Source organism: Dryobates pubescens, chromosome 27 (assembly GCF_014839835.1).
Source record: "Dryobates pubescens isolate bDryPub1 chromosome 27, bDryPub1.pri, whole genome shotgun sequence".
Classification (NCBI taxonomy): domain Eukaryota; kingdom Metazoa; phylum Chordata; class Aves; order Piciformes; family Picidae; genus Dryobates; species Dryobates pubescens.
In genome coordinates this window covers 2,098,369-2,242,547 of record NC_071638.1, presented here as the reverse complement: position 1 = coordinate 2,242,547, position 144,179 = coordinate 2,098,369, and the positions used below count along the sequence as shown (strand labels likewise).

Sequence of the window (144,179 nt, the reverse complement as noted above, 5' to 3'; positions counted from 1 at the left end):
ACAGAAAAATCCTTTCCCAGAAAGCCACAAAACCCAGGAGCAGTTCTAGTTGCCCCAGGCCTGTTTGTGGATCTCCCTTTCCAGCAGCCAGTTCTCAGTCATGCACTAAGCATAATGCTGGGGCAGAAAGGATTGAACAGCCATTTTATCCAGTAAATCACCAAGGGAGCTCAGGGAGCAAGAAATGTTTGGCCAGCTGTGAGTATGGCCAGGATGATGATGATACCCTAAACAATAATCATAAGGCACTGGAACCACGGTGTTCTGTCTCATGCTGAAAACAGCAGCTCTATCATTTTCCAGCCTTTCCACATTTTCTCAGCAGCTTGGTGTTCTCCAAAGGTCTTTTATTCCAGTGCCGACTCGGCTTTACCCAGCTTCAGTTGGAAGGCCTAACGGCAGCTCAGCCATGGCCTGGGAGAAGTGCCAGCTCTTCTTAGCATGCCTGACAAGGCAAGAGAAACACCAAGAGAAACACATGTTCTTGTACAGCTCCCGGAAGGAAGAACTCATCAGCAAAGACTAATCATAAATCACAAAAACAGAGCTGCCAAAGACCTCAGGGTGTCATTTAGTTTATCGCTTTGCCTAAAGAAGACTCAACTAGATCTACCTCATTCAAAACAAACAGCAGTACAGCCTGTTAGAATACACTTCCAGTGATGGTTTCAAGGGAATAGCCTGCCTCCCCACATTATGGAAGCTTTCTTTGGACTCTCTAACCACTGCAGATACAGATTGAAACCCAATGTGGTGAACTGAGCACCAACAAACTGCTGCCTCTTTCAGCATTTTCCTTAAAATACTCTTTCTACAATGGCTGACAAATGTCCATGCAGGTCAGTGAGAGGAAATGGCAGGTTTAGTGTGAACTAACTCTCACATTTTAGAATGATCAAAATTAGGGGGTTTAACAGAATTTGGAAAGGCTGTTGAAAACTCTTTCAGAGCCTAGAGATTCTGAAGCTCCAACCTTTCCCACCCTCTTCTCTTCATTAGGAGCCTAAGTGCTCTGTTTCAATGACATAGAGGAACTTCCCATGGGAAAGTAACCAGCCTTTGCTGCAGTAAGGGAATGTAAAGGCATTTTCCTGCCTATTTAGGTAAGATGCCACCACCCTTTTAACACTCAATAAGTAAGAAAGCTTCCACAAAGCGTAAAGCTGAAAAAAATGGAATCAAAGTCGATCCATGGTGTGATATTAATTAAATGTACCAGTTACCTGCTGCTTCTTGGAAAAGGGCTGCTGCTGTACTGAAATGTGCCTCGAGGCAAGATCTGTTCGCTGGTGAGGTGTGGTTGCTGTGTAAGTGAGTTGTTGCGTAAAGTGTGAGATGCTGCCTAACAGAGCAGGGTCTGCTTTCTTGCAACGACTTTTCAGCACACTTTCTCTGAGCAACACTGTAGATGATGTGGTTCAGCTCATCATTATTCACTAATGATCATAGTATCAGTCGGGGTTGGAAGGGACCACAAGGATCATCTAGTTCCAACCCCCTGCCATGGGCAGGGACACCCCACACTAGATCAGGCTGGCCAGAGCCTCATCCAGCCTGGGCTTAAACACCTCCAGGGACAGCACCCCAACCACCTCCCTGGACAACCCATTCCAGGGCTTCACCACTCTCATGGGGAAGAACTTCCTCCTCACCTCCAGCCTGAATCTCCCCACCTCCAGCTTCATTCCATTTCCCCTAGTCCTATCACTCCCTGAGATCCTGAGCAGTCCCTCCCCAGCCTTCTTGTAGGCCCCCTTCAGATACTGGAAGGCCACAATGAGGTCACCTCGGAGCCTTCTCTTCTCCAGACTGAACAGCCCCAACTCCTTCAGTCTGTCCTCACAGGAGAGGTGTTCCAGTCCTCTGCTCATCCTCCTGGCCCTTCTCTGGACACCTTCCAGCACCTCCAGATCCCTCTTGTAATAGGAGCTCCAGAGCTGGATGATGACATAATGATGACAAAGAGAACAAAAGTTTTCTTAACAATGAGCTAAGCATGTTCTAATTTAAATGTAGTTATATAGAATCTGTGCTGCCAGCAACAATCTAAGATGATGATGATGATGATGATGATGATGATTATTGTTGTTGTTGTTGTTGTTGTTATGTGGAGTTCTTGGATTCAGAATCCAAAGACCATTACCTTACCAAACTGTTTGCTTGTCATTGAAAATGAACGATAAAGAAACTTAAAGGTAAAAATTCAGCTACATCTCCTTTCCTCCATTTTTTTCCTCATGATGTTCCCTTATCTTTCATTTTCTCAGAGATATTTGGATCACTTTTGAGCACATAAATATTTTTAAAGGAAAGCACACCCATTTCATTTGCATGACAGCAGAGAAATAGCTGTCGTCTTCACATGTTTCCATGTAATTTCTCTAGGGTTTTTTTTTCCCCTCCCTTTGTGTCTTTCTTCTTGGAAAATTTATTGCAAATCAATACTCAAAATCTCCAAAGGAACATAGCATTCTGAAGAGGGGGAAAAAAATAAATAGAATTTATTATGATAAATGTCCTCTAAAGAGACTTCTTTTTATGAGAATATAAACACAGAACCTTTCATCAGCATTTTGAAACTCGGAACCTCCTATGCCTCCTAGCCTGTCATTATTTATAAAAACAATGAAGCCTTACTTATGTCATGGCTACACACTCCTGTTTTCATTTGCTGGAGGTACAAGCAGTGCTTAAACTCTGGGGTCTTTGGGGAAAAAAAGTGCTGTTTTGTTCGGTTCAGTGCCTACCACAGCCTGACCTGGATCTGTGGCTTGCACTCAAAGACAACATACACATAGCAAATGACAATGAGAAAGCTACTCAGTTCACTTGAGACTGAAGACTCCCACTCTATTCTGCACCAGCATCTGAGCAGTTACCATCATGCTCATGGAGACAGAGGTGATCTTGGCCTAGAAGCTTAACTCATGGCAAATGATGAAATAACAATCCTTCTTTCCAGGAAGGACTGTCTTGTAGAAAGGCTTCACAGAGGATCTTAAAAGGGTTGATTAAGTTTCTGATCTTTTCTACAGAATCCTTGCAAAACTTGAGAAAAGTCACAGTATCACAGCATCACCAAGGTTGGAAGAGACCTCAAGGATCATTGAGTCCAACCTGTCACCACAGACCTCACGACTAGACCATGGCACCAAGTGCCACATCCAATCCCCTCTTGAACACCTCCAGGGACGGTGACTCCACCACCTCCCTGGGCAGCACATTCCAATGATGAATGACTCGCTCAGTGAAGAACTTTCTCCTCACTTCAAGCCTAAACTTTCCCTGGCACAGCTTGAGACTGTGTCCTCTTGTTCTGGTGCTGGTTGCCTGGGAGAAGAGACCAACCCCTTCCTGGCTACAACCACCTTTCAGGCAGTTGTAGAGGGCAATGAGGTCACCTCTGAGCCTCCTCTTCTCCAGGCTAAACAATCCCAGCTCCCTCAGCCTCTCCTCACAGGACTGTGCTCAAGGCCTCTCCCCAGCCTTGTTGCCCTTCTCTGGACACCTTCAAGTCTCTCAATGTCCTTCCTAAAGTGAGGGGACCAGAATTGGACACAGGACTCAAGGTGTGGCCTAACCAATGCAGAGTCCAGGGCCACAATGACTTCCCTGCTCCTGCTGGCCACACTATTCCTAATGCAGGCCAGGAGGCCATTGGCCTTCTTGGCCACCTGGGCACACTGCTGGCTCATGTTTAGGCAGCTGCCAATCAGCACCCCCAGGTCCCTCTCTGTTTGGCAGCTCTCAGCCACTCTGACCCCAGCCTGTAGCTCTGCATGGGGTTGCTGTGGCCAAAGTGCAGCACCTGTCACTTGGACTTGTTGAATGCCATCCTGTTGGACTCTGCCCATCTGTCCAGCCTGTCCAGGTCCCTCTGCAGAGCCCTTCCACCCTCTAACTGACCAACATCTGCTTCCAGCTTGGTGTCATCTGCAAATTTGCTGATGACTGTCTCAATCCCCTCATCCAGACCATCAGTGAAGATATTGAAGAGGATGGGGCCCAACACTAATCATTCACTTTGTTTTTGTCTCAACACTAAGCTCCAAAGAAACAGATCACAGAATCACAGAATGTCAGGGGCTGAAAGGGACCTCAAGAGATCAGCCAGTCCAATCCCCCTGCCAGAGCAGGATCACTTACACCAGGTCACACAGGAACTCATCCAGGCGGGTCTTGAATATCTCCAGAGAGGGAGACTTCACAACCCCCCTGGGCACCTTGTTCCAGTGTTCTGTCACCCTCATAGTGAAATAATTTTTCTCATGTTTCCATGGAACTTCTTATGCCTCAGCTACCACCCATTGCCCTTGTCCTGTCATTAGGCATCATTGTGCAGAGCCTGGCTCCATCCTCTTGGCACTCACCCTTTACACATTTATAAACTTTAATGAGGTCACGCCTTAGTGTTCTCTTCTCCAAGCTAAAGAGCCCCAGCTCCCTTAGTCTCTCCTCATAAGGAAGATGTTCCACTCCCTTAATCATTTTCATGGCTCTGCACTGGACTCTCTCAAGCAGTTCCCTGTCCTTCTTGAACTGAAGGGCCCAGAACTGGACATAATATTCAAGATGCAGCCTCACCAGGGCAGAGCAGAGAGGGAGAAGAATCTCTCTTGACCTACTGACCACATCCCTTCTAGTAAACCCCAGGATCCCATTGGCCTTCTTGGCCACAAGAGCACATTGCTGGCTCGTGGTCGACCTTCCATACATGAGGACCCCCAGGTCCTTTTGCCTTTTACTTCTCTCCAGATTTTGGTGCTTTCTTCCTTGTGACAGTTTAGGCTGTGCCTTTAAGTTAGGAGCTACAGCTGGTGTAAAAAGGAAAACAAAAGAGTGATAATTCTAAACGCATTTCATTGGTAGATGAGTGGGATGTAGTTTTACACTCTTACATTCTGCTCTCACTCACTCCACCTCTTTCTGCTGGAATGCATGCATGCTACCCTTGGACAGAGACTACTTACCAGCAAACTTGAGATAAGCAACACTAACTTCTTAACACTTTGAGCTAGCTGAAATTTCCCCTAACATTTCTCCTTTTCTCTTTTCTTCTAATTAACAGAGGAAAATGGGATGGGCCAGGCTGGGGGGAAGCAAGGTGGAATCCTCCTCCCAAGGAGGATTTCTGTGTTACTTCCTTTTTGTAAATTCTTGTACAATATTGTAACTGCTGTATATTTTGTATATATCCCTTGCATTCCATTATTGCTTGTAAAATACAGCTGCGTTTGCTTCTCTGACTGAGCTCCGCCGAGTGTTTGTGCATGTCAGTGGGTTAAACCATCACACTGCAACATTCCTGTACTCTGATTTTTTAAGCTCTTGCATTATGAGTGATTCTAAATAGAATAAATAGAATAAACCAGGTTGGAAGAGACCTTCAAGATCATCGCGTCCAACCCATCAACCAATCCAACACCACCTAAACAACTAACCCATGGTGGCACCAAGCACCCCATCAAGTCTCCTCCTGAACACCTCCAATGATGGTGACTCCATCACCTCCCCAGGCAGCCCATTCCAATGGGCAATCACTCTCTCTGTATAGAACTTTTTCCTAACATCCAACCTGAACATCCCCTGGCACAGCCTGAGACTGTGTCCTCTTGTTCTGGTACTGGCTGCCTGGGAGAAGAGACCAACATCCGCCTGTCTACAACCTCCCTTCAGGTAGTTGTCGAGAGTAATAAGGTCACCCCTGAGTCTCAAGCATTCAACCCGACAATGGGGAGATTATCCTTGTCTGCCCAGAGTCCAGACCGACAGGAGTCTGATATCACTGTACTGCAGTAGAAGTAATGGAAACATTAGCTGTCGTTCAACAATCAGTTACATAATTTGATGTTCGATACACACTCAGTGCCTTACAAACAGATGAAAGTGAGGCACATTTCTAAGCACATAAAGATCTTAGCAAACCATGACATCCAGCTTATCAATTTCCCTAATGGTTTATTTACCAAAAAATGCATTTGTTCAACAGTCACAATTCTTCACTGACTTGGCTGGTAGCTTAAAAATGGGGAAAATACTGAAAATATAACCATGCTGCAATTCACTGTTTTCAAACAAGACTTTCCAATCCTCGCCTTCACAATCGTTGTAAAGTTGTCAATATTTATTTTTAGGGGGGAAAACAAAAAAAAAAAAAAAAGGATTCAAGAATGAAAGATAACACTTTGGTTCTGGTCAGCCAAAATAGTCAGTAATTCCAAATTATTTCTTCTATAATATGTGTTGCTAAAAAAAACACAACCCAACTCATCCAATTTAGCCCAGTAAAAATGTAAGGCAGCAGACACTCAGATGGTCTGGCTTGAAACAGGCAATTAGCAGAGAAGCTGGCATATGTTGTTGGTTGGACTGGTTAGCTGGCTGGATGTTCTTGGGTATTTTTATAAGCCAAACTATTCAGAAACTTCCTCTACAAATTTCCAGAGCTTCATTGCCATGAACAGAAGAGCAAATGTCAAGATCAGAGTCAACGTTCTCAAATAAACAGCAGAACGTATAAGAAGCTGTGCTATTGTTCATGTTTACAATTCAGTGGGGGGGGGGGTAAAACTTCTTTTTTTAATATCAAGGATAAATTGGCTTCTTGTTTAATATCATGTCATGTTCCTTACAAAAGACAATGTGGTCATAAATGTGAGACTGGGGGGGTTTCTCCTATGCTTGCATTATTTAGTATTTCTCTTTCTGAGTCACTAATCATGTTCAACTGTGCCCAGCACATGAAGTCATACTGACATTCAATCAGAATTGAAAGGCTTCACTTTGATCAAGCCATTCCTTCTGTTTCCAAACATGGCCCTCTACATTTTAATGGGCTCACACTGATCATCAGGGCAGAAGACAATGCTAGCCAGTGGAAACAACAGAAATGTTAAGCAGGAGGAGACAGCATGGCCAGAGAGATGGTTCTTTTTGGTGTCTAGTTTCCTAGGCAAGGACAAATATTCTGTTGGCTGTGTCTGAGTGTCCTCTTCTATGCTCTGACAATAATACACCAAAGATACTCTCTCAGCATAAATCACCCAGTTTCTGCCAGAGGCTGAGGTACTGCACACATATATCTTATATAAATGAAATCATGTTATTATAATCATATTATTTTGTCTCTGTAAGTGAAAGGAAAGTTCAGTTCATTCAGACTGAAGCAGAGTGGCTGGAGAGCAGTCAGGCTGAGAGGGACCTGGGGGTGCTGGTTGACGGTAGACTGAACATGAGCCTGCAGTGTGCCCAGGCAGCTAAGAGGGCCAATGGCATCCTGGTCTGCATCAGGAACAGTGTGGCCAGCAGGAGCAGGGAGGTCATTCTGCCCCTGTACACTGCACTGGTTAGGCTGCACCTCGAGTACTGTGTCCAGTTCTGGGCCCCTCAGTTTAGGAAGGAGGTTGACTTGCTGGAGAGAGTCCAGAGAAGGGCAACAAAGTTGGTGAGGGGTTTGGAACATAAGCCCTACGAGGAGAGGCTGAGAGAGCTGGAGTTGCTTAGCCTGGAGAAGAGGAGACTCAGGGGTGACCTTATTACTCTCTACAACTACCTGAAGGGAGGTTGTAGACAGACGGATGTTGGTCTCTTCTCCCAGGCGGCCAGTACCAGAACAAGAGGACACAGTCTCAGGCTGCGCCAGGGGAGGTTCAGGCTAGATGTTAGGAAGAAGTTCTATACAGAAAGAGTGATTGCCCATTGGAATGGGCTGCCCGGGGAGGTGGTGGAGTCACCATCACTGGAGGTTTTCAGGAGAAGACTTGATGGGGTGCTTGGTGCCGTGGGTTAGTTGTTTGGGTGGTGTTGGATTGGTTGATGGGTTGGACGTGATGATCTTGAAGGTCTCTTCCAACCTGGTTTATTCTATGTATTCTATGTATCACCAACCTAGTTTAATTTCTTTCTTCTCTCTAATCAGTGTTACATGGAAGAATGAAAATGGAAAGTTGTTTTAAACACTGCATGTTCACCTTCCAGTCTCAACAAAACCCGTATCTCTCTCTTTTCTCTTTGATGACTTCCACTGAGGTTTATGTTTGCCTACCAATGCACAGAGCATTTGTTTTTTCATACTGCAGTAAGCTGACATTTTGGCAAAATATTTCTTTTCTTATGAAGGAAGGAATTGGACACCTTAGCAGGCTTTTGTCATAGAGAGTTCAGATGAGCTACAAACCCAAATTTATCATAAATAATATGTACATTCTTCACAGGAAGAAAGCCCAATAACAGCCATGGCTTTTTCTTGAATTCACATCTCAGTTTTTATTGTGATGCCAGTTTAAGCTGCTGCAAGAATAAAAAGAATGAGATCAGTCTTGCCTGCAGATGAAGTACATGGTGCAAGTTCCTCCTAAAAATAAACCACCAGACTCACTGAACTATGAACGCGACTGACAGAAGTAATGGTTTTGTAGAGCCTGTGGGTCTCCCCGCTGATTCTACATTAGTAATTGTATCTTGCCAAACTCAAATATTATTTCAATTGGTGCTGCTCTGAAACAGCTTTACATGTACAGCTACTATTTAAAAAGAAAGATAATTAACCTTAAAAATGCATTTTGTGATACATGATACACACTTTCTTCTGTCTGGTGCTGTGGAAATATGGCCAAGAGACATAAGGACATCATTTAGGGGAGACAGAGGGAGGGGAAATCCCTTTAATTTGTAGCTCTACTTTTGTGCATTGCCATAAATAATTTCAAGTATCATTTAACATAACTTATCATTTAGTTTTCTGCCGGTTTATACAGTGCTATGATGCTAATTAACATATAGGGCAGCCTATTGTGGCATGTACAATGTTGTACACTTTGAAAGCCAGTACATGTGAGCTGAGCCGCCAGCAGCATGAGTATTGCCTGTAGAACAAAAGCCTGGTGCTCATGCTTCCTGTAGCCAGCATGCAATAGCTGGGAATGAATGGAAACTCCTTTTCCATCACACAAATTATCCGTGCAAAGCTTTGATGACCTCATATTTTTGAATACAATAGAATAGAATAGAATAGAATAGACCAGTCCGGGTTAGAAGACACCTTTGAGATCATTGTGTCCAACCCACCATCCAACACCACCTAATTAACTAAACCATGGCACCAGGCACCCCATCCAGTATCTTCCTAAATGCCTCCAGTGACAGCAATTCCACCACCTCCCCAGGCAGCCCATTCCAACGGCAAATCACTCTCTCTATGAAGAATTTCTTCCTAACATCCAGCCAAAACCTCCCCTGCGTCAGCTTGAGACTGTGTCCTCTTGTTCTGGTGCTGGTTGCCTGGGAGAAGAGACCAACCCCCACCTGGCTACAACCTCCCTTCAGGTAGTTGTAGACAGCAATAAGGTCACCCCTGAGCCTCGTCTTCTCCAGGCTAAGCAACCCCAGCTCCCTCAGTCTCTCCTCACAGGGCTGTGCTCAGGACCTCTCCCCAGCTTTGTTGCCCTTCTCTGGACACCTTCCAGCAAGTCAACCTCCTTCCTAAACTGAGGGGCCCAGAACTGGACACAGGACTCAAGGTGTGGCCTAACCAGTGCAGTGTACAGGGGCACAATGACTTCCCTGCTCCTGCTGGCCACACTGTTCCTGATAGAGGCCAGGATGCCATTGGCCTTCTTGGCCACCTGGGCACACTGCTGGCTCATGTTCAGCTTACTATCATCCGGTACCCCCAGGTCCCTCTCTGCCTGGCTGCTCTCCAGCCACTCTGGCCCCAGCCTGTAGCACTGCATGGGGTTGTCGTGGCCAATGTGCAGAACGCAGCACTTAGATGTGTTCAATCTCATGCCCTTGGACTCTGCCCATCTGCCCAGCCTGTCAAGGTCACTCTGGAGGCCAGAGTTTCTGAAAATCAGACTCTTCAAGCACTATTATTCTGCACCTATTAAAACCAATATTCTCATGGATTTCAGTGGAAGGAGCGCAGTCCTTTGGATTTGAAAGTCCTTTCTCAAAGCACTGGCTGAGAACACTTGATCTGTGTTGTGCTTTATCACTTAGACACATAGATCTAGACATTAAAGCAAACAGACAAATCTGGATTCTTGATTACTTCCCTCTGAGATTATTTGTTTACAGTTCATCAATCATGAAGTATCTAAAGATTAGATAGTGTTGGGTGAGAGGTTGGACTTGATGATCTCGAAGGTCTTTTCCAACCTGGTCTATTCTATTCTATTCTATTCTATTCTATTCTATTCTATTCTATTCTATTCTATTCTATTCTATTCTATTCTATTCTATTCTAAACTGACCAAAAAATCAAGGGTAGGACTTCTTTGTCAAAGGAGCGAAGGGAAAATTTAGAGATGGAGAGAAACCAAGGAGCCTTCTTCTAAGCTTATTTATGTTGGTATAAGTCATGAATAACTTTGCTGAAAGCAGAGAGCTAAACTGGTAGCAAAGGTGAAGGAGGGTCCTAGAGCAGAGAAAGCTAGCTAACTAGGTGGGGATCTTTGCACTCCCTCACTTTAATGGTACTCTTCTATATGAAATTGTCTGTGGCAACGCCAGCGACGAGCAGTGTGAGCCTAGTGCAGGCCTAGAGCCTGACATGGTGCTAGGCCATGCTCTGCATAAGTGCAGAGCCAGCTAGTGGTGTACCAAACAGTGCTGTCTTGCAGCACTGTAACTAAAACAAGGCACTGGTAGCTATAAACACAGCAAGTTATCTTGGGACAACAGGACATGCACCTGCATCAACAAACCTCGCCTGTCTTCAGTAGTTGGACCAATAATCTATAACAGTGTGATGTGTGGTCACTCATAGGGAACCAATGAGTCCATGCCGAAGAGGCACTCTGAGTTTATATAAGTTGTAACAATTCCCTTGCTACGCACTTCTGCCTGTCCTATCTCTTCTCCTTCCATGCTTTACTTTGCTGTGCTATACTCACACCACAGGCCTGCACCATAGGCCTGCAATACTGGAACAATAAAGGATCAATACCCGATCATATTGGTCAGCCGTATTGATTCCAATAATCTCCGCTGCCGAAAATTGTCCTGTGACTTACATGGCTTCAAATGTTGTTCACTGCCTGGCCCTGTCACAGGCAATGCCACCAAGACAGTGAGAAAGGTTCTAAGTTTATGCCAGCTTTATGCATTTACAAGTGACTTTCGTGGAAGATTAACCAGACCCTATGGGCAGACTCAAATCAATAGCCTATTGTTGTATTACCTTAACACCTATTTCTGCTGTGGAAGTCTAGTAAGTATATACAGGCTTCCAAAAGAATCAATATCTACTGGACAGCAAATATAAGTTGCTTTGAAATGCTGGTCATAAAGCTGAACATGTTTGGTCTTATTTCTGTAACTTAGGGACCAAGAGACCTTATGACCAAGAGCCCTTTTTTCCTTTGTGCACCTGCTCAGCCTCACAGGCCTTTGTTCCTTTTCAGAAAAGGTTAACAATGTCCATACTGATGGATCATCAAGTCCAACCTATCACCCTACACCTCATGACTTACAAACCATGGCTTCAAGGGCCATGCCCAATCCCCTATCGAACAACTCCAGGCACAGTGACTCAACCACCTCCCTGGGAAGCACATTCCAGTGGCCAATAACTCTTTCTGTGAAGAATTTCTCCTCAAGTCTAAACTTCCCCTGGTGCAGTTTTAGATTGTGTCCTCTTGTTCTGGTGCTGCTTGCCTGGGAGAAGAGACCAACCCCCTCCTGGCTACAACCTCCCTTCAGGTAGTTGTAAAGAGCTGCATGTTAGAGAGATTGGGGTTGAGCACATAACATACTGGAGAAAATAAGCAGTCAGGGACTTGGGTGTCACCATCATGGTGTTTGTAGAAATGTGTTGACATGCTCTGTGTCTTTTCATTCAGACAGTCTTCTTCCTTTTGAGGCATAATGGGCCACAGCAAGCAAGCTCATTTTGAGTTAGATATGCTGGGAAAGGGGGAAGCAGTTGAAAAAAAATAGGAGAGGATGCAATTTCACTATTTCTTAAATCAGTATCACCATTCGGATTGCATGGCTGTCAGACAAGGTGGTACTAGGTGTCTAGTCAAGGGGAAGTTTCTCTGCACACTGAAGTTCTCACACAATACTCAGATGTTTCATTCACAAACTGTGATTGAACAGTTTTCTGAGAAAGCACATTAACTGTAGTGCTCCTCCCTTCTTTCTCACTTTCACACAGAGCTAAGTAAAAGCTGCCTGCTAGAAGACAGAATAAACCCTTAATAGCAACTGGAAACATTAGGAAGATAGAGATGCATATATACACAAAATCCAGGGGAAGTGACTATCTTTAACAAATATTTCCCAGAATATTTGCAATTCCAATGTTACATTGTTATGTATTCAAATGTGTGAGTGTTAGAGAGAGACCTCACATGAAAATGACTGGAAAGTAACAATTTTTATTGCAAGACATGTTCAAGGTAATCAAAGAGCATACACAATGAAAAGCAAATGAGGTTTCTGAAACTCTTCCTGCTTTTAGGGACTCTCATGTGGCCTCTGCCACACAAGTAAGCAAACCTGTTTGTTTTATAAATAGTAGGACAAATCCTTACATCCTCCCCATTGCCCTCATGCCCCCCTAACGCAATAGGTGATGATAAGTTGATCTAGCAGCTGCTTTAGCAGCCTAACTGCAAGGAGTTGTGATCTCTCTTCAGCTGCATCCAGTGTAGAGGGCAAACTAGAGGAAGGTGGAGGGCTGGTCATAGACAGAACATATTTTTCTGGTTTGAGCTGGGCAAGGGGCAAAATCAGGTGCAGCCAGCTGCATGTGAAAGAGCATCATGTCTGGGCTGCTCTTGAAATGTCAGGGGGAAGTTGAAGTATGGTGAGGGGCAATAAAGTCCACCTGGCATGTTAAAACATGATTCTTTTCCTTTACAAAACATAAGACGCTCTCACATTTCAACTGTAATGCCCAATTACATGTGAAATATGTTAGAAATAGCGCCAGAAAGCAGGACTTTATACCTCAGTAGTGATATAGATGCAAATTGATCACCCTAGACAGAGTGCCTGGGAGCCACTTTAATGGCTAGCATTTCTCACTGTTCTCCAGCATGTCTGTTTTCTAACTATTTTTGACTTCGTAACATCAAGGAAGTTGGTGGTGACTCATGCAATCTGAGCTCTGCCCCCTCCTGCCTCTCCTATCATTTCCCTGGGTGATCCTGAACAAGTTACTTCATTAATTTTAATTGGATGCTGTCATGAGAAAAGGCTTGTAGGGCTGGGCTGCAAGCCTGTAGTCATTCGATCCTCGTTCAGTTAAGTTCCTATTAATTCTAGAGGGAATGTCCTCTGCGTCAGGACTGCAACACCGACCATAATTGCATGTGCTCAAGGGGCTGCAACACTTGGGTAGAACTTCTGGTCACATGAAAGCTGATCAGAATCTGCTATTAGTACCTACCTTATGGGGAGCAGCTGAGGGAACTGGGCTTGTTTAGGCTGGAGAAGTCGAGGCTGAGGGGAGGCCTTCTTGCCCTCTACAGCTGCCTGAAGCGAGGTTGCAGCAAAGTGTGAGTTGGTCTCCCTTCCCTAGTAACAAACAATGGAACAAGAGGAAATGTCCTCTGGTTGCACCAGGGGGTGTTCAGATTGCATATTAGAAGAAATTCCTTGACTGAAAGGGTTCTTAAACACTGGCATAGGCTCCCCAGGGAGGTGGTTGAATCCCCATCCCTGGAGGTGTGCAAAGACACAGATAGGTGGTGCTGAGGGACATGGTCTTCAGCAGAGGAGACCAGAGACAATTTAAATGAATCTTAAGAATATTCCTCACAAATGGAATATAGAAATACTAGATTAGAATATGAGTGTGCCTGATTTACATAGCTTTGTAGAGCAAATATTGCTATTATAATTAAAGCAGTGACAGCTACTGATTAAACAGTATTCTTTTAAATGCAGGAGTACTATAAAAATATGTGAAGAGTCAGGAGAAAAATTGGAGCTGTGTAAAATAAAGACAAAAATTAAAACTATTATGTTCTACCTGGATTCACTGCAGTTTCTCTCACATTCGTGTCTGGTCTTTAGGAGCCTGGGCCAAGCTCTTGCCCTTGCAGCTTGGGTGCAGGTGATGTATTTGTGAATGCTTACCTTCAGAATACTGATAAATAGCTCTGAAAATATTTGTGACTTCTTTTATTTACTGATTTGCACATTCTTCTTTGAAAGTGCTTTTGCCCCAAAAAAGTGTCCAGAATCCCAGTGGGTGTTGGCTGCCTTGAAAGGGCTTTCATATGACAGTCAACACAACAATACTCAGAATCTCTGATATGTAAATGCCACCATGAGTAAGAGGCAACCACAGTTACTGTCACCATGGTTGGCATTAAAGATCTGCAGCCCTCTAATTCTGCACAAACTTTACAGAGGAGCCCTGAGATCCTTATAATGAAGTAGATTCCATTTCCTCCCCTGCAGTTCCATGTGTGCTCCATGTTGAACTGCTTCTCCTCTTCCTTCTGTGATTCTCTATCTCATCTTTTTTTTTTTTTCTGCAACCTCTTCTTACTTGCTTCTCTTCTGACACTCTGAAGCACCATGTCTTTCCAGCCTCTGTTCTCCACTTGCCCCCAAACCTGGCACTTCTCCCTCTGAGCCTCTTCCCTACTACATAATGCCCCGATGTCCATATTGCTCTCCCTGTTTATGCCCAGTGAATAACTCAGCACAATGAACATGGTTCAATGAGTTAGGCAGCCTCAATGCTGACTGATATGCTGCCTGGCAGAATATAGTTAATACTGTGACAAGGAAAAAGAAGCATTTTAATCAAGACCAACTCTCCCCCCCAAAAAAGCAGCATGCAGAACAGTCTTCTATTTTTATGGAAGTTATGAAAACACAAGCTTAATATTATGACAAGCAGGACTAGGGAAGTGATTGTCACACTGTGCTCAGCACTGTTGAGACCACACTTGGAATACTGGTTTCAGTTTTGGGCCTTTCACTACAAGAAAAACACTGAGGTGCTAGAGTAGGTCCAGGGAAGGGCAACGAAGGGTCTGGAGAACAGGTCTTATGAGGAGTGGCTGAGGGAACCAAGCTTGTTTAGTGTGGAGAAAAGGAGGCTGAGGGGAGACCTTTTCATTCTCTACAGCTACTGTAAAGGAGGTTGTAGTGTGGGGGGTGTCAGTCTCTTGTCCCTAGTAAGGAGTGATAGGACAAGAGGAAAAGTCCTCAGGTTGCACCAGGGGAGGTTTAGATTGCATATTAGAAGACACTTCTTGACTGAAAGGGTTCTTAAACACAGGAATAGGCTCCCCAGGGAGGTGGTTGAATCTCCATCCTTGGAGGAGTTTTTGAAAGACACAGAGACGTGGTGTTGAGCAACATGGTTTAGCATCACTGGTAGGGTTGGCTCGCGGTTGGACTCGAAGATCTTAAAGGTCTCTTACAATAAGAACAATCCTGTGATTCTGTGAGCAAATGGCTGGTAATTGCTACTTGCAGGCAGTGATATTGTCTAATAAAAAAAATTGTCAGAAGTCACAGCACACCATAGCTGTGCAGCCATCAATTAGTGAAACTGCAACATCTCATTATGATTGTGGTGAACAGAAAAGGACCTTTGTTTTAGAAATCTCACTTACAACCCCTTCCTCTAGGAAGACCCACAGAGGATTTTTTATCCAGCTCAGACAGAATTGGACCAGTTTCAACCAATGCTTCCAGAAAGAGCAGGAATTTCTAATGTAGTGCAGCCACCCCTGCTTACTTTCTCCCTCAGTTTGCCTATCAGCCTATTAGTCAAAATGTTGTCTTTTACGTTCTGTAAGTGAGATGTGATGTGTTAATGCATGTATGCCGCTCCAAAAAAACATGTGATTTTTTTCCCCTCAATTAAGCAGTGGCTCCGGAATGCATGGTTAAAGGACTGAAACACAAAGCCACCTATTTCTGCTTCTTTCCCTGACAAAAAACCTGGCTGGTATAAATAAGCAAGAAGGGAAGAAGCAGCATGAAGCAAGCAAATTTGTATTGAAGTTGCACTTCAAAGTGAAGATAAAATTTTGTAATACATCTGTGACCCAGATCCTCAAGGATATGTAGCTGTTTGATGCTTAAATAATTTCAAGGATAGGGGCACAGATTATTTGAAGGACACCTAAATATCTGTCCTCCAAACTGCCTGTGGTTGGTGTGTGTCCATTTTTGCAAAGGTTTGAAAAGGAAAAAATACCAAAGAACATGGCAGAGAAATGACAACACAGTGTGAGCTCATCAGCATTTCTAGGAAAGGCTTGGACCCTGCTGAAAGCAGGGATGCACTTTGGTACACTGCTCTTACACATATCTCTCTGAATGGTTACAGTAGATTAATCAAAGGAAGGAGGATCCTGCAGTAGTGAGGGAGGTGCATGCCATCACAGGGAAGGTGACCAGCCCAATTTCCACTTCAGGCAGAAGAAGAATTTTACAGTAGTTAAAAATTTCCTTTTCCAGCCCATCAGTGAGACATTGCATTGGTTTTAGCTGGCTAGCCCCACTAAAAGGGGTAGGGGATGGGGGAGGGCAGACTACTCCCCCTGCAGTGGCACAGTGAAAGCCAGGAGGGCAGACTATTGTTATTCAACACCATACTGATGTCATGATGCTCACAGCAAAAGGAAAGGGCTGGCTGGGGCCAAAAGGGGGTTATGGAATTTAGAGTGTATTCTAATGTTTGTAAAGTTTCCTGTTCCAGGTTTTTGTGGCTTTTTTCCTACTTCCAGGCAGGAGTGCTTTCGGCTTTATGGCCTTGGTTCACAGGTGTGTACAGTTTGCACTTTTTCTGCTACTCTTCTGCTACACAAACCACTATTTTCCTTTTGTGTTATCTTGCTATCTGGTATCCCTGCAGTAAATCTTCCCTATCTCAACTCCACCTCTCAGGTTCTTTTCCTCCTTGCCCACAGGACAAATATCCTAAAGAGGAGAATGGAATACTCTCTGGATGAAATCACTTATTAGCACACATGGGATTTTGGCTATGAGCCATGCCCATTAACCCTGAAGGCACACTTACCCTATGCAAATCCTAGCCCATGGATGGCAACCTAAAACCTGTGTGCCTGGAATACTGTGCAAGAGGAATCTATTTACATGATGGTTTTATAGGTTAATTTCTCTGTGTGTCTCTCTGAATGGGCAGAGTCCATGGAGATTGAATATAAAGGAAAACAAAAGCAATTCTGCAAAGTATTGTGGTGGTTTGAGCCTTAACTGGGACTTAAGAGCTCAGATGGGGGCAAGGCTGAGAATCCCTCCCCTGCTCCCCCCTCCTCATTCCCAGTAGAGAGGAAAAGAAAGGGAAGGAGCAAATCCACCAAGAAATAATTCGGAGTCGGCTTGGAAGTAGAGAGGTAAAGAATTTCTCTTTAAACTATATATATGTGTGTGTGTGTGTGTAACAATAACAGGTAGGGTTCACAAGGATAAGGAACAAGGATGGATGGGGAAAAAATATGAAATACAAAACCAGTCCTTTGCAGAGAATAGAATAGAATAGAATAGAATAAACCAGGTTGGAAGAGACCTTCGAGATCATCATGTCCAACCTATCATCCAACACTACCCAATCAACTAAACCATACAACCAAGCATCCTGTCAAGCCTCGCCCTGAACACCCCCAGCGACGGCGACCCCACCACCTCCTCAGGCAGCCCATTCCAGTGTGCAATCACTCTCTCTGTGTAAAACTTCCTCCTAACCTCCAGCCTAAACCTCCCCTGACGCAGCGGTGTGGAAGTAGCAGGGAGGACCACGTGGTGGAGAAGCAGCAAGGCAGCAGCAGCTCTCTTTCGTCCCCACAAGGCAGAAGGAAGAGAGCAACGGCTGCAGTGTCCTCCTTTTTATACCCTTGCTGGACAGGAAGGGGGATTGGAACAGACTAAGTCAGTTTCCCAAGGGGAAAACACCCTCCAGGGAGGGCAAAAACTCTCATAAGCCCTTCCCCTGCTTCCAGGATGGGCGTAACCCATCAGAAGTATCTAGGTTCATCTTATATTAAACTCTTTCACACAGCTTTTGCAGTTCATTACCGTACAGTAGAAAAATCCCTTAGCTGGCATGGCATATTTTGAACTGTATATTTTTCATTTAAATACTTTCCCTTCTTATTCCCCGTTTTTTGTGTGTGTGTGTTTTTTAATTCTGCGACTACTAACTCCAAGAACTATTTCCAGTGAAGTGCTAACACATAAACAATGTAAATCTCTATTACAGGACAAAGAGTAGGGAGATCCAACAGCCTGGCCTCTTCTGCTCAGCCTCTTCTGTTTTGACAATTTCAATGTTTTAGATTCTCTTTGTAATAAAAAGGATTAATAGGATGTGCCTACAAAGAGATTACGTGAATGAATTGCACAGGAGATTAGGGGAATATCTCATTTTGGGCACCCATCAAAATAAAACCTTTTCTGACTCAAAGAAAAGAAACAAGCAAACAAACAACCGACAAAAACCCCCCAAACACAGCAGCTTTCCTTTTCTCCTTCATTGGACCAGATCATTGAATGTCCTAGAGTTGTAACACAACTGAAAGAGACCCAAAGCTAACCTACATTCCCAACAAAACTCTAAACAGTCTGCCCTGCAAAGGTCACTTACACCAGCTAAGAAATATGAACATGGCTCAGTCCCATTTGTCTTGTGCATACCACTCTCCAAAATCCACAAAGTGAGCACGGAGGGAGGCAGTTAGCTCTTGAAGAACCCCTGCTGGTTTAGAGCAAGCAAAATACAACAATACAAATTCCATCTCATCTGGAGAACCTTAAAATACCTTACAAACAATATGTTCCACAGCACATTTGGGAAATCAGACAGTTTTGTGTTTATGATATGGACAGCTAAATTAAGAAGTGTTCCACTTGTCAATGGTAAGCAGAGAATCAAAGGCCTGGAAGAAACCCCCCTGATTCCCAAGAATCTTCTGCTGCAACTGCAAGAAAATCCAGCCTATTTGCTATCCTTCCAGCTTTGGTTTAGCACTTCCCAGCAAACTATAGTTATCACACATCTCTGTAGCTCTTTCCATGTCAAGGACCCTTTAAAAATTCCTGAAAGATACAATTCTGCAATAGCAGTCCTTAAGTGTAGCTGTATTTGGAATGAAATGTAGCCACTCTTCAATAATCTGGCTCTGTGTAATAATCTTTGACAGAAAGTGAACACTGACAAAATAGGCCTTGTGGAAAATAAATGAGCTGATACACACTGTACAATAATTTAAACCATAAATTGTGGAGGATATAAAACTTCTCCCTTTTCTCTTCACAATTCCAATCTGGTTTGCATAACTTTACTTCCATTGCAATTGTTCTTCCATCACTTTTTTTCTCCTACTAAGGATTCCACATCCAAGTCCAAATACTCCATCTAGCTGCATCTTTTTCTTTTCTTGGTAACTGGAGGGCTTGGCTGGACACTGTGCTCACACAGACCTACTTGGGTTTTGTCAAGCCTAATCTTCTTTCTTTCCACTTCCTCTTTCCTCCCTCCATCATTACAAAGTTATCCAGTCCCATCCAGCTCTGACTCTTTCAGAACTGATCACTTCTCTGCTGTGCTCAGAATGATTCAAAAGGGTGTGCAGTCTTTGAAAAAATGGCACCCTTACAGTAAACCAATAAAGATATCTGTGCTTCCAATGACAGACAGGGATGCTCCTCCAGCTCTCCAACCTCTGCTTTAAAAGTCCATTGTAACACAATCTAAAAGCACAGATCCATTAACCTTTTGGGAATGACAGAACTTGTACATTTTCTCCTAGGCCATCAGTAGGAAGTGAAAGAGCAAAAAAGTATCCAAAAGATAGAAGAAAGAGGTTAGGGATGGCTTCACTTAACTATTGAAGGATAATCCACCCATCGTGTAACATTTCTGTGACAGGTGTTAATGGACTTAAAATGTCAGGTGTTGTCTACACAAAGTAGTAACCAATGCTTTTTATTTGCTTACACAAAAATAGTTACCCTCCTGTCTTTCCCTTCTAACAGCAGCTGGCTGGGGTGCCTCTGAGTGGGAGAGAGGTGGTGCAGTCTGACTTGCTTAGCAACCAAATGGAGGAGAGAGCATCCTGAATTCATGGTAGGCTGCTCTGTGGGAGGAGGAGTGAATGTCCTTCCTTCCTTGATAACAGGATTGATACCAACCCCACACATTTGTGTGTGTTCTGAGGTGGATTTATTGGTACAAGCTCTCACCACGAGCTAACACGGCACTGTGCATTGTTGTGAGCCACTGTTTCCCTAGATGTGAACTTGAAAGGGTGCATTTGGTGTACTAGTACCTCTGTGTACACAAATCACTCAGATGTCCTTGTGCTACTGGAATTAACTATTGAGTTACCTTTATTATTTTCTTTTTAGAAACCCCATCTAATAAAAACAATATCAAAATGTCTATGCTGTAGCTAGTCCTTTCCAAAGTCATGGCCCCAGCAATGTTTGCATGAGTATATGCCAGCGTTCTTTGTTGTCATCCACTTTTTAAGTGCCAGCTTCTTCCTGCCAATGAAATACAGATATAGATAAATACAGATATAAATGCAGCCTGGACAGCTAAAGCCTGTCCCTGACTCATTTCCTTGACATCCAGTTCTGAAAACCATCTTTGGCAATCTTTCAGGACCATGTGGTAGCCAGGGTCATGTCCAAACCACCTGAGTTTGGATGTCTCTGTTTGCAGTCAGCACTTTGATTGCTAATTCGTTACAGATGTCAACACTTCTCATCTGGAAGGATCTAATACCTTGGGTGTTCCTTGCTAGCATGCAAAGCCCTCACAAAAAATCCATGCAAGTTTCTCCTAGATAGTATTTAAAGATGAGTTATAAAGCATGACTGAAACAATACTTGAAAACACTCTCTTTTCCAAATACTGTGTGGAAACAGTGTGCATTTCATATCATAATAGTCCAATGAAAACAATTTAAAGTTCCAGGAAAGGTGAATTAGCCATTTAAAAAATGAACCTTATAGTGCCCTGTGCTGTACTTGTGTGCTCATAACGCACTATGAAGCCTTCCTGACGTGACCTAGGGCACCAGCTATGCGTATGTTAACGGTTACAGTGAGAGCGAAAGCGCGTGGAATTCCAAGGACGGAACAATGCAGCCTTGTTGGCTTTGGCAGAGCACAAGCTTTAGTGAGGAAAACCTGAGAAAATTGGGGTCAGGCCTGCAAAGGCCTACACATATGATTATCTTTATGTGTAACTCATGCGTGCAGATTGTTCCAGCATCTGGCCTCTGACACGACTGCTTCAGCACAGGGTTCTGAACTGCAAAGCCTAGAGAGTGGTTTTGTCCTTCCTGAAGCCAGTGGGACTTTCAGCACAAAGCAGGTTAGTGATGTGAGACAGAAGAGCTGGCCCACACCTGGCTAAAACAACAAACCATTGTTACAGTCAGGCCTGACTGCAGTCTGACTGCAAAGAAGTAAAATAAATTACTATGGGATGCAAAAGATAAATAATGATAAGGTCTATATAATTCATTGGCTTGCTAATGGGAAAATAGAGCAGAGGCATAAGCAGTTCTCTCTCTCTTTTCTTCTTCTGTCGCTTCCGCTTGCAACTTTTCTCTCTCTCTCCTGTAGCCTTGCCAGGGGTATCTCTGTTTTGACTACTGTGTGAGGCAATGGGGAGGAGGGATGGAGTGGGAGACAAGATGAACAAGTCCCCTGGATCCATCCAGGGGGATCTGAGGAGTTCCTGTGTTGTTTATAAATTGCAAATCTCTCTCTATATATAATTGTACATACATTGTATATTTTGTACATACTCACTGCATTTCATATTTCTAGATTGCAGTTTGCTTGTAAATACAGCTTCATTTGCTGCCATCCCAAACTGAGCCAAGTCTGGCAATTTTATTTTGGGGGTAATTTTCTCCAAATTAGTAGGGAGGTAGTTTCAACCCACCACTGTTTAAACATTAAACAGTGATTTCCTCCACTTCAGAGAGAAAAGATAATTGTTGAATAGTGGCTCTGCATTATTTTTCATTAGTATATAATTTACTGTGGTATCATCCCGAGGCCAAAAGGAGGTTCCCATTTGAGGCTTCTTCATACCACAATTACACAAGCTTGTGGGTAAGAACTAAGGGGCACACAAACAGTTGTGTGTGTCTACTGCAGACCACAATACAGGAATAGGATGTCAGTGACAGATTCTATAGACAGCTGGAAGTAGCCTCAAGATCACATGCCCTAGTGCTTGTGGGTGGCTTCAATCATCCTGATATTTGTTGGAAAGGCCACACAGCAAGGCACACATGAAGGTTCTTGCAGTGTACTGATGATAACTTCCCAATGCAGGTAGTGGAAGAGCCAACAAGAAGAGATGTGCTGCTGGAGCTTGTATTAACAAACAGAGAAGTTTGGGTCAGGGACATGAAGGTTGTGGGCAGCCTTGGTGGCAGTGATCACATTGTGGTAGAGTTCAGTATCATACAAGTATCAACACCTTAATCAGAGCAATGAACAGGGTGTACCCTTAGCAAGTTTGCTGACAATATGAAACTGGGAGGAGTGGCTGATATTCCAGAAGATTGTGCTGCCATTCATCAGATGGGAGAGTTGAGCAAAGGGGAACTTAACGAAGTTCAACAAGGATAACTGTAGAGTCCTGCATCTGGGGAGGAATAACACCATGGACCAGTATTGACTGGGAGCTGACCTGCTGGAAAGCATCTCCATAGAGAAGGTCCTTGGAGTCCTGGTGGCTAGTAAGTTATTCATTGGAGAGTAAGTTGGACAGTAAAGTACCCTTGTGAACAAAAAGGCCAATGGTATCCTGGGGTGCAGTAAGACTGTGACCAGCAGGTTGACTGATGTTCTCCACTTGCCCCAATACCCCTACTACTCTGCCCTAGTGAAACCACATATGAGTATTGTGCCCAGTTCAGGACTCCCCAGTTCAAGAAGGACAGTAGAACACTAAAGAGAGTCCAATGGAGGGCTACAAGGATGATTAAGGGACTGGAACATCTCTCATATCAGGAAAGGCTGAGAGACCTCAGTCTGTTTAGTCTGGAGAAGAGAAGGCTGAGAAGGGGCCAGTCTCTTTTCAGTGGTGCCCTCTGATAGGACAAGGGGCAATGGACGCTAAGTGGCACACAGGATGTTCCATGTGGAAAAATATCTTTACTGTGAGGGTGATGGAGCCCCAGAGCAAGCTGCCCAGAGAGGTTTTCAAGTCTCCTTCTCTAGAGACTTTCAAAACCTGACTGGATATGTCCCTGTGTGGCCTGCCCTAGGTGGGCTTTGGCAGGTGGGTTGGACTTGATGATCTCCAGAGGTCCCTTCCAAGCCCTAACATTCTATGATTCTGTGATCACAGCTTGGATTCTAACCATCTTGTGTATTTTCATACAGAGCTTTAAATTTGAAACCTTGAAGTAGTATAGGCTTAATCAGGAACACTGCCATACTCAGCAAACCTGGTCCTAATACCACTTCCAGCATTGGTTTAGACAAGAGTGATAGAGGAATCACTTGCTTGTCCTCTGTTCAGTGTCACTCTCCATACCAAAATATGTAATTGAGGTTTACACAGTGATAGAAACACACGAGTTTAAACAGCTTTGGTATACATGATACAGGAGTGCTGGAGCAGGAAGACTTGTAGCTATTAAAAAAGAATGGGAAACATCTACCTAAAAGACAAGATTGGTTTTATTTGATGTTTACTGCAAAAGAGCCATGCAACACCCAGTGGATTATTCTGAGGCTGTTTAGACACAAGTGTTTGGTTGCTGCACCTGCCATCAGCATGGAATGCAGAATCAATGATTGGGATTTCATTTTCATTTCTTGTCCTAATTTGCACTTTCTATTACTATTTGTTGTGTTTCACGCCTGTGGGTTTGAGATCTGACCAAAACCCAGTTGAAAGCTCAAACCACTGGAAGTCCAGCATTTCTTTCTCTCCCCCCAAAACAGTCAAACACCTTCCCTACTGCTCTTTCCCCTCACATATATAGCCTCTTGAAAATATCTGCTCCTCAGGAAGTAAGCATGAGTAATACAGAATTCTATCTTACTTAAAACTTACTTAAGAGACTTATCTTACTTGAGACTCTATCCATAGCTTTTTCTGTGGTCACTTAAGACAACGAAATGGATGTCCCTGCCCATGGCAGGGGGATTGGAACTAGATGATCCTTGTGGTCTCTTCCAACCCTGACTGATACTATGATACTACTATGATGAGGGTTCAGCATGTCACTCCAACAGATAGAGATTCCCAGAAAGAAAAGAGTGGCTGACGCTTGAGTACTTCGCAAAAGCATCTTCTGAATCTTTGTGCCCACGTGGGAAGAGCTTCCTTGGTACCATCTGCTTAAAAAGGAAAAATAGGGGATAGAACAGCTTATTGTTCTTTCAGGGTTTAGTGAAATAGAGGAGCAATCCGCAGTACTACAGAACTGGTGGCCCACCATTCCTATGCTCTGTAATTACTTTCTGAAAAACTAACAGCAGCCCACCTAGTCATAAGTTTTATTTGGTGCCTGTAACAGAATTAGTCCCAATGGGACAGTCTAGCCTAGTTTTACACAGCTGTGTAATGAGACATCCTACTATTAGAAACTGGCACAAGCTGACAGGGGACCTTCATTTCTGTTAGAAATTGTTCAGCTCCACAGTTTTTAAACAACTGACTGAATTTGCTGTTGTGAAGAATGTCATATTTTTGCCTGGTCAGAGAAGTAGACCCGAAATAACTCTTCCCATGTGCAACACCTGAGCGGGAAACACGCTTCACCGGCTCAAATATTCCAAAACATAGTTTCACACAAGACTATGAATTAAAACACATCAGGGAGAGAGATTAGGTTTAAGAAATGATGCTTTACTTCCTCCGGATAGTAATTACGGGGAAGCAGTTTAGAACATCCCGATTATGTTATCAAGCAGCCTAATTTAAACACAGCTCCATCCCCAAACAGTAAATAATGTACATGTGGTAAGCATGAGTCATCACTCTTGCAACACTGTTTGTGGAGCTCCCTGCTTTGCATGATTTACGCATTAAATGAAAATGGAAAGTAGTTTTTATAGTAATTTGAATTCATATGAGAGAGATCCTTTACAGACATTGGTTTAGAGCGGTCTCCTCTGAGGTGATGACTACCTGTTGGGCTACGGAGATGAGGCACAAAAGCAGGGAAGGACAGATGAGAAAGCTTTAGCCAGTTTTAGAAAACTGAGTCTGTAAATCAGTGTACATCTTCCTCTCTCAGAGATGTTCCAGTCTTTGTCTTAGAGGGGCAGGTTCTGCTGTTGCAGCAGCAAGGGCAGTGTACTGGCTGTGCAAATCTGCTTCACCCCTCCCTGAAGAGCCGTAAGGACTCATGTTGCCCTGCTAGCGCATGTGTGTGTGCACAGCAGTGTGACTGGAGTCACATTAAAAAAACTAATAATAATAAAGGGCTTTGAGTGCTGTAAGCCATGCTCCTAGTCCAGTGCCTAAACTCCTGCTAAATGGACAGACTCCATTTAGCCTTGGCTATTTTAATTCATAGTGAAACGCAGGACTCCAATCTCTCATGCTGTTACTAAGCAGAGGCTGGGGCTTGCCAGCAGCACTACCAAGCTGGTGATTGCGTCACGCTGCTCCTAGGAGATGCTGTGCCAATGCCTTCATACACCCTCATAGCACGCTCCCATTGTGGTGTGCTCCAGGGCCCATGGCTGCTTGCTGGCACCCGTACAGGCACAGGCAGTCAGCTTTCACTACAGCTGCCGTGGCCTTGCTCCGGCTGCCCAGGTTCAAAGGACAAGAGCTGCTATCTCCGACAACTGACGACTCCCATATTTTATTTATTGCTCTCTTTAAATCTCATTGTCCAACGGAATCTGAAGCAGACAGGCAAAACAGCTGAGGGTCTGCGTTCCCCCTGTAACCCCGGGTGGGCAAGCCACAACAGAAGCCTTGGGAGAACGTGGTGCCCGGGTTTGATCCCTCTGATTAGTTCCTCGGAGAGGATTGCTACTTAGCGGGCTGCTGAATGCTCCCAGAATAATTTAAAACCACCGAATCAGTATTTATTAATGTAATGCTCTTAAAATTGAAAGTACACTTAATCCCCGCTGCCCTCTGAACGGGGAGAGGGGGCACGGGAAGGAACGTGACAGTGGAGCGTGGGGCAGCCTCGGGTCGCTGTCCGCCGGGTGCCGGCGGTGAGGAGCCAACGCTTCGCTGCTGCCCGCCCAGGGTGGGAAGAGCTCGGCGCGGGGAAAGCCGCCGCACTCCTCGCCTCCTGCCCCTCCTGAGAGGGGCCGAGCCGCCCGCTCGCTAGGGACAAAGACCAACTTCACTGAGGGACCCGCCCCGCGGGCACTGGAGAGCGGCGCCGCGCTCCGGCCGCACCTCACCTGCTCATCTCTCCAGCTCCCTCCGTGTGCCTCTCTTCCCACTCAGCGCACTCCCGCCCGCAGCAGGGCGGGGGGCGGCGAGCCGCAGAGGCGGCCTGGCTCTCCGGCGGGGCGCCTGGTGCCGGCAGCCAGAGCGGCGCGGTTCTCCTCAGTGAGCCCCGCAGGAGGAAGAGGAAGCTATGGGACGCACCCGTTAGGTTTTACCTCCGCCAGTGATGCCTCTACCCCCTACCCCCGGAGGACGCCGACGGGCTTTCCTGAGGAGAGCGGCCACCTCCTGGCAGCGCTGCCCTTCTCCACCCGTGGCAGGGCTCCGTGCAGCGATATCCCGAGACGAGTGGAGCAGCCCGCTCCGTGCCCCGCGGTAGGAAAGGACCGCCGGGTGGCACCGGGGAAGTTTGCATGCGGGACAGCTGAGCTGGAGTGGGGAGAGGCAGCGCGGCCGCGCCTTGCGCTTCAGCTGTTGTCGATGAGAGACGCGTAGGAGTAGGAAGGCACCTGGAAAGCCGGTCCCAGGTGGAGGGAGAGCAGCTGGTTGGAGCGGGGGCGGGAGGAAGAAAGGAAAAGGTGGAGAAGCAGGTGGGGATTAGAGGGGATGGGAGAGCTGTAGAGTAGGGAAGTGCAGGTGGCAGCTCTTTCTGAGCACCAGGGCCTTCTTTCCCGGTTTGGGGAGTGAAGCACCTTGCTTTGTTGCTGGAGGTCGGTGGTGCCGCCTTTGCTGTCGCCCCTCTGCTACTGCTCCCGACCCCGGGTCGTCGGTGAGTTTTCACTCTGGGACTTCGCCGTACAACTGTTAGGAAAAGTGGCTGTTGTGCCCCGAAAGCGACTGAGCGCAAGGTGAGGGGTTCATTCGTATGGAGGTTTGGGAGAGCGGGGTGTCGCGGATCGTGAGTTGGCTCCTGGGCGCTACCTAAGAGATCTGCGGGAACCGCTCCCCGGCGCAGCGGCCGGGATTGGAGAAGCGGAGCTGGCCCGGCCCGTGTTGGGCTGGACGGCCACCGCTGCCTTTCCCCGGCGCAGCAAGCCGGCAGCTCGCGTTTGGGAAACTTTGTGTGCCTCCCAGTGTGGAAGGACGCTAAGGCGGTAGGTAAACAGCGCTACTGAGGGACCTGGTGGAGATGACTGTCGTGTTTGTTTGCCCATTATTGAGGCTGCTGGCAGTGGGTTGATTATGTGTATTTCGGGTTTGAATCAATATTTATTTGCAGGACTCAGGTATTAATCACTCCTGTCTTGAAAAGCTCATTAGTGGTGACTTGTTTCCATGACAACAGGACCCCTCTGAGTCTTCGGGGTTATCTGTTAGTCCGATTTCCTTTTTTTGTTGTTTGTTTGTTTGTTTTCATGAAGAGTATTCGTACTAGAATCATGTTTTATCACTGAGGAGAAAAAACCAAGCAAATAAAACCTGTGCAATCATGTTGCCGGCATTCAGTCTTCTAGTGCTCAGTTACTTCTTCAGCCTTAATTAATGGTATCTGGATAGGGTTAAGCAAGTGTGTGAGCTATGTTGCAATTTCTTAGTACTTGTTTTACTGCCTTATGTCTTTTAGCTACAAAGCTGAGCCTAAGATGCGTTTTGTCTTGTCGCTTGTTCGAAGTACTCTTTATATCTGTTAGTACTGAAAAGTGTGATGTGATCTTTGTGTATCATTTAGTAGTGCATACCTCTTTGAGAGTCGTGGTATTGCAGTCTCTGTGGTTGTGCTGCTACAGCAGAGCTGGTTTTCAGTAGTGTAACTTTGTCACCTTCTTGTGGTGTGACCTTGATGGGTCTCTTGTATCCCACCCTATCTCAACAGAAGAAAATGTTGCCCACTTGTACCTGTGAGGTGCTCTGAGCTAATGAAACAAAATACTTCTAAAATGGAGTACTTTTAAAACTGTACTTATTCTTCACTGTTATGAGAAGTAAACATACCTTATACATCTCTTTCCCTTAATGATGCAAGTGAAAATCTTCCTTGTTAACTCTATTTAACTTAGCACAGTCATGTTAGCTCTTAAAATGTTGTGTACTGCTGTCACCCATCTGAAATCAGTCATCCTAATCCCATTTATGCTAGCTGCTAGTCACTCCTTTTCTGGGTTAACTTCATCAGAGTCAGGTAAAAAGGAGAATTTTTAGCATTCTTAATTTTTTTCTTTTCTCCTATGCCAAAGAGCGTCCATTCAGCGAGGAGACACAGTGAGCAGGCAGGCACTTTAACCTTACTTGTAGGTCGGGTTAAACCCCCTGAAACTATTCTACCAATTTTCATTGTTTGGCAAGAAATGTAGTGTGCAATGTTCTGTTGAGAAGCATGGGGAGTGCGTAAGGGGTGTTTCAGGAGATACAGTTCTACACCAAAACACCGCTGAGCGCCGTTCAGTTGAGACTGCTTTAGATGACAGGAGTAGCAAGTTACAGCAGTGGGAAAACTTCATAAGAAGTGTGTGTTTTATTTCTTTCTTGAAATGATTCTTTTTCATAAATAAACTGCTATAAAATAACTTTGTCTTTTATACTGCTAGGAAGAGTCTATCCCCAGGCCATCTCAGTTCAGCGAAGTGCTAAACCATGCCTCATTCCCAATGCATTAGTGGTTTCTAGTATCAGTAGGCAAATCGCTCTTCAAGCTTTTACTTAAATGCTCTAAAGAATCAAGGCTTTGTGACCTTGACTTTCATATTCTTTTTTTCTTACGGCTTAGTAGCAAGTCATCCATCTACAATGTTCCTAGGGAATTGAGAACCTTCTGGCCATTACCAGTGAAGTAATTTTATGACAGTCCCATGAAGAGAAAGAAAGAAAAAAATGATACCTTAGTCAGCATCTTCTCTCCTTTGTATGTCATTGACTTGAATTTCTGTACTGAACTATTACATTTTAACTACCTGGTACTTCACAGTCACTACAGGTAAAGTGATGTAGTTTTTGTGCTGTGCTTTATGCCTTCTGCAAAGCTCAGTCTTTTTTTTACTGGTGCTATGAAGAACAACAGGTTATTCCCATTCAGGTCTCAGACACTGGCTGTCATGAGAGGAAGGGGGCAAAAAAATCATCATTTTATTTTGAAGCCTGATAACAAGGCAGCAAGAAAAAGAATCCCTAAGTAGCCTGTACGACTTTCATGGTTATTTTTCAGAACACTAGTCACTTAAGATTGTAAGAAGACACCTAAATATATGAGCTGTTAGAGAAAGTGTTCTGTTTCAGGGAGTGGAAAAAAGTACCTGAACCTGAAAGCTCAGTCTAATAGGTATGGATGATATTGGTTTATATTGTTATTTACTCACCATTACACCCAAGTAACATGGGTATAAATGTACACTGGATTTCCTAAACAAAAATACTTCTGACTGTGCTGCTCTTGTGCAATATGTAGCCTGACTAAGCTGCATATTGATGAAACTTTGCTGATGTGGAAATAATATTGTCTGTTTCTCAAGTGTTGGAAGTCCCTCAACTGGTTTGTCAGATAAGATACTGGACCAGTATTTAGTGGAGCTGGTGAAACTCCTTTCTTTCTCAATGATCTACTCTGGACAGGTCGCCTTGCTATTTCTATTTCCTCTTTTCCCTAGCAATCTTCCCCCTGTTTGTCATTCAGGCTTGCTTATTTGGTGTGTAGAATCTTCAGTGTAGAGCCTTGTAAAGTGCATATATTGTGTCTGGAGCAGCAAAATGTTATTGCCCTACAATAACAAGAAAAGATAGCAAACAGTTTTTTCCTGTGTTGGTCACCATGGTCTTTGCATGGTCACTAGTTACTGCCTGAGAGGCAGTAAGATGCAATGGAGCAATTACTTCTAGTTACAGTTCCTTAAAATTTGTTTTGCTAAACATATTTGAAGAAAACAGCTTTCAGAGAAGAAGTTCACAGATCTATCCTCCAGGGACTAGAGCCTAAATAATGGCTCATTCCTGGAGACGTATGTTGGCTGTCAGGTTGAAAGTACTCATTTTCTGGAGGTAAAAATAAGGCAGTCATGAATTTAAGAGATGCATATTGGTGGCAAGGGGCTTGTAGAGGGCAGGAACCAGCACTGCAGAGCCAAAAATGGAATCTTGATTTTAATTACTTTTGTTTCTTTTCCTTTGCCATTTCTCTTCTAAGGAGTGAGAATGGCAGCTGAGCCTCCAAGTACGTTGTTTGAGCTTATAAAGCACAGTTTCATTTGACAGGAGTGAGTAATGATGTTAGTAAGATATGAGAGCTGTTTCTATATTATTCCAGTTGGGAGCTTAAATATATTCTTCATAAACTATTGTAAAATATTTATACTTCAAAATATGATGTGCTTGGTTTAGCTATGGGTTGGGTTTGTTTGCTTGGTCTTGCTTTTCAGAATCACTATGCTAATCAATACTGGTGCTTTCAGATCGAAGCAGGGTTATTTTCTATGGAAGGTTTACAGATGAAACCCCAATTTTCAAAGCCTTCACTTTTCTGTTGTAATGGTAGATTTACTTCCATCTTTCATGAGAACTCACCTGAAAAAAAATCAAGAAAAGAGAGATATTTTTGTCTGCCTGTGGAAAGTAAAGTAATACTCTTTGGGTTTGGTCATTTTAGTCTTTAAAGGTGAAAAGTAGAGAAGCTCCTTTCTGATCCTTCATGTACTGGCTAAATGAACTAAATATACAGTGGCTTCAAAATTGCTTAGGATTTTAAGGCCCACATTCAAAATAACCCAAAGAAATCTGATTTATTGTTGTTGTGGTGGTGTGTGTTTAAAATTTATTTAGGAGGCAGCCATCTTCCAGGTCTCTAAAATGCCTATTGCTGCATGGCTAAAAGTTCACATACACAGACTCTAGGTACTCTGGAAGTTTTGGACCTGGTTGTGTTTTCTTACTTCCAAAAGAGAATAAAAGGACATCTGCTCAAATTGCTTCCACATTCAAGCTAACTTTCAAATCTTTTTATTGTGCAAACTAATAACAGAGTTCAGTAGTTGTAGAGCTCGGCTAATGATCAATTTGTACATCACTGCAGCATAGACTACAGGAAGTCTGAATAGCCAAGTGAGTCTTACTTCTCACAGAGTCCCACTGAACGTGGTGTGGTGTCCTGCATGAGGGAATAGAGTATGTGGAAGTTTTTATAAGGATTTAAAAGTTTGGGAAGAAATATGGCACTCTGAAGTCAGGCATTACCAAAGAGTTAGCCAGGTACTGATGAATTGGGTTGTAATAGTTAGTGGTGTTAGTAGTCACCAGAAGTCCAGTAAGAGCAGAAACAAAATCTCAGAGTAGATCAAACTCAAGAGCGAGCAGACTGCTTTACTGCTTCAGAAACATGGAACAAAAGGATTAGTTACAAAGGCCAGAAAAACAAAGACAGAGCTGTTTGTTGGCCTCTATAGATCCTGCACATTAACTCTGCCTAAGCCTTTGCCTGGGTTGTAAAGAGTTCATCCACCGGTGCTGGGAAACATCAGTGGTGTAATTCTGATTCCAAGAACCTGACTGGTGTTTAGAGATAGAGGCAGGCAGCATGTGGCAAATGGTTTATCTGCCGTCATGGAGCTTTGCTCTGGTACCTGGTTAATATCCAGTAGACTTCAGAAGCCTCTACTCTTGGGAGACTCCTTGAAAAACTAATAACAGCATAGTGCAGCCTTTAGAACAGTTCAGATTGAAAGCACTGTAGGACAAATTGTGGGTGGGTTTGTTGGTTGTTTTGCTTTTCTTTCTGGTAACTGGAAGAATACAGGCCAATTCATCTGCTAGCGGCTTGTCGGACAAGAGGGTAGGTTTGTGCTTTGATGCCCCAGATGCCCACAGTGTGGCTCACCAAAACATACAGAAGGAGCAGCTCACCCCCAAAAAACTGGTGCAGATCAGGAAAAATACATAGCGTGTTCCCCACTTACACCTCCATGCCTCCTGTCACTGTATGATGACACTGAGTTCAGGTGGCATCTCAGCTCTTCAGTGCTGTTCCTGAACTGCCCAGTTTGGTGGCATCTGCAGGCTTACTGAGGTGCACTCAATCTCCTCATCCTGATTGCTGGTGAATGTATTAAAGAGAATTTGTGGTCTTCTCTGAAGATATGGCAGGCAGAAACCTCACAAATGGATTTGCAGGAGCCCCAGCAGCAGCCTGTATGCTTCTCCTTTTGGGTCTCGATTTGCAGGCTAACCTTTTCATGCTAGTGAAGTTTAGCAGGCCCATCCAATTTTGTCACTCTATGCCAGGATGTCTGATCTTGCAGACAGGGAGTCTGTTCTTGCTCTATTTGGAGTCAAGGGCAGAATTCTCACTGATTTCCATAGGAACAAGATGTGTTCCTAAACATACTTCAGCAGCTAGAAAGAAACTTCCTAATAAAGAACCAGACTGTAGCATTACACAAAACATCAGGCATTGTTCTAGGCTTCAAAGCTCTACACAGTGACATGCTCACAGACCCAAGGCTGAAAACAACAATCTTAGGGCATTCCTGGCAGGATTGTGGAGGGCTACCAGTTCTGATTCTGCCCTGAGAAACAACTGAGGCTTGATCACGTTACCAATAAAATCCCATTTATTCTAATGGACACTATTCAGGTCCCTTAGATTCTCTCAGGAATGGAATTCTAGAAGCAGTGATGTATGGCCTAATGGCTGTTAGAGAAAGGATTTAATATGCCAAGCAGAGAAGGCAGTGGCATTTCAGTTTACCTGAAGAAGTAAAAGACACTTTCCCATAGTTATATGAAAACTGTTGGAAATGACCAAGGAAGTCTTTGGACTATGATTCTGATACACTGAGTTGTTTTAGTCAAACCAGATCCTAACTACAATTATTTTTTTTCCTTCCTTTGGTTGTTTCTTCTCCCCATCCTCACCCCTCATCTTATTCTTACTGGCATTCTCGGTTCCACTTAGAGGAACCTTTGCAGTTACAGGTTTTTTTTCTGTAAGAGCAGATGAAATGAGGTATCCCTTGCCTGTTGGAGCTGGGGGGGTTCCAAAATGTAACTCATGGATATCTGCAGTTCTTGGCTTGCTTTCCAAAAGCCATGTATTCCGTTATTTTTGCCACCAGAAAGCCACTGTTCTGTCCTCATTTGTCCAGGAGCGCAGCAGTGGTGGTAAGGCGGTCGCTTGAGCTGCATAGATGGTGCTTTGCTGTTCGTGTTGCAGTCCCAAACATGAGCTTTCCAGGGCTGTTGTTTCACACAGTTGTCAGTTTGTGGTGGTTGCAATACCAGTTTCTCTGATTACTAGGTGAAGCGTGGTTGTCTTCCGTCTCAAGTGCCGGGTTCTGCACACTGGCTGCAACAACCCCATGCAGTGCCACAGGCTGGGGTCAGAGTGGCTGGAGAGCAGCCAGGCAGAGAGGGACCTGGGGGTGCTGGTTGATGGTAGGCTGAACATGAGCCTGCAGTGTGCCCAGACAGCCAGGAGCCAATGGCATCCTGGCCTGCATCAGGAACAGTGTGGCCAGCAGGAGCAGGGAGGTCATTCTGCCCCTGTACACTGCACTGGTTAGGCCACACCTTGAGTCCTGTGTCCAGTTCTGGACCCTTCAGTTTAGAATAGAATAGAATAGAATAAACCAGGTTGGAAGAGACCTTCAAGATCACCGCGTCCAACCCATCAACCAATCCAACACCACCCAAACAACTAACCCACGGCACCAAGCACCCCATCAAGTCTCCTCCTGAAAACCTCCAGTGATGGCAACTCCACCACCTCCCCAGGCAGCCCATTCCAATGGGTAATCACTCTTTCTGTATAGAACTTTTTCCTGACATCTAGCCTGAACCTCCCCTGGCTCAGCCTGAGACTGTGTCCTCTTGTTCTGGTACTGGCTGCCTGGGAGAAGAGACCAACATCTGTCTGTCTACAACCTCCCTTCAGGTAGGAAGGAGTTTGACTTGATGGAGCAAGTCCAGAGAAGGGCAACAAAGTTGCTGAGGGGTTTGGAACACAAGGCCCTATGAGGAGAGACTGAGGGAGCTGGGGTTGCTTAGCCTGGAGAAGAGGAGACTCAGGGGTGACCTTATTGCTCTCTACAACTACCTGAAGGGAGGTTTTAGCCAGGTGGGGATTGGTCTCTTCTCCCAGGCAACCAGCACCAGAACAAGAGGACACAGTCTCAGGCTGTGCCAGGGGAGGTTTAGGCTGGAGGTTAGGAGGAAGTTCTACACAGAGAGAGTGATTGCCCATTGGAGTGGGCTGCCCGGGGAGGTGGTGGAGGTGTTCAGGAGGAGACTTGATGGGGTGCTTGGTGCCATGGGTTAGTTGTTTAGGTGGTGTTGGATTGGTTGATGGGTTGGACACGATGATCTTGAAGGTCTCTTCCAACCTGGTCTATTCTATTCTATTCTCAAAGTGGTTTGTTTTTGTGGTGAACACTTCGGCTCTTTTCCCCTGTAGTATCCTCAGAGCATCAGCATTTGTTAAATTCTTACTCGCCTCCTCCCCTGCCCAACAATTTTTACACTTGTTAACAACAACAACAAAAAGCAGCCAAGCAAAGTTTTCCCATTATGTTGCTTCCCAGGTAATTAATATTTTAACATTCAAAACCACAGACAAAATTCTGCAGAGGGTAAACTTTTCCGAGGAATTTGTGTCTGCATCAAACACTCAATCACTAAGAAATTCCCAAGCTGGTTGAGGCACTCAGACTACTACCCACTGCTGGTGAAGAAGCTGTAATACATAGCCCAAAGGCGACTAAAAGAGACTTTGGGGCCCTAGGATGGTTAATGAGGTAATCTGGGGCACAGGTTCATTTCCACCCTCCTTCTAGTGATGGGCAGAGACACTGGAAGGAACAGACAAATCAACTCCATTAATACATGGCTCTGTGGCTGGGGTGTGGTGGGTTGAAATTATGTCCAGAATAAAATTGCCAGACCAGCTCAGATGAAAGCAAATGAAGCTATATTTACAAGCAACACTACAATCTAGAACTATGGAATGCAATGAATATGTACAAAATATACAATAGTTACATGTATTTACAATCTATAAACAACACAAGGGCTCCCCTGGACAAAACCAGGGGGCTACCAACAGCTTCCAGCTCTTGACTCCCTTCCTGCCCCCCCTACAAGGGAAAAGAGAGAGAGGAGCAGGAGTAGATTGTTAATGCTTAGCCACAACAAGAACACAGCCCAGGTCAGCAGCAGCCAAGCAAAGGCACCAGCCAGTATCTGCTAGAGTGAAGAAGCTGAAAGAGAGTTAGTTTACACAACCAATGCTGTCAGTTACCAGAGCACTGGGATTATTTAGACCTTATCATTCGTCTCCCTTTTACATCCAATGGTAATTTATTTGCATTCCACCACTTTTCTGCTCAATCTGTGGAAGATTTCCTAGGCATCAGCCTAAAACTGCCACATGGGGTCAATATCAGAGTTTTGAGTTCTTTCACAGTGGCTTAGCCTACCTGGCAGCTTGCAGGCTGGCACCAGATGGGAGCAACCTTTTGCAAAGGAAAAGGAGGGTCTTTGCCCAGGAACTAGCAGGACTCATTGATAAGGCTTTAAACTAGATGTGAAGGGGGAGGGGGAAGCAATAAGTCTTGCCTATGATAACAAGAGGATTTACTCACTGGAGGCTCTACTGAGGCAGTAGAAGCCAGCAAGGAAACTCATGAAACACCTCAAGGGAATGAAGGGGATCTCCTTTAATTGTGATGCAGCCAACAGCCCAGCTGAAGTGCCTCCAGGTGAACACACACAGCATGGGCAACAAACAGGAGGCAGAAGCTAATGTGTAGCTAGAAAACTGTGACCTGATAGCCATTACTAAGACTTGGTGGGATGAATCCTATGACTGAAGCGTGGCTATTGATGGCCCTTCTGAACAGCCTGCAGCCAGGTGAGGAAGGAAGGGCAGAGGCATTGCCTTTCATGTCAGGAAATGGATAGAATGTGAAGAGCTGTCTCTGAAGAACTGCCATGAGCAGATGAAAGGTTATGGACAAGATTGAGAGACAAAGGCAACAAAAGGAACCTTGTGGTTGCCATCTACTGCAGGCCACCTGATCAAGGGAAGCCCACTGATGAAGTCTTCCTACTTCAGCAAGATAAGACTTCATGCTTGCAGGCTCTCATCCTCCTGGGGGGACCCAACATTTGCTGGAAAAATAGCACAGCAAGGTGCAGGCAATCAAGGAGACCCTGGAATGCATGGATGATAGTTTCTTGAGCCAGGTAATAGACAGCCCTACCCAAGGGAATGCAATACTGGACCTGGTGGTCACAAATGCAAGTGAAGAACTCATCAGTGATGTCAAGATTAGGGGCAGCCTGGGCTGCAGTGATCATGCACAGGTGGAGTTTGCAGTCCTAAGGGATATGGGACAGGCAAAGAGTATAGTCAGGACTCTAAATTTTAGGAAGGCAAACTTCCAGCTCCTTAGGGAGTTAGCCAGTAGGACCCCAGGGGAAAGGATGCTCAGGGACAGGGGAGCAGAGCTGGCAGATACTGACATTATCCTTAGAGTCCAAGATTTCTCAGTCCCCAGCTGTATGAAATCAGGCAGGCAAGGTGAGAGACTGGTGTGACTGAATAACCTGCTGGTGAAAATCAAGAGGAAGAGGGAACTGCACAGACAGTGGAAGCAGGGACAGGTAACCTGAGAGGAATGTAGGAACAGCACCCAGTTGTGTAGGAATGAGGGCAGGAAGGCCAAGTCATGGCTGGAGCTGAACCTCGCAAGGGGTGCAAAGAATAACAAGGAGGACTTCTACAGGTACATTAACCAGAAAAGAAAAGTTAGTGCACATGCTCTGCTGAGTGGGAATGGAGAGCTAGTGTCAGCAGATGAGGGGTAGGCTGATATACTCAGTAACATTTTTGCCTCAGTCTTCACTGTCAAACTTACTCCATCCCCCTTCCAAGTTGATGGACCACTGAGTGCAGACCCACAGAGTAGATCAAGGGAAGATCAAGTTTAGGACCACCTGATGAACCTGAACATACATAAATCTATGAGAGCTAATGAGATGCATCCCAGAGCTCTGAAGGAATTGGCTGATAAGCTGCAAAGCCACTCTCCATGATCTGTGAGAAGTCCTGGCAGTCAGCTGAAGTCCCTGGGGGCTGCAAGAAGGGAAACACTGCACCCATTTTAAAAAAGAGGACTGGAAATTACCAACCTGTCAGCCCCACCTTGTGCCTGGGAAGATGATAGAACACATCCTCCTAGAAGCTGTACTAAAGCACACAGAGAACAGGGAGATGATTCAAGATAGCCAGCATGGCTTCACAAAGAGCAGGTCCTGCCTGACCGACCTTTCTGTGGCTTTCTCTGATGGTGTAACTACATCAGTGGACAAGGGAAGACCAACACATGTTATCCCTCTGGACTTCTGTAAAGCCTTTGCCACAGTCACAGTATCACCAAGGTTGGAAGAGACCTCGAGGATCATCGAGTCCAACCTGTCTCCACAGATCTCACGACTAGACCATGGCACCAAGTGCCACATCTAATCCCCTCTTGAACACCTCCAGGGACGGTGACTCCACCACCTCCCTGGGCAGCACATTCCAATGACGAACGACTCGCTTGGTGAAGAACTTTCTCCTCACCTCAAGTCTAAACCTCCCCTGGCACAGCTTGAGACTGTGTCCCCTTGTTCTGATGCTGGTTGCCTGGGAGAAGAGACCAACCCCTTCCTGGCTACAACCACCTTTCAGGTAGTTGTAGAGGGCAATGAGGTCTCCCCTGAGCCTCCTCTTCTCCAGGCTAAACAATCCCAGCTCCCTCAGCCTCTCCTCACAGGGCTGTGCTCAAGGCCTCTCCCCAGCCTTGTTGCCCTTCTCTGGACACCTTCAAGTGTCTCGATGTCCTTCTTAAACTGAGGGCCCCAGAACTGGACACAGGATTCAAGGTGTGGCCTAACCAATGCAAAATTACTTCCCTGCTCTTGCTGGCCACACTATTCCTAATGCAGCCCAGGATGCCATTGGCCCTCTTGGCCACCTGGGCACACTGCTGGCTCATGTTTAGGCGGCTGTCAATCAGCACCCCCAGGTCCTTCTCTGTTTGGCAGCTCTCAGCCACTCTGACCCCAGCCTGTAGCTCTGCATGGGGTTGCTGTGGCCAAAGTGCAGCACCTGGCACTTGGACTTGTTGAATGCCATCCTGTTGGACTCTGCCCATCTGTCCAGTCGGTCGAGGTCCCTCTGCAGAGCCTTTCTACCCTCTAACTGACCAACATCTGCTCCTAACTTGGTGTCATCTGCAAACTTGCTGATGACTGACTCAGCCCCCTCATCCAGATCATCAATGAAGATGTTAAAGAGGATGGGGCCCAGTACTGATCCCTGGGGGACACCACTGGTGCCTGGCTGCCAGCTGGATGTGGCACCATTCACCACCACTCTCTGGGCTCAGCCTCCAGCCAGTTCCTAACCCAGCTGAGAGTGCTGCTGTCCAAGCCACGAGCTGACAGCGTAGATGGCTGACGGTCCCCCACAACATCCTTCTCTCTAAACTGAAGAGATACAGATTTGATGGGTGCATTGTTCAGTAGATAAGGAATTGGTTGGATGATCACATACAAAGGGTAGTGATTAATGGCTTGATGGAGCCGGGTCACAAGTGGTGTCTCTCAGGGGTCTGTACTGGGACCAGTGCTGTTCAATATCTTTGTCAATGATACAGGCATCAAGATTGAGTGTAGCCTCAGCAGGTTTGCTGATGGGACCAAACTGAGTGGTGTGGCTGACAAGACTGAAGGACACAATGCCATGCAGAGTGACCTGAACAGGCTAGAGATGTGGGCTGAGGAGAGGTTCACTAAGGCAAAGTGCAAGGTCCTGCACCTAGGTTGATGTAATCCTTGGTAGCAATACAAGATGATTTGAGTGAGACAGCGTGGCTTCACCAAGGGCAGGTCCTGCCTGACCAAACTGGTGGCCTTCTGTGATGGAGTGACTACATCAGTGGACAAGGGTAGAACAATGGATGTCATCTCTCAGGAGTTCTGTAAAGGCTTTGACTGCCGAAGGTAGAGAGTTAGGGATTGTTGGGTGGATTGTTTGGTGGTTAAGGAACTGGTTGGCAGATCACAGTCAGAGGGTTATGGTCAACAGCTCATTGTCCATACAAAGATCAGTGACAAGTGGTGTTCTTTAGGGGCCCAACCAGGGATCAGTGCTGTTTAGCATCTTCATCAATGGCATAGACAATGGGATCAAATGCACCCTCAGCAGGTTTGCAGATGGCACCAAGCTGAGTAGTGCAGCTGACATGACAGGGATGGGGTGCCATCCAGAGGGACCTGGACAAGCTGGAGAAGTGAGCCTATATGAACCTCATGAGGTTCAATAAGATCCTGCACCTGTGATGGGGCAATCCTAGATATTGCTAACAGGCTGGGGGTGATTGAATTGAGAGCAGCTCTGTGGAAAAGGACTTGGGGGTACTGGTGGATGAGAAGCTGGGCATGAGCCAGCAATGTGCACTCACGGCCCTGGAAGGCAAATGATGTCCTGGTCTGCATCAAAAGAATGTGACCAGCAGGTCAAGGTCATCCTGCTGCTGCTGTGAGACCTCACCTGGAGTACTGTGTCCAGTTGTTGAGTCCTCAGCACCAGAAGAACATGAGCATGTCAGAGTGGGTCCAGAAAAGGGTCATAAAAATAATCAAAGGGCTGGTGCACCTCTCCTACAGAGCTGGAGTTTTGCAGCCTGGAGAAGAGAAGGCTCTGGGGAGGCCTTACTGCAACCTTTCAGTACTTAAAGGAGTACAAGGAAAATGGGACAGTCTCTCCAACAGGCCCTGTTGTGACAGGACAAGAGGTGATGGTTTTAAACCAGAAGAGGGGAGATTTAGACTAGATATAGGAAGAAGTTTTGTACAGCCAGGGTGATGAAACACTGGCCCAAGAGAGGGGGTAGATGCTCCACTCCTGGAAAGTTTACCAGGTCAGGTTGGACAGGGCTCTGGGCAACCTAATCTAGTTAAAGATGCCTGTGCTTACTGCAGAAATATGGGACTAGATGACCTTTAAAGGTCCCTTCCAGACAAACTGTTCCAGGATTCTAAGTCAGTGGGTGACTCCTTTCAGTACCAAAAGCGCTTTTGTGAGGCAAATTCAATATAATCCCGTTTGCTATCTTGTTTTTATTGTGCTGCCTCCTAAGAGTCACTTACTGTGATCCTGTTGTAGAGCACTGTGACATGGCAGCATTTGCTTGAAGAAGGTATTGCTGAATTTCCCTTTTCAGAAATGGTATTGGCAGGGGTTTAGAAATCTGAACTCTAGCCAGAAAATAAACCCTCACTGATGCCAACTATGCAAGGAGATGCTATACACACGAGGTGCAGACTGTTAATTATTGCTTTGTTTTGCAGTCTGTCTTGTCTGTGTTTGGTCAAATCTGTGAATTGGTATGTGAAATGACTCAGTAGCTGTATAACAGGCTGCAGAGAGAGGACTCTAGTGCAGGGCCATTAGCTAGCACAAGGGTTACTACAACATGCCCTGTCCTTTAGAACCTGCAAGGACCAATGGCAGATGGAAAGTGTCTCTTGCTAACTTGTCCTTTGTGACAGCTGCCAAGCTGCTCCATTGCTAGAGGAGCAGCAGGGTGTGCAAATCAATATGTGGTCAGCATCTTTACTGCAAAGGTCAAATTCGGTCACTTTTACCTTCTTCCCATTTCTGTTGCCTTCTTTTTCACCCATGGTGAGCTTCACTGTTGATCCCTTGACCTAGTGTCAAGGTGCTCCCTTGACACTCTTAGAGGTTTTACATAAGAAATATAATTTTAAAGTAAACCCAAGGTTTAGATAAGAAACCAGCTCACATCATACATTGCTTATGGAAATTGCTTTTTAGGAGCTTCACATGTAAAAGTATATAAGGTGAAAGGTGTGGTTAGGCCACACCTTGAGTCCTGTGTCCAGTTCTGGGCCCCTCAGTTTAGGAAGGACATTGAGACACTTGAAAGTGTCCAGAGAAGGGCAACAAGGCTGGGGAGAGGCCTTGAGCACAGCCCTGTGAGGAGAGGCTGAGGGAGCTGGGATTGTTTAGCCTGGAGAAGAGGAGGCTCAGGGGAGACCTTATTGCCCTCTACAACTACCTGAAGGGAGGTTGTAGCCAGGAGGGAGTTGGTCTCTTCTCCCAGGCAACCAGCACCAGAACAAGAGGCCACAGTCTCAAGCTGCACCAGGGGAAGTTTAGACTGGAGGTGAGGAGAAAGTTCTTTGCAGAAAGAGTTGTTAGCCATTGGAATGTGCTGCCTAGGGAGGTGGTGGGGTCCCCATCCCTGGAGGTGTTCAAGAGAGGATTGGATGTGGCACTGGGTGCCATGGTTTAGTTAGTCATGAGGTGCTGGGTGACAGGTTGGACTTGATGACCTCTGAGGTCTTTTCCAACCTGACTGATTCTATGAAAAGCCCATCTTGCAACATGCAAACAGCTCACCTCTATTTTAGAGTAAAAGAGAACAGCTGAAACTGTATTGAACAGGGTTCCATTTATTTTTTGGTTGTTTTTTTTTTTAATATGAAATAAGTTTTTGATACCTGTATCCTACTTTTATAAATCCTTGGGCAAATTCCTATTTATTTGAATGTGCTTGAGGGAAAGCTATTGTCAAAGTAAACCCTTGCAGAGTCTGCTCTGCAGGAATCAGGATGCAGTCCTGGCCAGTAATCAAACTATAACAATGTGAAATTTATGAGGATGGGAATTGTCTATAATAACACTTCTTTTGCCTTTCTAGTCTTTATCATTAGCTTCCCACACTTCTGGGTCATTCTCAGCAGAGAGCTATTCAGTCCATTAATTGTCTTTGATAGACAGCCTTTATATTCTTTCTCACAGTGAGGTGTTTGTAGCAGGGAATGTTCAATTCATCATTAGTCCTTGAGGCCCTAAACCCAAGTCTAAAGCTTGTTTTTGTTTTATTTTTTCTAAAAGAGAGATTACTCTGTGTCCATGTGCCCTCACACAGGCATGCATGCAGAGCTCATTAAATAAATCTGTGTTACCTGTCCTTGTTCTGTTGTTCCCTGATCTCTCGGTGATAATATGAGGCGTGCAACAAGATCAATGCCTAGGGCAAATTTTGGTCCAGAGTGTGTAAGGCTAATAACTATTTTCCAACTCCATCAAGCTTCTCCTTAAATATTCTGAGTTTGGAGTGCAGTGGAAGATTTGCAGTATCACAGTATAACTAAGGTTGGAAGAGCCCCCAAGGATCATCAAGTCCAACCAGTCTCGACAGACCTCACGACTAGACCATGGCACCAAGTGCCACGTCCAATCCTCTCTTGAACACCTCCAGGGACGGTGACTCCACCAAAAAAATGCCATTGGCCCTCCTGGCTGAAGACACTGCTGCCTGCGCACTGCAGGCGTGAACCCACAACTCTGAGATTAAGGGTCTCATGCTCTATCTACTGAGCTGACTGTGCTCAAGGCTCAGTAGTGTGACCATGAGTCCAAATGAGAACAAGTAAGAACAAAATTCATTACATTACCTATTGAGCATAAGTAGCATTGTTCTAAACTTGCTGCAGTGGTGGAAATGAAATATGGAATAAACATGGTCACAAGGCTTCAGTTTTAAACATTTAGGAGATTAATTTCCACTTTTATTCTTGTCTTACATATGCAATTTAATCCTATAGTCATAATGGTTATTATGGTCCGATCTTAAAACATCAAGCAAGAGACTGAACATGACAGGCATGCTGTTCAGAAGTACCTCCTCTGTCTCACAGTATGCCCTGGTCAAGGCTCTTGGTACTGGGTGCGCTTTGAAGAATGATAAGAGAGGAGCAGAATCTGTTTGCCTTACTGTCTGCTTTGATGATTGCTTTTCCTAAAGCTGGCATTGTTTTTGCAGCCTCGTGCACAGTAGTTCTATCACGACAACTGAAAGCCCTGTGTGAAATGAATGCCACTGAAACTGTAGCACTGGCACTCATCGTGATCAAAGCTGAGGTTTCTCTCCCTTTAATTGCTTGCTTATTTTTTGATAATTCACTGCTGTTGTTGCTTTTCCCTTTCTGTCAGCTTTGTCAGTCATGCATCCTTCCTTAGATGTGATGAGGAATGGAACTCTGTTGTTTAATTTAGTTGATAAAGCCAGGACTGACTCTTCTGTGGTGTACCAGTAACATGGGCAGCCCCTGTACTCTGCATTGGTTAGGCTGCACCTTGAGTACTGTGTCCAGTTCTGGGCCCCTCAGTTTAAGAAGGACATTGAGACACTTGAAGGTGTCCAGAGAAGGGCAACAAGGCTGGGGAGAGGCCTTGAGCACAGCCCTGTGAGGAGAGGCTGAGGGAGCTGGGGTTGTTTAGCCTGGAGAAGAGGAGGCTCAGGGAGCACCTCATTGCCCTCTACAACTACCTGAAAGGTGGTTGTAGCCAGGAAGGGGTTGGTCTCTTCTCCCAGGCAACCAGCACCAGAACAAGGGGACACAGTCTCAAGCTGTGCCAGGGGAGGTTTAGACTCAAAGTGAGGAGAAAGTTCTTCACAGAGTCATTCGCCATTGGAATATGCTGCCCAGGGAGGTGGTGGAGTCACCATCCCTGGAGGTGTTCAAGAGGGGATTGGATGTGGCACTTGGTGCCATGGTCTAGTCATGAGGTCTGTGGAGACAGGTTGGACTTGATGATCTTTGAGGTCTCTTCCAACCTTAGTGATACTGTGATACTGTAATGGAGCTTGGGTGTCCAGCAGCTGCCAAAAAACACACCAAATTTGCCAGGCTTTTATCCAACCTGGTCTAGTCTATTCTATTCTAATACTTGCTACACTTTCTTCCTCTTTGTGTCTTGCATGAGACATAGCACTAGGTGCAGTAGCAGAGGTTTTGTTTCACGAAATACTGGGCAGATCCAGGAAAATCCTTCTGTTTCATAAGCCTAAGCCCTGTTTCCCTTGGTTTTTTTCTGTTCTTCCTTTCTGCCTGGTATGAAGTAAATGTTCTGGTATTTTAATTGCCAGCATCAAGCCCAAACAGATGTTTGTTCCATTTCAACATGAATGTGTTTTCTAATCTTTATTTTTTTTCCAGTTCAGCTGCCATAACAACAAAAACCATCAGGCAGTTATGGAGGCTTACTGAAAAACTTGCATCTGGCACCGAGTGGCCCCTCAAAACAGCATGGGCTTTCCTAGGAATTTGGGCTGCTGAGCACATGATGCTTCCAGTTGGTTTCCAGAGTTGTCATCATTGCAAGTCCCCTTTCCTGGAAGAGAAGTCCTGTCTTGTTGTGTGAGAGCATTTTCCTTCATTGAAAAGCCAGATGTCCACAGAGTTTGGAGACTTTAAGAAACTGCTAAAAGAACTCCAAAGCTTTTTTATTTTCCCATTCCTTTTTTTTTTTTTAAAGGTAGCAAATCACCTGTTTTGGTTTTTTTTTCTTGAAAACCAAGCTAAGATGTGGTCCTCAAGGGACTTGGTATCTTCAAGTCTTAAGCCTGTTCTGGCTATTCTATTAATCATAGAATCACAAACATATTTAATCTAATTTCAGAAAGCACTGTGAATATGAAATATGACAGTATTTTTTCGTGGATCCCTGTTGGGTCATATGTTGGAGTTACCTCACATGCTGTGTCTGTATGGATGCTGAATGCAGTTCATCAGTCAGTATGATGGTTTTGTTGGGTAGGGGAAAGGATGAATTTCACCTTAATTAAATTGCCTTGCTACTAATAGTAGCAAAGCAGATCCAATGAAGCAAGCCATGTGTTATATGGCCTGCTACTGCTAACAAATGTCATGATAGAAGAAACCCAAATGTAATTATAGAACAAATAGCCTATTTTGAAGCACTGAGTGATGATGGATGCAACTAAAATTCATCAGGATTGTGTACTCTCTGTCCTTCCTTTCCCTGTGAAAGGGATCCAGACTTTCCAGAAGGTGCCCCTGTAGTCAGCACTGGTTAGGCCACACCTTGAGTACTGTGTCCAGTTCTGGGCCTCTCAGTTTAAGAAGGACATTGAGACACTTGAACGTGTCCAGAGAAGGGCAACAGGGCTGGGGAGAGGCCTTGAGCACAGCCCTGTGAGGAGAGGCTGAGGGAGCTGGGGCTGTTTAGCCTGGAGAAGAGGAGGCTCAGGGGTGACCTCACTGCTGTCTACAACTACCTGAAGGGAGGTTGTAGCCAGGAGGGGGTTGGCCTCTTCTCCCAGGCAAGCAGCACCAGAACAAGAGGACATAGTCTCAGGCTGTGCCAGGGGAGGTTTAGGCTTGAGGTGAGGAGAAAGTTCTTTACAGAAAGAGTTGTTGGCCATGGGAATGTGCTGCCCAGGGAGGTGGTGGCATCACCGTCCCTGGAGGTGTTCAAGAGGGGATTGGATGTGGCACTTGGTGCCATGGCCTAGTCATGAGATCTGAGGTGGCAGGTTGGACTTGATGATCTTTGAGGTCTCTTCCAACCTTGGTGATGCTGTGATACTGTGACTAAGCAGAAATGTCAATGATTTGACATAGATAAACAAGCAAGCACTTAACCAATACTGAATCTGACTCTGTTGCAAGAGTGAAGAAACTCTGAAAATGTTATTACACCAGTATTTAGCATCACATCTGCCACATTAGATGGCTGAAATAATGTCTGAAGAACATATTTAAGACAAAAGTAGTAAAGTACAACTTAAAAATGAAACAAAACCAATGCCTTCTGCAGGGTCTGTTCCAGTGGTGTACTCTCTGGTTTTTGGCAAAGGCAGAGGTCACCAGGACACCAGCACTTTACCATTTTTCACTATATAAAGCACAATAAAATGTAAAGAACAAGCAAACCCCTCAAAACACAGGTGATCAGCAGGACACAAGTAAGGCATAAATATTAAATTCCTACCCAAACCCCTCTTTCCTGTCTCAGGACAGCAAAGCTGCTTTCCTTGACACAGCTTAAGGGCTGCCTGAGTTCTATATAGGCCAAAAACTATTCAGTGTGCAGGCTGACCACTTAAAAAGAGTCTGGTGGAGCTTTGGCCTGCTCCAAGACCATTGTAGGGTGCAGAGCAATTTTAAGTTGATTATCTAGACAATAGTTGTCTGTAGACAGTAATAATTGCATCAGTACAGTGGCTTTGTCCTTTAATAGGACATCTTTCACAGAATCACCAAGGTTGGAGGAGTCCTAAAAGATCAGGTCCAACCTGTCACCACAGACGTCATGACTAGACCATGGCACCAAGTGCCACATCCAATCCCCTCTTGAACACCTCCAGGGATGGGGACTCCACCACCTCCCTGGGCAGCACATTCCAATGATGAACGACTCGCTCGGTGAAGAACTTTCTCCTCACTTCCAGCCTAAACTTCCTCTGGTGCAGCTTGAGACTGTGTTCTCTTGTTCTGGTGCTGGTTGCCTGGGAGAAGAGACCAACCCCCTCCTTGCTACAACCACCCTTCAGGTAGCTGTAGACAGCAATAAGGTCTCCCCTGAGCCCCCTCTTCTCCAGGCTAAACAACCCCAGCTCCCTCAGCCTCTCCCCAGCCTCATTGCCCTTCTCTGGACACGTTCAAGCGTCTCAATGTGCGTCTGAGGGGCCCAGAACGGGACACTTTCAAGAGTAAAAGTTTGTTTGAAGAACTCTCTTGTGTGTTTTGACTCCATTATATTCTCTGGGCTTAAGGAATCCAAAGCTGGGTCAGCTCTGCAGTGAGGCACAGGGAATGGTAAATTAGGAGTATCAGGGGATGAAGTTTTTATTGCTGTAGTCGAATGTTAGAACTTGAAGCTGTGGTGGTTTGTATTTGCCCAGAAGCAGACTTTCAGATAGCCTGGAGAATGACATCTAAGATCAAGAAGTTTCAGAAAGCTGTGATCTTTGTGTCCATCAAAAGGTAATTGGAAGTCTGTACTTGTTTTTTGTGTAGGCATTCTGCAGAAATGGGGGTCAGACCCAAGGGCTTTGGCGTGGCTCTTTTGGAATGGGCAGCGACGGAGAAAACAGATAGAAGAGTGGATGTTTAGGGTCAGGTTAAGCATCAGTCTGCTGTGTCCCAGATGCTAGCTGGACTAGGTATCCTGTCATGTAAGTACGTTTCCTCAGACATACCATCTCAGCTTCTGGCCACCTGCATCACAGGTACTTTCTCCATCAGAGGCCATAGTTTTGTGTTTAATAGCTGTTGGTGGATGCTTTCATCCATATAATGTGTTTAATTGTTTTTAAAATATAACTAAGCTAAGTAAAAAACAAACACACACAAACAAAAAACCCCAACGTTTTTTCCCCTCCACATCCAACTGCATGCTGTGTGGAGAAAAACACCTTGTTTGTTTGTTTTGGGACTGCTGTCTGATAACTCTTTGTTGTATTATGAGAGGTGATGCTTGATTGCTGCCTATTCAGTTTTAGCAGTGCCACTTACAGATTTTTATTGACTTTGCTGAGATTCCTTCCTAGCTGAATCTTTCTAGTCTGTTTAAATGATTGCATGTAGAAAAGAATTCTTTATTTCCTACTATTCTCATTCCCTCCTGCTCCCTTTCCAGCTCTAGAGATGTAGTAGACCATGAACTAGTACTGTGCTATAATGATCTTCTTTCAAAGTAACCTGAATTTCTCATGCTTACTCAGACTGCTTTGAAAATGGGGTATATGTCCACAAGAATGGGCTTCTTGTGCAAGGCAGTCTCAAGCTGTGTCTGACCACTGATTACAAAATAAGAAGAACAATCTTTAAGGCAGTCAGATCTTCCCCTATAAATCGTTTTACCTGATGTCTTCAGCATCACCGGGTGTTTGAGGTTTTTTTTCCTCTCCCTGTGGCTTTATTTTGATGAAGGTACAGGTAAACACGGTGTCTTTGGGAAAGGAAATTGCAGTTACCAGTGTTGCAAAATAATGTGTTTCATTGTGCAGTCATGGGGAGTAATTCAGTAATTAAGGGGACTGCTATCTAGCTAGTCTTCACATGAGTTTATCTGATGGAGACACAAAAATCATTGAACATCAATAGCAGTTCAGATGAGATACTGAAGAAAGTGGAGGGGATTTTTGCAGCAGCCCTTTTTGTTTTTTTGTGGCATCTTTGTGGTCACCTGAGCATCTTGAGATGTCCCTATTTCCAATTGCAGTATTAATGGTAGTGTTATTTTTATAGGATTTGCCTTCTTGCTTAGATTTACTTCGTAAATCCTAGTTCTTTCCAGAGCTGTTTGGGCCCTCTAGTCATGGTCTTTTGCTGTTTGGTTTAGATTAAGTCATCAACTTTGTCAACATTAAAATTGTACACAATCAAAATACCTATGATTTTCCTTTAATTACCTTATTTGCTGGGAAAATAATCTACATAATACATAATTCTACATAATACATAATTCCTTTAACAAGTACCATAAAGGAATTCTGGCTTTCTAACAGCTTTAGACGTAACACTGGGCATCCTAAGCTATATGACATATTTGTATTCATTTGTCCCTCCAGATTTGATCATAGACTAGCTTTGCTTGGAAAAGACCTTTAAGATCATTCAGTCCAGCCATTAACTTTGCCTTTGCCAAGTGTGGTTATTGTTTTTTCACTGCTAATGTGTAAGTTCTACCTTCTTTTATATTGCAGGTGCATTCTGTCTTTGCTTTAAGTGTTATTCTCACCAGCATATGGCAAAAGACTCATTGTGTAATCTGTGTTTTAAGGTACAGACTGCAGAGTGCTTGAAGCTTTTGAGCTCTTTTCTCTCCATTCCTGTGTCACATTAACATTGTCCTTGAACCCTTCATTAGCAGTTTTATACACACAGGAATGGTGTGTCTAGTGAGAAACATGGTTAAACTCAAGGGTGAGTAATCCCTTCTCCACCATTTAGCTCTGTGATGTACTTTTCTCAGTTCATTTACTTAAACATTTTATTCTGTGTTCCCTCACTGTGAAAGTCAAGTGCTGTTGAACCTTAATTTAAGTTCTTTCCATAAGTGTTGTTTTTTAAAGTTTTGATACCATAATTTGGTTAACCGGCAACTTTTGTATGCTGTATTCAAACGAAACAGCCCATTTGATTTCAGGCTGATAGTCTTGCTTATCTTCTTCTAAGACCTTGTACCTCTTAAAAAAGCCTTCTCTTAAACAGAATGCTTTTCAACTAATTATGTTATTGACATGGTTCTCATGTGTGTTATGCAAGCTTTGGTTCTTTACACTCTGACATAACTGACATAATTCCTTTGTAGTCACTGCATCTGTTCTTCACATGCCAAGAAGTTCTCTTGGCTATCAGATCCCTGTAGGCCCATGGGCAACATTCTGCATCAGATTTTATTTGGTTGTGTGACCGTTTGAGGCTGTGCCTTTAAGCAGCAGACAGTACTGGGACACTGGCTAAATGTTTTCGGTACTAGAACAAAAACATTCTGATATTCTAAACGAATTTCATTGGTGGATGGACAAATGCAACTTTAAATTGTAGGGCAGTTGGAATTTTTTCTGAGTGTGGTTTGGGAGTTTGGGTTTCAGCCTGTTCTCCCTGCCTGCTTCTCCGTGAACTAGCTGGAGCTGGCCTTGAGATAAGCAAAAACTAATCCTGCATGGGCTTTTGAAGCTTACTAACAACTCTTTTCCTTAATAGCTTACCTTTCTTTCTCTCTAACCCCTTTTTGGGAAAAAAGGGAGGTTGGGGGGGGAGAGAGGGGGTTACAGGGAGGGAATCCCTCCCCGGGGAGGGATTTTTGTTGTGTTATTTCTCTTTGCTGTATATTTCTGTGTATATATTGTAAATACCTGTATATATTGTGTTATATATAACCTGCTTTCCATATATGCTTGTAAATATAGTCTGCTTTCTCCGACTGAGTTAGCTGTGGTTTCTCACTCTGTGGGGGAGAGAGAGCTAGGCCCTCTCTCAACCTACCACAGGTTGTAAGAGTTTGGGTTCTCTGCAGTTTGTGTGGTGGTTGTCCTCTTTTTGTATACTTGGATTTGCTGCACGTGACACATTCTCATTTCCTTAAGAAATTTCAAGTCTCATCTTCCAGTGGTCTTTCTCTGCTGATGCTGTGTGCTGCAGCTACAGTCTGCTCTCTCGTCGGTGCAGTATTACTCGTTTCTCTTTAAGGATGTTCCGTAGCTGACCCTCTCAGTTGGATTTGACTGCAAGACGATCAACTGTTGTCAGAAACAAGGTTTCTTAAAACTATCTTGCACTTAGCAGATGCTTACTGCTAATAGATAGGATGTGGTTCATTCAACTGGGTGTATTCATGCACAATGGATTTCTCTCCACCTGCATCAATCAGTAGAGTCAATAGCACATTCCTTATCTTCATCATGGAGATGTTCATCTTGATTTGCATGCAGAAAGTGCTTTGTTCTCCACTGAACTGAGTACAGATACACATCTATATGCTGCAGAAAGATAGATGTCAGGAATGTCTAAATATCTGCTTAGGAACCCTTGACTTACCCCTCTTGCCCCTAGAAGCATTGAGTAGACAAAAGATTTCTTGTCCCAGTGCAATTTTGTTGTATTTTGGTTGGGTTTTCTTCCTGGAATACCATTCTGTGCTTCGTTTTAGAAGAATGGGGCACAGCAGTCTTTTCTGCAAGAGCTGGGCCCTTTGCAAGGTTGTCTCTAGAGAAGCAAGGGCAGTCATCACAGATGGTCAGCCCATCATCATGGGTCAGTAGGCAATCTCTAGATAATGTAAGCTTGCCCAGACGACTTGTTCCAAACATCCTTGTCATCTTAATAAATATTCAGTCCGTCCTTTTGATGAAGCTGATCTCAGTCAAGCAAAGCAAACTGAGACAACAAAGGTCCAGTGCACAGCAAAAAATCAAGACTTTTGCATTCACTACTGCCTGGCAATAGCAAAGCTGACATTTCAAATAAGGCCCTTCACAGGTATGTGCAACATTGTTTACCTAGTTAATCTAGTAAGTAAATTAATGTTTTGTTTATTGATCTTAAGTGTGTTAGATTCGGTAGCTTGTTCTCATGGTTGTTAACATTTAAACCCTTGGGAGATTGGGAAGAAGGGATTTTGTGCTGATGACAATCACAAAGTTTCCTCCTGCATGGCACCAGTTAAGTAGACAGCAGCAGAGCCATTTGGATCCAAGATACTGGGTAACAAAACTGACTGCTTTCAAGTGCTGAAGGAATTGTTCTTTTCAGGTAGCTTGTAAAGTAACGTAAAACATTGCTTAGTGATGGAGTTTTACATGATAATTACTGTGGAAATTAAAAAGTACTACTCTGCCTGTTGTTGTCACTTCAGTCCTTCGTTAGCTGCATTGATTCTTAAAGGCCTTGGAGCAGGCATCAACTTTTCCTTCTGCCTAACTGGTTTTGCTTTCGAGTATATTTAGAGCGGGAAACTCTTTTAAGCATTTCAGTCTTCAAAAATACCTCGCCCATACCTGGTGCTCCAGTAATCAGTGTTTTTACTAAGGACAATTTCCTACACATTTGAAGGAAATGTGCTGTTATCACACTAAGATCGATACTTGTTCAGTTGGCCTCTAGCCTGTGTTTATACCAAACTCGCTTCATACGTGCAGCATCCTCTTAATTTCTGTGCCTTGTTGCTAAGAAGCTTTCTTATTCTTTTGCACATCTTCTCTTCTTTTTTTTGTTAGTATCCTATCTCATGTTAGTTTCTTGCTTCTTTTTATGTAGTGCACTAGGTTTCAATATAGTTAATGTCATGTATCATATCTCATATCTGTATCATATATGATATATAATAATATATATCAAACCTTTCATACTAGTTTATCATACTATATATATATAGAATCTACCATATTATATATTCTCTACATCATTGTGTCGGTAGCATGCACATCACATTGTACATATCATATAATTGTATATCATATCACATCGTTTTCAATCATTTTAGCACCAAGAACTCAAGACAAATGTTAAAGCAGGAGAGCCTGAAATGCCATTCTCATTGCATTGCAAAATACATGTAACAGTGAACTTCTAGAGGCAAATTTTCTGTAATTTAATTTAAACCAGGACTGTTTCAAAATCTTTGGCATCTGGCTTTTTTTCCCCTCCCACGTTTTGCTTAAGTGAAGTGTTCTGACTTACTCCAATATAGAATCCTTCATGGTGACCAAAAGGACTAGGGTAGCGATGACTGCAAAATCCAAAGGATGAAAGTCAAGCTGCTACACACAGATGGAGGGTGGTTTTGTTCAGGCAGTATGAATATACTTGTCACATTATAAATTGTATTTAAAACAAGCTTTAGTCTGGCTTTTAGTTATAATGATGGGTGACAGAAATAAGTGTGGGGGTTTTTGTTTTGTTGTTGTTGCTGGTTTTTTTGCTGTTGGTTTTGTTTGTGGGTTTTTTAGCTTGTTTTTGGTGTTTGGGTTCCCCCCCCCCCCCCTTAAGATACCACAAATCTTTCCAGAATGTTTTTCATTTTTCAAATTGAAATAGGAAGTAAGGTGGATAAAAGAGTAGCAGGCTTAATTAGGTGCCACGTTGTGGTGTTGACAAGTTGATAGAACCATTATAGTGAGAATGCTTTTGCTTTAGTGCCCGTTATGTAACTGCTTGTAATAAAAAGCAAATTACTTTTAGACTTCTCACGTTGTGTTCTCTCTCTTAAATACACAAACATTCACACACATTTCCCCTTGTCTGCCTCTGCTCAGGCTTTGCCAGAAACTTCTTTGCATGCTGGAAGACCTGTCTTTGTAATCAGATGTGCCGTAGGAGGCCACAATGTTCAAGGATTCTGTGTTTTCTTGTACTGTGCCTGTCCCTGCTGCCCCCTATCCTGGCTTTCTGTCATTTCCTTGGAAATACTGCTTTCCTGCTGGCTAGTAGTTTGTTAATCTAGTTGAGAAAAGATAGATAATCAGGGTGTCCTTCCCTTACTAGAAGACTAAAGTGGAAGTTTTCAGTGGTGTTGCAAGTGGTACTGATGTCTGCTCTATGTGAGTAGTTCCAGAGTCATGCTGATACACTTGAATGCCAGGAAGGCTGAGCTCAGTTGACTTCTTTGACTCCTCTACCTATAAGACAAATAGAACCTAAATCCTTGGCTCAGGTTAACTGACAGCACTTTCAAGCCCAGATTTGCTTTGAAACCTTATATATGTACTTCTATGGAAGATCTGCCTTTTTATGCTTTCAGAAACCATTTTGATTGCTCATTTCCCACAGAAAATTTGGAAATGCCTGTAGGTAGCAGTGCAGAGTGATATCCCCACAGGTCTCTGCCGAAGTGCTTCTATTTATATGTCTTGTACTGCGAGCATTTAGCAGTCGGCTCCTCAGTTCGGATGGGTATGGATTGCTATCACACATGTGACTGCTTTGGCTTTCCTCATTGCTTGTTGGGTTGTAAACATTAATTGTCATCTTTGTCTTCATTTCTAGCCAGTATTCCTTTCTGCTTGCTTTAACAATCGCCTCTGGATTTTGTTAGGGTTTGCTTTAGCTACTTGAAGAGCTCCCATGTTCTGCTAGATACACAAATAAGCCTACTCATTCATATGCATCAGCAGCTCTTTAGATGTGTGCTTTTTGCCACCCTTGCCTTTTAATTATCCAATGATTGTGCCCTGTAAGGGAGCAAGTGGTGATGTTTAAGATCTGGTTGCTACCTCTTGACATCTCTGAAGATAGTCCCCTCTTCAGATGAACTGTGGTCTCATCTCTGATCGTATTTTGCAGTAGTCTTCATTTGAGGAGCCCCTTTTGTGACACTGGAAAGCAGTTACAGTGCAGATGCCTAGCCTGATTATGAACCTTTCTTTGAAGGATTAAGTGGAACTTAAAGCCCACAGTGCTTCAGTTTCAAGCTGCAAGTCTGATTAACTGAGAAGAGTGTGTGATTTTACTTAAACTCTTTCATAATCAGTGCTGCACTTCCAGGTGAGTTTCCTTCTCAGAATGAGAGGTTTTGTAAGTTACCATGGCCTTCCCTGTTCCTGTGAGTTACTTTGAGAAAGATGAATTGCGTGACTTGCTTTGGAAATCCATCTCTAGAATCGCCTGCAGAAGCTTCTGTGCATATAGCCTATGAGTAGGATGAAATTTCAGTTTTACCTTGTCTGTTTATGCTTTCAGTATACAACTGAGGTGAAAGCAGTAGTGGGGAGATTAAAAAAAGAAAAAGACTCAAAAGCATCCTGCAGGAGTGAATGGCTCTTGGATGGAAGTACAGTGGGATAAGACCATGACCTGACTGACATGGTATTCACAGCTTGCATTGGACTGGAAGGGACCCTCAAAGGTTATCTTATCCACACCCCCTGCAGTGAGTAGGGACTTCTCCAGCTCGATCAGGCTGTCCTGGGCCACATGGTGTCTGGTCTTGAATCTGTCTAGGGAAGGGGCCTGAACTGCATCCCTGGGCAACATGTTCCAATGTGTAGCAGTTTGGGCTGGGTGCCCTGTGCTATGGGGGGTGCTTCCTGTGTCCAGAAGTCCAGCCTAGTGGGTGGACACAGGAAACTAGGTATTTCATGCCACAATTCTCTGCGCAGCTATAAGATCCAGCACAGGGGCTGGCACTTCCTCTTTCTTCCCTCTCTGCCATCCGCTAACTTGGGGGAGATGTCTCCCAGCCTGGGCCTGGCTAGGCCCAAGGCCAGGGGGATGGGCAGTCTCAGATCTGGCCAGCTGAGACTAGCCTAGCAGTGGAGTCGGGACGGGGGGTGGGGAAGAACCTGGGGGTCTTGGGTGTACCCTCAGGTGGGGATGGGATGTTTCTGGGTGTGCTTTGGGATCTCCTCTTCTCCAGGCTAAACAACCCCAGCTCCCTCAGCCTCTCCTCACAGGGCTGTGCTCAAGGCCTCTCCCCAGCCTTGTTGCCCTTCTCTGGACACCTTCAAGTGTCTCGATGCCCTTCCTAAACTAAGGGGCCTAGAACTGGACACAGGACTCAAGGTGTGGCCTAACCAATGCAGAGTCCAGGGGCAAAATGACTTCCCTGCTCCTGCTGGCCACACTATTCCTAATGCAGGCCAGGATGCCATTGGCCTTCTTGGCCACCTGGGCACACTGCTGGCTCATGTTTAGGCGGGTGTCAATCAGCACCCCCAGGTCCCTCTCTGTTTGGCAGCTCTCCAGCCAATCTGACCCCAGCCTGTAGCTCTGCATGGGGTTGTTGTGGCCAAAGTGCAGCACCTGGCACTTGGACTTGTTGAATGCCATCCTGTTTGACTCTGCCCATCTGTCCAGTTGGTCGAGGTCCACTGATGTAGTCACACCATGATGGAAAGCCACTCAGTTGGTCAGGCAGGACTTGCCCTTGAGGAAGCTATGATGTCTGTGTTGAATCGGCTCTCTGACTGGGGTAGTATTTTTAATTGATAGGGTTTCTTATCTGCTGTGATGTACCTTTCCAGAGAAAACTCAGTTTTTAATGTAAGTATACATCAGTGTAATCTAAAACATTTAGAAACCATTTCCTTATTTCTTAAAATTAATTTTCATTTCATTTTCTAAGTGCATCTTTGAAGCAAGCATTATGATCCAAGCCTTATTACATGATAATTTCAGCTTCCTAATCAAGGACTCTGAGTTTCTCCCTTACTTCTCACATGACAAATGATTTGCTCCAAAGAGAATACTGAAAAGATTGAAAATGTCATTGGAAGGTGGGATGCAAAAGGACATAAAAAATTACAAGTGATAGAGCAAAGGAAGATTGGCCCTTCTTTAATGCAAGAGAATGGTAAACTGTTCTAGTAAAGCTTACTATTTATTTATAACTAATTAAGAGAAGTCATCGAGCCAAAAGATAGCCATGCTGCTAAGGACTCCTGAGGAGAGCATACCCTTATTTCATTGTTGCTATAAATCTATAAGAATAGAATAGAATTAACCAGGCTGGAAAAGACCTTTGAGATCATCAAGCCCAACTTATCATCCAACACCATCTAATCAACTAAAACTTGGCACCAAGTGCCTCATCCAGTCTCTTCTTAAACACCTCCAGTGATGGTGACTCCACCACCTCCCTGGGCAGCACATTCCAATGGCCAATCTCTCTTTCTGGGAAAAACTTCTTCCTAACATCCAGCCTAAACCTCCCCTGGTGCAGCTTGAGACTGTGTCCCCTTGTTCTGGTGCTGGATGCCTGGGAGAAGAGACCAACCCCCACCTGGCTACCACCTCCCTTCAGGTAGTTGGAGAGAGCAGTAAGGTCTCCCTTGAGCCTCCTCTTCTCCAGGCTAAGCAACCCCAGCTCCCTCAGCCTCTCCTCACAGGGCTTGTGCTCCAAACCCCTCACCAACTTTGTTGCCCTTCTCTGGACACCTTCCAGCAAGTCAACCTCCTTCCTAAACTGAGGGCCCCAGAACTGGACACAGGACTCGAGGTGTGGCCTAACCAGTGCTGAGTACAGGGGCAGAATGACCTCCCTGCTCCTGCTGGCCACACTGTTCCTGATCCAGGCGAGGATGCCATTGGCCTTCTTGGCCACTTCACTTATGATAATCACATAAGAAGCTTTCAGGATTAAATTTTTTATTCTTCAAAATAATGTAAGCCTGTAATGAAAAGGATATAAAAACTTTACCTCTAAGGCAAACTCATGTCTGCTTTCAAATGTCTAGCAGTCTGGTCTGCAGAGGGAAAACTCCATTTGATCTATGACTGATATTGACAGCCACAGAAATTGTAGAAACCTCACTGTAGCCTCTTCTAACCTACTCAGATGCCTCTAAAATCTACTGTTAAGAATCAAAACTAACATTTTGTATTCTGATATTGAATCTCTTGACATTGACCTCAGTGTAATGAAGGTGGCATTAGAATTGGATTTCGGAGTTGGTGGCCATATGGAAAAATGAAAGCACATTGTATGAGGAATGAAATGTCATTAAATAAGGTTAAGGAGAAATGTTTTTTGCCTTCTCAAGGAAGAAGAAACCTCACAACTGTTAAATCAACCCAAGATGTTTCATTTGACCCAGGACACTGTATGTTTCTCTTGCTCTAAAAAATAGATAGAAATGAAACTCTCTTCAGGGTGTTTCTAGAAAAAAAGAATCCTTTTTTTCCCCTGTTATTCTCAAATGTCTGCAACATTTGAGAATGTCATGTTTCATGTCTAGAATATGAAACATTTCATGTCTAGAATATGAAACATTTCATATCTAGAATATGAAACATTTCTTGTTTTAAAAACTAGTCATTTTTTAGATGACCTCATAAATTGTTATTGTTATAAAACAAGATGCCTGCAATATAATCAAAATGTTCTATTTTGTTTTGTACAATCAACAAGGAAGCTGGCTCTTGGCTTTTTTCTTCAGATGAAGAACTTCTTTGTGGCACTGAGTAGAATAGAATAAACCAGGTTGGAAAAGACCTCTGAGATCGAGTCCAACCTATCACCCAACACCATCTAATCAACTAAACCATGGCACCAAGTGCCCCATCCAGTCTCTTCCTAAACACCTCCAGTGATGGTGACCCCACCACCTCTCTGGGCAGCACATTCCAAAGGCAAAACACTCTTTCTATGAAGAACTTCTTCCTAACTTGTATAAAGTCTCTTCAGTTAAGCTACATGTGAAAGAAGTATAGACAACTGACTTAAAAGAACAGAGCTAACTTAATTGTGTAGGATATAGCCATCTGATGTTGCTATCACCATGGCCAGTAAGTAGCAAACTAGGATGATTAAGGTAAAGCTGTATCAGTTGTAGGAAGGTGCAATACTACCTGGAAGGGGAAAAAAATCCAACAAACCAAATAAAAACCCAAAGCATGTTGCAGTGATTAGTCTAACATTTTACTTCTGCTATGTTTACATGTCATGAATATGCATTTTAAGATGAGGCAGCAAGGTTACCAGTGTCTCAGTGCAAAGAAGAGGCAAAATTAAACTTCAGGATTCATGCCCACTGAATAAGGTTTTATTCTGGTTTTTGAAAACTCTGTAAACTGTAGTTGTGTGAAGTGGGGGTAAATTTGATGAGAGAGAAATCACCTTGTGTCCTAGCCAAGCCCTTAGAAATAAGGGGGGCTAGGGGGAGCTGGATTTATTTCTTAATAGGGGTGCCGATTAGGATGGGTTGCTTTAGAGCCAACACAAGACACAGTCAGGGGCCAGTTTTGCTGCAGGTTCATCTGCCTTCAAAGGGGAGCAGTCTGTGCGCTAATAACACAACTGTTTCCCATCATTATAGGTCCAACCCCAGATGCAGGAGCAGCCCTGTTTGCTGTAGTTCTGGTTGCATTGCAGCAGTCAGATGCACAAATAACGTGGTTTATTGACACTTGCAAGATATATACAGATGCTTCACGATTGCTGGAGATAGGAACTGAGGAGATCTCTAACTGCCTCCTCCTGGAACAGAGGGAAACTATGCTGCTCCCTGGCTCCATCTGCTAGCTCTGCAGGCCAGCTGTCCGGAAGACATTCTGTCCTGCTAGTAAAAATTGAGGCAAAGAGAGTGTTAAGTACCTCTGCCTTTTCCTCATCTTTTGTTACAACATTCCCCTCTGTGTCCACCAAGGAGTGGAGGTTGTCCTTGCCCTCCTCTTGCTATTAATATATTCATAGAAGGATTTTTTTGATGTCCTTCACAGCAGAGGCCAGTCTAAGCTCCAAATGTGCTTTTGCCTCCCTAATTTTCTTCCTACAAGTCCTATCAACATCCTTAAACATTCTGTGGGCTGCCTCCCCTTTCTTCCAAAGATGGTACACCCTCTTTTTTCTCCTTAGTTCTATTAGAAGTTCATTGCCCATCCAGGCTGGCCGTCTGCCCCCAGGCTCATCTTCCGGCACATTGGCACAGCCTGTGCCTGTGCCTTCAACAGTTCTTCCTTGAAGCAGGTCCAGCTCTCCTGGACCCTTTGTTTTTAAGGGCTGTTTCCCAAAGAACCTTCTAATTTAGTTCCTTGAGTAACCTGAAGTCTGCCCTCTGGAAGTCCAGAGTGGAGGTCTTCTTGCTGCCCCTCTTAGCTTGGCTGAGTATTGAAAATTCAATTCTCTTGTGGTCGCTGGCCCCTGAACAGCCTCCGACCACCATATCACAGTATCACAGTATAACCAAGGTTGGAAGAGACCCCAAGGATCATCAAGTCCAACCTGTCCCAACAGACCTCACAACTAGACCATGGCACCAAGTGCCATGTCCAATCTCCCCTTGAACACCTCCAGGGACGGTGACTCCACCACCTCCCTGAGCAGCACATTCCAATGACGAACGACTCGCTCAGTGAAGAACTTTCTCCTCACCTTGAGTCTAAACCTCCCCTGGCACAGCTTGAGACTGTGTCCCCTTGTTCTGGTGCTGGTTGCCTGGGAGAAGAGGCCAACCCCTTCCTGTCTACAACCACCCTTCAGGTAGTTGTAGAGGGCAATGAGGTCTCCCCTGATCCTTCTCTTCTCCAGGCTAAACAACCCCAGCTCCCTCAGCCTCTCCTCACAGGGCTGTGCTCAAGGCCTCTCCCCAGCCTTGTTGCCCTTCTCTGGACATGTTCAAGTGTCTCGATGTCCTTCTTAAACTGAGGGGCCCAGAACTGGACACAGTACTCAAGGTGTGACCTAGCCAATGCAGAGTCCAGGGGCACAATGACCTCCCTGCTCCTGCTGGCCACACTATTCCTAATGCAGGCCAGGAGGCCATTGGCCCTCTTGGCCACCTGGGCACACTGCTGGCTCATGTTTAGGCGGCTGTCAATCATCACCCCCAGGTCCCTCTCTGTTTGGCAGCTCTCCAGCCACTCTGACCCCAGCCTGTAGCTCTGCATGGGGTTGCCGTGGCCAAAGTGCAGCCCCTGGCACTTGGATTTGTTGAATGCCATCCTGTTGGACTCTGCCCATCTGTCCAGTCGGTCAAGGTCCCTCTGCAGAGCCTTTCTACCCTCTAACTGACTAACATCCGTTCCCAACTTGGTGTCATCTGCAAACTTGCTGATGACTGACTCAACCCCCTCATCCATATCATCAATGAAGATGTTAAAGAGGATGGGGCCACCAGCCCTTTCCTGTTGGTGAAGAGGAGGTCAAGCAGAGCCTTACCCCGGTAGGCTCACGCAGCACCTGGGATAAGAAGCTGTCCTCCATGCACTCTAAGAACTTCCTAGACTGCCTCCTCTCTGCTGTGTTGAGATCCCAGCAGATGTCAGGCAGGTTGAAGTCATCCATGAGAACAAGGTCAGATGATCTTGAGACAGCCTGAAGCTGCCTATAGAATGCTTCATCAACATCTTCTTCCTGTCTGGGTGGTCTATAACAGACTCCAACCAGGATGTCTGCCCTGCTGGTCTTCCCTCTAATTCTCACCCACAAGCACTCAACCTGATGGTCCCTGATCTCCAGCTCAATAGCATCTAGTGCCTCCCTGATGTACAGGGCCACCCCTCCACCCCTTCTTCCTTGCCTGTCTCTCCTGAAGAGCCTGTAGCCATCAATTGCTGCGCTCCAGTCATGTGAGTCGTCCCACCACGTCTCTGTGATGGCAACTACATCATAACTTTCCTGCTGCAGCAAGGCTTCCAGCTCCTCTTGTTTGTTATCCAAGCTTCGTGCATTAGTGTACATGCACTTCAGCCAGGCTGCCGGTTTCACCCCTGGCTCTAGCTTATCACCCCCAGACTCCTGCCTGGGGGGACTGGTTTCAGCCCCTTCCCCCTTTGAATCTAGTTTAAAGCCCTATTAATGAGCCCTGCCAATTCCCTTCCTAGAATCTTTTTCCCTTTGGGGGATAGGCCATTCTCATATACTGTGGCCTTTCAAAGAGAACATCCTTTCTAGGTAGATGAGAATTTGACAAAGCCCTAGGGAGGCACAGGCAGGTTTTGTCTTCTCTGCCCTCCTTAGGAGGGATATTAAAACATAAGGATTCAGGGGCCAAGGGGGTTGAGCAAGATAAGGGTTAGCTTTTGAGAGAGAAAATAGGACAATGAGGAGAATACAGACAAGTAGGTGACTTTTGCTCAAATACCACAAACCAAAGTATTATGTTTAATAGTGTAAAAGACAATTGATTACTAAGGAAGCTGAGGAATGGACTGCCAACTTTGATTTTTGGCTTAAAATGGTTCATACATCAATGAACTTACAGGTAAGAGGGAGTTAAAGGAGGACTTTAGAGGCAGCTGGAAAGCAGATAAAATTCAAGAACAAGAAGGGCTTTTCAGAAATCATCTGGTCTTTTTTATTCCTACCATTTTGGCTGGAGGGACCAAATCATTTAGCAGCTGGAAGAGTTAGAAGATGGGAAAGAACAGAATAAGGTTACACAGGAAGGGAGAAATCACTTCTGCATCTGTGTCCTATTTCCTTCCTTGAAAGACCCTATTTTCCATTATACTGTCATTCAGTTTCTATCTCATCATCTCTTTGCCTCTTAAGGTATTAGCCATCTTTCCCACAGAGGTTGCCAGAGATGTCTGTGTGAGTTTTCGTTCCAGGTAAAATATGGAAGGCAGATTTGAATCCTTTTTTTTCCCTATATCAGACCTCCTTATTTGGTTGAAGGCTGGAATCAAGAGTTGGAGCCTGGAGTTGAAGTGGGTAAATCCTGCATATATAAAAGCCCCTCTGTCTTTTGTAGACTCCATTAGCTTCAGTTCAGCTACATTAGAGTTCTAGAGATTTCATAATTTGACGTATTTGGGATGTAATTGATGTCCCCAGACAGAACTGATTGCCTGGGGTATATGACTTCATCCATACTGATAAATATAGATTACATAGCAGCAAAGGCCTTATGCTTAGTGGAAAGAAAATCACTGCAGAATGAGCATCTGTGATGGCTTCCAAAAGGATTATACTTTGAATAGACAAGAGGGTCAAAGCCTGTGATACTGTAGATGTGATGCTTGGGAACAGACTTTGAAAATCCTTTAGGATGCTGTGATTAAAATAATGCTCTGCTTGTAAGATCTGCAGGCATATTGTTCCTTTCCCCTCCCTGCCTTAGATGCTCTAGCACCAGCTTTTCTTTACCTTGGTCATGTTTTACGACTGGGTATTATGATAAGTTTTCTGTGTTCCCCACTCAAGCAAAATAGCAAAACCTCTCTGGATAATGAAGTTGTCACTTAACAAATGTAACTTACAAAATTACCCCAAAGACTGGGTCGTTGGGACTGAGCTGTGAGAAACTGATCCCTGTGCCAGGAAGTCTCTACATAGACTTTGATGTGGTGTTGTTGCTGAGGAAATGCAGTTATTTAGCCAGAATTTCTAGAAACAAAGCATTTCATTTTAAAAATATTATTGTGGTTCAAAACTGCATTCTTTCTTTGCTGCTGTAACGTGGCCAAGCTGTGTCCTGTTTCTCACTCTCTCTCTCAATGGGGAGGTTAAGATAGCTAAGCTTGTGTTCTGCAAGGGTGGTTGAAAATGATATTGCTATCCTCGTATCACTTCATCACAATCCCTCAATGAATTGAGGCGTGTATTTAATTATACACACCTTAAATAATTCTCTTTCAAGTCCTTTGAGTCAGAGACTTTGTAGCAGTACCTTAAAGATACAATGGCTGGCATCTCATTCCCAGCAGAAATTCGTAAGTTCAACTTATGTGTAAGTTCAACTTCTAAGTTAAACACATCCAAGTGCCAGGTTCCACACATTGGCCACAGCAGCCCCATGCAGGGCTACAGGCTGGTGTCACAGTGGCTGGAGAGTGGCCAAGCAAAAGGGGACCTGGGGGTACTGGTCGATGGTAGGCTGAACATGAGCCTGCAGTGTGCCCAGGCGGCCAAGAGGGCCAATGGCATCCTGGCCTGCATCAGGAACAGTGTGGCCAGCAGGAGCAGGGAGGTCATTCTGCCCCTGTACACTGCACTGGTTAGGCCACACCTTGAGTCCTGTGTCCAGTTCTGGGCCCCTCAGTTTAGGAAGGAGGTTGACTTGCTGGAATGAGTCCAGAGAAGGGCAACAAAGTTGGTGAGGGGTTTGGAGCACAGCCCTATGAGGAGAGGCTGAGGGAGCTGGGGTTGCTTAGCCTGGAGAAGAGGAGACTCAGGGGTGACCTTATTGCTGTCTACAACTACCTGAAGGGAGGTTTTATCCAGGTGGGGATTGGTCTCTTCTCCCAGGCGGCCAGTGCCAGAACAAGAGGACACAGTCCCAGGCTGCGCCAGGGGAGGTTTAGGCTGGAGGTTAGGAAGAAGTTCTATACAGAGAGTGATTGCCCATTGGAATGGGATGCCCAGGGAGGTGGTGGGGTCGCCATCATTGGAGGTGTTCAGGAGGAGACTTGATAGGGTGCTTGGTGCCATGGGTTAGTTGATTAGGTGGTGTTGGATGATAGGTTGGACTGGATCTTGAAGGTCTCTTCCAACCTGGTTTATTCTATTCTATTCTGGCTGACACTTTCCAGCATTGCTAGCACAGGGTGAATTGCTGATGCTTATGATGATCAGAGTTCAACATTGACATTCACTATATGAAGTCCAGCAGAATTGCCTGGCTCTGCTCACTCTTGTCTGTAAACTTCACAAAAATAACTTCAACGTAAAGCCAGATTATATTCTTACAAGCAATGGGTCTGCTGGGTTCTTGCTTGGTTGGTTTTGGGGGGGAAGGAGGTGGGGTGGGTGTTTTGGGGTTTTGATTGGTTTGACTTGGTTTATCAATTGGATGAGGGGCTTGGGGGTTTGGTTTTGTTTTGGGGTTTTTGTTGGTTGATTGGGTTTGTTGGTTTGGTTTTGTTTCCCAACCTTCAGTTTTCACAGGAGCATGGCAGTGTTTGCTGTTCAAGGCATTAGACCTAGAAATGGGATATACCGTTCTCAAATCATAGAATCATTTTGACCATAGAATCATTATTTTGAATCATAGAATCATTGTGATCATTTTGAGTCCTTTAAGATCATCCAGCCCAACTTTACCCTGTCTGTTGTTAAATCATTTGCCACCACACCTCTGCATCTTATAAATGCCTCAGAGAGAGGAATTTGGCTGCCTTTGAGGGAGCCTGTTCCAGTGTTTGAGAACCCTTTCAGTCAAGAAGCTTCTAACAGCCAACCTAAACATCCCTTGGTACATCTTGGGCGGAGTTGGATTGGTTGATGGGTTGGACGCGATGATCTTGAAGGTCTCTTCCAACCTGGTTTATTCTATGTATTCTATGTATTCTATCTTGACACCTTTTCTTCTCCTCCTATCACTTGTTACTACAGAGAGGAGACCAACTTCCACCTTGTTCCAAGCTCCTTTCAGGTAGTTGCAGAGACCCAGAAGGTCTCTCTTCAGCCTCCTCTGGACAGAACAATCCCAGTTTCCTCAGCCCCTCTTGAGCAGACCTGTTCTCCAGACCTTTTGCCACTTTCCTTGCCCTTCTCTGGACCCACTGCAGCACCTCAATGCCTGTCTTGTAGTGAGGGCCCAAAACTGAACGCAATACTCAAGATGTGGCCTCACCAATTCTGAGTACTGGGGGACAATCACTTTCCTGGTCCTGCTGGCCACACTGATACAGGCCAGGATGCTGTTGGCTGCCTTGGCCACCTGAGCACACTGTTGGCTCAAGTTCAGCTAGCTGTTGATCAGCAACCCCCAGGTCTTTCTCTGCTCAGTATCTTTCCAGCCACACTGCCTGAGCGTTGCATGGGGTTGCTGTAACCCAAGTGCAGGACTTGGCCTTGATGAATCTCATACATTTGGCCTTAGCCCATCAATCCAGCCTGTCCAGGTCCCTCTGCAGAGCCTTCCTACCCTTCAAGCAGATCAACACTTCCTCCCAACTTAGTGTGATCTGCAAATCTGATGTATTCTTCCTTTGTGACTGTTACTGCTCTGTGCATCAGCCTCCTTTCTTTAAAATAGAAATAGTACCACCTCTCCACTTGTCTTTTTTCATTTGTTTAGACTTGAAAGTATCTGGATGAATAAATGGACTGCCTGACTGCAGTATTATCTGCTCTGTTCCCTATATGGTGAATGCTGTACTTTCTGCCTTACATATGAACTATTTGGACTTTGCACATTCTGTTGATGATGTTCTATATACTGGTCTGCAAGGTCAATAGGACATGAATTATGTCACTGTCATCACAGAATGGCTTGTGTTGTAAGGGATCTTAAGGAATATCTAGTTCCAACCCCCCTGCCATGGGTAGGGACACCTCCCACTAGACCAGGCTGCTCAAAATCTGGCCTTAAACGCTTCAGCAATGAGGCCTCCACAACTTCTCTGGGCAACCCATTACAGTGTCTCACCACTCTCATGCTAAAGAACTTCTTCCTAATGTCTAATCTAATTCTCTCCTGCTTTTGTTTAAAACCACTGCTGCTGTCAGAAAAAAAAAACAGTCAGGAAGTTCTGTGAGCTGGAGCTGTTGGGTACTAGAACTGTAGGACAAGTAGTGCTTTGTTACTGTGGGTGTGAGCATCTGATATAAAAAGCTGATCCTGTAGGCTTCAAAGCAAAACTCCCCCTGACCACAGTGAAACCAGTTCTTTACCATCAAATGTAATTTTGAGTTAGCTATGGAACTAGTGAAAACCCTATGGTGAAGTTACCTTGCACAAGATGCAAAACCAAATGTTCTTTTCTATGTGGAGGGAATGTACATAGTGTAACCCAACTGAGCTGAATGTTAGTATGTGACTGGATCATGCCTTTTTTTTCCTGGCTGTGTGCTTTCCATCTGCAGGTTGGAACATGCTTACTGTTCCTGCATGCTGAGGTACACTGGCTTAGAATGACTCTGGAACTAGAACCATATCACTGATTTACAGAAAGATGGGGGTGTGTGTTCATATATATATATTTTGTAAGGAATCCTTTGCCTCCCACCATATAGCACAATTGCCACTTGCTCTGTGGTCACGAGCCTGTGTTCAGAGTCACTTACTGTTGACTGGGGTGCAGGACAGTTGTTCTATAGTCTCTAGTATATGGGTGTGAACTCATCAGCTTCCTACCAGACTTGCATGTGTACCAGGCAAAGGCAAAGGGTGTTTCAGCTGTAGTTGACAGCAAACCTTTTTGTGGTAGTGACATTCTTTTTTCCATGCAGCTGAATCCAGTGGCACTTATCTCCATGGCTGAGTCCAAGATACTTGTCAGGCTTGATAATGATGCTTAGTGCACTTGCATTTCTTGAGGCATTTAATTGCTGTCTTCAAGCTTCAGTGTTTAAAAATGTCAAACTGACCCCTATCAATATTGGAAATTTTCACCAATTAAACTGTTCTAGTGACTATGCATAGAGAGGTGTTTGTGTATGTTTAGGCTTGAGGTGAGGAGAAAGTTCTTCACAGAGACAGGCCTCTTCTCCCAGGCAAGCAGCACCAGAACAAGAGGACATAGTCTCAGGCTGTGCCAGGGGAGGTTTAGGCTTGAGGTGAGGAGAAAGTTCTTTACAGAAAGAGTTGTTGGCCATGGGAATGTGCTGCCCAGGGAGGTGGTGGCATCACCGTCCCTGGAGGTGTTCAAGAGGGGACTGGACGTGGCACTTGGTGCCATGGTCTAGTAGTCATGATGTCTTGGGTGACAGGTTGGACTTGATGATGTTTGAGGTCTTTTCCAACCTTGTTGATTTCATGAATCTGTAGGCCTGTATCAGGTGTGAGCTGAGCTTTGCTCCTTCCCTGCCTATACAGGGCAGGCTCAAAAAGAGCAAGTGCAGTGTTCTGTACCTGGGCTGGAACAGTCCTGGCTATCAATACAGATTGGGAGTGAGGTGATAGAAAGCAGCCCTGCAGAAAAGGGTATGGGGGTGCTAATGGACAAGAAGCTGGACATGAGCAGTGTGAGCTTGCAGCCCGGAAGGCCAATGGCATCCTGGGTTGCATCAAAAGATGTGTGGCCAGCAGATGGAGAGAGGTGGTTCTGCTGCTTTACTCTGAGACCTCACCTGGAGTACTCTGTCCAGGTGTGGAGCCCTCAATACAGGAAGGACATGGACCTGATGGATTGGGTTCAGAGGGAGGGTCACAAAAGTGATCAGGGTGCTGGAATACCTCTGCTACAAAGACAGGCTGAGGGAGCTGGGGTTATTCAGCCTGGAGAAGAGAAGGCTCTGGGGAGACCTAATAGCAACATTGCAGTACCTGAAGGGGGTCTACAAAAAGGATGGAGAGAAACTGTCTACAAATGTCTGTATTGATAGGATAAGGGTCAATGGCTTCAAACTAGAGCAGAGCAGATTAAGCTTGGATGTTAGGAGCAAGTTCTTTACCATGAGGGTAGTGGAACACTGGAACAGGTTGCCCAGGGAGGTGGCTGGGGCCCCATCTGTGGAGATATTCAAGGCTCGACAGGGCTCTGGGCAATCTGATCTAGGTGAGGATGCTTCTGCTGACTGCAGAGGCCATTGGACTAGATGACCTTTGGAGGTCCTTCCCACCCAGACCATTCTATCATTCTATGATGATTCTTTCAGAGTTTCCTGCCTGCATCTCTTCCATACAGATTGTTCTCCATGCATTGCTGTAATGGCAGAAATATCAATGGCAAGTGTTTCAAGTGGCAGCCATTCCTTAGGTATATGGTGTATGGAGCAAAGCACAGTGCTGCTATCAGTAGATCATGGCTAGATTTCACAGGTACTATTATAGTACCTGGAACACTAAGGAGTGTGTTCTGTAGGTATGATGTATGCCTGCCCACTGAGCATAGCAAGATTATTAAACAAAGGAAGCCACTTCTCAGTGAATTATGGTTTCAGTCTGCAGTTGATGCTTCTGGTGTGTTTCTGTTTTTTTCCTCAACTCCTCTGGGCTCAACAGGGAGGAAGTGCTCAATGCTTGATCCATGTGAGATTTCTGTATAATTCTATGTGAGTCTTTTCAAACAGCTTCTCTCACACCAATCTCTGTGCACAGGAAAAAAAATGCTTTAGAAGCCCCAGGCTAGAAATAAACACTTTTTCCTTCCTGTAAAACAAAGAATGTGAAGCAAAGGCTGGGACCTGTGGTGCCACCACCAGCAGCACAGCCTTGTTTTACCTGGGTTTTTTTCAGTTCCAAAAAGGCATGCTGAATAAATAAATAAGGAAAGGCAGGTTGTTGAAAGCCACTTTTCTGTTGCTCTGCATGCCTTTTCTCCTTCTGCTTGGCAACTTCCACACCTGCTGCTCTGACTACTAAAATTGTCCTTTCTTTAGTCCTGCAAGTGTTGCTGCCTAAGGGGAGGAGACAAAGGATTCGCAAGCATTTTCCATGGTTCTGCTGCCATGTCATCTTCAAAACTAAGTTCTTGTGAAAAGTGGTGTTCTTGGGGCTCCATAATCCGTGGTTTTGTAAATGAATGGCTGTGAGCTGGGACGATTGCAGTAGCACAGGCACATACTGCTCTTAAACCCAGCTTTGCAATGTATGGAAGTGTAGAGCAGTGAAAAGCAGCACTCTCTGCTGCAGCGTGAGGCTGGTGTGTTCAACAGGAATGAGGCAAAAGAACGGGCGAAGGGAAGTTATTCCTGTCTTCTACCATACAGTTTTTCTTGCCAACAGTTGTTGGTTCAGAGCTCCCCCACAGTTTCCTTTTTCCTTGGCAAGTGCAGGGAGAGCTACTTCTGTTCTAGTCTGCTTTAAGAACAGCCTTCATTTGTGATGTTACTGAGAAACATTTCAGTATGTGCGGTGTGCATATACCGCCGCAGATGTTTTTAGGAAGGAGGCCAATTCTTTCTCACTTGACTCTGATGGGTGTTCTTCATCATCATGTCATAAAGAAGCTGGTGGCTCATGGTTTAGAAAAGTGCACCCTTTGCTGGGTTAAAAATTGGCTGGGTGGCTAAGCCCAAAGTGAATGGAATTAAATCCAGTTGGCAGCCAGTCACTAGTGGTGCTCCCCAGGGCTCAGTTCTCTTAACTATCTTTACTAAGTGATGTGGGTGGGGGTATTGAGGGCACCCTGAGGAACCTTGCAAATGCCACCAAACTGGGCAGAATTGTTGATGATCTTGAATGTAGGAAAGCTCTGCAAAGGGACCTGGACAGGTTGGATTGGTGGGCTGAGGTCAGTTCTGTGAGGTTTATTTAACGAGGCCAAGTACTGGGTCCAGCCATCTGAGTGGGAGTCGGCTTGTGTTCAGGTGGCCAAGGCAGCCAATGGTATCCTAACTATATCAGGAAGAGTGTGACCAGCAGCCCCAGGGAAGTGGCTATGCCCTTGTATTCAGGGCGGGTGAGGCCACACCTTTAGTACAGTGTTCAGTTTTGGGACCTCACTACAAGAAAGACATTGAGGCACTGGAGCAGGGCCAGAAAAGGGAAGGTGGCAAAGGGGCTGGAGAACAGGTCTCCCAAAGAGCAGCTGAGGGAAGGGGGATTGTTTAGGCTGGAGGAGAGGAGGCTGAGGGCAGATCTGGCTCTCTATAGCTACCTGAAAGGAGGTTGGAGTGAGCTGGGAGTTAGTCTCTTCTCCCAGGTAACTAGTGATGGGATGAGAGCCTCAAGTTGCACCAGAGACAGTTCAGATTAGATATTAGGAAATGTTTCTTTACTGAATGGGTGGTCAAGCACTGGAACAGGCTGCCCAGGAAAGTGGTGGGCTTGGCAGTCTTGGGTTGCAGATGGACTTTGATCATCATAGAGATCTTTTCCAACCATAATTCTGATTCTATATCAACACCACACAACTCTAGAATAAAGACAGCTGAGGCTGGTTCTGGATGAACCAACTTAAATACTGGCACCAACCGACATTTATTCACAGGGTAGATGACCCAAGTCATAGGTCTGCACCAGGACAGCTGTGTGCTTTCAGTTCACATTTAGAACTGGCTTGTAGTGCATTTTAATTTTTCCCTTAGGAAAGTTGGAATAACACTGCCAAAATACTGCTGCTGCAGATACATCTGTGTCAGAGAAGCCACAGATTGTGTTGTCATAGAAAGAAGATCCTCATGAGTTAAAAAGGATTTTTTTTCCCCCTATTTTAACCACAACTGCCAGCTTCTTCCAGCACTGATACATTAATCAGGGGTTGAACCCTTCCTTGACTTAGCTAACTGTGCCAGCAAAATGATCTGGTTTTCCCATTGCAACATGTCCTGGTTTTCAAACGTGTTAAATAGCATAGTGACATTTTTGAGCATGGAACATCAGTTGTCATTTGAATACTTCCTAGCCAGAAAACTATTTTAGAGCCTTTTAGAGAGAGCTTAGCTCTAGCTCTGCAAGAGAGGACAGGCTTTAAGGTATTAACTGTGCAAAGATTTATGCCTAGTGTTTAGCTCCAGTGCAACTTAATCTCTACAGGGGTTTGGATGTTTAATTAGATTACAAAGGAAGAGGGCAATAAATTGTATTTCTAAAAGAAAACAGCCTTTCTAAAGTTGATGGAAAGAGGAAAAAAGTATTGATGAGAATTCTGAATTCAGCTGAATTTGACATGTTTAAATTATTCCTTTTTTTTTTTTTTCCCTGAGTCCCCTTTAACTTTTGCTTCACTTCCTCCTGATCTCTTTTCACTGTTGAGAAAATAATTTTTAAAACAACCTCAGAGTGACAGAAGGTTGGAGACCAATCTGGTTAGGCACAGGTAAGGGATAACAATGTTCCAAGAAATAAGGATTAAGTAAAATGTATATGCCAACAGACTTCACAGCAAGGCTTATTTGTCAGAAGAGGCCACTTTGGGAGGAAATGGTAGCAGAAGTGTTCCCATAGAGACAGTAGTTCTTAATTTCTCTCTCTATACATCTGACAACATAGACAAACCCAAAAATTTACTCACAGTTATTTGGCTTCACTAGATGAGCAGTTGAGGTATCGCTCTTCTTGCCCTCAAATGGATAACAAAAATGCTCTGGCCAATTTTACTGACATGTTTACAGACACGCGTGTTCTCAGGCTTTAGAGCTCTGCTGCTCTGTAGAGATGAACAGCATTTGGAAGATTTAGAAAGCATACCTGTTATAAAACCTCTAACTTTCCTAACTTCTTTTGCTTCTTAATAACATCTTCTAAATTCAATTGCCAAACTGCTTGCAACAAACGAGGAGGGGTTTGCGTTGTTAATGGAAGGCATGGACATCATTGCAATTGAAAGTGAAGTACGTTTGCTCTGGTTCCCTACTGCCAAGCAGCTCAACAACACAAAGCTAAAGTTTCCCTAGAGAAGAGTTCTGCATATGTTTAAAAGCTGAAATGATAACTTGATTAACAACAGAAATTTGTAATGGCTTTAAAATTAATCTTGTCCTGCTCTCAGAAGATTATGAAAGTGTGTGTGTGTCTCCTTATCGCTCCTGCCTCGTGGGAGACCAAGGGGATTCATCACTTCAGTCAATATTCAGTTGTTTCAGATTACTTGGTTCCATGAATAGACCATACCTGATTGTTTCATCAGACTCCATTTGTTTGTTAATTCTTCAGCTGAGAACTCCTTTCAGCTCACACAGCTGGCTACACAAAATCACTAATCTGCCTTGTTTGACTCAACCCAGGTATACATCTGGACTGGGTTTAGCTCATTAAAAGTAAGGGTTTTGGATGGCTAGGACAAATCTTTGTCAGCTGCCCACACTCGTAGTGATGCAGTACATGCAAATGCGAATACAGGAGTACTTCAGTCTCTTAACAGTGTGTTCAGAGTAGTAGGGAAGGCTGCAGCTCTTGGCTGCACAAGAAATTTTGCTTATGAGAAGTGAGAAAGTTGCTACTAACTTGTAACTGAAGTTATTTATCTGTCAGTGAATCACCACAACCGCAGCTGTTATTTTTACATAGCTGACTGTCTCCCCAAAGTAATTTAGGTATTTTTTGCCCCCAGATGAGAACAAACGTGTACAGTGAAGGCTTAGATGCAGGACAGACCACACTCTTCAATTTTTCTGACCTTCATCAGTAATAAATCCAGGAAATCAAACACTTACCCTGCCAAATGCAAATATAGAATGAATGGCCCTGAGAAATTGATTACCTACAATTTATTGGTACTACAACTGCATTATGGTAGTATCTTGAATATCATTAGCTTTGCTATGGAGAAAGTGAAGAATTTGGCTGTCTATAATAAAGATTCTGTGCTATCTTCAGGCAGTTTCTCATCAGTTACATGTTGTAATTAAAAGGTCTGAATGTACCACTGATTCTCTAAAATGATTTCTGATGTAATAAAGGAATCCTTTAACTTCTGCATGAGATTCTACTGCACAATGTACTTCATAGGTTAGGAACTGCTAAAATCCATTTCACACTTGCATGCATATAATGTGTGTCTTAGGAGGTAGGTGTAGGACAGGTGGCAATAGCTGACTAAATGTGCTGGTGAAAAGGGTAAAAGGCAGAAGATGAATGAGGGGCTTTGACAGTTGACAGTTTCAGCACATAGAGATTTCTTTTGCTTCTCTTATTAACAGCTATAGATTGCTTGAAGTTCACAAGGTCATCTTCAGGCTGTACTTACTGGCTTTATTTTTATGGGACTCATGCGCGTTGTCTCATCATCAGAAAATTTGCTGATGACACCAAGCTGGGGGCAGGAGTTGATCTGCTGGAGGGTGGAGAGGCTCTGCAGAGGGACCTGGACAGGCTGGACAGATGGGCAGAGGCCAAGGGCAGGAGATTGAACACATCCAAGTGCCAGGTTCTGCACATTGGCCACAGCAACCCCATGCAGAGCTACAGGCTGGGGTCAGAGTGGCTGGAGAGCAGCCAGGTAGAGAGGGACCTGGGGGTGCTGGTTGATGGTAGGCTGAACATGAGCCTGCAGTGTGCCCAGGCAGCCAAGAGGGCCAATGGCATCCTGGCCTGCATCAGGAACAGTGTGGCCAGCAGGAGCAGGGAGGTCATTCTCCCCCTGTACACTGCACTGGTTAGGCCGCACCTCGAGTCCTGTGTCCAGTTCTGGGCCCCTCAGTTTAGGAAGGAGGTTGACTTGCTGGAACGAGTCCAGAGAAGAGCAATGAAGTTGGTGAGGGGTTTGGAACACAGCCCTGTGAGGAGAGACTGAGGGAGCTGGGGTTGCTTAGCCTGGAGAAGAGGAAGCTCAGAGGAGACCTTATTGCTCTCTACAACTACCTGAAGGGAGGTTGTAGACAGGCGGATGTTGGTCTCTTCTCCCAGGCAGCCAGTACCAGAACAAGAGGACACAGTCTCAGGCTGCACCAGGGGAGGTTTAGGTTGGATGTTAGGAAGAAGTTCTATACAGAGAGAGTGATTGCCCATTGGAATGTGCTGCCCGGGGAGGTGGTGGAGTCACCATCGTTGGAGGTGTTCAGGAGGAGACTTGATAGGGTGCTTGGTGCCATGGGTTAGTTGTTTAGGTGGGTTGGATTGGTTGATGGGTTGGATGCAATGATCTTGAAGGTCTCTTCCAACCTGGTCTATTCTATTCTATTCTATTCTGTTCATAACAGTTTGGAGGCTAGCTGGGGGGAGTAGCAAATAGGGGAGGGGATTAGAATAAAACAAAGTAGTTAATATTATGGATTCTAAAATTAATAATGTAAGGGGGAAGAATTTCATGACCAGGCCAGCATGATCTAAACTTGCTCATCTTTAGCTGCAGTTGTGTAGACACACATGCTTAACTTCAAGCGTACCTGTAGTGAGACATCTGCAGGGAGAAGACACTGAATGATGTTAATGCTGTGCTAGAATCTGGAAGAGTTTCTACCAGCAGTTCCTTTTCGTAGATTCAATCTCTTCAAGACAACTGTCAACTGGAAACTAGTATCTGTTTTTCATAAGACATTTTCTTGGGATTATTGCAGTGTGAAAACACTCTTTTAATAGCATTAGGTTTTATTTCATGCCAGTTACATGGTTGCCTTTGTAATAAGGCTGTAATTTGGTTGTAATAGCATTCATTAACTTGGACTAAATGCATTTGCAAGCCTATTTTAATATGAAAAGTGAACAGAGCTGGACTAGAAGTTTGGTTTGGAGCAGAGTCTTCTCTTTTCCATGTGATTTTAAACATCTTTCTCAACCACTCTAACTGTCTTGGCTGCATTATTCACCCCCTTACTGCTGCTACAATGCAACCAGTATTGTGTGTTGTCTTCAGGTGACAAATAAGATGAGAGGAGGCTTTTTTTTCCTGCTGGTGACCCTCATTTCCAACAGTGTAGGATGTACAACAGAACTAATTACGTGTCTGAGGTTAGTGAGGGTCTTTTCCAGGAAGAGACTGGGGGATATGTGATGATGGAGATGAGAGCTTTTCTCAGTGTCCTGTAATCATAACTGTGGAAGATGATTGTGCCCAGGAGAATGGATGGGAGGTCCATCACTGTAGCTGCTGCTGTGGGATGATTTCCCAGGGCAAGGTCACTGGTGCTCACTAAGACTGGTGCTCACCTTCAGTTATGTCACAAGTGGTGATATGTTATCACCTCTATAGCTCTGTGTGTGTGGAGATGTACCAATCTTGGTAATACTGGTGATATACCTGTGTATCTCTTAATCAGCTCTGAGAATGAGCAGAAACTCTATGGATCTCTGCACTTTTGTAATACTGTATTTTAATTTACCTTAGAAAAGTTGGCAGCTAATAAGTTATTTATTAGGACCTTCTGGGCACTGGGAAAATAGAAACAACTGAAACAAAAAAAGGCACTGAAGTTACATGCACAACCTTGCCATAAAACCTGGAGCCAAATTTTAGAGGAGATATGAGAGGTATAGCCAATATGATTCCTAAGGAAAGATTGTAAGAAGTGGAAGTTACCAGCCTAAGAAAACTTGAAATAAGATATAGTAGCACTTTTGTATGTATTAGTGTATGTATTTGGACTCGATGATCCTCGAGGTCTCTTCCAACCTTAGTTATACTGTAAAGACTGATGCAAAGACAAGTCTAACCAATGCATCTGTAGGCAAATCATTCTGCAGCCCCACTGGGGATGGGATGGGCTTGAATCTAAGGAAAAGAGCTGCAGGGTAGACATAGGAAAACCTTCCTAACCATGAGGTTGAGGAAACACTGGATGGGAATTGCCTGAGAAGTCTGGAAAACCTCTTTGGTGGTGGAGGCTCTGTGAACTTCTGCTTAGAAGAGTTTAGATGTTCTTATTCCTGTGACAGAAAGATGAATTAAATGGTCTCTTTAATTGCCTTATTTTTGATTGGTCTATACAGAGAGCTAACCTGTGAGGCAGTGCTAATGTATTTAATAGATGCCCCTGCTACCTCCTTTTATTCTTTCTAATGACTTTAAAAAATGCAATGTTTTTCAAACATCTCTTCTAAGTACAGGTTTTCTTTTCCTCCAAAGTGGGTAAGGGGAAAATTTTTTCTATGTAAAAAGTCCTGCCACATGAAATGGTTATTTCTTTTGGCAGCTCTTCTTTTCAGTGATTCACTGATTCCCTTGAAGAAAAGACAGATAGATAGAACTATAAGGAGAACCAAAGCAATTCATGGAGCAGCAGAGTAAGAGCAAAGGTATCACAGTGTTTAAGTAAAACCTGGCATCGTAATCTGATGTATGTATCTGGTCCCTGCACCTAAATCCATGTTCAGGGGGAAGGTTAAAGGAAAGAGAGTTCAGTTTTTGTAGTGGTAGTGAGATTAGAAGTTACAGTGCAATGGAAGACTTTTTGTTGGCAGAAACAAAAAGCCACCCACCTGCTGTGTCACATTAATGTCTGTTCTCCTTGATCGTAATATTATACAGCACCTTTCCTTTGAATGTTGCTCTCTTTGAAGCAGTCACTGTTGCATCTTCTTCAAGGCAAATCAGTATTCACAGTATAACTAAGGTTGGAAGAGACCTTGAGGATCATCAAGTCCAACCTGTCTCCACAGACCTCATGACTAGACCATGGCACCAAGTGCCACATCCAGTCCCCTCTTGAACACTTCCAGGGACAGTGACTCTATTCCTAACGTGATCCTTATTCCATGGAAAAATAGCCAAGAACTTAAACAAGAGAGAGGGCCAATTATTCTGTTTCATGGCAGACATGTGGAAACAGAGTGGGGGAAAAAAATAGCATCTAAAATGGTGATTCCTCACCCATTTCTTTAGTCTACTTTATGATGTAGCTGCTGAGATTCTTGTGATTGCTAACAGAAGGGAGGAGGTGATGCGAGGCTGGAAATCTCAAAAGATACTGAAAAAGATGAGCGTTCTCCTTGCTCCAAGTGACCACAACAGAGCTTACAGTGGAGCATTAGACATGGAAATTGGTGCATTCGACCACCCTTCTAATTGAAGATTTACAGAACTAGAAAGAAAACCTTCTCTCTCAGCCTCCAGGCTCTCACAGTTTGTTTAAGAAAAAAAACCAAAACAAACCCAACCAACCACCAACAACAAAACACAAAACCCTCAAAGCCCAAAGAAACCACAACCAGATCTACTTTTTTTCTTTCCTTCAAATCACAGTATCAGTATCACAGTATCACCAAGGTTAGAAGAGACCTCGAGGATCATGGAGTCCAACCTGTCACCACAGACCTCATGACTAGACCATGGCACCAAGTGCCACATCCAGTCCCCTCTTGAACACCTCCAGGGACGGTGACTCCAGCACCTCCCCGGGCAGGGGAATGCTCATAACTGTTTTGTCAGCCTCGACTGCTAATAGTCAGAAAAAATTATTCTAGTCAGAAACAACATATTCAGCCAGATCCCTGCTAATTACCATGTTTCCATTGTCTCTCTCCTATTGCCTAGCTTTAGGAAATAATTTGTACAATCTAGATAATTTCTTTTAGCGTGCCACTTGTTCTTCTGCCCATCTCTTCCCCCTAGCTGACTGAGCTGTAACAGCTCAGCGATGTCCTCATGATACTGCACTGAATACAACTGCCTGACAACAGCAGGTAAAAAAGAGTCTTCATTGCCAAGTGGTGAATGGCTAGTTTTATCTCTGTCCTCCTAAAAATGGTTGTATTCAGTCTAATGATCACTGAAGCTATAAAATTGGAGCATATCCCTGTTGTCACAAAGGTGTAGATATGTGTAAATATACAGAGGTTCTGTCACTGTCCTGGACTTTGATGTGGGGCTCTAGCGTTCCTCTCTTGCTCCCATCTTCCCAGCTGGCACTTAATAAAATACAGGCCTCCCAAGACTTGGGTTTAAATGCCACTTTCATTGTTGCCAGTTCTGCTGGACATAATTGCATAAATTTTCCTCTCCCTGAAAATCTTCTCAATTTCTACCTACTCACTGATTTCAGAACCAGGCTGTCTTCAATTGCTGGCCAGACTGTACTTTTCAAAAAATAAGCCTCTAATTTCCAGGCTGACTTAGCCTTCCATAAGTGATAAACCTTTCTTGTTTTCTCATGATCCTCACTGCTGAGTCTAATTACATGCTGCTAGGTGAGATATTTTACAGAAATCTGCCCTATTGTTTCTAACTCGAAGCTGCCTTCATCAACAACACTGAGGGAAAGAAAATGTACTTTGCCATAAGCCCATAGTGAGATGCATGAGTTATATTACTACTCTTAACTATTCATTGGTTAGATTCTGCATTAACCATTCCAATAAATTCCCCTAGATCCACATCATGTGTACAAGCTGGTCATTCCCTGGACTGTCTGATTTGCTTCTGTGACCGTTTTAGGCTGTGCCTTTGAGAAAGGGACAGTTGCTGGAACACTCTGGCTGAATGCTTTGAAAAACAAAGATAAAGGACTTTCATTGGTAGATTGGTAGAATTTAACTTGTAATTTTAGTTCAGTTTGAATCTCAGTCAGTTCAGTCTGTCTTTTTTCACTCTGTCTGTTTCAGTCTCTCTGAGCAACAGCTGTGCTGGACGGAGTTGTTCTTGAATTAACTGAGCTAACCAGATAAGAAACCAATTCTTGCATATGCTTTGAGCTAACAGAATTTCCTCCTGAATAGTTACCTTTTCCCTCTCTAACCCTTTGTGGGACAAAAGGGAGGTAGGGGGTAGAGGAGGGGACCCTCCTGGCTGGAGGAGGGAAAGTTTTTTTCTGTATTACGGTCAGAGTGGCTGGAGAGCAGCCAGGCAGAGAGGGACCTGGGGGTGCTGGTTGATGGTAGGCTGAACATGAGCCTGCAGTGTGCCCAGGCAGCCAGGAGGGCCAATGGCATCCTGGGCTGCATCAGGAACAGTGTGGCCAGCAGGAGCAGGGAGGTCATTCTGCCCCTGTACACTGCACTGGTGAGGCCACACCTTGAGTCCTGTGTCCAGTTCTGGGCCCCTCAGTTTGGAAGGATGTTGACTTGCTGGAACAAGTCCAGAGAAGGGCAACGAAGTTGGTGAGGGGCTTGGAGCACAGCCCTGAGAGGAGAGGCTGAGGGAGCTGGGGTTGCTTAGCCTGGAGAGGAGGAGCCCCAGGGGTGACCTTATTGCTCTCTACAACTACCTGAAGGGAGGTTGTAGCCAGGTGGGATTTGGTCTCTTCTCCCAGGCAGCCAGCACCAGAACAAGAGTACACAGTCTCAGGCTGTGCCAGGGGAGGTTTAGTTTGGATGTTAGGAAGAAGTTCTACACAGAGAGAGTGATTGCCCATTGGAATGGGCTGCCCAGGGAGGTGGTGGAGTCACCATCACTGGAGGTGTTCTGGAGGAGACTTGATGGGGTGCTTGGTGCCATGGGTTATTTGATTTGGTGGTGTTGGATGATAGGTTGGACACGATGATCTTGAAGGTCTCTTCCATCCTGGTCTATTCTATTCTATTCTAAATATTGTATATTGTGTATATATCCATTTGCATTTCATCCTGCTTGTAAATACAGGTTATTCATACCTCTGCCTCTCCAACTGAGTTAGCCGTGGTTTCTTTGGGGGCGGGGAGGGGAGAACTGAACTTTCTCTCACCACCACAACTTCTCAAAATGTCCTTAGGTTTCTTCAGGCCCAGTGAAAGATGCCATCATTCCCCAACAAACTGAAAAAAACCCAAAATAACCCCCACACACACATCTCCTAGCCAGCTCGGAAATAACTGGATATGAATTACACAGAATTGCAGATGTCAAGTTGGGAACCTTGATATCAACTTATTAACCACATCCTAAATTATCTTGATGTAGAAATGTTTGATAGTCTCAGCTATACAAAACATCTGTCTCTTCACACAACAGAAGTGCTTATTGAACTCTTTTTAATTAACTGTTGCTAAAGCCAAGTTTTCCCTCTAGTAATGAATCACTATCAGAATTCCTGCAGCTTTTATTTAGGCAGGGGAAAAATAATCTGATTCCTCTTATTCACAGTATTGCCAAGGTTGGAAGAGACCTTGAGGATCATCGAGTCCAACCTGTCACCACAGACCTCATGACTAGACCATGGCACCAAGTGCCACGTCCAATCCCCTCTTGAACACCTCCAGGGATGGGGACTCCACCACCTCCCTGGGCAGCACATTCCAATGACGAACGACTCGCTCAGTGAAGAACTTTCTCCTGACCTCCAGTCTAAACCTCCCCTGGTGCAGCTTGAGACTGTGTCCCCTTGTTCTGGTGCTGGTTGCCTGGGAGAAAAGACCAACCCCTTCCTGGCTACAACCACCTTTCAGGTAGTTGTAGAGGGCAATGAGGTCACCCCTGGTCCTTCTCTTCTCCAGGCTAAACAACCCCAGCTCCCTCAGCCTCTCCTCACAGGGCTGTGCTCAAGGCCTCTCCCCAGCCTTGTTGCCCTTCTCTGGACACGTTCAAGTGTCTCGATGTCCTTCTTAAACTGAGGGGCCCAGAACTGGACACAGGACTCAAGGTGCAGCCTAATTGCTAATTCCTAGCAATATTTGCAATAACTTGTTCTTTAAGAATGTAGAAACAGACAGAACCTCTGCCTGATGTTCAGTAGTATTCCTTTACATGCACTTCTAGCTTGAAAGTCTGGTTGATGTTTTAATTGATATGATATTCCTTCTGAAAAAAAAAAAAAAAAGCCAACACCACAAATAAATAAACAAAACTAAACCACAGCAACAAACAACCAAACAAACCCCAACCCCCAAAAACAAAACAGTGGCTTTTTCTATAGGGAAATAGAGAAATATTCTTAATTAGCATTCATAGATTTCTGTCTTTCCCCCCCCCCCCCCCCCCCATGGTGTTGTGATTTCTAGTTGTCTTCCCATGGTTAGTTGATTACATGGTGTTGGATGATAGGTTGGACTTGATCTCAAAGGTCTCTTCCAACCTGGTCTATTCTATTCCATTCCATTCCCTTGGAAGAACTGAGTTCTTTCAACAGTACCAATAGAGTGGTTTGGATGTTGATGCTGCTTGCAGACAGCAGTATAAACTAGGATGATTTCTTTTCAAACATTTACAGTGGTTTGTAGAATTATGACTTGGTGGTTTTCATGTGCTGAGATGACCTCTTAAAGCTCTGCTTGTGCCAGACATGGGATTTTTTCTAGTGAGAAATCTTTGTCTCTTTGTCACTTTGTAGATAGCACTGCTCTAATCTCCTGTCCTCCATCTGCTACTTAAAGTTGAGATATTCATGGCAGTGATGATTTTTATGTCCTTCCCTTTTGTTACATACAAGTGCAAATGCCTTGGGATTTCAATCTGATTCAGGAGATTTTAGTGCACACCTGTTATAAACTACCCAGTGATTACATGATACACTACTCACTTCATAAGTATTTAGCATCCTCTTGCTCTTGAGCTGTCCACAGTGGTGTCATTTTTGACATAAATTGCCATTTTTCCTTTCTTTTTTTTCAAGCTGCTCTTCATAAACACCTGAGAACAACTTTGTTAAAGAACCTGATGGGGAGACCTTATTGCTCTCTACAACTGCCTGAAGGGAGATTGTACACAGGTGGGGCTGGTCTCTTCTCCCAGGCAACCAGCACCAGGACAAGCACCAGGGCAACAATGTTGATGAGGGGTTTGGAACACAGCCCTATGAGGAGAGGCTGAGGGAGCTGGGGTTGCTTAGCCTGGAGAAGAGGAGACTCAGGGGTGACCTTATTGCTCTCTACAACTCCCTGAAGGGAGGTTGTAGCCAGGAGAAGGTTGGTCTCTTCTCTCAGGCAACCAGAACAAGAGGACACAGTCTCAAGCTGTGCCAGGAGAGGTTTAGGCTGGAGGTTAGGAAGAAGTTCTACACAGAGAGAGTGATTGCCCATTGGAATGGGCTGCCTGGGGAGGTGATAGAGTCACCATCATTGGAGGTGTTCAGGAGGAGACTTGATGGGGTGCTTGGTGCCATGGTTTAGTTGATTAGATGGTGTTGGATGATAGGTTGGACACAATGATCTTGAAGGCCTCTTCCAACCTGGTTTATTCTATTCTGTTAGACTCACCCCAACAGCTTTCAGTATCACCACTTAGGCTTTTCATTTTGTAACCCAAGCTCCTAATGTTGTTGTACAAACTAATAAGTTACTTTTGTATTATTGCTCTTTACTGTCAGTGTGCAGCATTAACCTGTGTTAGCGTTGACAGCTGAATAGTGTACAGACAATCCTGCTGGTGATGATGGCTGGGTGCAAAATAGAGGCTGAAGAGTGGTGGTCAACGGTGCCAAGTCCAGCTGGAGAGCTGTAACTAGTGGAGTCCCCCAGGGATCAGTGCTGGGTCCAGTCCTGCTCAACACTGATGAGGGGACAGACAGAGTGTCTGCTCAGCAAGTTTGCTGATGATATCAAACTGGGAGGCTTGGCTGATTTGCCTGAAGTCTGTGCAGCCATTCAACAGACCTGGACAGACTGGAGAGCTGGGCAACAAGGATAAGTAGCATCCTGCATCTGGGAAAGAATAATAAACTGCACCAGTACAGGTTGGGAGGTGATCTGCTAGAGGGCAGCCCCATGGAGAAGGACCTGGGAGTCCTGGTGGATAACAAGATATCCATGGGTCAGCAATGTGCCCTCGTGGCCAAGAGGGCTGGTGTAATCCTGTGGTGCATTAAGAGGAATGTGTCCATCAGATCAAGGGAGGTTCTCCTCCCCCTCTACTCTGCCCTGGTGAGACCACACCTGGAATATTGCATCCAGTTTTGGGCTCCCCAGTTCAAGAGGGACAGGGATCTACTTGAGAAAGTCCAATGGAGAGCAACCAGGATGATTGAGGGACTGGAGCACTGCCCCATGAGGAGAGGCTGAGAGAGCTGGGGCTTTTCAGTCTGGAGAAGAGAAAACAGAGGGGATTTAATAAGTGTTTATAAATATCTGAGGGCTGGGTGTCAAGAGAGAGGGGACAGGCTCTGCTCAGTTGCACCCTGTGATAGGACAAGGGGTAATGGATATAAACTCCAGCACAGGAGGTTCCACCTCAACATGAGGAGGAACTCCTTCACTGTGAGGGTCACAGAGCACTGGAACAGGCTCCCTGGAAGGATTGTGGAGTCTCCTTCTCTGGAGACTTTCAAGACCCATCTGGATGTGTTCCTGTGCAACCTGTGCTAGATTTATGGTCCCGCTCCTGGAATGGGGTTGGACTCAATGATCTCTGGGAGTCCCTTCCAGCCCCTAACATCCTGTGGTGGTAACACTTGCATGATGACAGAGTCTCTGCTAGATCTGTAGATTGTGCAGCCGGTGATGTTGAATCAGTGTGGGTATAACATATATTTGGATCCAATCAGTTGTGGGACTGCTCTGTGACAAAACCAGCAGAGCCTGTTTCTGGTGCTTCCTCCCCAGGCTGCATCATGGCTCACCCCCGTCTTTAGGAAACCGAGAAATAATAATCCCATTCAATGCTCTAATTCTAACAAAAAGACACTTTGGGACAAGCTTCCAGCCCTCTTTCTGAACGACTGCACCCTCTAATGGGGTAAAACAGATTGACTTTCCATGCAGCCAATTCATTTTTGTATTGGTTATATCCTTCTAAGTCCTTACAGGCATAACACAAGAGCCCATTCTTGTGCCAGCAAAACAAGCAGAGTTCTGCTGAATGCAGGTTACAGGGGAGGTGTGAGTAGCCAATAAAAACTTTGTGATTCATCTCTGCTCTGGGTTAATGAAAAGTGTGGAAATAGCTGCCTACATTCATGGTGAGAAGAAAAAAGAATTTTAACAAACTCCTAGAAAGGAGAATTCATTCCACTTCTGAGTCCAGGGTTGGGTTGGGTTGGTTTGTTCCTTTGTTTTCGCTCGTTTGTCTTATTGTGTGAAGCTATCTGCTCATTTTACCAGAGCTCTGCGAGGAAGTAAGTTTGAACAGTGAAAGTGAGGTGAAACAGACACTTAACCATGATGTTGCATCTTCTCAAACAGGTAATTCTGTAATGGACCAATGAAAGCCAATGATGACAAGTTGTGGTCAACAGCCCTTGAATGTGCTGATGGTTCTGCTTTCATTACTCTTGTCAGCAGGTAACGTTTCTGTTTTGAATTTATCTTTCACTAATGTGTGCCACAGGGGAAAAATCACTTGCAAATACCAGCTTCCTACAAAACAAGCAAGATCAAACAGGTTGTTGGGTAATACATAAATAAAGCCTTGTTGTATTTAAGACCTGGAAGATGGAATTTGCCATGCAATTGAAAAATCAGTTTGAGAATGAATAGGTGGTGGGATACTGACATGGCAAAGCAGGCTGAAAACGTCAAAGAGACAAAGTTAATGTTTTTATATGCTAGCTTGTCAGGTCATTTTAAAGGGATAAAAAATTTGGGGGGGGGGGGCAAGCAAGCTCTACCCCACCAGTTTGCTAAATAACCATCTGCTGGAAGCAGAGCCACTCAGGTTCCAATTGTCTGCTTTGATGTGCACACAAAGACCATGTAAACATGTGAAGGATTGGACTTGGAACTTCTACTACTCTTGAGATGTATACATGTTAGGTACAATGTAAGTTGTTGTTTTATATATAGGCTCAGGGGAGACCTTATTGCTCTCTGCAACTATCTCAAAGGAGGTTGTAGCCAGGTGGGGGTTGGTCTCTTCTCCCAGGCAACCAGCACCAGAACAAGAGGACACAGTCTCAAGCTGCACCAGGGGACGTTTAGGCTCGAGGTGAGGAGGAAGTTCTTCACAGAAAGAGTAATTGGCCATTGGAATGTGCTGCCCAGGGAGGTGGTGCAGTCTCTGTCCCTGGAGGTGCTCAGAGAGGGATTGGACGTGGCACTTGAAGCCATGGTTTAGTTGTCATGAGGTGTTAGGTAATAGTTTGGACTTGATGATCTCTGAGGTCTTCTCCAACCTTGTTGATTCTGATTGATAGATAGATATAAAATATGTATGATGACATCCTGGTAGACCTTCCTGAACCTAAAGGACAAGGAAGTGGTTCCAGAGACATTTTTTTTCCTGATGCTGGGTAGATCTGCCCTAAATGTTTGCTACTAGCACACAGAAAGGATTTGTGCAGAAACCTGTCAGTTGTTAGGCTGAGAACTGGTTGTATGCTGCAGTGATTAGTTGTGTTTGTTCTTCAGGGGTTGGTGTTTTTTATGAGGGTAAGGGTTTCTGTGATTAGGAATGAGTATTTAAAAGAATCATTAAAAAGCTCTAGTCCCAGTAGATTTGAATGAGAGGAAATGGCCTGAGACAACACCAGGTGTCAAAACGACCATGGACTCTCCTTTCCTCCCTGTCTTAAAATATCAGCATGCTCCAGTAAGAGCTGCTGCTACTGTCTGTGTGATGCCTACATATTCCATGCTAGATCCTCCTCAATTAGTTCAAGTGCATTTTGTTGCCCCCAGTCTCATTGCTTGTTTATAGGTGTCCAAGGTGATTCTTGCTAATGATAGTTCATTATTTAGCTATGAGGGACATAGTAATTTTACTGGCAATGTTTAGTAAACTAGACTAGACTCTGCCTGATCTTAAATCACTGTTTTTCTGTAGAGTCCTTCCATGGCTGTATGGCACTGCATCTCTACTTGCATAATTACCCTCTTTGTACAGGCATGGGCTTCTTTGTTGTTTTCCAGGTTGGTGTCACTTCAGAGAGCCATTTCCCTGGTGCATGAATGCAGCCAATCAGTCAGTGAACGTACCTCAGTGATCAAAATCAGAAACCTTTAGCAGCTTCTTGTCTCTTCTGTTGATTTTTGTTAGGTTTTCATACCTTTACCACACTTTGTAGGGGACTTCTGCTAGAAACTTCTTGAGATTCCATATCTCCAGACTATATAATTACCCATCCCAGCTGAATGGCACCCTGCACTTGCACTGTGTGTACAAGCAGTAGCAGCCTGCCACTGTATGCACTTACTCCTTTTAACCCAGATGCAAAACCAGAATTAGGATTTATTTTTTTCTCTCTTAGAATTACTGCCTCTGAAGTAATAATGGTTTTATTTTTATAGCTTTTGCTACTTACATAATATTTCTGTTATCTGTTATTATCTCTGCTTCATCTTCTTGCTGCTCTTTGGCCACCAGTATTTTCTTACCTAGCATCCATTACTAGCATCTAGAGTACAAGCCTTATTAGAAATCATCACAACCCCTTCATGCCCGCTTAATCCTGCTCCTCAGATGATTTTACTACTGGTATCTGTGGGAGTGGGTTTAGTTCCTTCCTAATTCACAAGCATTTTACAGGATGAAAGTGGTGTGGGCATGAGGTTTCAATGGCATCCTGGCCTGCATCAGGAACAGTGTGGCCAGCAGGAGCAGGGAGGTCATTCTGCCCCTGTACACTGCACTGGTTAGGCCACACCTTGAGTCCTGTGTCCAGTTCTGGGCCCTCAGTTTAGGAAGGAGGTTGACTTGCTGAAACATGTCCAGAGAAGGGCAACAAAAATGGGGAGGGGTCTGGAGCACAGCCCTGTGAGGAGAGACTGAGGGAGCTGGGGTTGCTTAGCCTGGAGAAGAGGAGACTCAGGGGTGACCTTATTGCTCTCTACAACTACCTTAAGGGAGGTTGTGGACAGGCAGAGGTTGGTTTCTTCTCCCAGGCAACCAGCACCAGGACAAGAGGACACAGTCTCAAGGCTGCACCAGGGGAGGTTTAAGCTGGAGGTTAGGAGGAAGTTCTACAGAGAGAGAGTGATTGCCCATTGGAATGGGCTGCCTGGGGAGGTGGTAGAGTCACCATCATTGGAGGTGTTCAGGAGGAGACTTGATGGGGTGCTTGGTGCCATGGTTTAGTTGATTAGGTGGTGTTGGGTGATAAGTTGGACACGATGATCTTGAGGGTCTCTTCTAACCTGGTCTGGTCTGGGCTATTCAATTCAGTTCGATTCTAACGTGCTTTTAATTTCTCTTTACCTTTTCCTGAATTGCTGGTTACAAAAAAAAGTACAAACCAACAACTACATGTGTTGCAGACCCTCTTTAAATGTAAGAGTCTATGAAATTTAGTATTTTTCAGCCAGCATGAATGTAATTTATTTGTTTTCTGTCTAAGACAGGCCAGCTTCCATAAAGGAAAGTTACGGGCTTTATGCAGTGAGATAACAGGCCAGCAAAACAAAGGTACTCTCACTGGAATGCTATCAACAGCATTTTTAAACTGAGCTGAAATGAAGCTCTGATGGCAAGACTCCTTTTGAGGTCTGCAGATGTACAGACTTCTGCCTGCATCGTTGAAAACTGCACTTAACAATTTGGAGCATCACTTTCACTGGTGTGGTGGTTTGAGCCTTAAACTGGAGTGTAAGCACTCAAATGACAGCAAACGCACTCGGGGCCATGGTTTAGTTGATTAGATGGTGTTGGGTGATGGGTTGGACTTGATGATCACAGAATCACCAAGGTTGGAAGAGACCTCAAAGATCATCAAGTCCAACCTGTCACCACAGACCTCATGACTAGACCATGGCACCAAGTGCCACATCCAATCCCCTCTTGAACACCTCCAGGGACGGTGACTCCACCACCTCCCTGGGCAGCACATTCCAATGCCTAACAACTCTCTCTGTGAAGAACTTTCTCCTCACCTCCAGCCTAAACTTCCCCTGGTGCAGCTTGAGACTGTGTCCCCTTGTTCTGGTGCTGGTTGCCTGGGAGAAGAGACCAACCCCTTCCTGGCTACAGCCTCCCTTCAGGTAGTTGTAGAGAGCAATGAGGTTTCCCCTGAGCCTCCTCTTCTCCAGGCTAAGCAACCCCAGCTCCCTCAGTCTCCAGCCTGGTTAATTCTATTCTATGCAAACCAAGAATTCCTCCTGCTCTTCCCCTCCTACCCCCCTGCTCTTTCTCTGGTAAGGAGAAGGAACAGGAAAAAAAAAAAGGGGGGGGAGGGAAAAGGGAATGGAGGTGAATCTATATTGGGGGGAATAAAAAAAGAAAATCTGGAGTCAGTTTGGAAGTAGAAGCAGTAAATGTTTGCACCAACGTGTGTATATATACATACAGCAGTACTGGGGCGGGGTGGGGTGGGTGTTTACAAGGGTGAGGGAGAAGGATGAATAGGAAAATATACAAAACCAAGCCTGGATGGCCTTGTAGTTCCTTGAATGTAAGTGGATTTAGTCCTTTAGAGAGCGTGGGAGCAGCTAGGGAGAGGCCAGGCCTGACCAGGTAGAAGAATCAGGAAAGACTGCTGTAGCTGTTGTCCTTTTTTCTCCTGCCTTGCCTGCTCAAGAGAACAAAGGACAGCAGTGTCCTCCTTTTATAGGCTTGCTGGACAGGAACAGGGAGTGGAATAGACCACCTTTGACCCAGGGGACCCCTCCTTCTGGGAGGGGGAAACCAAGCTTCTGTCTGCTCACCTGGATCAGGTTTCTTTTATCCTGTGGGGAGGGGGACAGGGGGAAGCAAGGCTCTCTCAGCCCTACACCCAGGATGAGCGTAACCCAGCACAACTGGCTCCACAGGCAGAACAGAAGAGGATGAGTAAGCAAAAGTTCCCAGAGAAGCTGTTCTCAGAGTACTGTCTTCCTTGTGCCAGAAAAAGAGAGAAGCAGCAACTGTGCCAGTGGAGCAGAGGTTTGGTCAGGTATTGAGGTCATGGTTTAGAATGAGGATGAAGTTTGGCAGCTTGTGCTCTGTGATTAGGAAGGAGTTGAAGCAGGCAGAATGCTCTCAGAACAGGGAGAAATAACACTGAAAGGAAAGGCTTTTGTTCAGATTGGGCAGGCTATGGCTCCATTTAAAAACAGAATTACATTGGATTGAAAATACTAAAACCTCAGACTGGCTTTACTTCTGTGTTAACAAGCTAACAATGACATGCAAGTTTAGATTTGTGAACACCTGCTAGTTGTACTGCCCACACAGGGAGTGCAGAACAAAGGGAGCAACAGCACAGTCATGCCAGAAGGATACCCTTTCTGACCGCTAACTCTTAGATGCATTGTGCACATCTTGGGTTCATTTCTTGCACTAGAGCACTTTTATAAGATCAGAGGTGACAGCATGGCTTATATTAACAGGCAAAACTTGGCATTGCTTGCACGTTGCAGGCTTCTTTTTTCCTGTGAAGCAGGAAATGAATGTCCAGAGAGCAAAACTGTCACAAGTTCCCAAATGATTGGCATTGTGCTAACTAAAATAGCGTGAATCTTCCCGTGGACCCATATGGAAGGCTTCTAAAGATCAGCCAACCTCAAAGCCTTGGAGCTTTAAAGATTTAGTAGCTAAATTAAAACTTTAATTAGTATTACACAGATCTCTAGCTGTGAACACACAGGAGAGGAACAGTTTGATGTAGCTCAGAGTGCTGGTGAGCAAGTTCACCGTGAGCCAATAATGTGCCGTTTGGCCAAGAAGACCACTGGGCTTTCAGGGATGCATTAAGAAGAGGATGACCAGCAGGTCAAGGGAAGTTCTTCTGCCCCTCTGCTCTGTCCAAGTTAGGCCTCATCTGGAATATTGTGTCCAGTTCTGGGCAAGATCAAGAGAGATGGGGGACTACTGGAGTAGAGTACAACAGAGGGCCACAAGATTGATTAGGGGAACGGAGCATCTCTCTCACAAGGAGAGGCTGAGGGATTTTAGGGCTCTTTAGCCTGGAAAATGGAAGACTGATAACCAATACTTACCAATATTGATGTCTAATAAATGAAGGTCATGGGGATGGGGCTGCGATCTTTTCATTAGAATAGAATAGACCAGGTTGGAAGAGACCATCGAGATCATCGCGTCCAACCCATCAACCAATCCAGCCCACCTAAACAACTAACCCATGGCACCAAGCACCCCATCAAGTCTCCTCCTGAACACCTCCAGTGATGGCGACTCCACCACCTCCCCAGGCAGCCCATTCCAATGGGCAATCGCTCTCTCTGTGTAGAACTTCTTCCTAACATCGGTGCCCAGTGATAAGACAAGGGACAGTGGGCACAGACTAGAACACACTCAAACCTAAGGAGAAGCCTCTTTACTTTGAGGGTGACAGAGCACTGGATCAGGGTGCACAGAGAGGTTGTGGCGCTCTTCTCTGCAGACTTTGAGAACCCACCTCCATACGTTCCTGTGGCAACCTGTTCAGCAAGGGAGGTTGGACTAGACGATCTCCAGAGGTGTCTTCCAAGCCCTACCATGCATTGATTCTGTACACTGAACCTTTACTTTTTAAGGCAGATAAATCTTAGGATAAGCTGAACAGCCCCTAGAGTCAAGGCCACTTCTGTTTCTCATTGTGCATCCAAACAAGGAGGCTGGGGACAGAGCAGGAGCAGCAGACCCAAACTGGCCAAAGGGATATTCTGTATTCCATACAGCAGCATGCTCAGCAATTAAACTGAGGTGGGAGCTTATCCAAAAACTGCTTGGAGACCAGCTGGGCATCAGTCTGACAGTAGTGAGTGATTGCTCTACCATCACTTGTGGGTTGGCCTTTTTGTTTGGGGTGGGTTTTTTCTTATTTATTAAGAGGCATTTATCTCAACTCATGAATTTTCTCACTTTGACCTTCTGTTTCTGTCACCCATCCCACTGGGTGGGGGAGTGAGCAAGCAGCTATGTGGTGCTTAGCTGCCAAGCAGGGTTAACCCACCTCACACTGACTACAAAATTCATACTGCAATTAAATCATCATGGTGTGCACTTATTTGTGCATTTATTTTAATCACTGACACACATTTGGCTATTTAAGGATTTGCTTACATTTTATTACAGACATCACTCCTCCTCTGACCTGATGGTGTCTTCACTCTGTAGTCATCTGTTCTTCCCCCAGCTTCCATCCCCATAGAAGTTTGTGGTTTGTTTTCCTTTGCAAATGGGCAGAGGAGCTCTCTAAGGATCAGGGAGGGACACTTTCAGGTGTGCTGTTCAGTAAACCACTTTGCAGTGGTTTGCAGGAGCAAGCTAAGCTTAAGGGCCTATAGCCCTTTGGAGCATTCCCACAATGTAGTATCTCTCTAGGAGCACTGAGTAATTTCAGAAGTGTAGAAAGTGTAGAGAGCTTAAGAAACATAAAGAGCTACATGTAGTTCTTTTGCTGTGCAGTAAATGTATACACAAGACAGGTATAGCCTTGCAGAGCTGCTCTTCACCTGTGGTGGCTTAACACAGGTGCAATTCACCCAAACCAAGTTGTAGTAATAACACAAAACCTGACTTTTTTGCTATCCTGTTACTTGGAAAGCTTGTTCTAGCAATAAACATCTTCCATTGAAACACCCTAAACTTGAACCCACCCTCTCTGCTAGAGGCTTCAAAAATGACTGGCTTTCAAGTTGTTGTAATAATGCCACTTTTAAAAGGAAAAATAAGCTAATCTATCTGTAGCCATGAAAGGTGTGATACCCACATTTGGAAATAAATGAAGATGGCTCTGTGGGTAATGCACAATAAATGAAATTTGTGTTGCACTCCAAGGCTTTGCAGGTATCAGAAAAGAAAAATTTTGTTTCCTAGGAGCTGCTGATGTGATCAAAGTGCAGATATTTCAGTGAAGAAGAAATACCAAGATGGCTAAAAGGGAGAGCTGTCAAGCTGATCAGATCAGTTATATTTTCCTACAGCTGCAACTGAAGTAATTCATATGATAAGCCATCTAATTCTGATGAGAAGTGTAGGTTCAGTGAAAGGTACCCTTGAGCTGTATATGGGGAGAAAGAAATCCCCAACACATAGAATACATAGAATAAACCAGGTTGGAAGAGACCTTCAAGATCATCATGTCCAACCCATCAACCAATCCAACACCACCTAAACAACTAACCCATGGCACCAAGCACCCCATCAAGTCTCCTCCTGAACACCTCCAGTGATGGTGACTCCACCACCTCCCCAGGCAGCCCATTCCAATGGGCAATCACTCTCTCTGTGTAGAACTTCCTCCTAACCTCCAGCCTAAACCTCCCCTGGCACAGCCTTGAGACTGTGTCCTCTTGTTCTGGTGCTGGTTGCCTGGGAGAAGAGACCAACCTCTGCCTGTCTACAACCTCCCTTAAGGTAGTTGTAGAGAGCAATAAGGTCACCCCTGAGCCTCCTCTTCTCCAGGCTAAGCAACCCCAGCTCCCTCAGTCTCTCCTCACAGGGCTGTGTTCCAAACCCCTCACCAACTTTGTTGACCTTCTCTGGACTCGTTCCAGCAAGTCAACCTCCTTCCTAACCTGAGGGACCCAGAACTGGACACAGGACTCGAGGTATGGCCTCACCAGTGCAGTGTACAGGGGCAGAATGACCTCCAAGTGACACAAGTGCTTGGGACACAAGCAATCCCTAAAGAAGAAGGAAAAGACATTTTTCTTGACAGGGAGTTTATTGCACAGGTTTGGGTTTGGGGTTTTTATCATAGCTTATATGTATCTTCTTTTGAAGCATCTGAAGCTGGCTGTTTATCGTGGAAGGATTAGATGGGTACTGCCTATTGCCAATAAAAATACCTTGGATAAAGATCACTATTGAAAGTGCACTCTGATGACTGCCCCTTCACTTGTGTCCAACAATCAAGATTTACTTTCTGTCTGTTGACATTGAGCACGGACTTACCTTCTGCCCTAGTGATGATGACCACTGGAACTACACACACTGATGCATGTAATGCACCCTTGCAGGCTGATATCAAACATTTACAGAACACTTAAAGACCTCTGTAAGTGCCTGCCCATGTGCATCTAATGCCATTTGACTTGCCAAAGATTGTCCATGTGTGTACTGGACCTCTAAGAGACCTGTGTCCCTTTAACTGCAAGCTAGAGACCGGACAACAGCCTGGGGCAATCTTAGCTGGAAGAAATTAAGGACTAATGGAACTACACACACTGTAGTGCATGTAATTCACTCTTGCTAACTGATATGAAACATTTATGGAACATTTGGAGGCCTCTGTAAGTGCCTGCCTGTGTGCATCTAATGCCTTTTGACTTGTCCAAGATCATCCATGTGTGTACTGGACCTGTAAGAGAACTGTATCTCCTCCACTGAAGGCTGAAGACAAGGCAGAACAGCCTAGGGAGATCTCAGCTGGCACTGGAAAACTGTATTTAAGCAAATGAATCATGCTCCTGTTCTTACTGGAAATCAAATGAGAAGTTCTGTTTAGTTAGTTAATTTCTTCCATGCCAAATGTCTCTTCCATTATTTTCTTGATTTAACTTTTTCAAAGAATGAATAAATTATATATAGCTAAAACTAAAATTGTGATTGGGCAGAGCACAACCTTGGCAAGCTTCCTGTTGGTATAAAACTGAGAGCAGTGGCTGCTAGGCCATAGAGCTGTGCTGTTATCCAGACGTGGTTCTGGGCTGCAGGCTCTAGGCAGCCCTGTCCCTCAACAGGACAAGGGCCAATGGATGCAAACTGGGACACAGAAGGGTCCACAGAAACACAAGGAAAACATTCTCCCCTTTGAGGGTGGCAGAGCACTGAAACAGGCTGTCTAGAGAGGTTGTGGAGTCTCCATCTCTGGAAGGCATTCCAAACCTGCCTGGATGTGTTCCTGTGTGATTTAGTCTGAGTGATCCTGCTCTGGCAGGGAGATTGGATTAGATGATCTTCAGAGGTCTCTTCCAGCCCCTACCATCCTCTGCTTCTTTGGTACACTGTGGGCCAGCTGGCTGGGAACTTCTTTGTGGCTCCATTGGTAGGAGTCCTGGCAGTGCTCCAGGAAGGAGGTTGAGCCTTCCCCTCTACTCAGCACTGGTGAGGCCACATCTGGAGTACTGTGCCCATTTCTGAGCTTCCCCTTACAAGAGAGGGATTGAGCTGCCAGAGGGAGTTCAGCAAAGGGCTGCTGAATAATTAATGCAACTGGAGCAGCTCTCATGTGAGCAAAGGCTGAGGGAGCTGGGACTGTTCAGTCTCAAGACAATAGGCTCAGGGAGGCCTTATCAATGTATATAAATACCTGAATGGGGGATGTAAAGAAGATTGTGGTGCTCAGCAACAGGAGCAGAGGCAGTGGTCACAAACTAAAATGGAGACTGTTCCCTCTGAGCATGAAGAAAGGCTTTTTTGCATTGTGAGGGGGACTGAGCACTGCCACAGGTTGCCTGGAGAGGCTGTAAAGTCTCCCACTTTGGAGCCATTCAACAGCCATTTGGACATGTTTCTGGGCAACAAGCTCTAAGTGGCCCTGGCAGAGGAAAAGGGTTGGATCAGGTGGCTCTAGAAGTTAATTCCAACCACAATCGTTGAGGTTTTTTTTCAAAGCTTAATCAATCCTGGAAGGCTTTCATTAGTGCTGTTAACTAAGGGGAGGGGGAGGGGGAGGGGAGGAAGCGGGGTGAAGGGAAATCATAGACTCAACAAGGTTGGAGAAGACCTCAGAGATCATCAAGTCCAACCTACTACCTAATACCTAACACCTCATGACAATTAAACCATGGCTTCAAGTGCCATGTCCAGTCCCTTTCTGAGCACCTCCAGGGACGGAGACTCCACCACCTCCCTGGGCAGCACATTCCAATGGCCAGTTACTCTTTCTGTGAGGAACTTTCTCCTCACCTCCAGCCTAAACCTCCCCTGGTGCAGCTTGAGACTGTGTCCTCTTGTTCTGGTGCTGGTTGCCTGGGAGAAGAGACCAACCCTCCCCCTGTCTACAACCTCCTTTGAGTTAGTTGTAGAGAGCAATAAGGTCTCCCCTGAGCCTCCTCTTCTCCAGGCTAAACAACCCCAGCTCCCTCAGCCTCTCCTCACAGGGCTGTGCTCAAGGCCTCTCCCCAGCCTTGTTGCCCTTCTCTGGACACGTTCAAGTGTCTCGATGTCCTTCCTAAACTGAGGGGCCCAGAACTGGACACAGGACTCAAGGTGTGGCCTAACCAGTGCTGAGTACAGGGGTACAATGACTTCCCTGCTCCTGCTGGCCACACTATTCCTGATACAGGCCAGGATGCCATTGGCCTTTTTGGCCACCTGAGCACACTGCTGGCTCATGTTCAGCCTACTATCAACCACTACCCCCAGGTCCCTTTCCACCTGGCTGCTCTCCAACCACTCTGTCCCCAGCCTGTAGCACTGCATGGGGTTGCTGTGGCCAAAGTGCAGCACCTGGCATTTGGACTTATTAAATGCCATCATGTTGGACTCTGCCCACCTGTCCAGCCTGTCAAGGTCCCTCTGGAGAGCCCTTCTGCCCTCTAACAGATCAACACCTGCCCCCAACTTGGTGTCATCTGCAAACTTACTAATGGGGGACTCAATCCCCTCTTCCAGATAATCAATCAGTACTTGTTCAACTACATGCTTGTGTAATTGTATACTTTGTAGGTTTAACAGCACAATTTGAACCTGCAGCTTTGTTGCAAGAGTGACAGTAGGTTTTGAAACCCTAAGTCTAAAGGAAGCAAAACTCTTTACTGCTTATAACATTTCTCAGATTTGGAATACAGGATTTTCCCAGGCAGGGCAGGAGCAGATCTGTAATTAGTTTTCTCAGTATCTGTGTGCCTTTCCAAAGCATTCTTCTAGCACTTTCAGGTTCTGACTGAATGAATCTGCAACAAGAGATTTGTTGAAGTAACTATGACAGGGACATGTGTAACAGTATGAGGAAACTGATTTTCTCTTCAGTTAATACTCTGTATTTTGTTCTAGGGTCCCTTTATACATGTAAATAAGGAAGTAATCTCCTCTGTCACAATCCTTAAATGTGGCTACACCTACAGAGAGTGAGAGATTCTCAAAATTCATGTATCTTATGAAACTGAGAAACAAAAGTATTAGGTATGGACTTTCTTGAGCAACATGGAAAGAAATGAGGATTAGGTGGTAAGGTGCACAGATAAAATTATAGATCAACAGGGAGTATGTGCAGAGAAATACAATGTGGTTAGGCTAAATCCATGCAAGCCTATAACCTCTTGTACTGATAAACTGATAAAAGACTTATATACCAAGTTACAGGGGTTAATGCTGTCAGCCTAAAGTGATTATGTTTTTCTAAAGCCTGTAACCTTTGCAGCTCTGCACATCATCACTGTGCCTCTCTCTTCTCTCAGCAGATCTCCTTCTCTGGAGATCTTCAAAACCTGCCTGAATGTGATCCCGTGAGACTGGCACTAAGCAGTCCTGCTTTGCAGGCAGTTGGACTCCATAATCTCTGGAGATCCCTTCCAACCCCTGGTACTGGGCAGGTACTGGGGGCAGGAGTTGATCTGCTGGAGGGTAGAGAGGCTCTGCAGAGGGACCTGGACAGGCTGGACAGATGGGCAGAGTCCAAGGGCATGAGATTGAACACATCCAAGTGCCAGGTTCTGCACTTTGGCCACAACAACCCCATGCAGAGCTACAGGCTGGGGTCAGAGTGGCTGGAGAGCAGCCAGGCAGAGAGGGACCTGGGGGTGCTGGTCGATGGTAGGCTGAACATGAGCCTGCAGAGTGCCCAGGCACCTAAGAGGGCCAATGGCATCCTGGCCTGCATCAGGAACAGTGTGGCCAGCAGGAGCAGGGAGGTCATTCTGCCCCTGTACACTGCACTGGTGAGGCCACACCTCGAGTGCTGTGTCCAGTTCTGGGCCCCTCAGTTTAGGAAGGAGGTTGACTTGCTGGAACGTGTCCAGAGAAGGGCAACAAAGTTGGTGAGGGGTTTGGAACACAGCCCTGTGAGGAGAGGCTGAGGGAGCTGGGGTTGCTTAGCCTGGAGAAGAGGAGACTGAGGGGTGACCTTATTACTTTCTACAACTATCTGAAGGGAGGTTGTAGACAGACAGATATTGGTCTCTTCTCCCAGGCAGCCAGCACCAGAACAAGAGGACACAGTCTCAAACTGCACCAGGGGAGGTTCAGGCTAGATGTTAGGAAAAAGTTCTATACAGAGAGAGTGATTGCCCATTGGAATGGGCTGCCTGGGGAGGTGGTGGAGTCACCATCACTGGAGGTGTTCAGGAGGAGACTTGATGGGGTGCTTGGTCCCATGGGTTAGTTGTTTAGGTGGTGTTGGATTGGTTGATGTGTTGGACGCGATGATCTTGAAGGTCTCTTCCAACCTGGTTTATTCTATGTATTCTATATTCTATGTATACTCTGTGATTGTGCAATTTCACTGCTAAGAGTATTCAGACTCTTAAGTTCCAAATTTTGCTTCCTCTTTGGGGGATCTGTATGGTACATGTAAGCCACAAGGCTTGGCCATAATGTGAAACATAAATCACTTCTGATGTTGGCAGTATTTGGAACCAAGGATTGTCTCCTGTGAGACTTTCCATATCAACCAGGAAATCACATGTGGTTGCTTATGACCCTGCAGGAGGGGATCAATACCCTGTTCCTCTGCATGATTGATTAGCTCAGGGAAGCTTAATAGGATTGCACAGCTTCCAGTTCAGAGCTGTTTGCAACTAGTAGGCTTACAGCATGGGCAGAGAACTTGTCTGCCCATAGCATTACCATGTCAATATAACCACAGTGTGCCTGTCACCACACAGCAAGCAGCCTCAAGCCTGCATTCGAAGGATATGTATGGAGAACAATTTTGTTTTGTTTTGTTTTGCCTTCTTGCTTTTTTTTTTTCATCCAAGAAAAGTGCTGGTGAAAGCATTGTGATGTATTCCTGTAAAAGATTGCTCTTAGAAATGTAATAAGCACTTTACATGAGAATTTCATCGAGGTGAAGTGTAAGGACCCCCAGGAGCAGCTGCATTTCTGTTAGTTCTATCTATCTACAAAATCAATGTTGTTCAGGTATGCTACCACTGTACTGGAATTGCTACTTCTGGCAAAATAATCCTTAGCAAAGAATGACCTCTAGGGTGGAGAAAATGCTGCCTGTCAAGAGCACTGGCTGTGAGTCACGTGCCATCAAACTTTCAGTGCACTTTTCACCTGGAGTTCTTGGTTTCATGGAGTCCCCCCAGGAGAATGAAATGTGCATGTTGTTCAGTGTTTGTGGATGTTCATGTATGTAGAACAGCAGCATGAAAGCATTTCCCTCAATGGTTTTTCTTGTGCTTCTTGGCATGGAGGCCATTTCTTCTCTTCCCTTAAAAGAAATACTACTGCTACTACTACTACTCAGAAACACGGTAACAGTGTAAAAGCCAAAATGCAACAAGGGGCGAAATGCTGTAGTCTTCTAGCTCTGAACGTGCTGATGTTGAAAGTCCTGACAGATTACTGCTTTTCAGAAATGGAGCAACCATTGTTTAAGCTTAACCAATGAAAAATGATAGCTCATAACATACAAGTGACTCACCAAGCCAATATTGTTCTTTGTTTTGCAGTGTTGTCCGCACATTTTCGAGTCTGTGAGCCATATACAGACTACAAAGGTCGCTACCACTTTGGTTTTCATTGCCCTCGTCTTTCTGACAATAAATCTTACATCTTTTGCTGTCACCATAACAACACAGTGTTTAAATACTGCTGCAATGAGACAGAATTTCAGACTGTTATGCAGATGAACCTAACAGGGAACACAGATGGATATATGCATAAGTAAGTATATGAGTTTTAAAGTGCTCTTCACCAAACTGTTCCTGGTCTGATAACATCATCTGAGGTGTTACTTAATGATGGAAGCTATTAGAATAATTGCACACACAGGAAAACACGACTAGAAGGTGCTTTTTTCTGGTACAGAACTCCTAAAAGAAAGGCTATTTTAGTGTCTCGTTCTCTGCTTTGACATGGGCTATAAACACTGCTAGAAGAGGGGGTGTGTACAAGTTGCATAGAAGTTTAAAGTTACATGTGAAGGTTACAAAAGTCTCTCCCTTGACCCCAATCTGATCCAAACTGTCTTTAAATGTCTATCAGAAGTACAAAGCTTTCAGTAGAAGAGAGAGGGAGTTGACATTTTCCATGTCAGCATAAATGCACTGTTGTTTTAATCTCTGATGCTTTGAGTATGAATCTTCTGTAGTCACTGACCTTGGGGAACAGAATGTGTTAGCTCATATGCTGACATTGTGTGGTCTTCTTGGTTGTTACCTGGGACACTTCTGTGTACCTCTGGGGCTTATCCTCTAAGACAGAAAGCAGCAGCTTGTTTTTTTCTAAAGAGCCAGTAATAGCAACTAGATCTCTGTTACAGATTACCTACTTACTTAGGCTCTGTCTCCTCTTTAGTATTTGACGTTCTGGGCACGCTGATTTTGGTGCAGAGGGCAACAGTCATCCGATGCAAACTCACAAGGTTGAATTTTTGATCTGTCTGTTTTCCTCTGCCATTTTATTCTGGTATTCAGCCCCTCCAGGGCAGCAGAGGCAGCTTTAAGACAACTGGAGTTGCAGTATTTTGATTTTTGTTCACATCAGGGATTTCAGTGTTTTCCTCTGCAGTGCAAAAGTCATTAGTGAGTTGTTCATCCCCATGGAAGCAAGGCTGCTAGGAGACCATGGTGTTGGAATACTGATGTCAGCTCTTAACTGCAGAGTGTAGAGCTGTGTCCAGCAGCGTGAAGTCAGCAAGCTGTCATCTTCCTTAGCAAGCACTCCTCGTGCAGCTCTGCTTGGAGAAGTTTAAACCTTGCACAGGCGTAGGACTTGCATACTCTACAGATGTTCAAGTGATAATATCCCCTGCGATAAAGAACTCTGTGTACTGTATAAGACAGACAGAAATAGTCGCTACCTATGTAAGATACCTTTAAGTCATGTGGATCTATACTGTCTTGTTAGTGTATGTGCAGCTATGCCCTCGAGGTAGCATTTGCATACCTTGGCCTTGCAGAACATCTCAAGAACGTATCACCGAGCACTAGGAGACATTTCAAGTGAAACATGCCCATTAAAGGCCATCCATGTTCTCCAGCTTTTGTGCAGTCTGGACAATCTAGAAACTGGTAGCACCCTTGGGTTAACCTACTCTGCTAAACATATATGCCTCCACCCAACCCCATGGAATATACACCATGGTATGTCCCAGTGCTCCCATGCAATCTGCACTCCCACACAATATGCCCTGTGGTGAAAGTAGGATGTGCTCCCTCTGTTTACTGTGATGGCTGGTCTACCCCTGCAGCAATCAGATGCCTACCTGAGAAGAGGGGCTCTCAGAAATCTCAATGCAGAAGTGCTGAGAACATGGGAATTAGAACACAGGAGCTTTTTCTTAAACATAAGGGAAAACTTTATTTTGAGGGTGATGGAGCACTGGAACATGCTTCCCAGTGAGATCATGGAGTCTCCTTCTCTGGAGACTTTCAAAACCCCCTGGATGCATTCCAGTGCAATCTGATCTAGAGGTATTAGCAGGGGAGTCGACTAGATGCTCTCCAGAGGTCCCTTCCAACACTCAGCTGTTCTGTGATAGTCCCAGAGAGAGACAGAATGATACAGTTGTTCTCAAGGATGGATTACATCCCTGTTGCCACTTTCCCAGTTCTTTGTCTTTCATTGAGCAAATTTTCTTTACTTCTTCCCTTACTGTTCTGTAAGCCTTGCACCAAAACTGCTGAGCAGCTGAGTCTGCCTACCAGGCAGCTTCACCCCAGGGTTTGGGATGTTAGTGGCCATTTGTAGTTCAGCCAAGTAGAAAGCCAGTATCTTGGCATCTACTCCACATAGCCATGGCCAGAGCTTCCTAAGGCAAGGCTCCTCTTCCTTTCACCAGCAACCTGAAATGGACAGAACGATCAGCCATTGGCCGAAGCAGACAGGTACAATCTGATATGCCCTGGGATTCCTCAGCCCTCTGCATTCTCTGTTGGCCTGCCCTCCCACAATTTCTGTTGGCCTTTTTTCAAGCCTGAATTACCAAATTAATTAATTTCTGTTCATGTGCTGCACATAAACTCAAAAAAGTTCTCCTAAAAAATACAGCCTGGTTTTAACCTGCTTGTCACCTCTCTCCAAAGTGTAATGACTCACATGGGTGAGAACAGTAAGAGAAGAACCTGTCTTTTCATTTGTGTGTGGGGAATGTTAGAGAACTCTTAAGCAGGATTCTGTAGATGGAATAGGAGGAGCTGGAGGGTAAAAAGTATTTATTGTTCTCAGAGAGTCCAAGTCAAGGCTCCCTGAAGTCAGAGCAAATCTTGCAATTTACACAAGTGGGCTTCTAATCAAGGCTGTGTCATCTACAAAAGATGAAGAATGGTCTTAAAAGAATAGAATAGAATAGAATAGAATAGAATAGAATAGAATAGAATAGAATAGAATAGAATAGAATAGAATAGAATAGACCAGGTTGGAAGAGACCTTCAAGATCATCGTGTCCAACCTATCATCCAACACCACCTAATCAACTAAACCATGGAACCAAGCATCCTGTCAAGCCTCGCCCTGAACACCCTCAGCGACGGCAACCCCCACCTCCTCAGGCAGCCCATCCCAATGGGCAATCACTCTCTCTGTGTAAAACTTCTTCCTAACCTCCAGCCTAAACCTCCCCTGGCCTGAGACTGTGTCCTCTTGTTCTGCTGCTGGCTGCCTGGGAGAAGAGACCAACCTCTGCCTGTCTACAACCTCCCTTCAGGTAGTTGTAGAGAGCAATAAGGTCACCCCTGAGTCTCCTCTTCTCCAGGCTAAGCAACCCCAGCTTCCTCAGCCTCTCCTCACAGGGCTGTGTTCCAAACCCCTCACCAACTTTGTTGCCCTTCTCTGGACTCGTTCCAGCAAGTCAACCTCCTTCCTAAACTGAGGGGCCCAATGATCTACTAAGTGTTCTGATAGGTCCATGAATTGCCCTGTTCCAGAGTGAAGCTAAAAGGGTGCTGTCTCACCACTTTTACTAGAGCTTTAGCTTTTGTATTTGTGTGCCAGCAGCAGCAGAGGACTGAGCAATGTCTTTAGAAGTCATCTTCACTGTTAGATTGCTAAAGCTTGTGTTGAACCTAAACTGAAGCCTCCAAAATAACTGATGTGGAGGGGCAGGAGCACTAACCAGGGAAAGAGAGAGGAGATGGCACCACACCAAAATCATTTACTGAACATGACTCGCCCTGTGAGGGAACAAACCCCTTCTCATTTGAGTCTTGGTATATTTGGAATCTGTTCACAGTTTATTTTTTGATCTAAATGGAACCAGGAAAATCAGATTGCAAGATGAAACTTCTGGAATTAAATCTTGTGTTTGGCTTTTCAGTTTCCAATTAAGACATCTTAATTTTTAGAGACATTTTCATTTTTACTGTGATTAGTAGCCCTCAGCAAAACCAATCTTTTCTGCTATCTTAACAGGTGGAGAAACATCCAAGTATGGAATTTCCCTCAGTGTAGTAAACTTGCTAATTTAGATTGTGATTCTTTTTGCGAGGCCCCTTTGATAGTGCTGTTGTCTCACTGTCAATTAAAATAGAGCAGGCTTGCAGTTTTGTCTTTGTGAGAAACAGATGTTGTTCAGAAGGAGCAGATGGATAACTAACATACGGGAGGATTAATAAATGGTTGTTTTAGACTGGAAAACTTAAATTAGCTGCAATGTTCACTAGCCCAAAATTCTGAACATTTTGGGTGAAACCAGATGCCTAAAATGCGAATTTGAGTCACCGATAGCAAACGTTCCTGCCTCTCACAGCCTTGCCCAAACACAAACAGCTTGTGTTCTGCTGCTTCCCTTCTTCACAGTATCACAGTATCACAGTAACTAAGGTTGGAAGAGACCCCAAGGATCATCAAGTCCAACCTGTTCCAACAGACCTCACAACTAGACCATGGCACCAAGTGCCATGTCCAATCTCCCCTTGAACACCTCCAGGGACGGTGACTCCACCACCTCCCTGGGCAGCACATTCCAATGATGAACGACTCGCTTGGTGAAGAACTTTCTCCTCACCTCAAGTCTAAACCTCCCCTGGCACAGCTTGAGACTGTGTCCCCTTGTTCTGGTGCTGGTTGCCTGGGAGAAGAGACCAACCCCCTCCTGGCTACAACCACCTTTCAGGTAGTTGTAGAGGGCAATAAGGTCACCTCTGATCCTTCTCTTCTCCAGGCTAAACAACCCCAGCTCCCTCAGCCTCTCCTCACAGGGCTGTGCTCAAGGCCTCTCCCCAGCCTTGTTGCCCTTCTCTGGACACCTTCAAGTGTCTCAGTGTCCTTCCTAAACTGAGGGGCCCAGAACTGGACACAGGACTCAAGGTGTGGCCTAACCAATGCAGAGTCCAGGGGTACAATGACCTCCCTGCTCCTGCTGGCCACACTATTCCTAATACAGGCCAGGATGCCATTGGCCCTCTTGGCCACCTGGGCACACTGCTGGCTCATGTTTAGGCGGGTGTCAATCAGCACCCCCAGGTCCCTCTCTGTTTGGCAGCTCTCCAGCCACTCTGACCCCAGCCTGTAGCTCTGCATGGGGTTGCCGTGGCCAAAGTGCAGCACCCGGCACTTGGATTTGTTGAATGCCATCCTGTTGGACTCTGCCCATCTGTCCAGTCGGTCGAGGTCCCTCTGCAGAGCCTTTCTACCCTCTAACTGACTAACATCTGTTCTGAGCTTGGTGTCATCTGCAAACTTGCTGATGACTGACTCAACCCCCTCATCCAGATCATCAATGAAGATGTTAAAGAGGATGGGGCCCAGCACCGATCCCTGGGGTACGCCACTGGTGATCCTTGGGGTCTCTTACTGCAGACCAAACCCCCCTCACCTATTTGTAAAATGGATCCTGCTGGGGTCAGTGATGAAGAACAGCATTGGTCAGAATGGAGCTCTTCCTGAATTCTCTCCAGGCTTCACTTCCCTTTTATTTACATTAGCAGAAAATAGAACTATTTACCCTAAAAGAAATAAATCTACTGAGAGTCAAGAGTAGCATTGCTGAGAAGCCTGCATTAACTAGATCCTGGTATATTTTCAAGTGCCTGCACCACAAAGAATTGAATGCATTACAGAAGTCTGCCCACTGTTGTGTGAAGTTAGATGTGCATGTGTAGGCACTGAGTAGAAGCAAAGGCTCTTAAGGTAATGGTTTTCAGAAGCAGTATATTTTGTCTGCCTCCAGTGCTTTTGGAAGTGTACTCATGGCGGGGGGGGGCGGGTTTAACCTGCTCTAATCCTGAAGTTACACAGGAAGAGACCCATTAACAGCTCTAGCTCTGACCTGCCTCTTGTTATTTGCTATGGAACCTAGTTTAATCTGAGGACTTCAGGAGTCCAGGTTGGACTCGGTGATCTTTGAGGTCTCTTCCAACCTTGGTGATACTGTGATATCTGTGTGGTGGAAAACCAATCCCCTGAAGAGGAGAATCAGCCCTCTTAAGTGATGACAGCCAGCAACACAGAAATTAAAATGGTAGTCGTGAGGTCTACCGAGACAGGTTGGACTCGATGATCCCTGGGGTCTCTTCCAACCTTTGTGATACTGTGATACCATGATTTCTTTTTTATCCAGTTTCAAATTCTGATTATTAAAGTATAAAATCAAAGAGTCATACAGAAGTTTAAAGGGGAGTGAAAGTTAAAAGCAGAGACTTGAAATGTTTTAGACTCAGAAAGGCTTGGATCGTGGTTTAAAAATATCTTTCTGGCTTGCATCTATGTTTCTTCTCAACCTTTTTTATTCTCTCAGCACTTCAGTTTTGATCAATGTTCTGACAAAATACAGTTCCCTCAAAGTTGGTCTGAGTATCTGTAAGGGAGAGCACGGTTGAGTTACTCATATTGTGCTGTTCCTGTGAGTTTAGGTTTATGCAGAAGTGAGTTGCTCACCTATTTACTGTATTTTTTTCCTCCAAGACTGTCTTCTTCCTGACATATTTTTCTGGTATCCCTTCTGCTTGCCCTTGTTTTTACAGTCTCTGATACACACAGTTCCACATTAGCACATACAGCTAGATTAGCCTTCTTCACTCTATACCTGACAATCTCATTTCCTTCTCTGTTCTGGCCTCACCCTCCCCACACACAGTTTCCAGTCCAAACTGCATTTACACCTGACAGTCATTTTGCTTTTAATACTGCATTCCCAGCAGGGCTTTAGCAGTTCTTCCCCTTTATGAACTCCACATTCTTGACCTCTTACACTTTTTCCTCCCTTCCACCCTTCTCCCTCCACCCCATCCTTTCTTTTTGATGTCTTTACTCACCTGTCATAACTTTACAGCTCCATGCACTGTGTCAGCAGCTGACCATTTTCATGGCCTTTCCCTACATACACACGTAGTAATTACACCAACACACACATCTAGGTGTAGGACATTTCTTCCTTCCTGGGGAACGTGTTGTCTAATGTGATCTCGTCAGTGCTCCTCCTTCCTAAATTCATTACCAGCAAACTAAGGGATCTTTAGCAGTTGTTCTTGCAAGCCTGTTCTTCTGCTAGTGTGTTCTGTATCCAGCAATAATTAATTATTAATTCAGGGCAAATCTAAGCACATTTAACACCCCTCAAGACCTGGTTTATCTTGCATGTCAGCAGTGAGAACTTTCGCTAGCACAGACACTGTTCTGTCTCAATTGTTACAGCATATTCTCACTCGGTTAACCCTCACTCTCATAAATGCCCTGCCACTTTCAGTGGGGTGACTGTCTGGGAGTGAGAATTTGCAAAGCAAGACACACAGGCTACCAACCCTGTGCACATCAGTGCTCTCACTTGAAGGCATTGAAGCCGATTGCACATCAAGGGTACATGCTGATAAAAATACACAGAGGAGAGGGAGAAATGGAAATGTTTGTAAGATGGGGGGGGCTTCAGTTTCTAAACACCTCCCACGTCATGGATGTAGCACTGTTTACAATGAAATCATAAATAATTTATAAGGCCACATGCATTGGAGCAAAATCTTTGGTTTTATCTGCTTGTATATTATATTCATGTACTTAATGAAACAAGCTGCCATGATAAACTAACAATGAACGTTACTGATGCGTGAGGTAACTTTTCTTTCACCTTTCTGTCTCACAGCAACTACAGTGCACTGCTAGGAGTGTGGATCTATGGCTTTTTTGTGGTGATCTTGCTGGTACTGGACCTTTTATATTACTCTTCAATGAACTATGACATTTGCAAATTTTACCTGGCACGCTGGGGAATCCAGGGAAAGTGGATGACACAGGGACAGAGTCGATGGATTAACCCTCCTCAGGATCCAAGCCAGACACAGCCTCAGCCAGAGACACAGCCTCAAACTCAGCCTCAGCCTCAAACAGCCCAGACAGTACATACTTTAAAAGGAGATGCTTTAAGCCCACCCCTGATGTCTTTTCAGAGTACTTCTGCCTGGTAAGTAAAAGAAGCCCTATTACAATATTTTTTTTGACTATTGTTTTATAGTGGGAGCAATTGCCTGTATTTGGAAGTACCTCCAAATCCAGGCTGAACAGCACCATTTTAGAACATCATTCTTTATATTATGAGCTGCCTTACAGAATTACTTTTTAGGGGAGAATTGTTTTACTCTGGAATATATTTCATCATCTTTTAATACTGTTCTGAGACAAATAGATGCTGCCATTTTTCCATGCTAAATGCTTTGTGCTGCAACTAAAATATAACTATTTGTTCCACATTTCATTATAAAATGAATTTTAATCTGGTGTCAAAGACTCAACTGCTCTATGTGTTTGTTGGTCTGGGTTTAAGAGGTTGTAGAAATAGCAACACTGAAATAGCTTAGATGCAATATGTTGCAAATTCACATTATTTGTGGTATGAGAAACACAAATAACATAAAAACCAGGTTAGGTTTTTTATATGCACAGGCAAAAAAGCACAGCTTGATCTCATTTGTCAGTGTGACACAAGTAGGCTACTGTAAAGTTAGATGCTACCAAAACAAAACAACCCCCCCCAAAAAAAACACCCCAGACTAAATGGGAGATGGATACAGCAGGAGCAGGCAGAACATGCAAATCAGTAGAAGAAAGGAACACTGATAGCCATGGGACAAAGTTACATTTACTGATTTTGTACTGTTTTTACCAAAGAAATTGGAAGGAAAGGAAGAGACCTGAATAAAACAATGCTCTGAATAAGGTGTCAAGAGAGACAGGGCTGTTTTCCTTGGTGAGAGAGCATAAGGATTTGGAAGGGGGCAGAGAGGCTGTGGAATTACCTGTGTACTTTAGAAGTGTTCCAGAAAGCTGAATGCTGAGTTCTGGAAAAATTAAGTGATCTAAGAATGAGCAGGATGACAAAGATGATGGCATCTCTTGAAGCTGCAGAGTATGTAAAGTCATGACATTGATCTTGGCCTGAAAGCTCTAGGTAGCGCTGTGTTGCAGGTGGGATGATGACAGCAGTAGTCCTTTTATTTCATAACATTCCCTTGCATTTTAAGTGTAAATCTAGAGCAGATAGGGTTGCAGTTTGAAAAGGTAGTGATGGCTTGACCCACAGACAAGAACGAGTGACAAAGGAGGTCATTTGCCTGGTAGCTGATACTGTATGTACCCAGTGTCTTGTCTAAACGGAAGAGTCTAACAGAGCTACTTAAGATAGAGATTTGCTTGTGCTTAGTTGTAAGCACTCATATTTTCACTTCTATTTCATCTCCTCTCTTTTTTCCTTCTAAATCCTTCAGCTTTTTTGCACATTGAATTCCCAGTCTTCAGTCAGAATTGCCAAGCAGGTTAAGACCAACATTTGTCATACAATAATTGTATTCTAGCTTAATACATACACATGTGTATTTAAACAAACAGGTAGTGACCACATGAATACATATCTCTATCTGTACACACACACACACTGGTCACCTGATGATAATGTAATGGCACAGTGGAATAACCAAGCAAACTGCAGAAAACTCATCATTGGTTCATGGTCACTTTCCATCACTGACTTTTGTTGTTCTGTTTCTTGTCTGATTTTTCTCTTTTTAAGCGTTAAGCGGAGAATGTATGTTAGGATCAGGTGAGCATATCCCACATGCTCCATTTCCTGTGCCTGCAGGAGATGAGCATTGATAATTCACTCCAGCAACCCTCACCCCTTCCCCAGTGCTGTCTGTGCTCCCTTCTGACCCCAACAAGTTTTATTCTCTTTTCCCAATCCTCTCATTGCTCAATGGAATAAATAAGCAGATGTTTCCTTAGCAAACCTATATTTATCCCTTATGTTTTGGCATGTAAAACACTACAAGAGATCCCACATTTTCAAACTTATAATGTTTCAAACTCACAATCTCTTATCTAAGTGCACAGAGGATACATAAAATATACATGGATACATAAAAACTACACCAAGAAAATTAGGCACTGGTGATCACAGGCAAGGTGTTTAGCACATGAAGGATACTGCTGAGTAAACAGCTCCTTCAGAATATGATAGACTTGTGTCCTGCAGCCATTGCTAAGACAGTAGGGAGTAAGAGGAGGTTGTCTAGCTGTTTGTTTCTGTTAGCTAATCTGCAGGTTATACATATGAAAATATGGTCATTTGCCCATAGAGAAAATCAAGCATAGTGTGAGAGCCTGGTTCTGCTTCAGTCTGTATTTCGTGTATGCCCTCAGTACCATGATGAACTGGCAATCAAAGCAATAAATAATCCAGGTATGTCAGAGAGGAAAATCAAGCAAGTCATACTATATAGTGGGCAGAACCATCCCCAAGAAGTTTGACTGTTTTATTGTAGCAGATCTCTCTGGGATCCATGAGACCGCTACCTGGAGTACTCCATCCAGCTCTGGAGTTCCCAGCACAAGAAGGACGTTGATCTTGCTGGAAAAGGTCCAGAGGAGGGCCATAAAGATGATCAGAGGGCTGGAACAACTCTTCTGTGGGGACAGGTGGAGGGATTTGGGGCTGTTCAGCCTGGAGAATTCTCCAGAGAAACCTCATAGCAGTCTTCCAGTGCCTGAAAGGAGCCTACAAGAAAGCTGGAGAGAGACATTTTATAGTGATGGGAAAAGGGGCAATGGTTTTAAACTAAAGTAGGGTAGCTTTAGCTTAGACATTAGAAAGAAGTTCTTTACTATGAGGGTACTGAGACACTGGGATGGGTTGCCAAGACAAGTTGTTGTGAACACCTTATCCACCAGGCTGGATGAGGCTTTGAGCAACTTGGTCTAACAGGAGGTGACCCTGCCCATGGCAGTGGGGTTGGAACTAGATGATCTTTAAGGTCCCTTCCAACTCGAGCCGTTCTATAGTGCTGTCATTCTATGATGCTTTGTTATTTACATGAGACAAAGAGGACCATGTATAGCCATAATATTATTATAACTGAAGAAGTCTGGAATCCATTATCCACGCTGCTGGCTGCTCTGCAGGGAGCTTGCAGTGCTGTGCAAGGTCAGGAAGGAAAATTAGTAATCTCAGAAACGTCAACCCCAATTTTGAGTAATGTTGCTTCATCCTATAGCATATGGATTTTGTGGCCCAACTAATGCTGATTTCTTCTTCAGTATGGAAAACATCTGAGGGCTGGCCGAAGTCCTGTGTGGTCTGAAGGTCCTGGTGGATGTACGTTCTACAACTCAAACACCATCACAGACTGCGAGCGAATGAGCTTAAACGGTTGTGGCTGGCCTCTCAGTGGTTTGTCCAGGTCGTGGCTGAGGTGCATGAGCTGGGCCCTTCCCTGCTTACTGATCCATGTAAGAATCTGTGGTCTAGTTAGCCTGAGCAAGCTTTTAACAGCTGGAGATCAAATGCAACAAGCAGAGGGCAAATCATTACTGCTGCTCAACAAAGTACAAGCCAGGGAGCCAATACAATAAGATATTGTAAATTGAGGGGTTGAAAGCTTAACTGCTGGGAAAAAAAACCTTGTTCTCACACTCATGGGAATATTGTTAATTAATAGTGACTAGACAAGGGCAGAATAGCAAGGAAAATCACAGAAGAGGAAGCATGGACCAGAGCAGCCTGGCAGAGTTTCTCTAGATTCTCTAGATTCTCAGTGTGTTCCAGGTGTGAGAGTGTAACAGATGACCATGATCTCTCTGTCTTGCCCTGATGATATTAAGCTCCTTCCCCTCTCTGTCAAGGATTCAAATCAGAGGGAATACTGCCTTGAAGTCTAATTTTTGCCACTCTGTTCCCTGCCTTTCTGCCCAGCAGCATGCAGAGGCAGTGTGTGTGATCATGCACCTCTCGAGTTCTGCAAACCTGCAGGTTGTCCAGAATCAGGAAAAGCAGCAGTCCAGCAGGGCAAGCCATGCACTTGGAATGAGCTAGACAAAGCAAGCCTTGTTTACTTCCCCTTATCAAATGTTGCAGTCTGGTTGTGCTGCAAATTCCTCTGAGTCATGTCGTCTTTCAAACAAGAAATAGAACAGTTTTTAACCTGCTGCTGTTCACCTGCTGCATGACACCTCCTCAAATGACTTACCAAAGCACTCATAAGCAAAGAGAGAAAAAAAGCCTATCAAAATACTGGCACTTTAGAAGCCAGCAGGTGACTGAGCATGTCCACACCAACTGTGCAAAAAAACACAGGGCATAAATGCTTTGCTGGTCACTAAAAAGGCTGTGTGAAAGAATTGCCTTTGGTACCAAATTCTGAAATGGGATAGAGGCTACCACTGGAGCAAAACATCCACATTCAGTAGGTCCTGAGCTTAGGTAATTTCTAAGAGCTGTGCATTCAGCCTTAGCTGTGTCACCTACCTTGGCACATTGGCACTGAAGTGGGTCAGGTGAGCAGTGTCAGCGTGGCCATAGCCCATCAAAAGTACAGGGGGTTTCACAGAGGATGCCCTTGACACAAGATGTTTACAGTAATGAAACTAACAAAGTCTGTCTCTTTCCTTTTTAAGTGGACAACGATGATCTTGAAGGTCTCTTCCAACCTGGTCTGGTCTATTCTATTCTATTCTATTCTATTCTATTCCATTCCATTCCATTCCATTCCATTCCATTCCATTCCATTCCATTCCATTCCATTCCATTCCATTCTATTCTATTCTATTCTATTCTATTCTATTCCATTCCATTCCATTCCATTCCATTCTTTCTATTCTATTCTATTCTATTCTATTCCATTCCATTCCATTCCATTCTATTCCATTCCATTCCATTCCATTCCATGCTATTCTATTCTATTCTATTCTATTCTATTCTATTCTATTCTATAAAAAGTCAAAGGAAAACAAGGAAGGTCTGGAATTTACATTTGCAGAATCATTACACTAAACAGGAATAGGATGACACTGTGTTAAAGCTGCAAAATGTTGCATCTTACAGCAAAGCCTAGCTTTTCTTTACAGCCCCTGCCTGGATTCTTAGATGCTCAGACTAAATATAGCAAACCAGAGCACTAATATCAAAAGAAAAAAAAAGGAAAGAAAGGGAATTGAATACTCACAGAGTGCTTTTATGAAAGAGCTAAGAATTGACATCATCTGGAGAATCTCTCTTGTAACAGACGTGGGTGTTTCAAGTAACATCTACCTGTGTGCCTCCCTTCCCTTCAAAAGATATTGGCTGAGAACAGCAGATGTTGTTGAATATATCCTGTTGTAAATATTCCTGTCTGTTTGCTGGGAATTGCATCACTGCAAAAAGAGAAATGGTTTAAAAAAAAAACAAAAAAGGCACAGCTGAGGAAATGGCTTCTTGCTCCAGGAGGAGCCAGATGCTGAAACTCATTTTGCATTGCACATCCCTTCCCTGTCTGGCTTCCTGCTTGACATCAGAGCAGGACACCAACACCACCAGCAGACAGATGGCTTGGAAGCAAACATCTCAGAAATCTGCAGTGCTCCAAGTGTTGTTTACTTGCCACAGCGCTCACAATCATGCAGATAAATGGAAGATTTTGTCCTTATTTTTATCATCTGCATTTGAATAATTTCAAGATCCACAAGCTACTGAAAGCTTTCTTCCTTGTGTTCAGAAATTCACTAGTAGCATGTGAAGTTAAGTCAATATGCAATCTTTCCATCCACATCAATTACACACAGACAATCTTTGGGGTTTGATAGACATTCCATCTTTTGTTGGTACATGTGTAATACATATTCTGCATCTGATGCCTGATCCTCCTTTTCCTTTTGATCTGTAAATTAGAGACCCCTTATTGCATCATTCATTGCTCTACATTCTTGTTAACTGCAGATTCATTGGGTATGGGCTGATGGATATTCCCTATCTTAGGCGGTTTTCAGCCTTTCCATCAAATTGGGACATTCATCAGCTTCAGGAAAGTCTTTCAAATGGACTGTACAGTTGAAGTGATTTAACCTAAAAGCAGTAATGAATTGTCAGAACATAGCAGTTAGAACAAATAAATGAGGATTTGAAAAGTTATCTGAAGACTATTGCTAAATGAATTCTTCACACTGAGGAAGGAAAGCTAGCAAAAAGCCCTGGAAACCAGTTCTGAATGTCTTCCACAAGTAAGTTTTCTGCTGTGATTTAAGTAGGAATTTTTTTCTGCAGGGAGATCATTATCTAATCTCCATTATAACAACTTCAGAATAAGGCTGCTGAAGGAGCAGGCAGGAGCACAAAGTTAATCTGAAATCAGAGCAGTGCAGTTAACCTTTACAATTGCACGATGTAAGGTCACAACATCATAGGTGAGCACAAGCCAACCTCATGAGGTTCAACAAGACCAAGGGCAGGGTCCTGCATCTGGGTTGAGGCAACCTCAGGCACACATCCAGGCTGGGCAGTGCCTGGCTGGAAAGCAGCCCTGAGGAGAGAGACTTGGGGGTGCTGGGGGAGGAGAAGCTCAACAGGAGCTCTCAGTGTGCACTTGCAGCCTGGAAAGCCAATCAGAGCCTGGGCTGCAGCAAGAGAAGTGTGGCCAGCAGGTCAAGGGAGGTGATTCTCCCCCTCTACCCAGCTCTGCTGAGACCCCACCTGGAGTACTGCCTCCAGTTCTGGAGCCCCTGTTACAAGAGGGATCTGGAGGTGCTGGAAGGTGTCCAGAGAAGGGCCAGGAGAATGCTCAGAGGGCTGGAGCACCTCTCCTGTGAGGACAGACTGAAGGAGTTAGGGCTGTGCAGTCTGGAGAAGAGAAGGCTCCGAGGTGACCTCATTGTGGCCTTCCAGTATCTGAAAGGGGCTACAAGAAGGCTGGGGAGGGACTGCTCAGGATCTCAGGGAGTGATAGGACTAGGGGGAATCGAATGAAGCTGGAGGTGGGGAGATTCAGGCTGGATGTGAGGAGGAAGTTCTTCCCCATGAGAGTGGTGAAGCCCTGGAATGGGTTGTCCAGGGAGGTGGTTGAGGCCCCATCCCTGGAGGTGTTTAAGCCCAGGCTGGATGAGGCTCTGACCAGCCTGATCTAGTGTGGGGTGTCCCTGCCCATGGCAGGGGGGTTGGAACTAGATGATCCTTGTGGTCCCTTCCAACCCTGACTGATACTATGATAGCATCACATACAGGAATGAGTGTGACATCCCAGATTTCAGCAACCAGTTCCATCACCTCTGTCACAAGAGAAGTCACTTAACTTTAAAAGCCTTTGTATTTATTATAGTAATAACAAAACTCCTACCGCTTGCATCCTCTTAGATGCCAAATGCTCAATAGCAACTGTAATAGCAAAAGCACATTGTATACATTTTCTATATGCACTATGAAATAAAAGAGCAAGGTTATTCTAAAGCTTCTCACTTGGATTCTGAAGCATCAGAGAGAAACTCTGAAAGAGGCACGGCTGCTTCGCAAGGACAGCTGAGCACGAAAGCTGAGCTTCACCTCCACGCACATGCCTGGGGAGGTGGTGGAGTCGCCATCACTGGAGGTGTTCAGGAGGAGACTTGATGAGGTGCTTGGTGCCATGGGTTAGTTGTTTAGGTGGTGTTGGATTGGTTGATGGGTTGGACGTGATCATCTTGAAGGTCTCTTCCAACCTGGTTTATTCTATGTATTCTATGTATTCATGCAGCCTGGACATTTCTCTCAGTGGCACACCAAAGGTGTCCAGGCTGGCTAACACCACTTTTACATTTGCACTTAAGAAGCTAAGGCAGGTGTTCACAAGCACTCCTGCTTTAGATGTGTAAGTACAAATGTCACTGAAAATCAGCCTGGTTGTTGCCAACATGTTTTTAAGGGTACCTGGATCTAGAGTAGCAAAGACAAAGACTCATAGAATCAATAAAGTTGGAAAAGACCTCAAAGATCATCAAGTCCAACCTATCACCCAAGGCCTCATGACTAACTAAACCATGGCACCAAGTGCCACGTCCAATCCCTCTTGAACACCTCCAGGGACCTGGAGAGATCCCAGAGAGTGGTGGTGAATGGTGCCACAGCCAGCTGGCAGCCAGGCACCAGTGGTGTGCCCCAGGGATCAGTGCTGGGCCCCATGCTCTTTAACATCTTTATTGATGATCTGGATGAGGGCATTGAGTCCATCATCAGTAAATTTGCAGATGACACCAAGCTGGGGGCAGGAGTTGATCTGCTGGAGGGTAGAGAGGCTCTGCAGAGGGACCTCGACAGGCTGGACAGATGGGCAGAGTCCAAGGGCAGGAGATTGAACACATCCAAGTGCCAGGTTCTGCACATTGGCCACAGCAAGCCCAGGCAGAGCTACAGGCTGGGGTCAGAGTGGCTGAGAGCAGCCAGGCAGAGAGGGACCTGGGGGTGCTGGTTGATGGTAGACTGAACATGAGCCTGCAGTGTGCCCAGGCAGCCAGGAGGGCCAATGGCATCCTGGCCTGCATCAGGAACAGTGTGGCCAGCAGGAGCAGGGAGGTCGTTCTGCCCCCGTACTCAGCACTGAGACCTTGAGTCCTGTGTCCAGTTCTGGACTCCTCAGTTTAGGAAAGATTGTTACTTGCTGGAACATTTCCAGAGAAGGGCAACAAGGTTGATGAGGGGTTTGGAACACAGCTCTGTGAGGAGAGGCTGAGGGAGCTGGGGTTGCTTAGCCTGGAGAAGAGGAGACTCAGGGGAGACCTTATTGCTCTCTACAACTCCCTGAAGGGAGGTTGTAGCCAGGAGAAGGTTGGTCTCTTCTCTCAGGCAACCAGAACAAGAGGACACAGTCTCAAGCTGTGCCAGGGGAGGTTTAGACTGGATGTTAGGAAGAAATTCTTCACAGAGAGAGTGATTGCCCTTTGGAATGGGCTGCCCGGGGAGGTGGTGGAGTCACCATCACTGGAGGTGTTCAGGAGAAGACTTGATGGGGTGCTTGGTGCCATGGGTTAGTTGATTAGGTGGTGTTGGATGATAGGTTGGACACGATGATCTTGAAGGTCTCTTCCAACCCGGTCCTATTCTATTCTATTCTATTCTATTCTATTCTGGGATGGTGACTCCACCATCTCCCTGGGCAACCCATTCCAAAGGCTAACAGCTCTCAGTGAAGAACTTTCTCCTCACCTCCAGCCTAAACCTCTCCTGGTGCAGCTTGAGACTGTGTCCCCTTGCTCTGGTGCTGGTTGCCTGGGAGAAGAGACCAACCCCCTCCTGGCTACAACCAACTTTCAGGTAGTTGTAGAGAGCAATAAGGTCTCCCCTGAGCCTCCTCTTCTCCAGGCTAAACAACCCCAGCTCCCTCAGCCTCTCCTCACAGGGCTGTGCTCAAGGCCTCTCCCCAGCCTCATTGCCCTTCTCTGGACATGTTCAAGAGTCTCAATATTCTTCTTGAACTGAGGGGCCCAGAACTGGACAGAGGGCTCAAGGTGTGGCCTAACCAGTGCAGTGTACAGGGGCACAATGACCTCCCTGCTTCTGCTGGCCACACTATTCTTGATGCAGGTCAGGATGCCATTGGCCTTCTTGGCCACCTGGGCACACTGCTGGCTCATGTTCAGCTGGCTGTCAATCGGTACCCCTAAGTCCCTTCCAAGACTGTGAAGCATCAAGTAGCTCCCATACCTTGCACTGAAATGTGCAGTCACAGCCATTTTAAGCTTTAACTGGCAGGGATGAAAACTTTTTTTACCTTGGTAAAATTGAAGTAATTGCTTTTTGTTTTCTATAGACTAAATCAGGCAGATGGGCAAGGAAACAACTGCATCAGACAAAGGTAATGCAAGTGGCAGAAGAAATAAAAGGGGAGGTATTAAGGAACTGGAGTTAATAATCTAATTAATGATCAGGCAGATCTTCCTGTTGTAACAGGGGATTTCATGTAACTCAGAGTTCTGAACTGAAAGAAAGCTCTTCTGTGAGGAAAAAAAGGGGGGGGGAGAAAAAGGAAAGAAAATGATGGACAGCACCTGCAAAATAACAATCTAGGGATACTAAATGCTTTTAGCAGAAATCATAATGAAAAAGAAGGAGGAAAACTGTCTCTGCAGTAAAATCCCATTGCTTCCAGTGTCTTGTAAGAGTCGACTCCCAACGTGTATTTTGGATGTCAAATAACTGCCTAACTCAGGGAGCAGCAGGCAGGTAGTGGAGCAGAAGGTCATGTACAGAACAGTGAATTATTCTAAGCATTATTATTATTAACTGAGCAGCCAGATGTAATAAATAATCCTTCTGAAGATCTTTAGAGCCAGCTAAGGTTTCTGCATCAAGTGATGGCATACTGTGGAACAGCAAACAGCAATAAAATCACCAGAAGCTTATGTGGCAGTGACGAGTACGTGACCATAAATGGTAACAACATCAGGCAATTATTTGCAGTGAGAGCTGAGGTCAAGGTTCTACCACAGAGTTACTTTTATTGTCACTTCTCCCTGATTAGATCACAACAAAGACAACTGCAGCAAGCAATTAGAGCATTTCATCAGAAAAGTGATCAAACATGTTCGCATGACCTTGGTTTTATAATGATGTACCGCTGCACAGTTCCAAAAAAGGCCAGCAATTAGCCACAGCTGGTTTGCTCCTCACCAGCAAGATACCAGATAGATGGCTGTTTAAGTCTCACAAAGCAGAATAAATCAAGAGGGTGTTGGCATATGGGGAATATTGGAGTCATTTTACTGTTCATTTAGTCAGCAGAGAACACTGATGTCAGTCAGCAAACAATGTTCAAGAACTTTGTAAGTTATGGAGCAGTTAAATGAGCAGCACTGTCACAAATAGATGTACAGAGATATCTACAGCCATCATTGTGAGGAAAACCTCTTCACTGCAGGGGAAAAATGATGACAACAACAACAACAACAAAACCAACAAAATAAAACATGCCTCTGAAAAAATGTTGAAATCCACTGTAAAAAAGTTTCTTGGATATTGGAATTGCTGAAGAGATAAAACCAGTTAAAGATGTTAAGTGACAGGACAAGTGTCACACACATAATTAAAAATGCTGCTAATGTTGTTTCTGTGCTAGGTGATAACCTGATACTAAAACAGTACAAGTGAGAAATACTACTTCAAGTATCAGAGAAATTAGTTTAATTAGCATGACACTATGTAACAGTGCAGAGCAGTAAAAAAGGGGTGAGTTGATGAGAAACTCCACATGAACCAGCGTCCTGGCTTAACACAGTCCACTCTCTCAACCCCCACTCCCTCCCCACACAGGCAGGAGGGAAATTAACACCCCAAAAATGGATTGAGATAAAGAGTTGAGCTAGAGAGTTTTGCTGGGAGTACTGCAATGCACAGTTACCTGAGGCTCTTTGCAGAAAGTGCAGCAGCAGCAGCAGCAGCAGCAGCAGCAGCAGCAGCAGCAGCAGCAGCAGCAGCAGCAGCAGCCGGTGATCAGCCCTGTGGTGGGTTAAGGCCCATTCTGAAAACAGGGGGGAGGGCTTGTGAGTGCTTTGCCCTCCCTGCAGGGCGTTTTCCCCCTGGGAAACTGAGTCTGTTCCACTCCCCCCTCCCTGCCCAGCTAGGGTATAAAAGGGAAGGCATTGGAGTCATTAGCTCTCCTTTTGGCTCCTGTCTCTCCTGGGTGAGAGCTACTGCAGCTGTCCTCCCGCTCCTCTGCCACGTGGTTGGGCCTGATTGGGCTCAAGTTGGGAACGGATGTTAGTCAGTTAGAAGGTAGAAAGGCTCTGCAGAGGGACCTTGACTGACTGGACAGATGGGCAGAGTCTAATGGCATGGCATTTAACAAGTCCAAGTGCTGGGTGCTGCACTTTGGCCATGGCAACCCCATGCAGAGCTACAGGCTGGGGTCAGAGTGGCTGGAGAGTTGCCAAACAGAGAGGGACCTGGGGGTGATGATTGACACCCACCTGAACATGAGTGTGCCCAGCAGTGTGCCCAGGTGGCCAAGAGGGCAAATGGCATCCTGGCCTGCATTAGGAATAGTGTGGCCAGCAGGAGCAGGGAGGTCATTGTGCCCCTGGACTCTGCACTGGTTAGGCCACACCTTGAGTCCTGTGTCCAGTTCTGGGCCCCTCAGTTTAAGAAGGACATCGAGACACTTGAACGTGTCCAGAGAAGGGAACAAGGCTGGGGAGAGGCCTTGAGCACAGCCCTGTGAGGAGAGGCTGAGGGAGCTGGGGTTGTTTAGCCTGGAGAAGAGAAGGATCAGAGGTGACCTCATTGCCCTCTACAGCTACCTGAAAGGTGGTTGTAGACAGGAAGGGGTTGGTCTCTTCTCCCAGGCAACCAGCACCAGAACAAGGGGACACAGTCTCAAGCTGTGCCAGGGGAGGTTTAGACTCGAGGTGAGGAGAAAGTTCTTCACTGAGCGAGTCGTTCGTCATTGGAATGTGCTGCCCAGGGAGGTGGTGGAGTCACCGTCCCTGGAGGTGTTCAAGGGGAGATTGGATGTGGCACTTGGTGCCATGGTCTAGTTGTGGGGTCTGTTGGGACAGGTTGGACTTGATGATCCTTGGGGTCTCTTCCAACCTTGGTTATACTGTGATACTGTGATCCTTCTCCCTGCTGCCTCTGTGCCTCTTCAGAGAGAGACTGTTTTTGTATTCTTCTTCTTTGTCCCCCTCCCATCCATCCTTCTTCCTTGCCCTTGAGAACCTTACCTGTTATTGTTATATATATATATTGTTTAAAGAAAGCTCTTTACCTCTCTACTGCCAAGCTGACTCCAAATTATTGTTTGGTGGATTTGCTCCTTTCCCTTTTTTTTTTCCCTCTCTGCTGGGAGGGAGGAGGAGGGAGCAGGGGAGAGATTCTCAGCCTTGCCCCCAGCTGAGCTCTTAATTCCCATTTAAGGCTTAAACCACCACACCCCCCAATCCCCAACCCACCAACAGTCCAAACCCAGAAACCAAAAGCAGCAACCAGAACAGGAAGCTGTAACTCATGTTAAAATCTGAACTTCAAGCCCCGTGATGCTTTGCTCCAGCCAGCACTTTCATTGTGAAGCTGACACGATGGCAATGCAGGGTGTTGAATATCAGCAGCAAATTCAACTCACCGCACGGCATTCTTCACCCCTTATCCTATACCATCTGCATCATGCCCAGCAGCAATTAACATCAAACAACACACATGATACATCAGTCACTGTCCGTTCTCACCCAGAATGCGATCACTTTGCAGTACACACACTGCAGGTGCTCTGGAGCTCCACCCTGTTCCAGCACAGTATAGTCTGGATCAGTGCATCGCAGGTCCAAATGCTGGGGCTGTGTTTCCACCCCTGGACAGTCAACTCCAGTGACTCCTTCCACCCCTCCAAGCAAAAGCAAACTGTGGCTTGCATTCCAGTGCTCTGCTTCCAGCATATCCAGGTGTTGGGATCCCCCTATCACACCAGAAATATGGATGGTTCGAACCCTGCGTAGTTTGATGCCATCGGAGTACACTGTGCACCTGTGCCTGCTAAAGCTTTGTACTCTTGTGGGTGCAAATTTCCCAGCCATCAGATCCACACAGTCAAATAAACCCTGTTGTCCTTTTCCTCCATCTGGTTGAAGGCAGGGCCCCTCTAATTCTGACTGGAATTACTTGCATCCTGTGAAGATGCTTTGGGAGTCCCTTCAAGAGGATCAGAAGCAATATCAGCTTGTCTGCTATTTTTTGGGTGATTTCCCACTGGAAACTGGGGCAGCGTTCTTTAGGGGAGAGTTTCTTTGCTATACCCAGACTCATGCAGCTGAGGGTTTTTTGTCCCACTTCCTCATCTCCTTCCCATGGTCATGCAATTAAAACCACAGGCTTACACCGTGGTGTATACTGCCCAGATTTTCTCCCTCCAACAGGGGCTTGCCTGCTCCTCATGGCTGAAACATGGGACCACACAGGTGGGGAATCAAACATGTTCTTTTGGATTTGCTTGACCTTCCAGGACAGGTCCTTCACAGGTGAATCACAGGCCTGGACAGGGGAAGAGAGACCTTCCTCATATTGCCAGAGACTGCTAGTTGTTTCATCCACCATTTGTCCTTGGCCATTCTTCCAAGGCCAGGGAGAAAGACTGACTGACCATCCCTGGCTCTAACTCCTGTTCCCCTGATCACCTCCATTCACCCTCCTCCTTTGCCAGAGGAGCTGCTTTCCCTGTGTGTTTCTTTCTCCATACAGGGGCAGCCAATACTGGCACAGGCTGGTTCTCTGCCGCCGCTGCCATGCCTCTTGGTCTGTTTGCAGGCCCAGAGACCATCTCTTGCCCCTGAGCACTCTGAACAGTGCTGAGAAGAGCTCAATAAGCATGGGCCAGGCCCCAACACACCACAGTGATTTCTGCCTCTCAGGAGCTTCTGGGCTAACAAGAGACATTTTCCAAATATTTCACCATCTTGTCAGGATTTTGCACTTGTTCAGGGGGGAAATTCCAAACCAATGGAGGGGACCACTGTTCTAGGCACTTGCCCATACTCTCCCACTCATAATTATCCAGTCCTGAGGCAGATCTCTGGGTGGTATTCTTGGGAGTGTCCTGTATTGCTCTGAACAACCCCTGGCATGCCAGTAACCAGCACAGGAATAGCACAGCTGTAACCCATTCCCTTAAAGTGACACTCAGCACCCCAGTGAGCACATAGAAGACCCCAGCACAACATCCCCACCCACCACAGAATCAACCAGATTAGAAGAGAACTCCAAGATCATCAAGTCCAACTGATCACCCAACCCTAACTCATCAACTAGACCATGGCACTGGGTGCCTCATCCAGTCTCTTCTTAAACACCTCCAGAGACATCGACTCCAGCACCTCCCTGTGCAGCCCGTTCCAATGGCCAGTCTCTCTTTCTGTGAAGAACTCCTTTCTAAGATCAAGCCTAAACTTCCCCCTGTGCAGCTTGAGACTCTGTCCTCTTGTTCTGGTGCTGGTTGCCTGGGAGAAGAGACCAACCCCCACCTGGCTGCAACCTCCCTTCAGGTAGGTGTAGACAGCAGTAAGCTCTCCCCTGAGCCTCCTCTTCTCCAGGCTAAACAAACCCAAGCTCTCTCAGCTGCTCCTCATGGGGCTTGTGCTCCAGACCCCTCACCAGCTTTGGGGCCTCCTCTGGACATACTCAAGCAACCCAACATCTTTCTTGAGTTGAGGAGCCCAGAACTGGACACAGGACACAAGTAGCTGTATTAAGTAGCTAATCATATCTCTCAAGCTGAATTCTGTATTACAGCAGTCCCCTGCAGTGGCTGAAGTGATGCTGCTCTGAGAGCTGACACATGCTACGCAGGCTGCCTTTTTCTGTTGGAGATCATTACTGCCATGTAGCATCATGTGGAAAAGTCACTGCAGTGTGCTTCATAAAAAAATTGCACTAGATTAATTAAGGAGTCATTAGCTATATTCTGTGTTGATTAGTGACATGGCTTGTAAATCAGTCACACAGACAAGGGAGGCAAGTTACTTTCTATTGCATTCCCTGTTTCCCATCTCTGAAGAGTGATGAGTCACAGGGAGCTGCTGAACCCCACACCTTTTATCCTTCTGCTTCTAACAGCTCGTCTCCAGCACTCTTTCACCTAAGCTCTGAAGAAATAGTGATTGAAAAGCAGCCAGTATTCACTGGCCAACAGCTGCACATCAAAAAAATCACACAGTGCTCTTTCCAGTTGTTTCATCCTCTACCATTAGGGAACACAGGGGACAAATGTGTGGCCTTTTTCCTCCCCACCTCTACCCATAAACGCCTGGTTAAGCAGCTGCTGCATAATAGCTGCTGATGCTAGTGAGACTGTGGGTGATTGTATAATCACACCAAAGAATGGAAAACTCTGGGCAAAATCTCATCTTGGCACCACCTGCCAAATTCTCATCTCTCATGTTCTGTGGGCACAGAAGCCTGGTGATGGTAGCAGAGCTGGAGAGGTGAAGGTTATTTTTGTGAGTAGCTGGCTTCTGAGTTTCTATATGGAAGTGCTGCAAGATTATAGCGGACACAGCTCAGCAGGCTTCTCTTGTTACAGTGTGTGCATGTGATAGCTATTGCTGAATTATTCATTCTGAATTATTATGATCTAATATTAAGGTGCACACCTGAAAACCACAGTCATCCCTGGGCAAGAAGCCTAAATGTCTGTCACAGAATCACGAGCACACGACAGATCCCCAGTACAAAACATGCACACACATGCAGACAAATGAGTAAGCAATGAAGAACATAGAACAGAGGATAGCCCACCAGCTGGCAGTCATAATTATTCAAAACAATATCCATACTTCATAAATTATCATTCAAACCAAGCCAGACCAAGTGAAATACTTCAGCCCGACGACACTAAAGCAGCACTGTTTTGTTTCCCTTTCCCCCTCTGTGAGTCAAGAAATGCTGCTCAGCAGGGTTGATGCACAGTCACTGACCCATGCACGAAGAGCCTGCTGCAGCCAGAGGACATTTTACGTGCCAGCAGACCAAGATCTAGATGCAACTGTGAGACAATTTAAAACTAATAAAGCAGTGGCAGCTCAGGGCTGGCAGCCGAGCGTGTGTGTGTGTGTGTGCACAGCCGGCAGCCCGGCCCACATCACCCCCACACAGAAACTGTTCCCCTGCCTCTTGCGCTCTGCTACAATTGTCCAGGGTCCTCGACCTCTCCTCTTGCCACATCTCAACACACCTCAATTTCTTCTATGTTTTTTCACATGGGAATGGCAGGGACAGAAGCAAGAAGAGACATTTCTACAGCCCTTCTCTGGAGCCCCTATTACAAGAGGCATATGGGCATGCTGGAAGGTGTCCAGAGAAGGGCCACAAGGATGAGCAGAGGGCTGGAGCACCTCTCCTGTGAGGACAGACTGAAGGAGTTGGGGCTGTTCAGTCTGCAGAAGAGAAAGCTCCGAGGTGACCTCATTGTGGCCTTCCAGTATCTGAAGGGGCCTACAAGAAGGCTGGGGAGGGACTGCTCAGGATCTCAGGGAGTGATAGGACTAGGGGGAATGGAATGAAGCTGGAGGTGGGGAGATTCAGGCTGGATTTGAAGAGGAAATTCTTCACCATAAGAGTAGTGAAGCCCTGGAATGGGTTGTCCAGGGAGGTGGTTGAGGCCTCATCCCTGGAGGTGTTTAAGCCCAGGCTGGATGAGGCTCTGGCCAGCCTGATGTAGTGTAGGGTGTCCTTGCCCATGGCAGGGGGGGGGTGGAACTGGATGATCCTTGTGGTCCCTTCCAACCCTGACTGATTCTATGATTCTGAAGTTGTCTTCCCTGTTGTGGGTGCTACCCTTCTGCTTCTAACTACAAATAAAGTTAATAATTACTGCTTAGATGGTTACATGCACAGCAACATACACTGGCTCTACGACAGGAAGCCAGAGTAACCAGGTTAAACTGCAGCATCTTCTCCTTTGTGAATTGTTGATAATTTTGTTGATGTTTAAAACCTCTCTTCATGACCTTTTGTGAAATAGCTTCAGAAATGTATTTTAACACAAATGGGTTTAGATTTCATACTGCTAGAAAAGCCACAAGAATCCAAAGGAGGGGGGAAATAAAACCATGCACGGAAAGAATAGTTAAAGGAAACAGACTGTTCCAGCCAACATGAAAACCTAGCTCTCCCCTAGCAATTACTACATTTGCTTTTGTTCCTTGAGTGCCATCTCAGAAGACTAAGCCTCTTACTACTGAAACAGGAAAGCAGATAGTAATCTTTCCAGTAAATGAAACAGTTATCTCAAGGAATACAGCGCTTTCCATATGCCACTAATAGCTATTTCATGTCCAGAGCTGGAAGATTTTCCAGGTGTGTGTTGTGTGAAGGTAAATAAAGCCCCAGTTTAGCTGGGAGTCAATGGACATCTCCAGGCTAAACCACAGGGTTCGGGGATCAAAATCCAAGTGACGAAACAGATTCCATCCTCCTAAATAGACTGGTCTGCAGTTGGAGCAAGCTCAGCCTCTGGAGAGGTTAAGGGAAGCAGCACACACATCTTGTTTTCATCCCTTCCAGAGGAAACAGCAGTTATTATAGGAGATTTTTAATGCCCAAGGGGTGGGGGGCAAGAAATGGAAGACAGAGGAGCAACTTTGCAAGCCAACAGCATCCTGGCCTGCATCAGGAATGGTGTGGCCAGCAGGAGCAGGGAAGTCATTGTGCCCTGTGCTCAGCACTGGTTAGGCCACACCTTGAGTCCTGTGTCCAGTTCTGGGCCCCTCAGTTTAAGAAGGACATTGAGACACTTGAAGGTGTCCAGAGAAGGCAATGAGGCTGGGGAGAGGCCTTGAGCACAGCCCTGTGAGGAGAGGCTGAGGGAGCTGGGGTTGTTTAGCCTGGAGAAGAGGAGGCTCAGGGGAGACCTTATTGCTCTCTACAACTACCTGAAGGGAGGTTGTAGCCAGGAGGGGGTTGGTCTCTTCTCCCAGGCAACCAGCACCAGAACAAGAGGACACAGTCTCAAGCTGTGCCAGGGGAGGTTTAGGCTGGAGGTGAGGAGAAAGTTCTTCACGGAGAGAGTCATTCACCATTGGAATGTGCTGCCCAGGGAGGTGATGGAGTCACCATCCCTGGAGGTGTTCAAGAGGGGACTGGACATGGCACTTGGTGCCATGGTTTAGTAGTCATGAGGTGTAGGGTGACAGGTTGGACTTGATGATCTTTGAGGTCATTTCCAACCTTGTTCTGTGATTTGAATGAAACACAGAGGCTCGGTGAGAGCTGAGGAGCAGTTCCAACATCCAGAAAGGCTCACCACTTCCCTTGCTGCTGGATGGTTGTTGGATATGGGCACAAAAACTGGCCATCTTCCTCTTCAGAGTCTCTTCTGCTCCTGCAGCACCTGCTTTACAGGAGAATGAAGGGCCTGGAGTATTTAGCAGTTGTCTACCTTGACTTCAGCAAGGCTTTCCACACTCTCTCCCACAGTATCCTCATAGGCAAGCTAAGCAAGCGTGGGTCAGATGAATGGACAGCGGAATGGATTGCAAGAGCTCAGGGGGTTATGGTCAGTGGCATAGAGTCTGGTTGGATGTCCATAACAAGTGGTACTCTCCAGAAGTCAGTGCTGGGTCCAGTCCTGTTCACTGTATTTATTGATGACCTGGATTAAGGTGTACCCACACAAGTTTGCCACTGACACAAAACTGGGAGGAGTGGCTGACACACCAGACGGCTGTGCTGCCATCCAGCGAGATCTGTGCAGTCTGGAGGAGGTGGGCAGAGAGTAGCCTAATGAAGTTCAAGAAGGGCAAGTGTAGGGTACTGAACCTAGGGAAGAATAACCCCACATGTAAGTACAGGTTAGAGCTGAAAACAGTTCTGTGGAAAAAGACCTGGGAGTCCTGGTGGACAGCAGGACAGCCATGCACCAGCAATGTGCCCTTGCAGCTAAGGCAAATGGCATATCAGGGTGCATCAAGAGGAGTGTAGCAAGCAGGATGAGGGAGGGTTTCCTCTCCCTCTACTCTGCCCTGGTGAGGCCTTCTCTGGCTCCCCAGTTCAAGAACAAGGAACTACCTGAGAGGTACAGCAAAGGGCTACAAAGATGATTAGGGGACTAGAACATCTGTCTTAAGAGGAAAGGCTGAGAGACTTGGGGCTTCCTAGTCTAGAGAAGACATAGGAGGGATCTTACCCTACAGGGTGGGTGTCAGGAGAATGGGGCCAGCCTTTGTTCAGTGGTGCCCAGTGACAGGAGAAGTTCCATCTAAACATGAGGACGGACTTCTTTAGTTTGAGCATAGAAACAGGCTCCCCAGAGAGGTAGTGGAATCTCCATCTCTGGACTCATTCAAAACCTGTCTGGATGCCATCCTGTGTCACCTGCTCTGGGTGACCCTGCTCTGTCCAGAGGCTTGGACTAGATGATCTCCAGGGGTCCCTTCAAACCCCAGCCATTATGGGAGTCCCATGTTACTAGGAACTGTGGCTGTCCCAGCTGGGATCTAGATCAAGCAATAGGTTAATCTGAGGTGTTTTATTGGTCATGGCATAGTAAAGAAATCACAAAAGAATTAAAGGGTGATTAGATTTAATAAAAGAATACACTCTGTGACCTCCCTTCTTTCTGAACCAGGCACTACTGACACCCCAGAGTTTCAGTTTTAGAACATCCCTTTGCAAAGTTTTTAGGTGTCAGGAGATTGTCCTTCCTGGCTCATGCAGTGTCCTAGCATGCTACATCCTAAATCACACAGTAAGTTTTACTGCTTGCTTTTTAAAGCTGGCTTTCAATCCATTGCAAATCTAAATTCCATTGGTTATTTCAAATTGCCAGATGGTGTTTTGAAAGGAGGCCTTTTGCTCACATCATGTGCCTGTGTTTTACACTGAAGGGTACACTCTTGTAAAGCCTCTCATACTTTTCACAGGGCTTTCTTGGGTCTTTGACCTTCCTGTGTAAGAGCTCAGTAACTGTGAATACTCAAGTGTCTTGGGTATGGCAAAGGCCCTTTGTGGGAACAGATTTTGAAAGTCCATAACATCAGCTTTTGAGAAACTGGGATGAGCTGAAATCAGAGATATTCAGACAAGTCAGTCCCTACCCATTGATGTAGAACATTCAAAGGTTCACAGATCTTTTAAAGAACCTTTACAGCAGTGCCAAGAAATGTCATTGCAAACACACACCAAACCAAACCAAACACACACCCAACCAACCAACCCACCCCTAAGTATCATGCCCTGCTCTGTAGAGTGCCTGTCTATTACTTCATCCACAGGAGCATGCAGCATCTCTTGGGGTCCTACAGTCTCAAGCCTCAGGGATGCACCTTTCCTGCCACTCAGCCAGTGGAAGTTTATGAGAGAGGATTAAAAACACCCACAATCTTTGGGGGTGCACCTGCACATGTAGGATGAGAAACTGTTTTCCTTTCCAGAAATAGCTGTATGTGGAGAAATACATAGAATACATAGAAAGACCTACATCAGAATACATGGAATAGACCAGGTTGGAAGAGACCTTCAAGATCATCGTGTCCAACGCATCAACCAATCAACCCAGCTAAACAACTAACCCATGGCAGCAAGCACCCCATCAAGTCTCCTCCTGAACACCTCCAGTGATGGCAACCCTACCACCTCCCCAGGCAGCCCATTCCAATGGGCAATCACTCTCTCTGTGTAGAACTTCTTCCTAACCTCCAGCCTAAACCTCCCCTGGCGCAGCCTGAGACTGTGTCCTCTTGTTCTGGTACTGGCTACCTGGGAGAAGAGATCAACCTCTGCCTGTCTACAACCTCCCTTCAGGTAGTTGTAGACAGCAATAAGGTCACCCCTGAGCCTCCTCTTCTCCAGGCTAAGCAACCCCAGCTCCCTCAGTCTCTCCTCTTAGGGCTTCTGTTCCAAGCCCCTCCCCAGCTTCGTTGCCCTATAGGGCTTAGCTTTTCCATCAAAATCTTTTAGTATGTTATAGATCTTAAACACTTTAATCAAATCTGCTCACAAATTACAACAAGGGAATAAGTTTCCTAACCAGAACATAGAGACTTCAGAACAGTTTCCAGTTACTATTACCGGGTAGCAAGTAGCACATAGTTGGATATATGTCCATAAACATATAAATAGGTAGGTAGATAGATCTGTGACACACATGATCCATTTGCATGTGGCAGTATGAGACTGAACATGATGGTGACAGAAATCTGTCCTAGCATTGCACATTCCCATTCCCTAAGTTAGGCATGAGACTTTGGGGCATCTGAATGGATTACCAATGCATTTCTTTTGAAGCCATTAATGGCAAAGGGGACTCCCCTCAGCATCTCTCACCTGACTTGGCACCTGTCCCAGGAGGAGGGGAGTAGCTCTGCAGAGGTGCCTATTGCTTTCTGTTGACAATAAAAGAGCCAGAGGTGACTCTGAAGTGAAGACATCTGACCACTTTAATGTCTGAAGCTAGGTGAGATGAAATCCTCTTACAGTATCTATTTCATTAAACTGCCCAACACAATCATCTCCTTTCCAAAGCACCATGCCTGCCCCAGACCTTAAAGAAGCAGGCAAAAAACAAAACCATCATGTTTCTAGGAATACTTCCTCATGGCCTTCCTGTGTCTACATACCTCAAGTCATTTTCCCCTGTTACAGAAAAGCAACTAATGCTGTTTGGTCATTCCTGTTCGCTGAAAGTGTGTGAAAATGAGCAGAGTCTCAAGTGGACACAAGTCTGAGTTCAATACGTGATACCCCTGTTCAGCCTGGCCTTGTGACTCATTGAGCTCTTGAAAGAAAAGAAATAAAGGCAGTTCAAGCTGTATACATAATGAAACTGGGAGTGTGTGTGTTTGTGAAGTATGCAGCTTGCCTTCAGGTGTGTCAGTTATTGAATGCTTGCCACACACTAGCCTACAGGAAAATTTGGCAATAATCAGCCAGATTAATTTCGGCCTCAAGTGGTGCACCTCATTTGGGCACCACAGTCGTGACTCAAGGGATTTCATAGATGTCTGGCAAAATACTAACTCCAGCTCAGTTTCAGCTTCATTTGTGATTAGCCAATACCATTTCTAAGATGCTTTGGGAGGCTCAGGGTGGTCTGGTTTGGGTATATATATTTGTTATCTTTTGAGCGGGGGTTTTTGTGTGTTGGTTGGTTTGGTTTGGGTGGTTGTTGTTGTCTGAAGTAGTATCATAGTCTCAGTCAAGATTGGAAGGGACCACAAGGATCATCTAGTTCCAACCCCCCTGCCCTGGGCAGGGACACCCCACACTAGATCAGGCTGGCCAGAGCCTCATCCAGCCTGGGCTTAAACACCTCCAGGGATGAGGCCTCAACCACCTCCCTGGACAACCCATTCCAGGGCTTCACCACTCTCATGGGGAAGAACTTCCTCCTCACCTCCAGCCTGAATCTCCCCACCTCCAGCTTCATTCCATTCCCCCTAGTCCTATCACTCCCTGAGATCCTGAGCAGTCCCTCCCCAGCCTTCCTGTAGGCCCCCTTCAGATACTGGAAGGCCACAATGAGGTCACCTCGGAGCTTTCTCTTCTCCAGACTAAGAGGATGTAGAAAGCATTTCATTTCAAGGCATTAAAAATAATTTTCAGTGATGGAAGACACATGCATCTTTTCAGTGATCATCTTTCCATTTGTGGCCTCAACCATATTCATCTTCTCTCTGATCGACACTGGTGTGTCAGAACTTTGAATGCTTCATATTTTCTGCTTAAGAAAAAAGAAAGAACCAAAAACCCCCACCCTCAGAGATTCTCCTGGATGTTTTGACTTTCCAGAGCTGTGTGCAGAAATATCCACCATTTCAGGAGCTAGCAAAAGAAAAGCACTGCTACTAACTGGGAAACAAACTTGCCTTTCAGAAGCACAGGATGACTTCAAGAAGCGTTATTCACAGTGAGAAGTATTTCTGTTAGCAACCCTACTGGTTTCACCTCACTGCTCTTGCTGAGAATTGTAAACTGTGGTCTTTAGTAAATAATTGAGAAAACTGAGTCCTGTGTGATTTCATTCCCCTCCCACCAAGCCCAGCTGATGGGATAAAAAGCATATTTAATTTGTACAGTTGTAGATATTCCAGCAAGAAACCTGTTGTCTCCCTAAGCATTAGTCTGTTAGCCAGGCAGCCGTATGAGTAACAAAAGTTAAGCCAACTGCTGTTGTAACACGTCCAGTTCTGGTGGAAGAGGTGGGGAAGGTAAATCCTTGCCTACAGCAGCTCTCCAGGTTCTCTCCAAATGCCAGGTCTCCTCCCACCTCTGCCCATGAGAGAGACCTGGGACCTAAGCAGATCTCAAGTTTCACTTACCAAAAAGGCAGACAGATCATTGGTAACAAAACCACACGCATGCCAAAACCAGCACTGGTGCAGGGCCCTGCCCTTCATTGCAGGGGAGAGCTGGGAAGCAATTTCTAACTGGTTCTAAATTGTTTCACAGCTCTCTTATAGCACTGCCCTAGACACAAATCAGACCCAGTGGACCCACCAGTGGACCCACCAAACATGCTCTAGACAAAGCATTCCTCTGACAACAAATTGTTTACTCTATTAGCAACAAGAAGTCATGGAATCAGATTTAAAAGTATTTTAAAGAGGCAGGCAAAGACCATTTATTGGTGTGAGTAACCTTACCTCAAGTGTAACCACACTCATAATGGGTCCTTGGCTGTCATTAATGAGCAGGTCTTAATACTGGGTTCACATTTAGCAGCAATAGATTATAGAGCCTCTAAGATGCTGTATGTCCCTCTGGTACCAAGAGTAGCCCTGCATCTCCCCCAGTTCACCAACCTTTCCTCTGCAGGACAGCAGTACAAGCAAGGACTCATCTGGCAGGTACACATCATCCATCAGCAGCTCCTTCTCCTATACAAGTGCCCAATCCAGCCTATCCCCTGGCAATGCACCTCGAGTCCTGTGTCCAGTTCTGGGCCCCTCAGTTTAGGAAGGAGGTTGACTTGCTGGAATGAGTCCAGAGAAGGGCAACGAAGTTGGTGAGGGGTTTGGAACACAGCCCTGTGAGGAGAGGGTGAGGGAACTGGGGTTGCTTAGCCTGGAGAAGACGAGGCTCAGGGGTGACCTTATTACTCTCTACAACTACCTGAAGGGAGGTTGTAGACAGACGGATGTTGGTCTCTTCTCCCAGGCAGCCAGCACCAGAACAAGAGGACACAGTCTCAGGCTGCGCCAGGGGAGGGTCAGACTAGATGTTAGGAAGAAGTTCTACACAGAGAGAGTGATTGCCCATTGGAATGGGCTGCCTGGGGAGGTGGTGGAGTCACCATCACTGGAGGTGTTCAGGAGGAGACTTGATGGGGTGCTTGGTGCCATGGGTTAGTTGTTTAAGTGGTGTTGGATTGGTTGAGGGGTTGGACACGATGATCTTGAAGGTCTCTTCCAACCTGGTTTATTCTATGTATTCTATGTAATGCAAGAAGTTCCCAAGCTTCCTGAAGCTCCTTTAAAGCCAGTGAGCAGCTCTCAGCATTGATGTGAAGCGCAGTTTGTTTTGCATCCCCCAGTCTTGACAGGAGTTGTACAAGTTTAATCCAGGCTAAAAGAGGTAAGATTCTTAGGAAACAGGGCAAGCAATTCAAAAGCCAAATTTGGCAATGCTCATGGCAAATTATTGAAAAGGGATTTCCATCCAAATGCAGAATTTATGCTCTTGTGGTTTGGTTTTTTCTAATAACCCTTTCTTGTGCATTGTAAGCAGTCACTGCTCCTCTTCAATATATTGCTCTAATGTCTAAGACAGCTGACAGAAATCACTTTTGAAAGGTACTAAACATCTATGTGATAATTGGTTTCCATAACATGGAAAGGCAGTTCTGCTCTGAAAGCACAATGGAAGTAGGGACATGCCCATTTCCCACCTCTGGTTCCCAAGTGGAAGGGTGGCAAACAGTCTGGCAGGTGGCATGCAGCCCCAATTCCATTGATTGGTATCTTCACTTCTGAGATGGAACCAGCCACACCTAATAATAATAATAATAAACCAGGTTGGAAGAGACCTTCAAGATCATCGTGTCCAACCCCTCAACCAATCCAACACCACCTAAACAACCAACCCATGGCACCAAGCACCCCATCAAGTCTCCTCCTGAACACCTCCACTGATGGTGACTCCACCACCTCCCCAGGCAGCCCATTCCAATGGGCAATCACTCTCTCTGTGTAGAACTTCTTCCTAACTTCCAGCCTAAACCTCCCCCGGCGCAGCCTGAGACTGTGTCCTCTTGTTCTGGTGCAGGTTGCCTGGGAGAAGAGACCAAGCTCCACCTGGCTACAACCTCCCTTCAGGTAGTTGTAGAAAGGAAGAAGGTCACTTCTGACTCTCCTGTTCTCCAGGCTAAGCAACCCCAGCTCCCTCAGTCTCTCCTCATAGGCCTTGTGTTCCAAACCCCTCACCAACTTTGTTGCCCTTCTCTGTCGTTCCAGCAAGTCAACCTCCTTCCTAAACTGAGGGGCCCAGAACTGGACTTATGTCTGACTTGTTCCTCATTCAGTGTGCCACCGTACTGCTGCTAACACATGGCAGCACAAGCAAATACATTGCTGCAAGCGCAATCCCAAGGAGACTCATTTAATCCAAATAGTTTATTGCCACCTGCAAAGCAGCACTAGAATCATGGCTTTCCCACCATCACTGAGGGAAAGCAGTCATTCTGATGCTTCAGTAGGACTGCTATGAACCTAGGATAATTTTTAGCCCACCCTGTTGGGAGGAAGTCCAACGGCGAGCAGGGTGAGGGAAAGCTGCAGCAATCAATGTGATTGATAAGCAAGCTTCGACTTTATTGTTCGAAAGCACGGCTTATAAAGCATCTCAGCTAAATATGCACAAATGTCATTATTCTATTGGCTATTAGTCCAGGGTTACATTATAATATCCAGCCTCCTTGCAGTTAGGTCTACCTGCAACTTCACAGGCTCCTTTCTCAGTAGTTCTTCGTTTCACGTATACTTTGTTTCACATGCTGTTATCTTGCAAGCAGCTGCAAGCACAGCCACAAGGCTATGGTGGCCTTGCTGCATCAGCACACTGGCTTACTGTGAGCAGGAAACAAGAAGATGGAGTCTGGCCTACAACTTTGTTCAGGCAGCTGTTCCATAGAACCATGTCCCTGCAATACAAACCATTCCACAACACCACCCCAACAAAAAATTTGGCTCCTGCTTTTCCTGGGCCCCTCAGTTTAGGAAGGAGGTTGACTTGCTGGAACGAGTCCAGAGAAGGGCAACAAAGTTGGTGAGGGGTTTGGAACACAGCCCTGTGAGGAGAGACTGAGGGAGCTGGGGTTGCTTAGCCTGGAGAAGAGGAGACTCAGGAGTGACCTTATTGCTCTCTACAACTACCTGAAGGGAGGTTGTAGACAGATGGATGTTGGTCTCTTCTCCCAGGCAGCCAGCACCAGAACAAGAGGACACAGTCTCAGACTGTGCCAGGGGAGGTTTAGGCTGGAGGTTAGGAAGAAGTTCTACACAGAGAGAGTGATTGCCCATTGGAATGGGCTGCCCAGGGAGGTGGTGGAGTCACCATCATTGGAGGTGTTCAGGAGGAGACTTAATGGGGTGCTTGGTGCCATGGGTTAGTTGTTTAGGTGGTGTTGGATTGGCTGATGGGTTGGACACGATGATGTTGAAGGTCTCTTCCAACCTGGTTTATTCTATTCTGTCCTATTGTGATAGCCCTGAGCATGTTGAAGCATGTAGCACACCCCAGCACTGTTTGGAGCATGTCACAGAAGACGTGTGAGCAGGCCTTGTCTGTCCAGAAGACAGCAGCTAAATGCACTTCTTCCACTCCGTGTTGCAACTGACCTGTCTTTTGTCTGCTGCTATTAAGTAAGGAAACAATTCACATCAGGCAGGTGCCAGGTCGTATTTCACAGCTAGACTAGAAGAGAATTAGTGCTACATCAAAGGGGATGCAATCCAGTAAAAGCTCATTTGGCCTGAGGGTGAGGGCCAAACTCCTTTAGGGCAAGATGGCAACATCCAATGCCGCTGCGTGGGGTTGAAGTATTCCTACCCAACTCACAACAGGATAACATTTGACTGTTCCAGGACTGAGCTAACCTGAAGCAAATTTTAGCTGCTGTTAAAAGCTTCCTCTGCAATGGGAAAACCTGAACCATTCAGTTACTTTGATGTTCTCCCAAAGGAAAAAAGAGAGGTGACAAGCCCCACCTACAAAGCGTGAGACTTTCTGCTTTCTTTCACAGTAACCAGGGAGCCAGACTGAGGTTACACTGCCAGTGCTCATTCTGGCATTTCATAACTTTTAAGAATTAAGACTTAGTAACCTGAGCAGCACTTCAGCATACATCCAGGATCTAATGTTAACTGCTGTGTATAACACAGCCGTAAGAGTGTACAGATGCCAAGATAGGAAAATTATTTCCTTACTCTTTGGCAGGCTCCACAAGCAGAGGGATTAGATTATGTTCTATTTCTTTCTAGTCTGTGATATATTTGGACAACTGAAAGGTTTTTTCATTTGGTGCTTGTCCTGCAATTCATTTCTCATCCTCTTCCTTTTAATCTTGTGAGGCTTTGTCAAAGCCTAGTGTATTGTGCTGTGTCCTCCTTTGTCCTTCCATTTATGGGAAAGAAGGATATTCCTATTGCCTATAATAGTCTATCCACCAAGGGCTCCTCAATGCAGAAAGCTGCTTCTAAGCCTGGTATCCATGCTCTGCCTACAAACAGAATGAGCAAATGTTTTTCTTCCATTCCCACCATGACCAGGTTTGAATGTATTACAGCAGGACCTCAACAGGCACACACCAGGATGCATTCCTGTATCGTCTGGTATAGGCGATCCTGCTCGGGAAGCAGGGTTGGACTAGATGACCTTTCAAGGCCCTGACATTCTGATTTTGTGATCAGCTTAGATTGCTGATACAGAGAGAGATCTGGTCATTTGCAAAGTTTGTTTGCTTTGTTACCTAAGGCCTGAGGGGCTGTGGTGATGCTGGCACTTGTATGTGAACACTACCTTAGTGAGCCGCCCCGAGCAGTGGATGTGGCAACTGTTTACTTCATTTGCCTGAAAATGACAACAGTCCCTAGAAAAAGGCTTGTCTGCAGAGGCTCTGAATCATTCCTTCATTAATAATGGATGTAATTTTTTCCAGCAAAACTTAGCCTATATGCAAAGTCACTGCTTCAGAAGAGGAGACAATCTTTTAGTCGGTTACTTCCTTGTCAGGCAGTGAAAATTGCTGCAGCTTGACTGGGTGCTGGTCACTGAGCAGCCAAGTAGAGCAGCAGTGGCAGCGTAGGGTGCTGCACAGGGACCAGCATTTGCTAGTAAGAGCAACGTGAGCCACCTCCAAAGCATGTTTCAGCTCTAAATACATTTAAAAGCTGTAGAAGTGACCAAAAGTGACAAACACAGGGTTTCTGTTGCCAAGCTCGTTGTGCTGGGAGGCTGGGCTGCAGTGCTTTGGCAAAGTGCACTTGGAAATTCACATTTGTCTGGCAGGAAAATGGAAGTATTTGCAGGGATTCCACTGTCAGAAAATTATTGAAGCAGTATCTCTCACTTTTATTGATCCAGCCATCAGTCAACCACACACCTCCCTTCTTACTAGAGCAAGATCACCATTTATTCTGGCACCTGTCCTGGCAGGGTTCAGCTTCAGGCAGAAGCTGTTGATTCAGCACCTGGCTCAGCCAGGAGCTCAGAAAAATGCAGGGTGAATACTTCATACTTGATGCAAGAGTCTTTCAGAGCTGAGTATGGTCTATGTGTTGCTGGCTCTGCTGTTCACATCCTCCCACTCACTCTCCTATAGCTTTATACACACATTAGGGGAACTGTCAGAGAATTGGAACTACTCACACAAGTGATATTTTACCTTCTGTGCTGCATATAAATATTCATAAACTTTCCTATAGTCTTTGGAGCTGTGAACTCTCATTTTATACCACTTTGGTGACAATTGATTTTACATTAGCCTCTGAAGGAGAATCTGCACAGGAGCAGCTCTGAGGTACAGAACAGGCTGATGGGTCTGACATTTAAAATGGTGTTCTGTCCTGGAGCACACAAATACCTGCTCTACCTCTTCAGCATTTCTTTTAAATGAAATAACTAAACAAACCTGCATCCTGTCAAACAACCCAGTGATTTAAATTATGCAGGCTGGAGATTAGGAAAACATTTCATCTGAGCTAAAAGAACACATAGGCCCCTACAGAAGAGTAGGAAGAACTGAAGGATGCCTGTGGCTCCAGGCCATGACAGGGCTCATGCTCTTTAGTTTCTCTCTCCCTAGGTATTTTTTAAATTGGTTACAGTCTCAGAGGACTCAGAGGCTGTTTGTAGATACAAACGGGCTGTTTTAAGCTTTGTCTGCCAGCAGACCTCACAAGAGGTAGGTTTGCATGGTTTGTTAGCATCTGTTTCTACCAAAACAGTGAGGGAACAAAACAACACAAAATAATGTTGGGGTTTGGGGTTTGGTTTTTTTGTACTTCTGACATGCCTAAGGCTGCCCAGGCTCTTCAGTTATTGGAAAGCAATTAACTGTCAGACCTTCCTTCACATAGGTTTCATTTGATTGACTTGTGGGCAAAGGCTTAAACTCGAAGCTAGTTCTGAGAGAAGTGCCTGTTTCTGCTCAGAGGTCCTCCCTGGCTTACAGCACTAGGAGAAATGCTGGTATTGAAATCAGGACAATACAGTTGAGCTACAGCTCAGGTGGATGCCCACCCAGCCTTGCACTTCAGAACACAGAACTAACCAGGTTGGAAAAGACCTTCGAGATCATCGAGTCCAACCTATCACCCAACACCATCTGATCAACTAAACCATGGCACCAAGTGCCTCATCCAGGCTCTTCTTAAACACCTCCAGTGATGGTGACTCCACCACCTCCCTGGGCAGCCCATTCCAATACCTAATAACTTTCTGAGAAGAATTTATTCCCAACATCCAGCCTAAACCTCCGCTGGCACAGCTTAAGACTGTGTCCTCTTGTTCTGGTGCTGGTTGCCTTGGAGAAGAGACCAACCCCCACCTGGATGCAATCTCCCTTCAAGTAATTGTAGACAGCAAGAAGCTCTCCCCTGAGCCTCCTCTCTTCTCCAGGCTAAGCAACCCCAGCTCCCTCAGCCTCTTCTCACAGGGCTGTGCTCCAAACCCCTCCCCAGCTTTGTTGCCCTTCCCTGGACACCTTCCAGCAACTCAACATCTTTCCTAAACTGAGGGGCCCAGAACTGGACACAGGACTCGAGGTGTGGCCTAACCAGTTTGATCTTGCTTCAGGACATAATAGACACACACATCCTTACACTAAAATTGGTTTACCAGCTGATGACTCCTAGGAAGATCCCAGCTTTGTTACAGCTCAATACTTCAGATATAAAACATTTCATCAGTGAAAAAAAGAACTCCTCCTGCACCCCTCTTCTGTCATTTCTACCCCATTCCTTGCTTCAGAGCACATTCGCCGCTGCAGTTTCAGCGGAGTTATGCTGCTGCAGAAATGGAGCCTCAAGCCTCATACCCTGAGCAGATGTGATGGGTAAAATGCTAGATAACCTTCAGCATGCTCATTCCCACAGACATTCTACTGCCTGGGCCAGATGTTCCTTCATATCTTATACATTAATGGAATGCAATCTGTATCACGTAGCGCAGGCTTGGGAATACACCATATGCAAAGAACTCTAGTGGGAGGAGTTAATTAAGTACTGTTACTACTAGGATACCAATGTGCACCTCCAACTGCTTGCCTTTGTGCCATGATGCTTGCCTGCTTGAGCAAATAGATGTGTTGCTGCAATGTGCAATGTGTTGCTGAAGGATGGCCAAGGGCTCAGGTCCAGCCAACATGGATTTAGGAAGGGCAGGTCCTGCCTCTCTAACCTGATCTCCTTCTATGATCAGGTGACTGCCTGGTGGACGTGGGGAGGCTGTGGATGTGGTCTACCTGGACTTCAGCAAGGCCTTTGACACCGTCCCCCACAGTAAACTGCTGGCTAAGCTGTCAGCTCGTGGTTTGGACAGCAGCACTCTGTGCTGGGTTAGGAACTGGCTGGAGTCTGAGCCCAGAGAGTGGTGGTGAATGGTGCCACATCCAGCTGGCAGCCAGGCACCAGTGGTGTCCCCCAGGGATCAGTGCTGGGCCCCATCTTCATTGATGATCTGGATGAGGGGGTTGAGTCAGTCATCAGCAAGTTTGCAGATGACACCAAGCTCGGAACACATGTTAGTCAGAGGGTAGAAAGGCTCTGCAGAGGGACCTTGACCGACTGGACAGATGGGCAGAGTCCAATGGGATGGCATTCAACAAGTGCCAGGTGCTGCACTTTGGCCACGGCAACCCCATGCAGAGCTACAGGCTGGGGTCAGAGTGGCTGAAGAGCTGCCAAACAGAGAGGGACCTGGGGGTGCTGATTGACAGCCACCTAAACATGAGCCAGCAGTGTGCCCAGGTGGCCAAGAGGGCCAATGGCATCCTGGCCTGCATTAGAAATAGTGTGGCCAGCAGGAACAGAGAAGTCATTGTGCCCCTGGACTCTGCATTGGTTAGGCCACACCTTGAGTCCTGTGTCCAGCTCTGGGCCCCTCAGTTTAGGAAGGACATTGAGACACTTGAAGGTGTCCAGAGAAGGGCAACAAGGCTGGGGAGAGGCCTTGAGCACAGCCCTGTGAGGAGAGGCTGAGGGAGCTGGGGTTGTTTAGCCTGGAGAAGAGAAGGCTCAGGGGTGACCTCATTGCCCTCCACAACTACCTGAAAGGTGGCTGTAGACAGGAAGGGGTTGGTCTCTTCTCCCAGGCAACCAGCACCAGAACAAGGGGACACAGTCTCAAGCTGTGCCAGGGGAGGTTTAGACTCAAAATGAGGAGAAAGTTCTTCACTGAGCGAGTCGTTCACCATTGGGATGTGCTGCCCAGGGAGGTGGTGGAGTCACCATCCCTGGAGGTGTTCAAGAGGGGATTGGACGTGGCACTTGGTGCCATGGTCTAGTCGTGAGGTCTGTTGGGACAGGTTGGACTCGATGATCCTTGGGGTCTCTTCCAACCTTGGTGATACTGTGATACTGTAATTTACTGTTGCAATTATTTGCAGCCTCAAGCCGCACTGAAGGAGATTCAGGTTGGATATTAGGAAAGGTTTCTTCACAGAAAAGGTTATCAGGCATCAGAATAGGCTGCCCAGGGAGGTGGTAGAATCACTATCCCTGGAGGTATTTCAAAGATGCGTGGACATGGTGCTTAAGACTCAGTTTAGTGGTAGAAGCTTAGCAGTAGTGATGGCTCAAAATGAGCCACTAGTGTGCACTTGCAGCCCAGAAAGCCAAGCACATCCTGGGCTGCATCAAGGGAAGCATAGCCAACAGGTCTCGGGAGGGGATTCTCCCTCTCTACTCAGCTCTGGTGAGACCTCACCTGGAGTACTGCTTCCAGTTCTAGAGCCCCTCTTTACAGGAAGGATCTGGAGGTGCTGGAAGGTGTCCAGAGAAGGGCCACGAGGATGAGCAGAGGGCTGGAGCTCCTCTTCTATGAGGACAGACTGAGGGAGTTGGGGCTGTTCAGTCTAGAGAAGAGAAAGCTCAAAGGAGACCTTATTGTGGCCTTCCAGTATCTGAAGGGGGCCTACAAGAAGGCTGGGGAGGGACTTTTTAGGGTGTTAAGTTGTGGTGGCTCTAGCGGGAATGAAAAAAAAAATGGAAATGGGTAGATTCAGATTGGATGTTAGGAAGAAGTTTTTCCCCATGAGGGTGGTGAGAGACTGGCACAGGTTGCCCAGGGAGGTGGTAGAAGCCCCATCCCTGGAAGTTTTTAAGGCCAGGCTGGATGTGGCTCTGAGCAACCTGCTGTAGTGTGAGGTGTCCCTGCCCATGGCAGGGGGGTTGGAACTGGATGATCATTGAGGTCCTTTCCAACCCTGACAATTCTATGATTGTGAGCTGTAGCTGAGCAGTAGCTGTAGCTGAGCCTCAACAGTTCTATGATTAGGAATGTTGGTTTACCTCAAAACTTACCCTAGTTGTGCTTTCAGCCAATTTACCTGCCCACTGCCATAGTTCATACATGGATGGATCACACATTCAGTTACACTCTGCACTAGGTGAGGGAGGGCATATTTAAAGCATTTGTTATGTTACTGCATGGCAAAACAAAACAAACCAAAGATAACTAGAACACTCCTGTGAAGAAAGCACATGAATGTAATATATAGAATAGAATACATAGAATAAACCAGGTTGGAAGAGACCTTCAAGATCATCGTGTCCAACCCATCAACCAATCCAACACCACCTAAACAACTAACCCATGGCACCAAGCACCCCATCAAGTCTCCTCCTGAAAACCTCCAATGATGGTGACTCCACCACCTCCCCGGGCAGCCCATTCCAATGAGCAATCACTCTCTCTGTATAGAACTTCTTCCTAACATCCAACCTAAACCTCCCCTGGCGCAGCCTGAGACTGTGTCCTCTTGTTCTGGTACTGACTGCCTGGGAGAAGAGACCAACATCCGTCTGTCTACAACCTCCCTTCAGGTAGTTGCAGACAGTAATAAGGTCACCTTTGAGTCTCCTCCTCTCCAGGCTAAGCAACCCCAGCTCCCTCAGCCTCTCCTCACAGGGTTGTGCTCCAAGCCCCTCATCAACTTTGTTGCCCTTCTCTGGACTCGTTCCAGCAAGTCAACCTCCTTCCTAAACTGAGGGGCCCAGAACTGGACACAGGACTCGAGGTGCAGCCTAACCAGTGCAGTGTACAGGGGCAGAATGACCTCCCTGCTCCTGCTGGCCACACTGTTCCTGATGCAGGCCAGGATGCCATTGGCCCTCCTGGCTGCCTGGGCACACTGCAGGCTCATGTTCAGCCTACCATCAACCAGTACCCCCAGGTCCCTCTCTGCCTGGCCGCTCTCCAGCCACTCTGACCTCAGCCTGTAGCACTGCATGGGGTTGTTGTGGCCAATGTGCAGAACCTGGCACTTGGATGTGTTCAATCTCCTGCCCTTGGACTCTGCCCATCTGCCCAGCCTGTCCAGGTCCCTCTGCAGAGCCTCTCTACTCTCCAGCAGATCAACTCCTGCCCCCAGCTTGGTGTCATCTGCAAATTTACTGATGATGGACTCAATGCCCTCATCCAGATCATCAATAAAGATGTTAAAGAGCAATGGGGCCCAGCACTGATCCCTGGGGCACACCACTGCTGCCAGCTGGATGTGGCACCATTCACCACCACTCTCTGGGCTCAGCCCTCCAGCCAGTTCCCAACCCAGCTCAGAGTGCTCCCATCCAAGCCATGGGCTGACAGCTTGGCCAGGAGTTTGCTGTGGGGGACAGTGTCAAAGGCCTTGCTGAGGTCCAGGTAGACTACATCCACAGCCTGCCCCACATCCACCAGGCAGTCACCTGAGCATAGAAGGAGATCAGGTTGGTCAGGCAGGACCTGCCCTTCCTAAACCCATGCTGGCTGGGCCTGATCCCTTGGCCATCCTCTAAGTGCTGTGTGATTGCACTCAAGATGACCTGTTCCATGATCTTGCCTGGCACTTAGGTCATTTACATCTGTGGAAAGAGAAGTGCTTTCTCTCATCATATGAAAACAATTAGGGTCAAAGTAAGCAGCCTGTACTTGGTCTGGTGGCTACCTTGGTAATGAGTGCAAGAGGAAGACACTGTGACATTTGACAAAGGCACACTTTAGTCATGTAAACAGCTCCAGTGAAATTGTCTACAGAAAAAAAAAAAAGAGTTGCTTCTAAATAAATGTATGGTTACAGAAGGAAGCCCTCTGCACTTTTGGATTAGAATACAAGCAGTGGAAATGAAAAGTGAAGCAGTTCCTTGCATTTCCTCTTACACCTTTTCAGGCAAGTGTGTAATCTTTTCACCTCGCAGGCAGTAGAAAACATAACAGTGTGGAACATGTAGACAGTAGGGGTGAAATCTGATTTTTATCATGTAGCCTATAGCCTTGCTCTCCCCAGCAGCTAAGGGGTGTTACAGAATTAACCAGGTTGGAAAAGACCTTGGAGATCATCAAGTCCAAACCATCACCCAACACCATCTAATCAACTAAACCATGGCACCAAGTGCCTCATCTGGTCTCTTTTTAAACACTTCCAGAGGCAGTAACTCCACCACCCCCCTGGGCAGCCCATTCCAATGGCCAATCTCTCTTTCTGGGAAGAATTTCTTCCTAACATCCGGCCTAAATCTCTCCATGACCTGTAAAAAACCCATCCCATCTCCCTCCTTGATAAGCTGCCAGGGTTCCCTCCTGATGGTGCTCACCCAGGTGTTGTCCCAGCACCTCAGGTACACACCCAAAGCTAGGGGCCAGGCAGCAATCCATGTTCTGTTCCCCTGGGATAACAGGTAAGAATATGCAACTTGCACACCTACTGCATGGTTAATATTGTGCAGAACCAGGACCAGTTTAATATGAGCAGGGAGAAATGGTTAGCCTCCTACTCTGATGATGTAGAAGAAAAAATAAAGAGGCACCAAACCATATCACACAAGCTTACACTGCACCCAATCAGCCAATGAGGGAAGCCAGAAGCCTCCTACCACCTTCATTGCTCACCTTTTTCCTTCCTCTTTCCTGCCTCCCCAAATGCAATCCACAATTGCAAAACAATGACAAGTTTTTCTTTGCAGGAAGTACTTCAGTGTTGTGTGCTGATGAACCATTATGGGAATGTCTGTGGTTTGTGTCTTCCAGAAAATTACATTGATGTGCCTCAAGATGGGAGAGGTGAGATCAGACTTCAAGGAGCAGCTTTCAACAATAACAACTAAATGACAAGTGATGAAAACCAATGAAAGAATGCAGGAAGGGGATTGAGCAAGTCACCTGAAGAGAAACACCATTCAGACAACTACTGTAGGCAACAGGTATAGAAAAAGTCTCTGGAAGAAAGTAGCCTGCAAGCAATATTTTCATTCTAGAGCGACAATATTCTCATATTTAAGGAAATGCTCAGTAGGAAGAAAATTTAAGTTGTTCTGGCAAACCCATACGCAAAGGTGGACAAAGATCACAAGACAAACCTTTGGTAGATAACTTTTCTTTGCCTCCCCATCCATCTATTGCCATTTGAGCCTAATCTAAGTGTCAGAATACTGAATGTGAGTTTTTCCAAAGCTCTCTGGTAAATGCTTTTGTCACAATAGGGTAGATGCTGGCAGTCCTCACCACTGTTAAACATACTGTCATATTACTGAATGACTGGAGCTCTTTCAGTGAGCCAGACTGCAGGGTTGTGATGTCTTTATCCCTAATACACATTTTAAGATCATTGGCAATGGTTCTGCTAAACCATCAAACATCTGGGCACGTCTTGGCTTCAGCCTCACGTTCTCTCCCGAAGAGGGTAGCTTTATTAAGAAGCAACACAGACACCCCATTCCACCCCTATACACCCTGAAGCTGAAAGATACAGGGCAAAAAATTACACACCCAACTATGTATTTTAAAAGCAATAATACCACTATCCCTCTGCATCACAAGGCAATAATCCAGTTTCCTCAGCCATCAGATGACTTCAGTTTATCCCTCACAAATGTAAGAATCCATCTGTAAAGCAGAAGGACAAAGTGTGTGAAGTGCTTGGTCACCAGACTGCAATAGCTTGACGTACCTTATGTTAAAATAAACTTAACCTGTGGAAAGCTATCAATTACAAGAGCAAATCTCAATTATTTAAGATCTATACATGGGGAACCTGGCAATGACAACTGAACAGAGGAATTCATCTAGACAGTGTAGCACAAAGGCACCATACACCAAATTACTCCTTCAGGCTCAATATTTTATCCTGCAAGTCCGAGTAACTGCACAATCTCTTGTGTTTTAATGTATGACCAACACATGGAGCACCTCACCAATGAGCAATCAAATTTGCCTTCTGTGGCTCTTCGATTTGAGTGCATTTTAACCTGCTGAACACAAAAAGGATAGGCTACCAAGTGAGCTATCTCTTGGCTACCGGAGTGCGCAAAGGCACACGGCTAAAGCCGCGAGGGAAGACGTAGTGCTGAGGGACCCAGCAAGGCTGGAGACCGCAGGAATGGCCAGTCTTCAAAGAAGGCCCAACCCAAGCAGGCCACCAACATACACATGCCTCTTTTCTTTGTGAGCCATCTAGCACAAAATGCAGAGTGTATCACCAAGGGAACGGCTGGTAAGACAGACTTCAAGTGCCACCCTGCAGGCACCAGATTCCATCCTGTCCCGGGCAGCCTGGCCCGTTCTCACTCTCCGCAGAAGCTCCTGCTTACACCCCTTGTCGTGCAGTGCAGCTTGTGGAGCCATAGCACAGCTGCCATAGTGTGACTGGGGTGTTTTACATTGTGAGAAATGCAGCACTTCAAAGGAAGATTGAGAGTCAGTATTTTTAAACCCTTGATTCACAACAAACCTAAGAGATTTTACTTTTCCAGACCCAGAATATTTGATCAGAACCATTCAAAGCACTTCGCCTGGGAACAAAAAGGACCTTCAACAAAGATAAGCTGTAGGTAGCTTGCAGATACTGGCAAACAGTGCAGGCTGCTCTCTCCTTGGCAATGAGAGCTTCAACGGGAAAAGGGTTGGCACTGCTGATTCTAGGAGATGTAAGCTGGCACTGTAGTGTCAACTTGCAAGAAAAGCAATGGAAACCAAGTAGGTGGAAGCAGTGCCCTCCATACCTCTGTTAATATCATATCTTCTCCACACCACCACATAGGCTCCAAGATCCATTGCCCCTGCAGACGCCCAGCAAAGTACATCCCTACAGCAAGCAGTCTTACCTTGGCGCTTTGCAGTAACCCTTCGCTCCTTTCACCTTCTACTAGCATCCACTGTCATTGTGAGATGATGACTGCCACAGAGAGCTTTGAGGAAAGCTTATGTTCATGAAGGGATTTTTATTAGATACTGGTTTGTGTGACTTACTGTATTTTGTAAGGGTTTTTTTTTTTCCCTTTGGGAACTGTGCGTTATTAATGAGCAGTTTTATGCTTTACTTCTAGTACATGTATACCTTGTAACTGATGTGCTTTTTGTTGCCTCCTTTCCTTTCCTTCTCTGTACAAAGCCAGACAATAAGTTACTCGCTGGCAGAGATTCTGATTTTGCCTATCAATTAATTTATGGATAAATCCATGTGGTAGATGAACAGTTGTTCATCAGTTGTGTCGTCGCAGCCATCTGATAGCTTCTCTAGTTTAGCAGGAATATAAGATCCTGAGTAAGACTAATGCTTGTTGGGCCTTAAACTACATGGAAATAATGCACCACATGTGTTTCCCTCTCACCATCACTGTCACCTCTTCTGCCTCAGTGTTTGGGACATTGTAGAAGAGCACTGTCTAGACAAACAGTCACCTGAACATCTCAACCATCTATGTAGCTGTGCTCTGACGTTCCTCTGCATTTAACCTGATCAAATTATGGTGAACCAGATAAACCGCAATGAATTCTTCAGCTACTTCTGCAGAGAGGCTGGTTCAAATGCAAGCA

General features: G+C 45.4%; 1 protein-coding gene across 3 annotated transcripts; it reads left to right on the top strand.

Annotated features, from left to right (window-relative positions):
* Positions 1 to 25,949: 25,949 nt before the first annotated feature.
* SHISAL1 (shisa like 1) lies at positions 25,950 to 142,532 on the top strand. Of its 3 annotated transcripts, none has more exons than XM_054173879.1 (6): positions 25,950 to 26,731; positions 83,275 to 83,373; positions 97,510 to 97,723; positions 105,075 to 105,392; positions 106,995 to 107,024; positions 108,518 to 108,828. In XM_054173879.1, the coding sequence occupies exons 2-6, from the start codon at positions 83,304 to 83,306 to the stop codon at positions 108,531 to 108,533; spliced, it is 648 nt and encodes a 215-aa protein (XP_054029854.1). In that variant the 5' UTR covers positions 25,950 to 26,731; positions 83,275 to 83,303; the 3' UTR covers positions 108,534 to 108,828. The 3 variants fall into 3 exon arrangements, with proteins under 3 accessions (XP_054029854.1, XP_054029856.1, XP_054029855.1); XM_054173880.1 differs by lacking the exon at positions 25,950 to 26,731 and adding an exon at positions 26,954 to 27,204; XM_054173881.1 differs by lacking the exons at positions 106,995 to 107,024; positions 108,518 to 108,828 and adding an exon at positions 141,396 to 142,532 and having other exon boundaries at positions 25,952 to 26,731.
* The last annotated feature ends 1,647 nt before the right edge of the window (positions 142,533 to 144,179 follow it).

Coding starts and splice junctions, on each gene's coding strand:
- SHISAL1 (XM_054173879.1), top strand. CDS start 83,304: ATGATGACAAGTTGTGGTCAACAGCCCTTGAATGTGCTGATGGTTCTG. Junction 83,374..97,509: donor TTCATTACTCTTGTCAGCAG/GTAACGTTTCTG, acceptor TTTGTTTTGCAG/TGTTGTCCGCACATTTTCGA. Junction 97,724..105,074: donor ACAGATGGATATATGCATAA/GTAAGTATATGA, acceptor TCTGTCTCACAG/CAACTACAGTGCACTGCTAG.